Raw genomic sequence first — 144179 nt, 5'->3', positions numbered from 1 at the left:
AATTGCTGGCGTATCTTTCCTCTTCGGTTTTTTCTGTTCAAGCTCACTTTTCTGAGAGACCTGAAGAGCTTTGCCCTTCCTCGGTATCTTTTTGAGTTCACAGCTTTTGAGCAACTGTTCAGAAAGGTTATCTGCATCAAACAAAACAAAGTATACAACTATTATCAAAATAATCAGACAACGTTCAGCCTTGAACAGCTACTTTCTCAACAGCTTTGCACTTCCCTGAAACTACAGCTTAAGGGGGGGGGGGGGACAGCCAAGATTCATATGACACTTTACCCTAGTATATGCATTTTTGTGCAACTAATGGGGCTGGGGATTTGCGCTGAAATTTTTAAAGAAACATGGATATGGAATTCTGACTGTGTTTTGGTTCCTGCATTGCTTTAAAAAGCGCGAACTAGGTGTGATCACTTTAAATGCAAACTTCCCAGTCCCTATGCTGTTGTCTACAGCACATATTTTCAAAAGAGGACAACAGATTTGCAGGAAAGTTTAAACTCCCGAGGCAACATTGCTGCATAAAATCCTGTGTTGGCACACTTGCCCGCTTTTGTGGAACATGTGCACAGAAATATGAAAGGAGGCGAGATGAAAGCTTCGGCGTTCCTTCTCTCCTTTCTTCTTCTTCGTCTTTAATTAATTTGTCTCTAGAGCTTTGGCTAATATTTATATGCTGAACCCAGCAGAAAGAAAAGGGGGGGGGGGAGAGAGAGAGAAACGACCAAACACCCATTCCCACCCATTGCCACTCCATCTGGCATCAGATGCGTCACCAGAAGGCACCGTCTATCAGGTTTCAAGAGCAGCAGTTGTTCCATGGAGGGGGTGGGGGGAAGGGGGAGGGGATGGCAATGGACAGCGCTTAATGATGCAAAGTAGACCTTTTCGCTACACAGCAAGCGCTGACATCACCCCGAGAAGACTGACCTAAGTGGTTACAGTGAGTATCTCGCCCATCCAATCTGTCTTCTGAGATATCATGTGATGCTTGCACATATTCAGTTGACATCACTGAAGAGGCTTTTCTTTAGAACCTGTAAGGAGAGGGAGGGGGGGGACATAGACATATTACGCATGTCGCATGTCAATGTACTTTTCTTTTCTTTTGATTTAATCTAGGAAACGTTACTTTTCTTCTTGGGGGGGGGAGAGAGAAATGTTTTTGAGTCAACACAACTGTAAAATAGAATTCTGTACAAAAATATCCGTCTCGGTAAACAACAGGCGACAATTTTGACACAAGGGATGGTTCAGTCATGTATGGGATCCTTTGGCCATGTCGGGAATGCTTCATGAACCACTAACACTTTCAAGGCATTCTCTGACATCGGGTGATGGAGCGCAGTGTGTGGCCCCAGAAAGTAAACACGAGTCATGTTTTATAGCCTGTCAGGTTCTTGGCAGTGCCCCTTTTGGCGGGCCCAAACCATCCGAAAAACAAGAGGCGTCTCCAGTCTCTAATGGGCCATGCAGACCTGCCCTACAGATCGAACCTCATTTCGCCTTACTCTGTCTTAAAGCTAAAGGACCCCTGACAGTTAGGTCCAGTCGCGAACGACTCTGGGGTTGCGGCGCTCATCTCATTTTACTGGCCGAGGGAGCCGACGTTTGCCCACAGTTCTTCCAGGTCATGTGGCCAGCATGACTAAGCCACTTCTGGCGAAACCAGAGCAGCACACAGAAATGCCATTTACCTTCCCGCCACAGTGGTACCTATTTATCTACTTGCACTTTGACGTGCTTTCAAACTGCTAGGTTGGCAGGAATAATAATCGCCTAAGAGCCTATCATCCAGGATTCAAATGGCTTCTTCACTGTTGTCAGCTTGAAGACTGTTACTCATAGGAACCAACTCTTAGGAGCTGGGGTCCCTTTGGCCCCCTCCAATAAAATATTTACCCCCCCCCCAAATATTTTATTTGCGTTGGCACCCCTGCTGCCAATGGGTGGATGTTTGCGTGTCGAGGTCCCCAGGGCCACCCCAATAACTCACACATCACACAGGAATTTTGTTTAAGGTTTTTGGCATAATTTTGGCCACAACTTTATTAAAATACAAAAATGTGAGTGGCTGCTTAGGCATTGGTTACGACTATCTGCCCCCCCCCAATGGGGGACAGACTGACATTCCACACACCTGCGAAAGTCAGAAAAGGGGAATACACTTGGGGGTAGCGACGGAGAAGGGAACCTGCCCTCAGCCCTCCCCTAATGCAACCAGGGGCTTTTGCATGGCCCAAGCCCCTTGCTAGGGTGGACAAAAGCAATAATGAGCCCCTGATTCCTTTAACGCAATCCCTTGCAGCAGCAGCATTAGAGGGGCAGGCACAGCCAATCCATGCCCCTCAACCAACCTAACCATAAACCAATGCCTCACCGCAACCTTACAAGTTGTGACGATTTGCTATGCAGCAGGCAAAAACCAAATGGCCCCAGCCAATCAGCCAGATGGACAAAATTCCTAAAGGGCCCCTGCCCCAAGAGCAGGGGACCCCATGACAGGCATAGGAAGGTCAAAGAGAACAACCCTAAATATAGGGGGGGGGGCAGGCAATCCAATGCACAGGCGAAAAGAGGAAGCCCTAGCCTCGTGCAAGGAGTTTTTGCATTTCTGGCTGTCAATCAACAAATGGCAACATTAACTTCTTCCCAACGACAAGGGAAGCTCAATCGCATCAATGGCCAACGATCAATTACCCCGCCCCCAACTTTGGAGTGTCCTGTCGGCCCCCACAGCAACACGTGCTCTCCATGAAGGAGAACACGCTTTTCCACCCCACTGTGTTTGGCTATGCACTTTTGGTGGTAATTTCATCTGCGGATTAGCTCTGCGGTCATCTCCTTTGTCTGGAAGGGGTTTGTCAGTTTAAGAGCTAAACGGCAAAACAGAAGTTTCTCCAATGGGTGCGATTGTGGTTCTGCCACCTGTGTTGCTTCCAAGCATCTTGTTCATTGCACCTTCATCCTAATTTGTTCGCACAAAGTTTGTGTGTTCGTGTTAGAGAGCCTCAGCTATGAACTGAGGACTCCTTTTTATTTGTTTGCAAGTGTTGTCTTACATTTCCCAGTGCACTTCCCGTCACATTCCTTGTGGGGGAAACTTTGAGATTGGGTTTGTTGTGCAAGAGCACGAAATCAGCTGTAATAATGCAACCTGAATTGGCCAGTGTATGACTGAATCCCACTCCAAAATAGCAACAGTACAGAAACTCCCCTGTTGTTTATTCTGCACCCTTCAATGAATGTGACTTTAGAGTTGAGGATCTTAGGCCAGACTTTCACATTTAGCTAGTCATATTATTTTTCATCTCAAATGCAGTGTTGACATTATGAAGTTAAAACATTTCCACTCTGCAGTGAATGGTTTGTGCTAGGATTTCTGCGAGGGGACCTCGGGTATAAGCCGTCTTCTCTCTTCTACAAACGACACATTTGGAAAAACTGTGTGTGTGATTTTGTGGACTTTTGGACCCTGGCTCAGTCTAAGATTTGGCATCATTCTTCATTTATAAGCAATCACTGAACAAAATAATTGTTAATGGCTTAATAGTATCAGTTGAGACACTAAAACAAAGTCCAGATCAAAGTGTTGCTTACAACCAGAGGATTGATACTATAATTGTGAAAGTCTCGCCACTTTTTATTAACCCTTTCTGAGAAATGTAGCACTGCAACCTTTACGTGGGTCTGTCAGATAATAAATACAAACCAACATAAGATTTTAACAGCTGCTATGTAAAGAAAAAGAAGGATCATATTATCACATGTGGTGGGAATGTAAGAAAGTGAAAAGCTTCTAGGAAATGATATATAATGAGATGAAAAAGATGTTGAAATATACATTTATTAAAAAACCAGAAGCATTTTTACTTGGCATTGTAGGGGAGGATATTAATAGACAGGATAATAAATTGTTTTTATATGCAGTGACGGCAGCAAGAATATTATTGGAACAGAAATGGAAGCAAGAAGAATTACCGACGAAAGAAGAGTGGCAAATGAAATTAATGGACTATGGAGAATTAGATAAAATGACAGGAAGGATCCGAAACCTGCAGGACCAGAGATTCTCAGAGGACTAGAGTAAATATTTGAACTATTTGAAAAGCAATTGTAATAAACAGATTACGCTAGTAGGACTGCAAGAAGTTTTGTAAGGAGGACTGTGTGAAATATTGCAATGAAGACTCTGAAGAGAGTTATTAGTTAAGGATGATTAAAAGTAATAGAAAAATTAAGAAATGTAGATAAAGGGATAAAGATTGAAAAATCTTCAGATGTGGCAGATGGAAGTCTAAAACATTGTATACGATAAGAAAATACAGTATTTTTTGCTCTATAAGACTCACTTTTTCCCTTCTAAAAAGTAAAGGGGAATGTGTGTGCGTCTTATGGAGCGAATGCAGGCTGTGCAGCTATCCCAGAAGCCAGAACAGCAAGAGGGATTGCTGCTTTCACTGCGCAGCAATCCCTCTTGCTGTTCTGGCTTCTGAAATTCAGAATATTTTTTTTCTTGTTTTCCTCCTCCAAAAACTAGGTGCATCTTGTGGTCTGGTGCGTCTTATAGAGCAAAAAATACGGTATGCTAAATGATTGTTGGAAATGGTGTGTGTGTGTGTGTGTGTGTATGAATGATTTTAACAGCTGCTTGGAAGCTCTTGCCTTGAGCTCTTTTGTGGAAAAGCGGCATACAGATGCAATATATACAATGCCTTGCTGTATTGAATCCAAACATACCTTTCCATTTCAGGGTAGAACTCTGGAGGGGAAAACCCAGAGGTTTTGCAGATGTCCAACAGAAACGAGTGCTTCATAGCACTGCTTGGCTGGTGCCCATGACATCAAGAACCCCCGCCCTCTGATCTTTAGAGCACTTGAAAAGAAATTTCCATATGACAAACGAAGAGTTGAACATACATGCATTGAATTTGCTGGCATGTAAATCTGTCATTTCAGCTGTACATCTGGGAGTGAGCTGAGCAAACGCTGCAGCTGTAGAACTTGCCGCGGGTTTCCTCTTTCATCCTGTCTATTTGCTTATCAGCAAAGATTTTGATAACAAGTTGACCATTTCCCAGGACTGTGATGCCTGTAGTTAACTGCAATAAAGTAGCTGAAACGGGATTTACCTGTGTTATTATACTGATATTTGGCATTATCTGTTTCCCACCAGTAAAGTACGGTGATAAAGTACCTTGTCCTTAGTGAGTGATCTAGGAATTAACACTACAACTACGGCAAGGCATCCATGGACTTGTGCATGACTGTGACAAACCCCTGCTTCCTGCTGCTGGTGTGCCAGAGCTTCATAAATGGCACTATGCATATTTTATAGAGTTCGTGGCCTGCTGTACATATGCACAAGCTAAAATCAGAGTTATAATCCTACAGACGTCGGGGGGGGGGGGGTCTGGAGCAGGGCGATGGACAGGCTGTGATATTAGCCAAGCTTGCCTTCATGTTAACACTGGCTATTTCTTCCTTTATGTTCCCAACAACTTTTAGGAACATAAAACTTCCACTGAAGTTTCCTAGAGAAGAAAATGATGTGCTCTCACATCCACATGTATCTTGTAATGGTATGACTTTTCTGTGAATCTCTTGCCTCTTTAAAGCAATGTGAGGAGTGGATGTGTCTGTATTTGTGTGTGTTGACGACAGACAAAAATGGCCAACTGTCTTGCAAAGCCATTAAGGCCTATTTCAGCTTATAATACTAATATTTTATTTATACCCTGCCCTTCCCGGTTCAGAAAACTGGGCCCAGGGCGGCTGACAACAAATTTAAAATACTTAATTGTGATTCAACAAAAAAAACATAAAATACAATATAAAAGCGTGAATAACAATAAATTCAAAGTTCAAAAATCAATTTGAGGGAAAATCCATCCAATAAACATTAGATGGTCACCAGGGCTAGCGGGCTAAAGGTAAAGGTAAAGGGACCCCTGACCATTAGGTCCAGTCACGGATGACTCTGGGGTTGCGGCGCTCATCTCGCTCTATAGACCGAGGGAGCCGGCGTACAGCTTCCGGGTCATGTGGCCAGCATGACTAAGCCGCTTCTGGCGAACCAGAGCAGTGCACGGAAATGGTCACCAGGGCTAGCTGGCTAAATTAGTCATATTTGGGCCAGCGAGGAGGTCGGGGAGAATTAGCTGTGGGGTCCCAGAGTGGGTAATCTTCATTAAAGGGGAGGGGGAGGGAAGAGAGGGGAATAAAAGATCAGGCTAAATTCAAATTGAAAGCCAGGCAGAATAGCTCTGTCTTACAGGCCTGGCGGAAGGAGGTTAAATCCTATAGGGCCCTAGTCTGATGGGACAGGGCATTCCACCAGGTCGGAGCCATCACTGAGAAGGCCCTGGCCCTGGTGGAGGATAATCTGACTTCAAAATGTTGTATCATTTTACTGTTGTTAGCCGCTCTGAGCCCGGCTTCGGCTGGGGAGAGTGGGTTATAAATAAAATTATTATTATTATTATTATTATTATTATTATTATTATTATTATTATTATTATTATACCAGGAGAGGTGGTCCTGTAAATACGAGGGCCTTAAGCCACAAAGGGCTTTAAAGGTGAAAACCAGCACCTTAAACCTGACCCTATACTCCACTAGGAGCCAGTGCAACTGGTAAAGCACTGGGTGAATATGCTCCCATAGCAGAGACCCCGTGAGGAGACCCTCGCTGCAGCATTCTGCACCTGCTGGAGTTTCTGGGACAGTTTCAAGGGCAGCCCTGTGTAGAGCGAATTACAGTAGTCAAGCCTGGAGGTGACCGTTGCATGGATCACTGTGGCCAGATCGGGGCGGGAAAGGTAAGGGACCAACTGCTTAATGCGGCGAAGGTGGAAAAATGTCGCCTTGGCTGTTGCTGTAACCTGCGCCTCCATGGAAAGGGATTCTACTCCATGTCATACTGTAAACCACTAAACCAGGGATAGCCAACGTGGTGCTCTCCAGATATTTATGGATTACAATTCTCATCACAACAGGTGCGTATGGGTAATATCTCAGGTGGGGGACACGCATGGCTTCTTCTGGGGTAGCTTGTCCACCTTTGTTCCTTACCTTGCACTCAACTCTCATTGGTGACTCCTGGAAGCCGTCAGAATGCGACCGTGGCCACACCCTGGGAACGGCTTGAATTGGTACAACAGTAAGTAACTAAACCAACCCGTGTTGCAAAGAGAACGTCAGTGATGTATAGGCAACACGATGACCATGTACATACGCAATAAACAATCTTTTATAGAATTCCTTCAAAAAATAACAAGTCCAAAATGAAATCTTTAGTCTTAAAGTTTAGTCATTGCTCATGTGACCACATTATTACATGAGCACTGTTCCACAGCATTTGATATTTTCATTTCATTTCATTTCAAAATAAGATGGGTTTATGAAGCAATTCTATATCCTCCCACCACGCTGATGAAGAATTCTATGAAACAGTAGTCTATATCTGGAATCACTGTTCAGTGTTGGACATCATATTTGCTGAATACACAAAGCTTCAAAGCTTGTCTTTCATCGTACAAAGACATCGCTTCATTTAAAGATTTTCAGAGACTTTAAGACTAAAGATTTCATTTTGGACTTGTTATGGTTTGAAGGAATTCTATAAAAGATTGTTTATTGCATATGTACATGGTCATTGTGTTGCCTATAAATTGCTGACGAATGGCTTGAATTGGCTAGCTAAACCGGGTGACGGTAGCCAATGGGTCCCAACCCCTTGGTGAGTTAGGGACTTCACCTGCATGCAAAGACAAGCTCTGGCAGATTGAGCGAATGAGACCAATTGTGGGTCCAATGGCCAAGAAGGCGGTTTCTGAATGTGCTGTATAGGGAAGTGAGATGTACAGTTGAGGCTCGTCAGCTTAGGAAAGTAGCTCATCTAAGAGAAGGAAAACTCTGGTCCTAAACCACCATTGCCTTGTGGGATATTTTCAGGAGTCAGCCCTATACAAATCCGGCATGGAGTCCCTAAGATGGTTGGGTGCGTCCTCTTTCCAGCAGCTTCTACAGCCAGGTTAGTGCCAAATCTATTGCTCTGCTTTCCTTTGGACCACATCAGCAAGTCTGAGAGATGGTTATTGTTGCTTATCCCAGCCTTGATGGCCCATGTCATGAGGTAGCAAATAAATATTGCTGGACCTACCACCTGTTAAAAAGGTAAAGGTAAAGGACCCCTGACAGTTAAGTCCAGTCGCGAATGACTCTGGGGTTGCGGCGCTCATCTCGCTTTACTGGCCGAGGGAGCCAACGTTTGTCCGCAGACAGTTTTTCCATGTGGCCAGCATGACTAAGCCGCTTCTGGCGAAAGCAGTGCAATGCATGGAAACACTGTTTACCTTCCCACCACAGTGGTACCTATTTATCTACTTGCACTGGCATGATTTTGAACTGCTAGGTTGGCAGGAGCTGGGACAGAGCAACCGGAGCTCACCCCATCGCAGGGGTTCGAACCGCCAACCTTCCAATCGGCAAGCCCAGAGGCTCAGTGGCTTAGACCACAGCGCCACCCGCATCCCTATTTAACCACCTGTTAAAGAGTTGTAATTCAGCATCTCACCAGTTAGAATGGATGATCTTCTTGTTCATGGACTCATGGGAGCCAAGGCTTCTAGGCACAATGCTGCATGCATTGCCAGTGATCCATGAGATGGGAGCCTGAATAGCTCAGTTGGTTAGAGTGTGGTGCTGATGATGCCAAGGTTGCAGGTTCGATCCCTGTATGGGACAGCTGCACAGTCCTGCATTGTGGGGGGGGGGGTTGGACTAGATGATCCCTTCCAGCTCTATGACTATGACCCACTAGCCAAAAGCTAAGGCTACACATGCCTAGACTGTCTAGGCTATAGAATTTGGATTTATAAGAAATTCAACTCTTTTTTTTTTAAAAAAATGAAGGTTTCTACTCTTCACTATAAATGGAAATACAACCTCAGCTCAGTCGGTAGAGTGTGAGACTTTTAACCTCATGGACGGTCATGGGTTTGAGCCCCCGTTGGGCAAAAGATTTCTGCATTGCAGGGTCCCTTTACAATTGCCTCAGGGTCTCATGTGGTTATCTTCTTCCATCCCTTGCCATATTCCTCTCTGTACCCTCTACTGCCCAGCTCTTATCAATGCCCCTCTTTCCACAGCCAAACAACTACTTGCTGATCCTGCAAAGCCGTAAAAAACCCCGGTTTTCGGAATAGCATACTTCAGAACTTTTTGTAATGGTTCATCAGGAACTTCTCTTACATGGATGCCAAGATGGATGTTTGCTTTCTCACTCATCCTAAACACTCATCCAGCTTTGGTTGCTGTGTTGTGCTGTGCTAATTTCTTGATTGCTGACTGGGAGCGGCCGCCTACACTGGCTCCCAGTACGTTTCCGAGCACAATTCAAAGTGTTGGTGCTGACCTTTAAAGCCCTAAATGGCCTCAGTCTAGTATACCTGAAGGAGCGTCTCCACCTCCATTGTTCTGCCCGGACACTGAGGTCCAGTACCGAGAGCCTTCTGGCAGTTCCCTCGCTGTGAGAAGCCAAGTTACAGGGAACCAGGCAGAGGGCCTTCTCAGTAGTGGCACCCGCCCTGTGGAACACCCTCCCACCAGATGTCAAAGAGAAAAACAACTACCAGACTTTTAGAAGACATCTGAAGGCAGCCCTATTTAGGGAAGCTTTTAATGTTTAATAGGTTATTGTATTTTAATATTCCATTGGAAGCCTCCCAGAGTGGCTGGAGAAATCCAGTCAGACGGGCGGGGTATAAATAAATTATTATTATTATTATTATTATTATTATTATTATTATTATTATTATTGATTTCCCAGGCGTATGCCAGCAGTTTCCCTGTGCTGAGGCAATTACCTCAGTGGGTCCAGTTGACGGTAGAGAAAATGAGGCGCTTGATTGGGGTCCAAGAGAGAAGGATTTGAGGCTTAGATCCAGCATGCTAAAGGGCTTCTTTCCGGGCAGCTATTTATGGGTGTTACAGCACAGAGGTGTAGTAACATCCAGAGCTACCACAGCACAAAGCAGTAGTACTTTTAAGTGCTCTAGTAACTCATAGCCTCTGACAGCTACTTGCCCAAGTGGAAGCAATGTTGCATGGAGAGCTCCATAACATCCATTTTTGCTGGCCAAAATCCTATCGTTGTCGACAACTGACATATCAGAAGGGCACATAGATCCTGTCAACGCTTCTAAGGACAGTGATCCATGAAGTAATGTGCTAAACAACTGGCTTCTATGTTTTAGGTCATACTACATGATCAGAGAGGCATGCCCATCCCACCTCACAGGTCAGTGATGAGTCTTCTCAACATTGTTATTTGTCTGTGATTCATAAAGTGAGGATCTCAGGAGCTCAGCCTAACCAGAACACTTGTACCTCAAGTTGAGATAAGCAAGGCCGTTAGATTAGTTGAGAAGATGACTTCTATATCTTGAGATGCTATTCTGTGTCACCCACTACTGACACCCTGATTCTAAATAAGTTTATTCCCAATTTCACTGGAACTTACTTGCTTTTAAGAATGAGATGCAATTTTTGTTTTTGATTTAAGCACACACACAATATTTTTACAGAGAGGAATGGGCAGTGCATGGAAAATACAAAGATATGCTAATAGTGCATCCCCAAGGGAAGGATTTAAATATCTGGTGTTTAGCTATATAATCCGATAGGACCGTGGCAACATTTCTAGAACAAATTTTAGATGCTTTAAAATAATATAGGGTAGTCTACTTCAAGAGTTTTCCCAAAAGCAACACTATTTTATTTAGACCTAAACTCTACAAACTGCAATAAAACTAAAGAGCACACAAACATATCTTGTTTCAGTTGCTGTGGAAGAATAGGATTTTGCAAGATGTGGAAGACAAATGTCTGTTTTCCACATCACAAACAGAAAATATTAATTTGTCCGCACCATGAACAAAAAGAAAGAAAGAAAGAAAAGATTTGAAAGAAACACTTTCCAGAAAGGATTTAAAGAATGGCAACTAAAAAACCATGACGCCACCACAGAAGGCTACAGATCAGGAGCACGTGTGATTTTCTCTCTCTCTTCCCTACTTGTCCAATTTCAAACAAAAGCTTCCCCCCTTGGAAGTTGTTCTAAATTATTTTTACACACGTGATTCATAACGTTAAAATGAAATTCTTAGCATTAAACTGATTTAACCCCATAAATTTAGAACTTAAACAGTACCCCAATGGTAAACGTTTTTAAATGGAAGATAAGGACATCGTTGGGACTATTTAGGATTGTACTATAAATCTACAGCTGTCTGAATCCATTAAGCTTAATTGTAGATTGTCCTCTCCTGTTTCCAGCAGCAAAAATACATTCAATTAATCAAAAGCACTTTATTTTTAAGCTGATTTACACCGCAGGGCTAACAACCAGATCCTAAACATGTTTACTCAGAAGTATCACTGATTTCAATGGGACTTACTCCAAGCTGTGTACACTTTTGCAATTAGGTATATTTACCTCGAATTAAGCCCCAATGAACTCAGTAGGACTTACTTCCAAGTAAACATGCATAGGATCAGACCAGTGAGCCCACACAAACTTGGAAATATTTGTTCATTTAAGAGCCTGAGATAAGAGTTGCACATAAATGTGTTTAGGATTCAACTAACTGTCCAACATCCAAATACCTTCGTGCCATAAAGGTGCAACTCAAATAAATTATAATATTTCCACCCCCTCTCTTTTTCTGGCACCACTTTTCTCTCTCAATTTACAGCTCGATAACCATTCCCAAGTCTTCCCAGATAGAATAATCTGCTAGCCATCTTCTGCCTCGCAGAGGAATTGATCTGTGACTTTTTATTACTATCACATCGCAGGCAGATTTTTTGGTTCCCTTTGGAGAAAGAACGCCCCGCTCCCACCCCGGCAAAAGTGCTGAAGAACTTACCAAGCAGGGAAGCTGGGCTAGGTGTGATATGGAGTCAGTGTTCACTGGAGCAGGAATTGTCTTCTCTGCTCGCATGGAGTGCTCCTGCACTGCCCTTATCTAGGGAGCAGCAGCAGCAGTTGCTATGGCGACGCTTTGTTTCCCAAAGTACCCCAGGAAGGGAAAGAAGAGTCACCTTTAGCCTGCGTACTAGCAGATTTGAATGAAGTGGTGCTTGCCGCTTCTCAAATTAGCGTCGCCAGGAGGAGAGAAAACCCACAGATAAAAACTTCCAGCGGGGGAAATATCGCTCGCGAAACGGCGAGACCTCCTGCCACAGTCTGACGGCAGGAACTGCCCAAGGGTGACAAGGAGGGATGAAGAAAATAAGTTATGTGCATGGGCTTTAGACACCTAAAACTTTGGCGTCCCAGCAGATCCAAGCTGTGCCTTTCCCAGAAGTTCAGGAGCTAGTTGATCACCGATCAAAATACAGAGCAATGAAGGAAAGCAGAGTCTGGAAAGGGCACCTAAACAGTCAGAGCAAAAGGTACACCGTGTCTAGGAATGAGGTTTCTCTGACGACTGTGGCGGTTGAGTATGTTTACGGATTGGTTTGTTACACAAACTTGGCACACTGCTGCCATTTAGGGACCCGGGCGGGGAGTCTTCTGTGGCTCCTGTGTACATGCCAGTGGTGAGCAGAATTGGCTATTTTCGCCCATCGCTTGAGAGGGAGGTTTTGTTTGGAACGGGGGAAAGGCATACAAACAGGCTGGGCCTCTGGAAAGGCAGAGGAAACTTTCTGCCCGTTGTGCAGCGCTATGAATTGGAGCCCTTTAACCATTCACAGGGAAAGGCCTTCGACCTGGGCCATTTCCTCTCAGAGATTTAGCAGCGCCAAAATTGGCGGAGGCTCATTGTCTCAGTTTTCTTTGCTCTTTCTGTTTGAAAGAGCCACAGAGCCATGGGGCCGGGTTCGACTACCCAGTTTTGCTCATGAAAGGCAGCACCCTAGTGCAATGGGGCTTTCTAGACTCTCCTCCCAGCACACTCCCCATTCCTGCCCCAGATCTTCTCTGGATGATCTGGAGAAGCTTGACATTCACATTCACTGCAGCCTCCAGCTAGGGGTCCAGAGCAATGTCTGCTACAAACCGTGTTCTCCCTAGCAGAGAGCACGTGTTGCGGTGGGAGATACAGGCCACCCCATTGTTGCTGGGCGGATTTGTAGAGGGACCCAGGCAGTGAATTGGTTAATTGGGTTGCTGGGGAGAATTGCCTGTTGCCAATTTTGAAGGAGGGGTCAGAGGTTTGAAATATTGGTCGCCCAACTTTGGGCGTCCTCTTGGCTCCTTGCACCGGATCACCTGCCCACCCTCCCTGTATTGGGGGGGGGGGTTGTTCGCTTGACCTTGCTATGCCTGTCATGGGGTCGTCTGCCTTGAGGCAGGGGCCTGGTAGGAATTTTGTCCATTTGGCTGATTGGCTGGTGGCATTTGGTTTTGCCTACTGCGTAGCAAATCGTCACAATTTGTAAGGTTGGTAGTTAAAAGGTAAAGGTAAAGGTACCCCTGCCCGTACGGGCCAGTCTTGACAGACTCTAGGGTTGTGTGCTCATCTCACTCAAGAGGCCGGGGGCCAGCGCTGTCCGGAGACACTTCCGGGTCACGTGGCCAGCGTGACAAGCTGCATCTGGCGAGCCAGCGCAGCACACGGAAACGCCGTTTACCTTCCCGCCAGTAAGCGGTCCCTATTTATCTACTTGCACCCGGGGGTGCTTTCGAACTGCTAGGTTGGCAGGCACTGGGACCGAGCAGCGGGAGCGCACCCCACCGCGGGGATTCGAACCACCGACCTTTTGATCGGCAAGCCCTAGGCGCTGAGGCTTTTACCCACAGCGCCACCCACGTCCCCCTAAGGTTGGTAGTTAGGCATTGGTTAAAATTGGTTGGTGGAGGGGTAAGTGCCTACCCCTCCAATGGTGGTGCGGAAAGGGAATTCCGTTAAAGGAATCCAGGGGCTTGCCATTCTTTTCGTCCTTGTCCCTGGCATCGGACTTGGGACGGGCAAGCCACTAGGAACATGCGGGTGAGAAGTGAGGGACTGATGCCCAGCTTCATTTCTCCCCAAAATTGTTTCCCTGACTGGCTTCCGCTGGAATCCGGAAGTCAGTTTTGACCCTGGGGCAAGGACAGATAGTCGTAACCAATGCCTAAGCAACCACTCACATGTGTGTATTTAAATAAAGTTGTGGCCAAAATCATACCAAAAACCTAAACAAAAATTGATGTGTGGTGTGTGAATTATTGGGAGGTGGCTTGGGGACCTCGACACGCAAACGGACAGGATCAGTTTTAGATGCTTCTGCCTGGTAACACAGGCAAGGTGCTTGTGATGATGTGAATCACATGCTCCCTCACCCCTCTTGGCTGGTTTACGTTTGCCTGAAGGGGTATGTCCAGGGTGTGGCCAATGAGTCCTTGAAAGAAGGAACAATCCCTGCAGTCTTGAAAGAAGTGGTGATTTGACCACCCCTAAGAAGCCCACCATGGATCCATCATTCTATGACAACTACAGTGGTTCCTTGGTTTTCGAATGTCTCAGAAGTCAAACGTTTTGGTTTTCAAATACCAAAAACCCAGAAGTAACTGCTTCAGTTTTTGAATGCTTTTCGGAAGTCGAATGTGCTTCCATTTTGAGTTTTCCATAAGCAAATGCTTCCGGAAGTAAATGCATCGGTTTTCGGAAGTCTTCTAGAACAGATTACATCTGTACCTTGGTTTCTGAACAGAATGTGTTCCAGAAGTCCATTCAACTTCCGAAATGTTCATAAACCAAGGCACGGCTTCCAATTGGCTTCCAATTGCTAAGGCACGCCAGAAACAATAGCGGAAGCTGCATCAGACGTCTGGCTTCCAAAAAAAGTTCGAAAACCAGAACATTCACTTCTGGGTTTCAATCGGGAGCCAAAACATATGAGGACCAAGGTGTTCAACAACCAAGGTATGACTGTACGTTTGAAAGCCGAGGTACCACTGTACTGCCCAGTTGCAATTACCTCTTCTCTGGGGAAGGGGACTGGAAGAGTTATGGTGTGGCAGTTCCAAGTGCTCTTGCATGAAACCAACTATTCTGGCCCATTCCAGTTGGGGATCACACCTGTTTCTGGGCACCCTCTTCCATCAAGAGAAGGAAAGAAAGTGTGTGGCCTTTGACCACAAATTGGCTCCATGAGAAAATAATATGGCACCTTGGCTTCTGGGCATTATTGGGGATTGCTGTGACAATAAGGGAAGCAAAACTCTTGCAGCATGTGTGGTTTTATCCGTTGTGTATGTAGCTTTCTTTTAGGTCCAAGTCCATTTGGGTAATGTTGATCTGGCTCATATAATGCCTCTGTTGTCTCTTCTAAGGGGAGAGAGATTTTGCTGGTCACCAGGCAATGGCTTTTTCCACCTGCCTTGCCCCACCCCCTCCAGCCCTGGGAGCCTTTCCCAGACCATGACTTTGAGAAGCAGCTGGGACGTTCAGGATATTTGAAAAATAACAATTTTATAAGTTGTGTGTCCTTGTTTTACAATTTGACCCTTTTACATGGTTTTGTATGTTTCGTGGTATTTTATGCATTGTGATTTCCTGTTATTTTTATTGATTATAGATTGGTAATTCTTTATTGCAACTGATAAGTGTAAACTGTTTAATTATTATTTACTGATGTTTAATTTTACTGTTTACTATTGGATTGTAATGGATGATTGAATATTGCTTTATTTTATATAAGTTGTTTATTTTAAAGTTATTGTGATCTTTTTATATTGGATCAGATTGTTACTATTAATGTTTGATGTTTTATTATTTTTACATGTGTTGGAAGCTACCCAGAGTGGCTGGGGCAACCCAGCCAGATGGGTGGGGCAGAAATATTATTATTATTATTATTATTATTATTATTATTATTATTATTATTATTAAAAATATACTTTCCCATTTCATGTCCCATGGCCCTACAATCTTCCTGCTCATCTTGACTTTCCTTTCCCAAGATTCCTTTTCAGGAGAAACTATCACTTTGCAGACAGGAAAACTGAGGCAGACTGATTGACGGTAGTTTGCTTAACGAGGCACAATCACGATTGAAACCTCATGTCTTCCAAAAGAATGTTTACAGAAATATATCAACCTTTATGACTGAAACAGCCAACATGCAGCCAACAGGCTAGAAGTGGCTCACACCAGATTTCCCATCTTCCTTCACCCCTTTCTTGCACCAGACACTTCTGGGATCTCATTTCACGTTTGGAGAACACTTCTCTCGTGAAGCTAAGCCATAACCAGTGAGAATGCTGTGTGCTCACATGGCTGCTTAACTTTCCAAAGAGAGGCCTCTGTGATAATCATAAAAGTGCTATATGACACCCACCAGGACTAACTTTTTAAAACGGTTTTATTTATAAGCACAAACAAACAAATAGCACACTGTAAGCCAGCATTTACTGGAGCAGTACAGATAACTGCAATTTTCGATGTGCACCAGGACCAATTTTTCACCCCTGAAGTTTGTTTTCTCCCACAAACAGCTGATTAACCCATTTGTGGAGGGCCTCCTCCCGAGACCCAAACAGCTCAGTCCCTTGCCACAATGCACAAAGTACCTAGTCTTGCTAGAAATGAACACAGAGCCATTCAAAAGAGGTTTAGATTTACAAAGAAAAAGAAGAAGTCTGACTTTGGGGACTTTTGCTGTTTAGGATTAACAGACAAGCCAGGTGTGACACTATTCAAACAATCAGCAAGTTTGCGAATGGTCTTATAAAATACCGTATTTTTTGCTCTATAAGACTCACTTTTTCCCTCCTAAAAAGTAAGGGGAAATGTGTGTGCGTCTTATGGAGCGAATGCAGGCTGCGCAGCTATCCCAGAAGCCAGATCAGCAAGAGGGATTGCTGCTTTCACTGCGCAGCGATCCCTCTTGCTGTTCTGGCTTCTGGGATTCAGAATATTTTTTTTCTTGTTTTCCTCCTCCAAAAACTAGGTGCATCTTGTGGTCTGGTGCGTCTTATAGAGCGAAACGGTAAATAGCCGGGCCCCAATCCAGATTTGGATCCTGGCAGGTATAGATAAATGGGCTTTAACCCTTTGCCCTCCCCTTCCCACAGCAGTCAATCTGGACTATTTACTTAAAAAACGCACCAAAAAAACCTGTTCTCTTGTATGAAGCCACATCTTAGCTCAGAGGTGGGGAACCTGAGGCTCCCCACATGGTGATGAAGTTCAACTCCCATCAGCCCCAAAGATTATGGGAGTTGTAGTTCAACAGTCCCTGAAAGACCCGTTTCCCCACTTCTGTGTTACCTGTAAGTTTGCGCCATTATTGTGTTCAGTTTATATTTTAGGTGGGTAGGTAATAATAATAATAATAATAATAATAATAATAATAATTATTATTATTATTATTATTATTATTATTATTATTTATTATTTATACCCCACCCATCTGGCTGGGTTTCCCCAGCCACTCTGGGCAGCTTTCAACATAATATTAAAATACAATAGTCTATTAAACATTAAAAGCTTCCCTAAACAGGACTGCCTTCAGATGTCTTCTAAAAGTCTGGTAGTTGCTGTTCTCTTTGACATCTGGTGGGAGGGTGTTCCACAGGGTGGGTGCCACTACCGAGAAGGCCCTCTGCCTGATTCCCTGTAACTTGGTTTCTTGCAGTGAGGGAACCGCCAGAAGGCCCTTGACACTGGACCTCAGGCTGAACGATGGGGGTGGAGACGCTCCTTCAGGTATACTGGGCCGAGGCCGTTTAGGGCTTTAAAGGTCAGCACCAACATTTTGGATTTTGCTCGGAAACGTACTGGGAGCCAGTGTAGGTCTTTCAAGACTGGTGTTATATGGTCTCGGCGGCCGCTCCCAGTCACCAGTCTAGCTGCTGCATTCTGGATTAGTTGTAGTTTCCGGGTCACCTTCAAAGATAGCCCCACATAGAGCGCATTGCAGTAGTCCAAGCGAGAGATAACTCTTCTTGAACTATCTTCTTGAACTATGTTGCTCTGCACTCCCAGCCTTTGAAGGTGGATGAATATGAATGAATGAACTCTGTTTAGCTCCACAGAGGTGGACTTTAAAAAATCACAGCGAGCTCAGATGTGCATATGCACTATTCAAGTCCGTGGTTGTTTTTATTTCTGTATCCACATGCCAGACGCTGCCTTGAAGTGGTCCTTTGCAGAATGACACCACTTCTGCTGAACATAATGCAAAGCTGCAGGGAAGCTGTTGTCTTAATACAGGCGTAAGCATTGTGCTGCACAAAGGTAATTCTATCGAGAGGGGTTCCGATGTGTCTCGTGAAAATTCCAGGTTAAATTGCCATTATAATATTTCAAGAAGTCTCCCAAATTGTGTTGCTGCCTCGAGAGCCTCTCTCGCCTGCGGTTTTAATTAAATGTACATTCATCGACACATCAAGAAGCTGGGTGGAGAACAATGGTCATGATTTCGTAGCCAGAAGTTTCACAAAGCCCTTTGAAAACTGGCATTTTGCTTGGTAACGTTTAAAAAGATTTTTAAAAAAAAATCAAATCAAAGGAGGCAATCGAGTATTGAGTCCTGTCCCTGCTCCCTGCTCTTACCACATCTGGGCAAGAGGCTATAGAAAGGGACATAGTGAAGAGCTCTGTTTTCATTACATAACAATCAGACAAAGCCGGATAGGCTTAATTAAACTTCCATATTTAGAAGAAGGCTACCTGATTTCCATATGCTGGAGATAAGCGATGAGAGATGACTATTTCCACTTTGCTCTGCTTGTTTGGCCTGCTGAGTGTGCTGATCTAGATATGAACCAGTAAAGGGTAAAGGGACCCCTGACCATTAGGTCCAGTCGTGACCGACTCTGGGGTTGCGGCGCTCATCTCGCTTTAGTGGCTGAAGGAGCCGGCCAGCGTACAGCTTCCGGGTCATGTGGCCAGCACGACTAAGCCGCTTCTGGCGAACCAGAGCAGCGCACGGAAACGCCATTTACCTTCCCGCCAGAGCGGTACCTATTTATCTACTTGCACTTTGACGTGCTTTCGAACTGCTAGGTTGGCAGGAGCTGGGACCGAGCAACGGGAGTTCACCCCATCGCAGGGATTCAAACCGCCGACCTTCTGATCGGCAAGTCCTAGGCTCTGTGGTTTAACCCACAGCGCCACCCGCGTCCCTATGAACCAGCATAGGCAGTTCTTTAAAAGTTCTGTGATAGTTCTGGTTTCCCCAGCCACTCTGGGCGGCTTCCAACAAAATATTAAAATACAATGGTCTTTTAAGCATTAAAAGCTTCCCTAAACAGGGCTGCCTTCAGATGTCTTCTAAAAGTCTGGTAGTTGTTTATCTCTTTGAGATCTGATGGGAGGGCGTTCCACAGGGAAGGTGCCACTACTGAGAAAGCCCTCTGCCTGGTTCCCTGTAACTTGGCTTCTTGCAGTGAGGGAACTGCCAGAAGGCCCTCAGCGCTGGACCTCAGTGTTTGGGCAGAACGATGGGGGTGGAGACACACCTTCAGGTATACTGGGTCGAGGCAGTTTAGGGCTTGAAAGGTCAGCACCAACACTTTGAATTGTGCTCAGAAACATACTGGGAGCCAATGTAGATCTTTCAAGACCGGTGTTATATGGTCTCAGCGGCCGCTCCCAGTCACCAGTCTAGCTGCCGCATTCTGGATTAGCTGTAGTTTCCGTGTCACCTTCAAAGGTAGCCCCACATAGAGCGCATAAATCCTGGATGCAATCTAGGAGCAACAAGGACCTTATAAGTCTGATCCTGTATGTGCCATCTTGATGCACACTGAGGTCTACTGATGAGAAACATCTTGTGGTTCCTCACGTCTCTGAGGTTTGGTCAGCCTTTATGAGTATATTAAAAGGAGGAGTAGAAGTGACATTTAAGGACCAAGCCTTTAGTGTCGCAGGCCCTGCCCTGTGACACATCCACATGAACCAAAGGGGAGAGGAAATAAATAAAGCCTGCTGGTTCCACCGCCATCTTTTGTGTATTAAGGTGTGATGGCCTGGGAATCTGATTCAGAAGCTGAACCTGAGGAGTCCCAGCCTGCACAGGAGTCCCCGCCTCCAGGGCCGGCTGAGCCGGGGCAGGGGCTTGAATCTGAAGGGCCCCCACCTGTGCCAGATCCTCAGGAGCAGACACCAGATGCATCCACTCTGGCTCCAGAGGTGATTGAGGACCCATTGCCTGCAGGTGTGCCTCTCCCAGCCCTGTCAGGGGAAGGTGAGTCTCCCCCTGGGTCCAGTAACCCTCCAGCCTCTCCTGAGCTGCAGAGGCTCAGGGCAGAGAGGCGGAGGGAACTGGTTTCTCCCAGGAGAGGGCTCGCCTTAAGGCCAGGAGAGGCGGGTCACCTGTGGGCCGGGACCGCCCCTGGCCTCAGAGGAGATAAAGGCCAGTCAGCCCAGTCCCAGGTTGCGGGAGCAACATCGTTGGAAACCTGTTTCTGCCACCACCCAGACCTGTTCTTCCAGAGCTCCCGACCTTGCCCGGCTCCTCGCTTTGGACCCCGCTTCGTCCTTGGTGGACAGTCTCCAGACCCTCGACCCAGGACCGGACTTTGACCATGCCTCACGGTAACCCCCCTGGGACCAGCACATAAGGCTAATATAGAATCACAGGACTGCAGCGTTGAAAGGGACGCAAACAATGTAGGAATTGTTTGTGTGCATTCTTTTTTGCTCAACAGACCCTTCCTCTGGAGCAACCACACTCACACAAAAAGGGAGGTTTGTGATAAGTACAGGCCAAATGAGATGTGGTGTGAGATTGCGTGAATGATGTTAGTGTGCTCAGTGCCGGATTTACGTATAAGCTAAACAGGCTATAGCTTAGAGCCCCACTCTCTTGGAGTCCTCCAAAAAAATTAAAGGAAAAAAACAACTGGATGTACATTTCCAAAATATAAGATAAAAAACAAAAATAAAATAAAATATGCATACAGCAACAGTGTTTTGTGTTGTGTAGGCTCCTATGATGTAAGTAATGGACCCCGCCTGTATTTCACTATTAATATACTTCTTAATTGTATTTCAGTTCAACAATTACAGTCATACCTTGGGTTGAAGTAGCTTCAGGTTAAGCATTTTCGGGTTGCGCTCTGCAGCGACCCAAAAGTAACGGAGCACGTTACTTCCGGGTTTTGCCGCTCGCACATGCGCAGACGCTCAAAATGATATCACGCGCATGTGCGGAAGCGGCGAATCGCGACCCGCGCAGATGCGCGGACGCAGGTTGTGTTCACTTCAGGATGCGAACAGAGCTCCGGAACGGATCCCGTTCGCATCCAGAGGTACCACTGTACTTTGATAAAATACATATTTTGTCATGTGCAAATGGCTTTAGATACCTATTAGGTCCATAAATTACCATATAGCATATATTCAACACAAAAAACAGTGGCAATTTGTTGTTGACAAAGGACAGCTGGACATATAAAGGGCCCCATTACCTTAGGGCCTCATCAAACCTAAATCTGGCCCTGAGTGTGCTTTTTTATTTTCTTAAGTAAAAAGTGGCTACTATTGGCACCGATGGAGGAATACACACTGGTGCAAATAGCAGCTTCAGAGGGGAAATTTCCATCATGACAACAACAACCTTCCCTTCCAATGCATGTGGTCCTGATTCTTCTCAGGATTGTCTGAAGCTGCTGTTTAATGGCACCCACACAAATGGGAGCCAGTTCTGCTGCTTTGCACTGGTACAAAATCTTTTCTTAGAACCTGTTGAAATATATTTATATATACAGTATACCACGTTTCCCTTTAAAATGTGGCTTTGGGGCATGCAAATGAACAGGTGACACACACGCGCTGGCCATAAACAGGATGCTGGGGTTACAATGCCCTCAAGGCCACCGCAGAGAACGAAATCTGAAAGAGCAACCCCCAGGGAGAGGCAGCTTCAGAAAGCGACTCCGTGAATCCAGTATTAATGTTTCCCATATGAAGTGTCCAGATGCTGTTCCTTTAAAGTTCAGCTGCTCATCTAAGATGAAACAGTGTTTTTCTCGTACTCTGCAGAATAATCACCAGCGAGACTTGGCAGGCCTTGGGGCTTCCTTTCCATCCCATAGTCTTTGCATCATACACTTGATAGTAACTCTATGGATTTATGTGGGGCTTTAGCAGTCCTTTTGGGTTGTTTACCTCTCTCTCCAGGATTGCAATAATAATCAGTTTCATCTGTAGATTTATCACTGGTGCCTAAGAATGACAGAGTACCTGACAGAAGCTGCCATCCAATCTCAGTCCAAAATTCAGCACAGAGCAGACGACACGGGAAGTGGCTGGTGATGCAGGCAGGGGGAAATAGGGAAAGAATGTGTATTTGTTTTGATTATACACACTAAAGCTTAGTTCCTAAGATTGCAGTCAACAGAAGGTGCAATAATCAATGTCAGGAGACAGCTTAATGACTAGGAAGCACATTGACGGACAAAATGAATCTTATTTCAAACACCTGGGTTTTTTCCTTTTCTCTCGCCACCCGGTATCTTATCAGAATATCTAAAATAGAATGATAATATGGGCCAACACAAACTCTTTTTATTTTTCGTCTCCCTGTTTATAATCATAGCGTGAAGATGCAATCTGACATCCTCTCGACGTTGACTTGGTGACAACATGAGGAGGTTATTGATTTTCCACATCCTTGGAGCTTTTAGTATCTTGTCCTTGGAAATGGCCACAACTTAAGTTTTTATACACAGCTCACTTCCCATGATGTTTAATTTAATCAGCGGTTACACATCTGTTTCCATTTGCTTTAACAAAGTATGATCTACAACATAACAGATATGAAGTGATATGGAATATAAGCTATTCCTGTGTGTCTTTCAGGTTAGTCTAATAAAAACTGAAGACTAGGAAAAATGCAAGCTGTGGAAATGATAAGATATGGAACTTACACCTTGGAGTTTATAGGATAAGCCGACACTGTCCCTTCTTCAAAGGAAGCATGTAACAAGTAGGAATGCTCGTCATTATTATGGGTTTTTGTTTAGAGGAAGAAAGAACATTTAGAGGACTTTAAGAAGAGCACGATTAGATTTTCTAAAACATCCATCTGCTTAAGCTGCAGGTTGCAAAGTTAAGGTAATTCAGACTTCTCTAATATTTTTCGTATGCAGTCCAAACCTGGCTGTAGGCCTCAGGGTGACCCCAAAATGTTCAGAGCTCTGCTCACCCCAATCAGAGTTCTTTCATCCACAATTCTTCTTGTTCCAATCTTAGCTCTGTGTTTCCTCAGCCCTGCACCTCTTTTTTCGCAATTGTTTTTATTGATTTTCATATTATATATTTATACATTCTTACAATATTGGCAACCTGAAACTCTCAGGATTATCACTTCTGGTTTTCTTGTTTCCACACTATAATATTTATACATTGATTTATATGAGCATACTGTTCATATCTATAAATGGTTCTTTCTATAATCTCATATAGAATGCTCCATCAATTATACATTGTAAGGTTTATCTCAGACTGCCAGTGTTCTTATATGTAAACAGTGTTTCTCAAGATAAGTTATAAATTTCCTCCAGTCTTTTTGGAACATCTGGTTGTCCTGCTCACGTCAGCCTGGCTAATTCTGCGTACTCTTCCATCTTTGTTTGCCATTCCTCGATAGTCGGTAGATCTTGATGTTTCCATCCTTGAGCTATCAAAACTCTGGCCGCCGTTGCCACATACAGAAATAGTTTTTTCGTCTTCTTTTGGTATCTCATCCCCAACCATTCCTAAAAGAAATGTCTCTGGCCTTTTATGGAAGGTATATCTAAACTTTTTTTTTTTAGTTCATTGTATATACTGTCCCAAAATGCCTTTGTTTTTTAACATAGCCACCACATGTAGTAAAAATCGTCATCCTTATCTAAACATTTCCAGCATTTTCTTATTCTAATCCTGTACATTTTTGCCAACTTGGTTGGGGTGAGATACCATGGATACATCATCTTCCACCCCACACCTCTTGACTTTCTGTCTCAGAGTGATGGGCAGCCCAAGATATTTTGCTGCCTGAGGCAAAGGACAATCTGGTGTCCCCACCTCAAATTCCTCATACAGGAACAGGCTGGATTGACTGTTGAAACTTCATACTTCATTACTGCTGGTGGAACATTGTCACTCATCATAGAGTGTTGCATGGCCTTCTGCCTTTCGTTAAATTACAGGACCCTACTCAGCGCTATCATACAGTGGTACCTCGGGTTACGTACGCTACAGGTTATATACGCTTCAGGTTACACACTCCGCTAGCCCAGAAATAGTGATTCAGGTTAAGAACTTTGCTTCAGGATAAGAACAGAAATCGTGCTCCGGCGGCGCGGCAGCAGCAGGAGGTCCCATTAGCTAAAGTGGTGCTTCAGGTTAAGAACAGTTTCAGGTTAAGAATGGACCTCTGGAACAAATTAAGTACTTAATCTGAGGTACCACTGTATTGGTGTTTGACTTCAAGTGCTCTCCTTTACTGTGAGTGAAATTTGCCACAAGGCAGGCCAGTCTTAGGCGAGTAGATTAGCTACCAACGTAACTTGATGTTTTGTGTTTTGTGGAATTAACAGCCAAATTGCCCCGATCCATTGACAGGTCTCTGGCACATACATTTTTCTCCTCAGGAACCGCCTGGTGTTGCAAACTGGCTGATTCATAGGGGTGTGTATTTGAGAGAGGCAGAGGGAACATATCCAAAGTACCCTTCTGCCTAGAGATATATACAAAATATTAGCACCATTTTGTTACCTTTGCTTCCTCACAGTTATTTTTATCAGAAGCATTCATTAGTGAAAGCCTGCATTCTGAAGTACAGTACTGTAGTATTGAGAAGTATAGTTTGACATATACAGTCAAGTTGTTTTGACATATAATCAGCCATTAACTCAGATCCTGGTGCAGAGAGAAGGGGAGGGGAGGGAGACCCTCCAGATCAGGGGTCAGCAAACTACGGCCCGTGGGCCAGATCCAGCCCATTTGCTCGGATCCGGCCCAAAGCCCGCGAACGGTTCTGCAATCGCTGCTTGTATTGGCGCAATCGCCATTTCCCCCAAAAAAATTTTTTCGGGCCCCATTTTTTTGCGACCCCTCCCCAGACTACACCTCCCAGCATGCTCTGAGGTTGCTCAGACTTCCACAATGCTGGCCAATCTGAAGCTTTAGTAACCTCAGGCCTCCCCTCCATTGGCCAGTTTGACACGAGCCGGCAGCCAATGGCGACACTTCCCGAGACTCGCTGTTGCAATCGGGGCAGGGCAGGGCACCTTGTTGAAATATAGCTCCGAGAAGGGAAGAGGAGAAGCGAAGGGGCGGGAAGAACCTGTGAGGAGGGAGGAAGAGGAGGAGGACTCTTCTGTGCTGCTCGGCGGTGGCACATTTGCAACGGTCATGGACACCCCAGGGTATGGGCCCTTCCTGGCGGGGTGGCTGCGGCCCCTCCGCACAAGCCGAGATCCAGCACCGGGGGGGACCCCTCCCCAGCCCAGCCCAGCCCACTCTGTTTGCACACGTTGAGTGTAGGTATCTCAGTTGCTCTGTCTCTTAGGGAAGGAGGAATGGAAGGCATGTTCGTGTGCCACAAGTTCTGAAGGACAGTGAACCAGACCCCCGCAGAAAAAGTTTGCTGACCCCTGCTCCAGATTGTGTGCATAGGCAGTATACTAAATTACCGTATTTTTCGCCCTATAGGACGCACTTTTCCCCCTCCAAAAATGAAGGGGAAATGTGTGTGCGTCCTATGGGGCGAATGCAGGCTTTCGCTGAAGCCTGGAGAGCGAGAGGAGTCTGTGTGCACCGACCCCTCTCGCTCTCCAGGCTTCAGGAAGTTATCCGCAAGCCTTGGGAGCCTGGCGGGAGTTCCCGCCGGGCTCCCAAGGCTTGCGGACAGCAGCCTGTTTTGGGGGCTGGGGTCGGGGGAAGCTCGCCTTCGCTCCCGGACCCCCAGCCCCGAGGCTAAAAACGAAGCCAGGACAGCGAGCGGGATCCATCCCGCTCGCTGTCTTGGCTTCTTTGCTCTTTGGGGCTCGGGGGAAAAATAACCCCCCCCCTTTATTCCCCCCCTCCAAAAAAATAAGTGCGCCCTATGGGGCGAATGCAGGCTATCACTCTCCAGGCTTCAGGAAGCTATCCGCAAGCCTTGGGAGCCCAGCGGGAGTTCCCGCCGGGCTCCCAAGGCTTGCGGACAGCAGCCTGCAGCCCGAAGCCTGGGGCATGCTGAGCAGCACGTCCCAGGCTTCGGGCAGATATCTGCAAGCCTGGAGAGCCCGGCGGGAGTTCCCCCTTTCGCCCTATAGGGAAAAAACTACGGTACTGTGCCAATTAGTTGGTCATATAACTGATCAGGGAGGAAGTGACCCTGGTGTTAATCCAAAGTGGAAACCAGGAAACGAAGGCCAATTCTGTGAACCGCCCTGAGACCTCTGGGTATCACTTGGGAAGACAGGAGAACTAATATCAGTGTACTGGAAGAAGCAAAGATCACCAATGTTGGAGCTATGATTCTTCAACATCAACTTCGCTGGACTGGTCATGTTGTGCAGATGCCTGATGATCGCCTTCCAAAGCAACTACTCTATTCCGAACTTAAAAATGGAAAGCGTAATGCTGGTGGTCAACAAAACAGGTTTAAAGACTGTCTCAAGGCAAATCTTTAAAAATGTAGTATAAACACTGACAACTGGGAAACACTGGCCTGCGAGCGCTCCAGTTGGAGAACAGCCTTTACTAAAGGTGCCATGGGCTTTGAAGACACTCGAACTCAGGACACAAGGGAGAAATGTGCTAGAAGGAAGGCACGCTTGGCAAATCCATACCATGATCAGCACTTGCCCGGAAACCAATGTCCCCACTGTGGAAGGACGTGTGGATCCAGAATTGGCCTCCACAGTCACTTACGGACTCATTGTTAAAACTGTGTTTATGGAAAACAATCTTATTCGGCTACAAGTGATTGCAAAAGAAGAAGAAGAAGAAGAAGAAGAAATTCAAATGATGATGATGATGTATGTGTTGTTAAATCACAGCAAGCACAATGCTGTCTATGAGGATGGGGAAAGAAGTGGAGAAGGTGTGATTCTGAAGTGGACACATGCACAGACCAATTCAACGATTTGGGATTGTGGGATCTGTTCATTGCCAGATTCCTACTCTTGTGGTGTTGCCTGTGCTGCAGTTTGAGGGCTGCCTAACAAAGTAATTTCAGCTGCCTAAGAGTGGCTAGCTTGCTACGTTTTACAGATTTTATGTACATTTCATGTTGTATTCAGTCCCCTTGAACATAAAAATACATAAAATTGAACGCAGTATCCGTAAAAATTCCCTGCGAGGGCAGCAGCATATCAAAGACTCATCGCTCCCAGGGGGAATTGCTATATTGATTTCAACATGTGTGGCAGAAAGCGGCCTGCCCACTAGCTAGTCACTCTTAGGCAGACAAAATGACTTTTTAAAAACAGCAACAGAAGGCAGACAGGCAGCCCCAGAAGCACTCAGACCATCTTGCAAGTGTTCCCCCTCCATTGATTTTTCTTCCTAACAGTGGCGTAGCGTGGGTTGTCAGCACCCGGGGCAAGGCAAGTAATTTGCGCCCCCTAACCCATGGATTTTAGCACTCGAGTCTCTTCCACTAGATTAGTTCCTGATTGGCTAGGAGGAGGATCCGTGTGACAATAGCGAAATTTTTGCGAAATCTGTGACAGCGCTGAGAGAGAGTGAGTGAGCCAGGTAGGGGCAGAGAGCTGCGAGTGCGAGTGCGCCCCCCCCCAGATGTTGCGCCCAGTGCGGCCGCCCCCCCTGCACCCCCACGCTACGCCACTGCTTCCTAAAATTTATGTCAAAAAATAAAAATATGTGCAGCTTTTCAAAGACATATCTGGATTTGTCAGGTAGGATATCCTGTGAGAAACCAGCCCAAGGCAGATTTTATTCTTGTGTTCATCCCTAGCTATGTAGTACAACATACCTTGGTTTCCAAACGTCTCTGTTGACAAATGTTTCGGAACTTGAACGCCAGAAACCCAGAAGGAAATGCTTCCACTTTCGAACACGCCTCAGAAGTCAAACTTCTGAGGCGGCTTCTGTATTGAGTTCTCTGTATAAATTTTTCCATTTTGAGGCTTCTGTATTGAGGTTTTGGTTTTCAAACGTTTCGGAAGTCAAACTGTCTTCCGGAATGGATTACATTCAAAAACTGAGATTCCACTGTATAAGATATTGGGAAACTGCAAACAAAGGCCGACACATTTGATTTCAAACTTTTCTAAAAGAGAGGATTAGTCCATAGGAAGCAGAAAGGGAGTCGCAAGATTTTGGGAAAGTAAAAGGTGAAAGATTTATACAATCTCACCATGTTTAGTGCACATATAATTATGTACATTTTAACTTTCAATAAAGATGCGTGGGGAAAAAATATTTTGAAAAAGCAGAATATGTATTAGTTCCAAATTAAAGCACATAGAGATTTAGGCAAGGTCATGCATCTCTCTTTTTTTCTTTTTTTTTTTACTGGGTTTGATTATTAGGCCAGGAAACTTTCAAAATGTTAAACTAAAAAAAAAAGGCCAAATCTAGACATTTTTTTTCCTGAAGAACCCACAAAACATATTCCTGGAGTAAAACAAAAATTTATATTCCAAGCATATACTGGAGAAATACAGCCCTCATTAAGAAGAAGATTTCTGGTGTCATAGCTGTGAGAAGAGTTCTTGTCTCTGCTATTTTAAATACCTACCAATAGGTGGTGCCTCGTAGCTGGAAATCAAATATTCAGAGACAGCCTTCCTTATTGGAGGAAACCACAAAATGGCTAACTATCCAGGTTCCCTTTGTTCCTGGCACTAGTCCTATAAGAAAGAGGGTTAAGGCACCTGGTTGGGCAATGTGGGAACAGGACGCTGGACTAGACCACAAAATCTTCAATAGCAAAACAGCCATCTAGATATTGCTTTCAATAAATCTCTTACGACGACTTCTTCAGCACTCGCCTCTCGACACTCGTCCTCCAGGACTTCCCCCAGTATACATCTCTATTCGATATGCTCTCTCACACAAAAAAAAGCATTGTGAACATTTATGGGAAATCCTCTCCAATCCTGTGAGGTGGTTCGAAAGATCCTCTTGCAAGAAAACATTGCGGGGTAGCAGGTCAGGAGGAATTGCCCCGCCTCAGTCTTTTCCTTCTGCTGCATCGTTGCTGAAAGAATTTCGAAAAGATTTCTTCAGCTGACGGAGAGAACGAGAGAAATGAGAAGAGTTAAGAGTGAACCAACCACAAAAATGTAGCCTATACACTCAAAGCTGTGCAGCACTATTCAAGACGGTTCCCACTCGACAAGGAACTTGAGTCATAGCTGTCAACATTCCCTTTTTTAAAGGGAAATTCCCTTATTCCGAATAGGATTCCTCGCAAGAAAAGGGAAAAGTTGACAGCTATGACTTGAGTGCTTCCTCTGCCCACCCTCAAAGACCCTGGAGAATAGAGGTTCCACCCCTGGTAGGAACCAGAATGCAACTTGATTCTTACATTCTGGATGAAGGCCTTGAAGTCTATCTTTTGACTTTTGACTTCTTTTTTACTGGTGTGAAGTTCCTTGGGGTCCGACGCAGAATTGGCCTTGCCGCTTGCGAGAGAGGTTGATGCCTTCAGCTCCGTTTGTCTGACTAAAGTGCTGGAGGGGCTTGAGGGGACTGTTGCACTCCTACATGGAGGCCTGTGGTGTATATTATTGGAATACCCAGCTCTGGAGAAGAAATCGTCAGCAGCATCTGGAAGAGTACTGTGAGCGTGCCCGGTTTTAGGCTCTCTTTCTTCCGTCCGATCAGGAATTCCAAGTTCTGAGCACAGGTTGGACTGTTCGCCTAATAGCTGATTCAGCTGCTGCAAAGAGATGTGTGCAACACAGAGATATATTGATTTAAAAGAGAGAGAGATGGGACCACTCAGTAGTAAATAATAACTACGATGTTCAGATATAATGTTAAACTAGGGCTGCCATACGTCCGGAAAATCCTGGCCTTTGCCAGGATTTTGATCCCCAAAATGGTGTCCTGGCAGAATGTTTAATGTCCGCTTTAAATGTCTAGGAAAACCCGGGTGTATGGCAACCCATGTTGTAAGTGGGGTTATTTTTGCTGATTTTCTTAAAACTAGCCAAAAAACACACACACTATTTTCTTCTAGCCAAAAAAACTTATTTTCTTTTTTTTAGATTTCCCTACCCTCTGAAAAAAGGTCAACAACTCTTTTGTCTGGAATATGGCAACCCTAGTTAAACAAGGACTGGATCCAGACACATCAAAGAAGCGTTTCAGTTTAAAGCATTGTAAATTTAAACAGGGAAAACAGGTAGAGAAAAATGGGGCTCCACATCACCATCTTGGTGGCACAATGATATATCGCATATACAACACATATAAATCACTTTTTCTTTGCCAGTCTAGCTGAGTCCATTGTTTAGCCTCAGGGTTATTTGTCTATAGGAATTAACAGTAACTATGGTCTGTTTCAAAGGAAGTGTACTACAAACCATGGTTTTTGAAGCAGGTTTGTTTAGACTAACCATAGTTATTGCAAATCATGATTCTCCAGTTTGGAGAAAATGGGAAGTTACAGATTACATAGATTACAACTGGTATAGAATAGCTCCTGGACTTTTGCTATTTTATATTTATTTTATATTGCTTAGGGTGTTCAGGTGTTGCCTGATAACTTGCAGCATCCATGAACTTGCTGAATGGTCTCTTTAAATTTTAAGGTTCATTATTGTTTCACAAGATGTGTATTTCTTTAAAGGCCAGAGCAAATAACGTGACCTAGTTTTGCAGCTGTGAAGCAGTATAGCAGGTGCTGTTAAGTTGCGGTAAGTAAGCTGTTGGGTATGGAATATAAAGAGCAGCATGTAGTACCCTGATGGATGGGTCACGCTTATTAAATATTGTAATTTAGTGTAAAAGGACTTTTTGTTTTTAAAACCTAGCAAAAGTTATTTTGCGTTTCTTAAATATGTGGTCTCCACAGCACGCTTTCTGCAGCGCAACTAATCTGCAAAGAACCAACAGAACTACTCAGAGTAGCAGCTGTTGTGTTGGAACCACAGAGTCACCACCTTCTCCAGAGTGGTTGGGGAAACCCAGCCAGGTGGGCAGGGTATAAATAAAATATAACAACAACAACAACTTTACACTTTTGCCACTGCAGAGTCACTGGGGCAGGGTGGAAGCGATGTTAGGGTTCTGCTGATATACCAGCTGGAATGCCAGATTGGCTGAACCAGTTTGCTCATGTCAGAAGGGGTGACTCTGTCCCACCACACCAGCTGCTACTAACTGCTGAGCTGTTGTTTGCTTTCTACCAGAGCTATTTTTCCAGAAAAAGAGGTGCCGGAACTCACCATGAACACCTCCCTCGTTCTCTTACAATAGGGGCGCGGGTGGCGCTGTGGGTTAAACCACTGAGCCTCTTGGGCTTGCTAATCAGAAGGTCAGTGGTTCGAATCCCCGCAACAGGGTGAGCTCCCGTTGCTCTGAGCCAGCTCCTGCCAACCTAGCAGTTCGAAAGCACACCAGTGCAAGTAGATAAATAGGCACCACTGTGGCGGGAAGGTAAATGGCATTTCTGTGCGCTCTGGTTCGCGTCACGGTGTTCTGTTGCACCAGAAACGGTTTAGTCCTGCTGGCCACATGACCCAGAAAGCTGCCTGTGGACAAACGCTGGCTCCCTTGGCCGGAAAGCGAGATGAGCGCCACAACCCCAGTTGCCTTTGACTGATCCTTTACCTTTTTACCTTTACCTTCTCTTACAATGGCAATGGCGCCCACCTGAGAGGTGCCGGAACTGAGTTCTGGTGAGTTCCGGCTGAAAAAAAGCCCTGCTTTCTACCATGTTTATATGTGGTGCTCCTACACCAGGCAAATCCCAATTTCCATCACACAGCAGGGTTCATGAGGCCTAGCTGGTTGCTAGTCCCTTGTCTGACCAAAATGCTTGACCTCTTGAGTTACGTGGCCTTAAGTCCTTTAGGAAAAGAGGCCTGTGATTTGTGTCCAGGAGGCCAGTGCAGATGCTGAAGAGCTCTGGTTACGTACCATTAGAATTCCCTCCCTAACCTGGCGAGCCCGATCCTGCAGCTGCCCTTCCAGTTCAGCGACCTCTCGACGAACAGCTTGCCGCAAGACCTGCAACTGTCTTCTTTCCTCTCTGTGGTAGACGGCAGGGGGACAAGACAAAAGACAGAAAGGCAACCCTCAGTGAGGCCTCCGCTTCCCTTAACATCATCAAAAGATATTGCAAAGACAATCGTGTCCAAGTTTAATTACATTCACACCTGGACACAATTCATTTCCTATACTTGGCAACACAGTGGGTCAATACTCTTGTTCATAGGACTGAATTAAAGCTGGAACACGATAATCTGAGTAAATTAAATTCATAACCATGGGATTCAGTTCTTCTGTCTCTCTCTGCTAGTCTTTTAAGATCAAGCTGGTGCATTAATTCATGTACAGATCATGCTTATTATATAACCACTGCTTATTTGCCATGGCACCAAGGGTAATTGTTAGATTTCCCTCACGCCACCCTAATGGCACTGCAGATGTTGCACAGCTGTAGGAAATGTGATGAGATGTCTGCCAGGTGGGAGAAAAACCACCCTGCATGCAATTTATGCCATTGTCATGATTGTTTTGTTTGGAGAGCACTCTGAAGTTTCAATAGCATGTACTGCGCCATTTTTAAGAGAAGCCCTTCTGTGTATAATAAGATGCACTGTGTGTGTTTGTGTGCTTTTGTGGTGCACATGATGGTGCCAAAAATGCAGGGCTGGGGTGTGAAATGAAGGCACATTACCGCCCCTCCGTTGACATCGCAATGGAAAAGAGAGCCTCTTGCTCCGTCATGTGCTGCTCAATCTCATCCAGCCGTTCTCGAAACTTCTGGCACGAATTCCTCATGACTTCGATTTCATGGACTGTGCACTAAACATAAGATCAAGAAGAGGCAACAATTCTGTTAAGTTGTGGGTGAACATATCAGACGACACAGCGATTCTTCAAACAGCTCTTGTTTATTCGCAGGCCAGAACAGAACTGAACTGAAGGGTTCAGCCAGCCTGCTTATATAGAGCTCCACTAGAACGCAACAGTAACCATTTTCTGTAACTATCCAATCGCTGAAGGTCACTTTCAATCCCTTATTTGCATATGTGGACCTGACTGAAAACTATCTACAGTATCCCCCTGCTGGCCCAGGGTGAGAACTTCAGTACATAACAAATTCAACATATAGCCACAGCTGTTATAGGTAGACATTCAGATTTCTACACATACACATGTAACCTTATATAAACCTAAACAGATATCTGTGTCTCTTCATAGACATTCACCAGTTTTACCAAAGGCCACCTTTCCCCATACTGCTTCTCTGGTACATGTGTCAAACGCAGTGGTGGATTTACGTACAGCATAAGCTAAACAAGCTATAGCTTAGGGCCCCACTCTCTTGGGGCCCCCAAAAAATTTAAAGGGAAAAAACACCTGGATGTACATTTCCAAAATATAAGATAAAAAACAAATAAAATAAAACCTACATACAGCAACAGTGTTTTGTGTTGTGTAGGCTCCTATAATGGGCCCATAGCTGCCAACTGTCCCTTATTTGGCAGGACAGTCCCTTATCCCAGTGCCATGTCCTGCTGCTGTCCCTTATTGATGATGTCCCTTAAATTTCCTGGGTTTCAAAGGAAGCAGCTCCTCTCCCTCCCTCCCTCCCTGCCGGCCAGGGAGGAGGGATGCTCCAACTGTGTTGCTTGGCTGCGTTGCTCACCCAATAAGGAGTTTAAGAACAACTGGGAGGTAGAGCTTGCATGCCTTGTACTGATCAAATCGGCTACGTTGCCTGGGGACTCGCCTTTGCTCAGCGCTTCCCAGCGGAGAGGGGACGGTGATTTTCCTTGCTGCATCCCCTTTGCCGGGTTGCTGCGCTATGGGAACCACCACTTGAGGCTTCGTTTGGCTGCTGGTTGACTAAAATCCCTTATTTTGGCTGCTGATCCCTTATTTTTGAGGCTGCTGGTCCCTTATTTTCAAATCTGTAAATTGACAGCTATGAATGGGCCCCGCCTGCTGGCCTGCTCCCTAAAATATCACATATAAAGGGCTCCATTACCTTCAGTAGCTTAGGGCCTCAACAAACCTAAATCCAGCCCTGGTCAAGGGAACATAAGATCCTGAGATTGCATGCTCACATCTCAAAGTTAGGAACATATGGACAGAGTAACCTCTTTCTGGTTTTGTTTTTAAGCCATATAAGATAATGATTTAATAGAATGAAGTGTGAAACAGGAGTAGAATCATAGAAGCATTGAGGTGGAAGGGACCCTGAGGGTCAGCTAGTCCAATCCCCTGCAATGCAGATTTTTTTTACCCAATGTGGGAGTTAAACCCACGGCCCTGAAATTAAGAGTCTCTACCAACAGAGCTATTTAATCTGATCTATTTTTCCTCTTTTGCTCCAAGTACAGTGGTGCAGTGCTGCCTTGTCAGGCCACTCCATTATCATTTAGGTTTCCTGAGGGGGAAACATTTTCTATCAGTCCTCACAAGAAAGACAAAGGATACTGTCCATGCAGTTTGAAAGGGCTTAGCCAGTTGTGAGTGAGTTAATGAAACATTGCCATCTAGTGGGCATTTGCAAGTGTCGGAATATTCTAGAAAAATTGTGACATGGCCGTGGGGTGGGGGAGATGTCACGAAAGGCACCTCAAAGTTGTAAACCCCATTTCTTCCTTACTGGTAGTTATTGTTCACATTCGAACCACTAGGGGTTAAGGCCTCTGTAAGCGAATCCACCCAATTAATACCACCCATTAATAATGTGGCAGATCCTCTCCCGCTAATTGCCCCCAATTAATTATAGTGCACCCACCTCACGGTACACCAATTACACGAGTTTCTACAATTTACCACAGCTTATCTAGTGGGGGACTTGTATGAGGAAAAACTGAATGATTAGAGTCTCAGGCAGAAAATAATCAAACAAACAATAAAAAGTTTTATTAAACAAAAATGGTTTATGAAACAAAGTGGGTCAGGAAGTGAGTTCTTTCAGGTAGAAGTTAACTTGTTTACTTTAACTAACTGTAAGATGTTTCAGACTTAAACAGTGGTACCTCAGGTTAAGTACTTAATTTGTTCTGGAGGTCCGTTCTTAACCTGAAACTGTTTTTAATCTGAAGCACCACTTTAGCTAATGGGGCCTCCTGCTGCTGCCGCACAATTTCTGTTCTCATCCTGAAGCAAAGTTCTTAACCCGAGATACTATTTCTGGGTTAGCGGAGTCTGTAACCTGAAGCGTTTGTAACCTGAAGCATATGTAACCTGAGGTACCACTGCATAGGCACAGTTCCTCTTAAACTTCAGTTACTGTACTAAAAATCAGGTGTTACACTTCAGGTGGTAGATGTTCAGGTGTCCAGAATTGATGGTCAAATGCTCAACTCTGTTTCTGTCGCTTAGATATTACAGTTAAATATTTTCAACACCATACCACTTCCTTCGCAACTTAATACTTTGGTTCATGAGCGAGGGGCACTTCTCTTCAGTTACCCACTCTCTCAACCACCCCACAACTGAGGTATTCCAAATGGTATAAGAGACCCAGACCTTGTGACTAGGTTGGGAGTCTTCGGTACCTAGAAGACCTCTCCCCTCCTGGCTAGACTGAGACCCAGGTAGCCTGAATTCCCACAGGATCTCCCTCTCCTGGCTCAGACTCAGCCGTCCCAGGACCCTCCTGCATGTATACCTCCCCCAGACCTCAACCTGATCTCCCTATCCAAGCTGCAAGGCTCAGTCCCATTGTGGGTGTTTAGCTTCACTCAGAACCAGTTCTCCTTATCTCACTCCCTAACTCCCAACTCCAATCAAACCCTCTCTCTTAACCTGAACCTTAGCCATATCTCACGACCAAATCCTATCTCTCGTGTTAAATCCAGCCCCATCTGACTCTCTCCCTGGCAAACTGCTACAACCTTGTGTTTCAAATACAAAGAAATCAATGTAGGCCATATATTTAGACCATGGGTAGGCAAACTAAGGCCCAGGGGCTGGATCCGGCCCAATCGCCTTCTGAATCCTGCCCGCGGACAGTCCGGGAACCAGCGTGTTTTTACATGAGTAGAATGTGCCCTTTTATTTAAAACACATCTCTGGTTTATTTGTGGGGCATAGGAATTCGTTCATATTTTTTTCTCCAAAATATAGTCAGGCCCCCCACAAGGTATGAGGGACTGGCCCCCTGCTGAAAAAGTTTGCTGACCCCTGATTTAGACCCTCCTTGAAGCATGATGTGAAATATGGAACAGGCACCACTGGCAAAATGCCATGTAAATGGGTCTCCTTTCTTTATGTAGGAATGCATGCCTTTTATGCATGCCTTTTCCTGGAGGCCCTAGCCCTGTGCAGATGGCTATTCTGTGATTATTGCATGTATGGAAAGGGGAACAGGGTCACACATGGTGCCCCCACTGCCAGCCTCTGAGTGTTCAACCAAATCTCTGAAAAGAACTGAGGTGTTCAGAGGTTTGGCCAAGAGGGTTGAGATCCTGGTTTTGTCTCCCCACGTTTCGAATATATAAAATCCGTGTCTGAATAGGGCCACAGACATTGTGATTAGACTTGCCACTCAGACACACTCAATTCCCTCATTAGAAGTATCAGAAGGGCAAGGAAGGGCAAGTGAAGCCAGCTAAGAATCTCAAGTTAAAATGTCAGATAGGAAGTGATGTGAAAAATCAGTGTTTTTCCCTTGGAGATGGTCAGAGTTTACATTCTTGGACTAGCTAAGCATATTGTCTGTCACTGTGTAAGACAGCTTCCTAATCTGCTCTTTAAAACCCCTGTATTGATTAATAGCAACCTCCTAGAATCATAGAATAGTTGGAATAGACCACAAGGGCCATCGAGTCCAACCCCCTGCCAAGCAGGAAACACCATCAGAGCACTCCTGACATATGGTTGTCAAGCCTCTGCTTAAAGACCTCCAAAGAAGGAGACTCCACCACACTCCTTGGCAGCAAATTCCACTGTCGAACAGCTCTTACTGCCAGGAAGTTCTTCCTAATGTTTAGGTGGAATCTTCTTTCTTGTAGTTTGGATCCATTGCTCCGTGTCCGCTTCTCTGGAGCAGCAGAAAACAACCTTTCTCCCTCCTCTATATGACATCCTTTTATATATTTGAACATGGCTATCATATCACCCCTTAACCTCCTCTTCTCCAGGCTAAACATGCCCAGCTCCCTTAGCCGTTCCTCATAAGGCATCGTTTCCAGGCCTTTGACCATTTTGGTTGCCCTCCTCTGGATACGTTCCAGTTTGTCAGTGTCCTTCTTGAACTGTGGTGCCCAGAACTGGACACAGTACTCCAGGTGAGGTCTCATACCCTACATAGCTCAGGGATTTTATGGAAGCAAAATATCAGTGCTGTTTTGAAACCAGTGGTTAAAATCAAGGCAATTTTGAAAGGTTCAGTCTGCCATCTTGATTCAAAATGGCACCCAATTATACACAAACATAGATGAAAACCTACTGTTTGGTCTCAAGAACCATCTTGCCAAATTTGGTTATGATCCAGGTGTCCAAAGCAGATGAACAACTTTCCCAAATATATAGCAGATTTTACTTGAACACAGGTTTCATGGGCTGAAGCAAGCGGAACACTTGCTGGGTAGCCCACTGAGTTATATACTCACCGAGGAAATATTTCTCATTGCTGTGTCCTGCAATAGCTTGAGAGTTTTCAGAAGCTGCAGTTCGATGGTGGCATGAGATGAGAAGCAGGCCACTGGATGTCTGCATGAAGGAGCTAAAGGAAAAGGCCACAGCAAACAGCAGTGATGAGAGCACAAAGGGTAGCAGGGACCTCTATGCTGGGCACAGCAGGAATTGAGAGGCTCCGGGCCGTAAGATCTGTATTTCCCATAAAGCCCTGTATCCAGAGATGCAGACTTCACAAGATGCCCATGCCCATGAAACGAAGGGAGACTCTGAGACAGAGGGAGAGCTGCTTTCTTTCTGTGGCTCCTTTCAGTCTGAATAGAAGCTTCTCTCGTGTGCTTTTCGTCCTCTTTTGGCATACCTGGTACTGATGCAATTTGAGGCTCATCCTTGGGTGCGAAATCCAGATATTGACCTTTTACAGCAGCTTCACCCAGTGAGAAGCTCCGCATCGTTGACATAAGTCTCGAAGGCATCTGAACAGTGACAGATTTTGAAAGGCTAGTATTTGTTTTAGCACCAGTTCCTTCTTCGCCCAGTTCCGCACCTGTTGACAATGTGTCCGAGGCTCTAATGTCTCCCTCTTCGAAGCAGTGAGGGGAAAGGCTAGAATCATGAAGAGGGCTTCTCAAGATGGCATTGATCTCTGGTTGTGAAGCCACCGTGTCACGCTCAATTTTGGGTGCTCCAGATATATCCAAAGATCTAACCACCCCATTTATATCAGTCTCCCGACGCCCGCTTGCAACATCCTCCACAACAAGGGAGTCCAACTTTCTACAACCCTTCACAGAGTACTTTCCTTCCACACATTCTGCAGTACTTTCGGGAGCACCTTCTTCACACCCGTCTCTCGTTTCCTCCCCTTCAGTCAAACATTCTTCACTTCCTCTTGTACCTTTACTGATTTGGTGGCCACCGAGGCCCATGGCAGTCGCACAGCTTCCCTCTGTGAGAGCAGAACTTACACTTTGGTGCCTTTCACTAGAGGAGGAGAGGCCGTTCCTATCTAAAGGGCTAGCATCACCTGGATTTGTGTTGTCAGTATGACAAGGTTGTGAACTGCAGCCTTGTACACAACTATCTTCAATCTTCTGTTGTCCTTGCAACTCCTCCTCATCCATATCCTGTAGGGTTTCTTCAGCTGTGCTTTCAAACGGACCACTGCAAGTCTCACACATATCATCTTCTTCATTTATGGAATAAAATATCTCCTCTCCCTGAAAAGTGTGTTCTCTGCTGAGGCTGGGCAAGGAGATAGCATTGCTACCATCTGCTCTTGATATGCTAGCACTGGGCAGAAGATCCTGGCTAGTCAGAGCAGAATCTTTCCTCTGTCGCAGGAATGCTTGACAATCCTTGGAACCACAGCTAAGTCTCAAATTACCAGGCAGAGACAAGCCCTGGAAGAAAAATAAAATAACTTTAACCTTACTATGGAGTGAATCTGGTGTAAGGTCAGATGAAGAGAAACCACTAAGAGTTCAGTTCGACTGCAATTCTATATCCACTTACTTTAGCTTTTTGAAAGTTATTTTTATTTAAGCGTATGAAAGGGTACAAAATTGTCTGTATGAGGGGAGTGTGCACAAAAATGCATATATGAAAACAACATACAAAATGGCAAAATATTAGGGGGAATTGTTTGGGGGAACTGTATATAGTAGGCAAAACTGCACACAACTATGTGTGTCTGTCAAGAGACACACCGTATTTTTCTCTCTATTACACACAGATTTTTTCTCCTAAAAAGGAAGGGGAAATGTCTGTGCGTGTTATGGAGCGAATGTGGGGGGTCCCTGGAGCCGATTAGGGGAGCGCAGGAACAAAAATCAGCAAAAATCAATCGTGCGTTGTGTCCGAGAGGGAAACCTGAAAAGAGGAAGTGGTTGCTTTCCTGCATTCTGCCTCAGGATCTTACTGCCCACCCTCCTCTGTTTCGTTGCTGTGTTTGCTCAAACGGAACAAAGAGCAGGCAAATCCCCTCCCCTCCAGGCAAGCAGAGGGGAAAGCAGAGGTCTTTCCTTCTAATTCCTCTCCGTGCTCCTCGCAGGCAGCCAGAAAACATGCAGGAGGAGAGAGAAAGCTGACTTCGGTTTGTGGAAACTTTTGCCTTTCTTTCCTCCCTCCCGTAAAATCCCTTTCCTGCTTTCTTAGCCAGCTGCTTCTCTGCACACCACTCTCTTGTCCCTTCTGTGTTTTTCCTTCACTCCCCACTTAAAATGTAGTTACAAAGCATGGATCCACATGGATCCTCAGGATCTTTGCATTGGGCCACCCCAAATTCACCATCAGATCACATAGCAGCCTGCCCCCCTAAAATCACACACCCACTGTTGCCTGGGGCTGCAATGGTGCAAAAACGTGGTTAAAAAGCATGGATCCACATGGATCCTCAGGATCTTTGCATTGGGCCACCCCAAATTCACCATCAGATCACATAGCAGCCTGCCCCCCAAAAATCACACACCCACTGTTGCCTGGGGCTGCAATGGTGCAAAAATGTGGTTAAAAAGCATGGATCCACATGGATCCTCAGGATCTTTGCATTGGGCCACCCCAAATTCACCATCAGATCACATAGCAGCCTGCCCCCCCAAAATCACACACCCACTGTTGCCTGGGGCTGCAATGGTGCAAAAACGTGGTTAAAAAGCATGGATCCACATGGATCCTCAGGATCTTTGCATTGGGCCACCCCAAATTCACCATCAGATCACATAGCAGCCTGCCCCCCAAAAATCACACACCCACTGTTGCCTGGGGCTGCAATGGTGCAAAAATGTGGTTAAAAAGCATGGATCCACATGGATCCTCAGGAGCTATGGGGTTGCATTGAGCTACCCCAAATTCACCATCAGATCACATGTCTGTGGCCACAGCATGAAGCACAAAAATGATACATCCACTGTTTCATTCAGAATTTTTTTCCTTGTTTTCCTCCTCTAAAAACGATGTGCGTGTTATGGTCAGGTGCGTGTTATAGAGCGAAAAATACGGTACGTACTAAAATTCTGTTGATTTTTTTAAAAATTCACATCCAGATATGAGAATGTTGGTAAATTGAACTTAAAATTGGGGAAATGGGAAACAAATTGACAGATTCATGCATCCCTACTCCCAGCCTCTCACAAACAGTAGAAGGCCAGTGGAATTGGAAGGCTTTGGCCTATTCTTCTAATCACACAACCCTGTACCTGCTAATTCAGAAGTAAGCTCCACTGTGTTTATGGGGTGTACCTCCTAGGGTGTTTAGGACTCCAGCCTGGAAGTAAGCTCCACTGAAATCAGTTAGACTTATTTCTGAGTCCATGTAGAATCAAAGAAGCATGCAGCTGGAGGGATCCTGCATTCCTGGAATGCAGTGAGTCCCATTGAGCTTATGGGCTGACTTCTGAGTAAACATGTTTAGGATTGTGCTGTGTTTGTTGCAGTTGGCATATGCCTTCAGCTGCGAAGAAGAAACTCACTCAGAAGATTAGCATGGGCACCACCAACACACCTGAAATTTAGGCTTAGAACAAGGGTCAGCAAACTTTTCCAGCAGGGGGCCGGTCCACTGTCCCTCAGACCTTGTGGTGGGGCAGACTATCTTTTGAAAAAAATAATAATGAACAAATTCCTATGCCCCACAAATAACCCAGAGATGCATTTTAAATAAAAGCACACATTCTACTCATGTAAAAACACCAGGCAGGCCCCACAAATAACCCAGAGATGCATTTTAAATAAAAGGACACATTCTACTTATGTAAAAACACGCTGATCCCCAGACCATGCGTGGGCCGGATTTAGAAGGTGATTGGGTCACATCCGGCCCCCAGGCCTTAGTTTGCCTACCCGTGGCTTAGAACTTCTCAGTATACAAGGGAAAACATCCAGGCAGGCACTTTTATCAGTCAGAAAATAGCCGCTGAAAATTCTTGCAGTCGAGAAGTGATATATTTCGCATGGACATCCAAAACTGGATTTAGCATGTCAACAAGGAACCCCACCTCACGATCAGCAGAACGCCCTTGTTCCAAATTATAATGTGATCTTTTTTTTTAAAGTTTAGGCTTCTCGGTCCCCACTCACCTGGAGAGGTAAGGGCTCTGAAGGATCTTCCAGAAATCCACTGCTGTCAGACTGGCAACTGTTTGTTCTTGTCACATCTATAATTAGAAAAATAAAGGTGAGAAGGAAAGTAATTGAAATGACTGGAGAGTTTTATTTCAGCCTTTATTTCGGGTGATTTCAGCACCTGCTGCTCATGACAGCCAAGCGAAAGAGTGAGAGATGTTTTCCAGTTCTGTGTTATTTATTTTAGTTCTAAAGTTGGAGCATATTATCTTGGGTATGTCCATGGGCAATCACTAGAGGGTGTTCCTTTGTTTGTCCCTAGCACCAGATAGGAACGGAGGAGGGCCAGCCTGAAGAAAGAGGGAGATAATAAGGGAAGGAGGACAATGCCTGCTCATGCCTCTCCCTCAATGCATAGCTTGAGAAAAAGCCTATACCTAAGTACAAACTACTTGTGCCTAGGCTCTGTCCAAGCAATCAGGGATAGTGCCAAAAGGGGGTGGGGCATTGTGTCATTCGTACGGAGCCCCCGGTCGTCTCACGGACTATTGACCCGTACACCACTAATCTGCTGCCACCAACCAGGTCCTCCCCGGTAAAATCACTTCAGCCTCAGTCAGGTTCTCAATTAATAAAGAAGAGTGTATTTTATTTCAGACACAAACAAACCTTTCCGGCATTCCAAACGTTGTTGCTCTTTACTTTCTTAGTCTTATTTTCCTCTCTCTATCTCTTCTACCTCCCCTCACTCAAGAACCCACTGCCCTAACTGTCTCTATTTCCAACTGCCTGCCAACTGCTTCTCCAACTGCCTTTCCCAACCAGCCAACCCACTGAAACCAACCAACTACCCACCAACAACTAACTCAAACCTAGCCCTTTTATACACAGGTAGGCTCCGCCTCCAGCTTTCCTATTGGTCTATATTTTTAACCCTATCTCTCTTCCCTGTTCAAACATTTTCTAAATGAACAGGCAAACGCCACAGGCATGCACAGTGCTTATGAATATGCAGTTTGTATTCCAATGGCTACGCATGTAGGAGGAAGGCAGGTTGTGCGGGCATGTATTCTTCCAGAGCTGCCAGAGGAGCCACATTTCTGCAGATTCATCCCATGATGCTGCTACAATGGTGCTGGTTTTGACCTTTAAAGCCCTATGCGGCCTAGGACCCACATACCTACGGGACCGCCTCTCCTGGTATGCCCCGCAGAGGACCTTAAGGTCCAGAAATGACAACATTTTGGAGGTCCCAGGTCGAAAGGTGGTTAGATCAGTTGCAACTAGGGCCAGGGCCTTTTCAGTACTGGCCCCGACTTGGTGGAACGCTCTGTCACAAGAGACTAGGGCCCTGCGAGACTTGACATTTTTCCGCAGGGCCTGCAAAACAGAGCTGTTCCGCCTGGCCTTTGGTTTGGACTCAGTCTGACCCTTTTGTTCCCCTCCCCTTATGGTTTTGATGAGGCTGCATTTTAAATTGCATTTCAACCTGTATTTTAAATTGGGTCCCCCCCCCCATTATGTTTTTACTGTAATTTTACTGTTGTTAGCTGCCCTGAGCCCGGCTCTGGCCAGGGAGGGCGGGGTATAAATAAAATTTATTATTATTATTATTATTATTATTATTATTATTATTATTATTAGGGAAGCTTTTAATGTTTGTTGTATTACAGTATTTTAATATATTTTTTTGGAAGCCGCCCAGAGTGGCTGGGGAGGCCCAGCCAGATGGGCAGGGTATAAATAATAAATTATTATTATTATTATTATTATTATTATTATTAGTCCAACATCACACGGGTGAGACCTGTTATCCACAGCACCTCCTTACCTTCCAGTTGTTGATCCTGTGTCATCACCTAGTCAGATTGGCCTCATCCAAGTAGGTGCTGAGCAGGTATGTGTGTGTGTATGTATGTATGTATTTTCATTCAATTTGTACACCACCCTTGATCCAAAGATCCCAGGGTGGCGCACAACATTAAGAACACAATTCACACAGCAATGTTTTAAATGTTAAAGGAGTGACCCCAAAGAAGAGTGGTACCCTCTATGCCGCTGTGTTCATAATGGACACTTCTGCCAGACCAGAATAGGCTTCACAAACACACAGTGCCCTGCAGCTTTTAAACAATAGATTCCATCACTAGACTGAAGCCGGGCAACGCTAGACCACCCCATAAATGAGGAGGTGGAAGTGCATGGGACCCACACATGCTAAACTATAGCTATTTACCACCACTGACTCTTCTTCAAGTGTGGCGTTCCATTTGAAACTTTACATTTTTTAAAAGTCGCACATTGATCTTGCTAAGAAGTCATTCTGCTGTCGTGCTCTGTGGATCTGCTCCAGGTTTATTATTAATTCCAGATGTCCAAAGGCCACAGCAGCAAAGGTAAATACAATTACGTAACTTTTTTTTGATACAGGCCATAAGGAAGGCTGTAAAAGCAAAGATCACGATAGTAACACTAATAAATTACCTGCTAATTTTAACTGCTGCTGCTGCTGCTGCTAAAGCAAAGCTAAGGCAAAGATCTAAGGACACACATCTAAAAACAAAGGCAACCGATCACAAAGATGTGTAGAAATAAAATTTACTGGAAAAATAGGGCCCAAACAACAGACATTTTTTCATCAAGGAACTTTTGGGCTGCAATCCTATGCAGATTTACATGAGAGTAGCCTCACTGAATTCTGAGGGATTTACGTCTGAGTAGGTGCACATGCAGTTGTGCCACACATTGCAGTCTCTTTGGGAAATTAATAATCCTGGTAGAAAATTGCCCTAGCTGGTTATATTCAGATATAAACCTATTTTTCGAATTTAATAAACACCTTGCTTCTGACGAGATGCTTGAGATTTAAAGCCTTACAGAGTTTGCTTTTCCTCAGCAAAATCATATTCCCAAAAAGATCAGCAGAATTTCTCTGACATATAAAAGCTACAAAACTAATTTAGGCCATGGTAGTCTACCAAATGCAACAGACCAAGGAAATCAACGTAACAGAGCAATTTAAAAACCTTAACTTCAAACCTTAAAATGACCAGTAGGTGGCAGCAGCAGACAAACCTCCAGTGTAAAACTTGAAATACGTGAACACTCAGATAAACTCTTTTACAACGCCTCTGTTCCTTTTGAATGCAGGAATAGCAATGGAACCAAAAAATTAAAGACTAAGGCTGCAATCAGATGCATGCATATTTAAGAGCAAAACGCATTGAACCTGGCTGGATTCACGTCTGAGAAAACCACACATTTTATTTCTTTATTTATAAAAGTATTTATATACCACTAAATTGCAAAACCTAGACAGCATCTTAAAAAGCAGAGACATCACCTTGCCAACCAGGTCCGTATAGTAAAAGCTATGGTTTTCCCAGTAGTGATGTATGGAAGTGAGAGCTGGACCATAAAGAAGGCAGATCACCGAAGAATTGATGCTTTTGAATTATGGTGCTGGAGGAGACTCTTGAGAGTCCCATGGACTACCCATTCTTAAGGAAATCAGCCCTGAGTGCTCACTGGAAGGACAGATTGTGAAGCTGAGGCTCCAATACTTTGGCCACCTCATGAGAAGAGAAGACTCCCTGGAAAAGACCCTGATGTTGGGAAAGATGGAGGGCACAAGGAGAAGGGGACGACAGAGGATGAGATGGTTGGACAGTGTTCTTGAAACTACCAACATGAATTTGACCAAACTGTGGGAGGCAGTGGAAGACAGGAGTGCCAGGCGTGCTCTGGTCCATGGGGTCACGAAGAGTCGGACACGACTAAACGACTAAACAACAACAACAAATTGCAAAACATATTAAGGTGGAAGACAATTTACTCAGTGTGTGTTATCATGGACTGGCGGAGGAACTGACGCACCACAGCAGATAGTGCCGTGTTAAATTAAACACTTTAGCATGGAAAGATTGGTCAATTTTGCTCCTCTCATTTTCTCCCTTTTCCAATCCACAACAATTTGCAAATTTCCTCTAGAAAATTTGTCAGCGTTCTAGTGCAAATATCTGCCTTCAAACACAGTTTTGTGTGCAGGTTTGGCTAATAATCTTTGTGAGCAATTTCCCCTAATATAATGCACTTTTGAATACCGTTTTCTAATATATGAATTTTAATGCAACTATTTCCCTAACATATGCATGTTTGCACAAATTGTTTGCTTGAAGAATTGCATTGCAAAATTCAGAGATGTGTGAATTTTGAAATTCTGGTTTGGAAGTGTGGATTAAGTAGCTTTGCATTAAAATGTGAACAAAACAGAACTTCTCCTCAACCTAGGCATTAAAGTGGCATTAAACTAACATCAAATTAACGAAGCCCAGGGGATTTTATATCCAACTGCTCAAGTTCTCTTTCTTTACTACTATTCTTTGTAATAATGCAAAATGACATTTTGCAAAGCTCTGAAATATGTGGAACTTCCCAATGTCAAAATCGAGATCCAATCTAAAAATTCAGCATTGGAATTCTGGAATAGAAATTAGAAATTAAACTGGCCCAAGGAATGAGTTGTCAATACAATTGCATCACAAGACGGATGTCAAATATAATTGCCGTTGTATATCTGCAGCCAAGTATTGACAAATGGTGGCTAGCATAGGTATGCAATTGTCCAATATCACTCCATCTAATGGCAAACTCAGGTGCGTGAGGGCTGATAGAAACGGAGTCGGAACAGAGCCAACTGAAAAACAAGAGAGAGGTATCAGAATGCTGAAGGAAAGCCCAAAATTTGCAGAGGGGCAGATACATACCCTATATTATGAATTCATGGGGGAATCTCTCCCACAAACACTCCAGTAGTCAGATGGAAAGAAAAACTGAAAGCTGGGAGAGGAAAGTGACCAAATGGAAAGTCGCCCAACCACTGCCACAGTGACCTTTCTCTTGGCAGATCAAGATGAGCAGGTGACAGCAAAGGTTCCAAGGTTTTTAGCTGGGGCAATCAGAATAAGAGCCACTATTTGACTATTGATACAAAACCCTAAAATGTATTTTATATAATTGACTTTTTATTTCTATCCTTTGTATATCGTATTGCCATTTTATTGCTATGACCGATGGCTACTGCAAATAAAGATTTATTTACCGTATTTTTCGCCCTATAGGACGCACTTTTTCCCCTCCAAAAATGAAGGGGAAATGTGTGTGCGTCCTATGGGGCGAATGCAGGCTTTCGCTGAAGCCTGGAGAGCGAGAGGGGTCGGTGCGCACCGACCCCTCTCGCTCTCCAGGCTTCGCACACCTCTCCGCAAGCAGCGGGAGCCCAGCGCTGGGCTCCCGCTGCTTGCGCAGAGTTGCTCGCATGCAGAAGCCTGCGCACACTCAGCTCAGCGCGTCCAGGCTTCGCGGACCTCTTCGCAAGCAGCGGGATCGCTCCCGCTGCTTGCAGAGACTTGCCTGCATGCCGAAGCCTGCACGCGCTCAGCTCAGCGTGTCCAGGCTTTGCGCACCTCTCAGCAAGCAGCGGGAGGGCTTGCAGAGAGCTGCCTGTTTGGGGGCTGGGGTCGGGGGAAGCTCGAGCTTCCCCCGCCCCAGCCCCGCGCCTGGGGGAAAAATAATTTTTTTCCCTTTATTTCCCCCCCCCCAAAAAAAAACTAGGTGCGCCTTATGGGACGGTGCATCCTATAGGGCGAAAAATACGGTAATCCACAAGAAAGAAGGGCCTTTTCGCTGGCTAGGTTCAATTCTAATCCTTCTAACCTCCTTTGGGGTAGGTTTGCGGGTTTGGCAGAAGGAGATAGGATCTGTCCATGCAATGCCCACCTGGTGGAAACTCTAGCTCACATGGCCCTTAAATGTAAAATGTAAAATGTAAAATGGCCCTTAAATGTAAAATGTATGATGATCTCCGCCAACAGTTTCTAGACCATCTATGTATTCCAACATGGAAACCAGAGAAGGAGGTTATGCACTTCTTAATACAGGGGAGAGACCAGGAGCTCACCAAGAGAGTAGCTAAGTTCCTCTATTGGATTTTTGTTCGCCGGATTATGCTACAGAATCCTGCCCTCGCCAGAAACCCACAGAGATGGGGCAGATTGCTCACCTCTTCTGCTCTCTGGGGGGTGACTGTGCAGTTGGGGTGGCGACGAGATCGCACTGGCTTATGTATTCTGAATGTATTCTGAATGTTCTTATGTGATGCCAATAAAGGTTACTTGACTAAAATAAAGATTCATTCATTCATTCAGTGGTTGCTGCAACTGCTGCCTAGAGTACAGACCAGAGAATAGCTGCCTGGATGCTGGACTGGCGCTTGTCGGTGTTCAGAGCCGTAGAAACTACTGCAAGTGTCCTCTTTTGACAAGAAAGAGTTAACGATTACAGTGGTACCCCGCAAGACGAACGCCTCGCAAGACGGAAAACCCGCTAGACGAAAGGGTTTTCCGTTTTGGAGGCGCTTCGCAAAACGAATTTCCCTATGGGCTTGCTTCGCAAGATGAAAGCCCATAGGGAAATCTCCGGGGACCTCTTTTAAATGCTAGCGGTGGGGAGCAAAGCCTTTCCCCCCCCCTCCGGCCTTCAGAAGAGGTCCAGGAAGGCTGGCGGGGGCCGAAAGGCTTTGCTCCCCACCGCCAGCATTTTAAAAGCAGTCCGGGATAGCAGGGAAGCGCTTCCCACTATCACGGACGGCTTTTGAAGGCAGGAGAGGTCCGCGAAGCCTGGGCGCGCGGATCTCAGCGCGCGCAGGCTTCGGCATGCCGGCAACTCACCGCAAGCAGCGGCAGCGCTGCCGCTGCTTGCGGAGAGGTCCGCGAAGCCTGGGCGCGCTGATCTCAGCGCGCGCAGGCTTCGGCATGCCGGCAACTCACCGCAAGCAGCGGCAGCGCTGCCGCTGCTTGCAGAGAGGTCCGCGAAGCCTGGGTGCGCTGATCTCAGCGCGCGGAGGCTTCGGCATGCCGGCAACACTCAGCAAGCAGCGGCAGCGCTGCCGCTGCTTGCGGAGAGGTCCGCGAAGCTTGGGCGCGCTGATCTCAGCGCGTGGAGGCTTCGGCATGCCGGCAACACTCAGCAAGCAGCGGCAGCGCTGCCGCTGCTTGCGGAGAGGTCCGCGAAGCCTGGGCGCGCTGATCTCAGCGCGCGGAGGCTTCGGCATGCCGGCAACTCACGGCAAGCAGCGGCAGCGCTGTCGCTGCTTGCGGAGAGGTCCGCGAAGCCTGGGCGCGCTGATCTCAGCGCGCGCAGGCTTCGGCATGCCGGCAACACTCAGCAAGCAGCGGCAGCGCTGCCGCTGCTTGCGGAGAGGTCCGCGAAGCTTGGGCGCGCTGATCTCAGCGCGCGCAGGCTTCGGCATGCCGGCAACTCATCACAAGCAGGTCCGCGAAGCCTTGGCCGGACAGCTTTTGAAGGCAGGCGGGGGGGAGCAAAGACTTTCGCCCCCGCCAGCCTTCAGAAGAGGTCCTGGACCTCTTCTGAAGGAGGGCGGGGGGCAAATGTCTTTGTCCCCCCTGCCTGCCTTCCCAGGAGCTTTTAAATCGCCCCGGACAGCGGAGAAGTCCTCCGCTGTCCGGGGCGATTTTAAAATGCCGCCCGCCAGCATTTTAAGATCGCCCCGGACAGCGGAGAAGCCCTCCGCTGTCCCGGGGTTTTTTAAAATGCTGGGGGTGGGAAGAAAAGCCCTTGTCCCCCCCCCCCAGCCTTCAGAAGAGGTCGGGGGACAGACTGTCCCCGGACCTGGTCTGAAGTCGGTTTCCCTAGGAACGCATTAATTGATTTTCAATGCATTCCTATGGGAAACCGTGCATCGCAAGACGAAAAACTCGCAAGAAGAAAAAACTTGCGGAACGAATTAATTTCGTCTTGCGAGGCACCACTGTATATAATTATATAATATAAAATAACATAATTATTATTGTAAAATTACGGTATATAAAATTGTATAATTATATTAGTAATGCTGTGTCTTAATGTTGCAACCCATCCTGGGACCTTAGAGTAAAGGGTGGATAATAAACAGCAACAACAGCAGCAAAAATAATAACTAGGACCCCCACTGCGATGCTGTCTATCTCCCCACCCTCTTGTGCAGATTTGATAGGATGCTACGGTGCTTGTGCAGGGCTAGGATAAGTATAGTTCAGGGTGGGAGGAATCAAGGGTCTTTCAAAAATTTACCATTTGCCCGATAATAAATGTTGGAAATGTAATGAAACTGAAGGAACATTCTTTCACCTTTGGTGGACATGCCCAAAGATTAAGGCATTCTGGGAGATGATCTATAATGCAGTGTTTCCCAACCTTTTTTGGGCAAAGGCACACTTGTTTCATGAAAAAAATATCGAGGCACACCACCATGCCAGATGGGGAAAGGTCACTTTTTACTTATGTAAAAAAAAAATAAAAAAATAGTAACAGCATAGAAGGTAATGGTTAGGCTAGCATCCCTCTTCCAAATATGCTAGGTTTTTATTTGCAGGGACTGTTCTACATGGGAAAGCATTCAGCACTGTCATTCTCCCATCTGCCATCTGAATTGGTACTATTCTGGGTCAACTTACTCTGCTGCATGTGTAGATGAAAATGGCACCAAGTGTGGGGGAGGGGGCAGAACAGGTTTCAGATACAGGATATTAAGCATACACGTACTTCAGATTGAACTGGTTGCTTGCTTTGCAAGTTTTCATTTCCCAAATGACTGCCTTGGCAAGCGCAATACCTACCAGGCTCAACGCCGGTCTCGCGCTGCCGCTTCCCGCGCTCTCAAGGACCCGGGAGGAGGAAGGCGTGAAGGGAATCCCGAAGGAGCGAAAACCTCGCGCATGCGCAGGCCTTCCGCCTGCGACAGCCCAGTAGGCCGGCCGAAGCGAGCGGTGATGGGATATGGGAGGGAGCTCACTCGCCGCCCCGCGTGTGCCTATGTGGGGCACGTTACAGCCCCGTGACGTCAGCGCCACGCAGGCAGCCAGGCAGGCAGACGGCGAGAGCCCTGCACTGGGCGGCCTCTCCTCGCCGCCGCCGCCCCGCCTCTCGCCGCCCGACTCGCCCGCCTCCCTCCAGGCAACATCTCGCGGCACACCAGGCAACGTCTCGCGGCACACTAGTGTGCCGCGGAACACCGGTTGGGAAACACTGCTATAATGAAATGAAAAAGGTATTTAAATATACCTTTCTGAAGAAACCAGAGGCCTTTCTCCTGGGCATTGTCGGCCAATTGGTGCCAAAGAAGGATAGAACTTTCTTTATGTATGCCACAACAGCAGCAAGAATACTTATCGCAAAGTATTGGAAGACACAAGATCTACCCACCAGGGAAGAATGGCAGATGAAGCTGATGGACTACATGGAATTGGCAGAAATGACTGGCAGAATCCGAGACCAGGGAGAAGAGTCGGTGGAAGAAGATTGGAAAAAATTTAAAGCATATTTACAAAAATATAGCAAAATTAATGAATGTTAGAAGGATGCTGGAATGAAGTCACATGGCGTTAGCAGAAATGTTATAAAGAATTAAGTAAAAATGGAGAGTTAATGGGCCAAAGTGTAAAATTTAAGGTCAGGTTGGGTTAAGGTAAATTATAGAACAAAAATTGAGTAAGATGGAAAGGATTTGCTGAAATAGCTAAATTGAATTAGAATACAAAAAAGGGAGGTGTGAGGAGGTCGATGAAACAAGTAAATGAAAGGTAAAGATATGGAATATTGGATGTGTGTTTTAGTGTTTTTGTTTCTTTTTGTTGTACTGTTGTATTGTTTTCTTTATGTTTTTCTTTTTATGTATTGTAATGTATGTTTTGTTAACTTCTTTATTGTTGTCGTCTTTTCTTCTTTTTTCTGTAATCTTTAAACTTTTAATAAATATCATTAAAAAAAAAAAAAAGCACCTGCGGTGACCTTGATCAGTTTGAATTCTGTATCTCAGAGGCAAAAGCATAATATTAAAACCCATTTTAGAAGGATTGGAAGCATCTTAACATATTTTTGCCACTGGTTCCAATATAATAGGGAGGTTATCCACAGAACCCCAAGCTCCCAAACCACCTTAAAAGATGACTTTGGACCATTTCTTGTATGTAATACATCTTTGTCAGGTTCTCACAGTGTCCTGCCTTCCCAGTTGTTCATATTATCTTCATCTCACTAACTGGCTTTAGTCCAGTTCCTAAGCCTTGCCAAACAGTGAAAAAGCCGGCTGACATCTGTGTCGAGTTCTAATGAAATGAGACACAAAGCTGTGAGTGTTTGGAAGATGCCATTGCTGCTGCGGCAGACCTTCACCCCCCGCAGCTTCCAAGAGATGGAAGCGGGATAAAAACGGTTCTGGGAGAACTGGCGTTGTTGGGGATTCCACAACTGAAAAGTCTTTAAGGATGGAAAAGACTATTCACTGTCAACTGTAGAAAAGACAGGACGAAGCAACATTATGTTACAGCCCAGGTGGCTAACCCCAGGGGGTGGGTGGGAGTCTAATTTTTCCCCATCAGCAAATTTCTCCATCCTCCCCATTTTGGCAGCAGCAGCAGCAGCAGCAAACTAAATAAATAAATAAATTGTAAAGTAGACACGGTACTGGGTTAGGCAATGCAAATCGCCTCTCCCCAGTCATTAGGCTGATCATTCAATGAGTGAAGAGACAGAGAAGATAGCTCTGAGTCCATGCATCTGCTTCTATACGTCCAATGTGCATGTGAGAATGAACACGAGAAAGTTTGGTGTGGCCACAGTAGGCCACAGGTGCTACAGCATTGCACAATTCAAGACTCTCAAACAGGGATGGTTGGCTTTTGTCATAGAGATGCAATGCAATCCGCTGTCGTTTCATTGTGTTCCAGAGAAACATAAGAGCCAGTTTATGTGTTGCTTTCACTTTTTACACACAAGTTAACTGCTGTGCCAGAGCCACAGCTCAGGGACTGGATCTATGCCTTGTCCCAGCTTCAATCCATGGGATTTCCAAGCAGGGCAGGTAAAGACTCCTGCCTGAAACCCCAAAGAATTCCTACCAGTCAGTGCACACAGGATTGTGTGCTAAGTAGACCAATGGTTTGATTTGGTATGATCCTGGCCCGACTGTGCAGGCTGCCTATTAGTTACTGGGCCCAGTTCAAAGCACTGGTTTTGACCTATAAAGCCTTAAATGGCTCAGAACCACAATACCACAAGGACCTCCTTTCCCCATATAAACCGTCCCAGACTCTGCAAGAATCATCAGAGGCTCTTCTTCATGATGATGATGGGTGGCTAAGCTGTGACTACCACACACCACCCCTACTTCTTCTGCTAGCTGGGGCTGATGGGAAATGCAGCCCAGGAACATTTGGTGGGCCACAGATTCCCCACTCCTGTTGCACAGAATAAGGCTATCATTGGCTATCAGCCAGGATGACCAAATGCAGCCTTCAGGATTCAGGGGCCACATGCCACTGAAGACCAGAGATTGAAGACCAGAGACCTTCTAGCCTGGCCAGTTGGCCACTATGGAAACTGGATGTTGGATCAGACAGACTGCTTGTCTGATCCAGTGGGCCTCTTCTTATGCTCTTAGTCAAGGAAGGTGATTAATATTTGAGACGGCGGTTCCTTCTATCTTGATTTCATCTAAGCCAGACCTCGATTGAGCTCTGCAAAGAGGCTGATACGTCAATCTCCTGCCGCAGAGGAAAAGCGACGTCTGAGATTAGCTCGAGGCTGTCCCCAAAGCACTTCAACTCTTTAGGATTTTGTGAGCGTCCACGGCCACATCTTTCCCCTCACATTCCCAACATGAGGCAACCGGGATCGTAGCAAGGTGGCCAGGGATTATTTGCAGGCGAGGAGAGGGGAAGGCAAAGTTGGAAGCTCAGTAGCATTGAGTGACAATGTGACATGCTCATTTTGACTAGCGAGCAAAGCAGCATGGTAATGTGGTAGAGGGACCCTGGGACCCATGGCAGGCTGCCAGTGACATTAGGAGAGTCACACATGAATTCATTTGGACAGGATGCAGACCTTTTCCACATCAGACTTAAGGCTGGCAAATTCCCAGTGCATTGTAACACCTAAATCTTTGTTACGATGCTCAGCGATGCAGTTAACCTCTCTGCCTAGATTAGGCAGTAGACTTTTTCATACACACAGAGAGACGGAATAAACATTTGTTTCCTTCTAATGCCGTCACTTGATGATCATGTTGAAGACTGTAACATGAAGAGTATTTGGTGAACAGTGGAAAGGTCCTGAAGGCTGTAATGTACAGTGGTACCTCGGGTTAAGTACTTAATTCGTTCTGGAGGTCTGTTCTTAACCTGAAACTGTTCTTAACATGAAGTACCACTTTAGCTAATGGGGCCTCCCGCTGCTGCCGCCGCGCAATTTCTGTTCTCATCCTGAAGCAAAGTTCTTAACCCGAGGTACTATTTCTGGATTAGCGGAGTCTGTAACCTGAAGCGTATGTAACCTGAAGCATGTGTAACCCGAGGTACCACTGTAAATGAAACACGAGAAAAAAGGAAGATTGTTTCAGAGGAGCAGTGGATGGTAGGAAGGAGCAGTTGCCATTAAATAACTACCACTGAAGTTGCAAACTTAAGGAAGGGGCCATGGTTCAGTGGTAGAGCTACTTTGCATGCAGAAGGTCCCGGGTTCATCAACAGAAGTAAGGTGTCCAGACCAAGGGAAGAAATACAGTCATACCTCGGGTTACAGACGCTTCAGGTTGTGTTTTTTCGGGTTACGGACCCACTGAAACCCAGAAGTACTGGAACAGGTTACTTCCGGGTTTCGGTGGTTGTGCAGGCACAGAAGCGCTAAATCGCACTTTGCGCATGCGCTGAAGCGCCGAATTGCGACCCACGCAGACGCGGCGCTGCAGGTTGCGAATGCTGCGGGTTGCGAACGTACCTCCCGCACAGATCACATTCGCAACCCAAGTGTCCACTGTAGTACCACTCTATTCTGCTTTGGACAGACCACACTTGGAATACTGCGTCCAATTCTGGGCACCACAAGATGGATGCTGACAAGCTGGAGTGTGTGCAGAGGAGGGCAACCAAAATGATCAAGGGTCTGGAAACTAAGCCTTACGAGGAGCGCATGAAGGAGCTGGGTATGTTTAGCCTGGAAAAGAGGGAACTGAGAGGAGACATGATAGCCATCTTCAAATATCTTAAGGGCTGTCACATGAAAGAGGGAGCATGTTTGTTTTCTCCTGCTCTGGAGGGTAGGACTTGAGGCAATGGCTCCAAGTTACAAGAAAGGAGATTCCAATTAACCATTCGGAAAAATTTTCTGACAGTAAGAGCTGTTTGACAGTGGAACAGACTCCCACTAGAGGTGGTCGACTCACCTTCCTTGTCGGTTTTTAAGCAGATGTTGGATGGCCATCTGTCATGGGTGCTTTAGCTGAGATTCCTGCATGGCAGGGGGTTGGACTAGACAACCCTTGGGTCCCTCCCAGTTCTAAGATTCTATGATTCTATGAATCCCTCCCTGGCACCTGCAGGTAGGACTGGGAGAGAACCTTTGATAAGTTTGTAAGACTTGCTCTGGCTGCAGTCATTCACTATCCCTCCTCATCCAATGGTCTGGGTGACTCTGGCATTGGACAGCCATAGATGGGGAAGTTGTGGATGGTGTTCAGTGATGTTTTACTCAAAGTAGTCCTAGAGCTAGCGTGTTCATTAATCTCAATGGGTCTACCCTGAGTAAAAAGTCATTGGGTTCTGCCCTACATCGATGTTTAACGTTGCTACCTTGCTGCCTCTACAGGTGATGAGAGCATGCCATAAAAACCACAGGGAGAACTATGTTGTGACCCTCTCACTGGGGATCAGTGAAGTGGTCACAGTGACAGACTAGGACCTAGGAGTTCCAGGGTTCTAATCCCCACTCAATCATGAAACTCTCTAGGTCAGCGGTTCTCAACCTGTGGGTCCCCAGATGTTGTTGGACTACAACTCCCACCATCCCTGAGCTCTGGCCTTGGTAGCTAGGGGTGATGGGAGTTGTAGTTCAACAACATCTGGGGAACCACAGGTTGAGAAAGGCTGCTTTAGGTGATCTTGAACCAGTTAGCCTGACCTGGGTTCTTGCTAGAACAAAATGGGGAGGAGAACCATGACCACCATCTTGAGGTTCTTGGTGGAAAGGAGGACATGGGCCAATTTCTTGAGGAGAAGCTGCAGGCAGAAGGGCTACACTTATCCCTTTTCTCACTCATTGCTTCTACCCAGCTGGAGCATTCTCCTTCTTCCACGTCAGCCTTCCCAGAGATGTGGCAATAAACATCTGGTACCCCGGCTCTAGGTGGGAGGCAGGCTTATGAGGAAATCACTGGAAATTGGCATTCCTCTGCTATTTCCAGATGTTTGATGGTGACCTGGGATACTCAGCCTCTCAGATGTTTAGCGCCAGCCTATTGCAATTGCATCGGCCAATGCAGTTATATCCCATAATTCTATGAGGTTATGTTACAGCTCAAAAATATTAGGCAAGGGTGTAAGTGGACAAGACATAACAACTGGGAAAGAAAGAAAGACAGGGAACTATGAAATGTTGTGGTGCTCTCTCTTATACCAGATTTTTAAAAAGAAAAACCAATAGCCAATCCTATCAAATGGTAAGGACCATGCATTAAACATCATTCTATTTATTCCTGCCCATTATTCGTCAACATGCAGATATTTTCAGATAAACTATGCGAACCATAGGACTTCATAGGAAATTTAAGAGACGTGATTTGAAGAAATGTGACTGGGGGGAGGGGAAGAGAGATTTTAAATAATAAGTGCACCCATAATACCTTTTGCCCATCTTTAGCTTTTGGCAAGCAACTACCATCTGTGAAAACCAACACAACTTGCCCGCCGCCATCAGAAACAGGGAAATGATTGTGGCACTCTTTCTCGCCATCAAGCAATCGTTCCCATATGTACTTTACGGGAGGATAATAAACAGGATTCACACTATTGGAACACAGTCAATTAAGAAAAATGCCGATTGCCTTCTGCAGATATTCCCATGGTGCCAAACTGTACGTGAAAGAGATCGCAAGGAGGAGGAGGAGGAGGAGGAAGGGAAGGTGTGATAATTAAAAGCATTGCCACTCAATAAGTCAGGGGAGCTAATATGTCAGCTCAGCAGGCTGGGGAGGTAAATGTACCCAGCTGCTGGAAAGACTCGAGTGCGGTTTGGTCCCTGGCACCACTTGTTGGGACAAGATGAATCGCAAAAGGCTGCGGAAGTGAGTATCCAGGCTACCGTGTGCCAGATGGAGGCGGTTACTTTCTCTGATTGATTGCCTCTTGGGCTGCAAAGGGGGCTTTTCAGCCAACGGATGCTGTTGCATGAGCAGAGCCGGTTTGGGGGCCAGCTATTCCTTCTTTGGTCAGGGCCCCCTTGGGAAAAGCTGTCTGGGGTGGAGGGGGGGAAGAGACAGGGGGACAAGCCCAAAGAAGAAGAGTTTGGATTTGATATCCCGCTTTATCACTACCCGAAGGAGTCTCAAAGTGGCTAACATTCTCCTTTCCCTTCCTCCCCCACAACAAACACTCTGTGAGGTGAGTGGGGCTGAGAGACTTCAAGGTCACCCAGCAGCTGCATGCAGAGGAGCGGGGAAGCAAACCTGGTTCACCAGATTATCAGACTACTGCTCTTAACCACTACACCACACTGGCGATGGTGTTGATGGACACCAACATGCACAAATGCCATACCTGTTACAATTAAGGGTTGCTGCTGCTGAATTTTCAGCCACATGCTATCTTAGACACCTTCACGTCCTCCCCAAAAGCCAGCTGAAAAGGGAAAAGCACTGGTGTGCCATAACAACTCTGTTCCCAGGTGCTGAACCGCGCATCTGCACACCAGGTAAGTTCGGGTGAAAAGAAAAGACAAGGCTACTACAACCAGGCTGCCCTGATCTTCCCTATGCTCTGTGCCTTTCCATTCCTTTGCACTGCCCTGCAGCCAGGATCCTCAAATGGATGTATAAATTGCTGGTAAAATGCGTACATCCTCCTGCTGGGAGCTAAGTGCCCGTCAGACATTTGCTGGGCCTCCCTAATACAGGACAGTGAGCAAAGCTTCATTACAGAACAATGGCGTTTGCTGCCAGAGCTTACAGATTTGAATAAACAACAAATAAGCAACATCTGCTCCAGCATATGTGTATGGTGGGAAAAAAGTCACAAAATAAAAGAATTTGTAAATGCCAAAAGCAACACTAAACTGCCAGTGCTACTGTAGAGTGAATTTTTAATTGCACATGCATACAAGGCAGGCTGTGGGTATTAGTCTCACATATGTCTGGTTGCTGCCAACCTGGGAGTATAGATGAATTTAATTAAATAAGGATTATCCCTTCTCCCCAGTACAATTACTTATTTATAACAATGATAAAATTGCCTAATAAAAATTGTAATATTTTGTGTAGAACACACACACACACACACACACACACACACACACACACACACACACAAATTGCTCGAAAACACTCCGGTATTCCTTGGAAGTTATCTAGAGATGCTTGGGGTTTGAGTGTCTTTTAGAATTAAGTCTCTGCATTCAGCTCAAGGGGAAGGAAAGACGAAAGGAGCATCAGGATGCCTGGCAAAGGGAACAGCTAAGAGAAGCAGCTCACAGCAGCCAAGAAATGGTATTTCACTGCATGAGGAGTGTGGGTGTGTGGGTGTGTGGGTGTTGTGCAAAATTTTGAGCAATTGGATGAGGACTGAGGCTTGGCCCAAGAGCTAAGGGACCCAGGTACATTGGAAAGCATTTTCATCATGTCTACGAAACCAAAATACTCAGTCTGCATCTTCCTCTTTCATGCTCAGATAGATCTACCATACAGAGTAGTCTGTGCCCCTAACCAACTCTTATAAATATGGCCAGATTTAAAGTACATGAATTAGAGTGGGGGGGGGGAGGGCAGTACTTGACCGTTTGGAATAATTAACTCATCTCATACCTGAAGTCTCAGGACAAAAAAAATCTCATTTCAAAGCTCCGTTTTGAAATGAGACTTTTTTTTAAATGATGGAAACAAAATGAAAAAAATCCTTCCAGTAGCACCTTAGAGACTAACTAAGTTTGTTATCGTGGGACGCAGGTGGCGCTGTGGGTTAAACCACAGAGCCTAGGACTTGCCGATCAGAAGGTCGGCGGTTCGAATCTCCGCGACGGCGTGAGCTCCCGTTGTTTGGTCCCTGCTCCTGCCAACCTAGCAGTTCGAAGGCACATCAAACTGCAAGTAGATAAATAGGTACCGCTCTGGTGGGAAGGTAAACATCCTACCCATCCGTGCGCTGCTTTGGTTAGCCAGAAGCGGCTTAGTCATGCTGGCCACATGACCCGGAAGCTGTATGCCAGCTCCCTCGGCCAGTAAAGCGAGATGAGCGCTGCAAACCCCAGAGTCGGCCATGACTGGACCTAATGGTCAGGGGTCCCTTTACCTTTACCTAAGTTTGTTATTGGTATGAGCTTTCATGTGCATGCACACTTCTTCAGATACATTTTTTTTTAAAAAGGTAAGGAACAAAATAGAGTATGAATTACATTTCAGTACTATGTTTTCCTAATAGGTATACCCAAGTACTTTTTTTTCTTCAAAAAAAATGTTTAGGGGGTACTCTCATTTTCCTACTCATATTGAAATACTGCCCCTCAATGAGGCCAAACTAAGATTGACAAAATGTTTAGGGGTATGCGTCCCCCCAGAAAAAAAGCACTGGGTATACCTTGTCATCTCATTCATAGTTTATTATTTATATTTATTGACATAAATATTGATGGCATTTTCATAAAAATATAGCAAGATGGCATACAGGATACAACATTGCTATCAGATAAATACAAACGTCAGTAATAAAAAAAATCCTGAAGCCTTAAAATAATAATAATAAATAATGTAAAATAGCAATAAATACTGGGCTGGATGAATCCCAAGATGGAATTAAGATTGCCGGAAGAAATATCAACAATCTCAGATATGCAGATGACACAACCTTGATGGCAGAAAGTGAGGAGGAATTAAAGAACCTTTTAATGAGGGTGAAAGAGGAGAACGCAAAATATGGTCTGAAGCTCAACATCAAAAAAACAAAGATCATGGCCACTGGTCCCATCACCTCCTGGCAAATAGAAGGGAAAGAAATGGAGGCAGTGAGAGATTTTACTTTCTTGGGCTCCATGATCACTGCAGATGGTGACAGCAGTCACGAAATTAAAAGACACCTGCTTCTTGGGAGAAAAGCAATGACAAACCTAGACAGCATCTTAAAAAGCAGAGACATCACCTTGCCAACAAAGGTCCGTATAGTGAAAGCTATGGTTTTCCCAGTAGTGATGTATGGAAGTGAGAGCTGGACCATAAAGAAGGCTGATCGCCGAGGAATTGATGCTTTTGAATTATGGTGCTGGAGGAGACTCTTGAGAGTCCCATGGACTACCCATTCTTAAGGAAATCAGCCCTGAGTGCTCACTGGAAGGACAGATCCTGAAGCTGAGGCTCCAATACTCTGGCCACCTCATCTGCATTGGCTCCCAGTACATTTCCGAGCTGTCACAGCAGCCACGAAATTAAAAGACGCCTGCTTCTTGGGAGAAGGGCAATGACAGGCCTAGACAGCATCTTGAGAAGTAGAGACGTCACCTTGCCAACAAAGGTCCGTATAGTTAAAGCCATGGTTTTCCCAGTAGTGATGTATGGAAGTGAGAGCTGGACAATAAAGAAGGCTGATCGCCGAAGAATTGATGCTTTTGAATTATGGTGCTGGAGAAGACTCTTGAGAGTCCCATGGACTGCAAGAAGATCAAACGCATCCATTCTTAAGGAAATCAGCCCTGAGTGCTCACTGGAAGGACAGATCGTGAAGCTGAGGCTCCAGTACTTTGGCCACCTCATGAGAAGAGAAGACTCCCTGGAGAAGACACTGATGCTGGGAAAGATGGAGGGCATAAGGAGAAGGGGGCGACAGAGGACGAGATGGTTGGATAGTGTTTCCGAGGTTACCAGCATGAGTTTGACCAAACTGCGGGAGGTAGTGGAGGACAGAGGTGCCTGGCGTGCTCTGGTCCATGGGGTCACGAAGAGTCGGACACGACTAAACGACTAAACAACAACAACAACAACAAACGTTTCCGAGCACAATTCAAAGGGTTGGTGCTGACCTTTAAAGCCCTAAACGGCCTTGGTCCTGTATACCTGAAGGAGCGTCTCCACCCCCATCATTCAGCCCAGACACTGAGATCCAGCACTGAGGGCCTTCTGGTGGTTCCCTCATTGTGAGAAGTGAGGTTATAGGGAACCAGACTGGGCAGGGTTCCTGTACAGGTACCACCTCTTCAGATTCTGCCCCCCAAGGTGGTAGTTTCACCCCACCTCATGGGCAGGCAGGCAGGCAGGCCCCGACTGCTGTAACTAGCACTTATGAAACCCATACATTATTACCTGGTGGTATTTTATGATGCCAACTGAAGGCTGCTCTAGCCATTTGCTTTTGACACCTCCACAATGTACCTAATGTAGGTCCCAGTTCTACCACAATTCACACATAGATTTTCGTGAGACTTTGGGTGCAGTTGAAACCTTGCACAGCACACAACTAAGAGCAGACCTAAATGGTTGACCAATATGATGATGACATTGCTTATATAGAACAAAAAACAATGCAGAGCTAGTAGCAGAGCGGACTGGCTAATGGTGCAAACAGCAAGCCACATATCTCTGGTGTAACTCAACCATGAAATCTCAGGCTCTACTTCCTACCTTCTAGCAAATAAGAATTACTCAGAAAACGCATCTTAGGAACACCAACAATCAAAGTCTACTGAAAAGAAGATACTTCCTGCAATCTCTTTTGTTTACTTCCATCCCACTCTCCTACCCATTTACAACTTGTCTCTTACAAGAATCCCATCCATCCATCCATCCATCCATCCATCCATCCATCTGAAACTCTCCTTCAAAACAGGGAGGGTTTATATGTTGAATAAAGACATCAGGTTGTGAGGGAATGTTTTTGGTTGACCACTCAGTCCATATCTCTGGCATTTCCATTTCCAAGGCTCTCACATACGGCAAATTTGCAAAAAGTTATAGAGCAATTATGGTTGCTAATACCCACCTGAAGTGCTTTCAAGAGGATTTCCCCAGGAAGATTCATCCTCAAAGCTCTGGATCTGCGACAGGAGAGGGGGAAAACACTCCTTAAAGCAGCTCGTTTTTGTTTACTATTAAAAGTATATTTCTTCACTTTGACATTAGGATTTCAAACTAAAACAACACTGAACAAGGCAACGCTGAATGTTCTTCTGTTGTTGATGCGCCTTTGAAAATAGAACTTGGGTTTGGGGCTGTAAGTTAGAGTTTATAACACAGATCTGTTCCACGTGATACTACTGCCAGGTCAAAGCACATTTTTGCCTAGTGGAAATCTCTCTCAAAAAGAAAAATCAAGTGTTGAGTGCCAATGGTAGGCTCTTGCCCATTGAGACTGGCAAGGTGGGAGACCTGCGGTTGTTGGATGCCAGAGCCAAGGATATGTGGATCCAACTAATTCTAGATTTGTCCCCGTCCTCTTCTCTGTTAAGGTCTACATTTACAACACTGTGACTAAGGAGGAGGAAACTGACAGCCAGTGCCACTCTCTGGACTAGTTGTAAGTAAGAATGCAGGTTGTTATGTACTGAGTTGAATTGGATACAAAATGCAGCAGTCTGATTGGTCCTAGAACAATAGGATTCAGAATGCAGCAGTCTGATTGGTCCTAGAACAATAGGATTCGGAATGCAGCAGTCTGATTGGTCCTAGAACAATAGGATTCGGAATACAGCAGTCTGATTGGTCCTAGAATAATAGGATTCAGAATGCAGCAGTCTGATTGGTCCTAGAACAATAGGATCCAGATTGCAGCAGTCTGACTGGTCCGCAGGAGCCACCCAATCCAACTCCAGGTGGAAGTGAATCCGCATCCTGATTGGCCTACAGGAGAATCCCAGAATTAGCCAATCGCGTGGGGTCCATTATGTAAATAATGTATGTACAGCAGACATTTCGGGGGAACTTCCATTTCTCACTACTATGAGCTGAATAAAGAGCATAAAATCCACACTCAACTCTGCGTATATTTCACAGGTGGTGACTGGCTGAGGTGGATGGGGCAGGCCCTTATTCACCCAAATGGATTGGTCTCCATGGGTAAGTGCTGCCAGAATACGAAACACTGAGAAACAAGAAGGAGGGATGAGCACAAGTGCATTAAAAAACCCCTAAGGGCAATCCCCTCCTTCCCCAAAACAGCCCAATGAGGGCTGAGATAAATTAATCATGGTTTGTAGCGTGAATATGAATGGTCAGGTCTTTATGGCTTTCATTATGCCCCTAAGAACCGTTTGGGCATTACCCAGAGTGGAGACTATGAACAATGCACTGCAGAGAAGGCAACTGCTACAACTGAGGGGCCCCTCTTATTTTCTGATGAAACATCTCCGTATCAGATTATGCCCTGGTCATCTCTGTCACCTTCATGTCCCACAAGCAAGTGACAGGGAGGCAGACGACTTAGTTTGATGCAGAGATGTCCTTTCTCAGTCTGCTGCATCCAAGTCTTTATTCACACTTGTATTCCATATTTGTAGCTCTGCAGGAGCTGGCTACAGAGAAGAGGAGGGAAATCAGTCACTGGCCAGAGAACCAAGGGCTTGTATAACAACTGGCAGCACTTTTCTTGGTACAGTCTCAAGGTAAAGGTAAAGGGACTCCTGACCATTAGGTCCAGTCGCGGACGACTCTGGGGTTGTGGCGCTCATCTCGCCTTATTGGCCGAGGGAGCCGGCGTACAGCTTCCGGGTCATGTGGCCAGCATGACTAAGCCACTTCTGGCGAACCAGAGCAGCGCACGGAAACGCCGTTTACCTTACCACCGGAGCGGTACCTATTTATCTACTTGCACTTTGACGTGCTTTCAAACTGCTAGGTTGGCAGGAGCAGGGACCGAGCAACAGGAGCTCACCCCGTGGCGGGGATTCGAACCGCCAACCTTCTGATGAAGAATCTTAAATATTTCTGCAAGCACCTTTAGAATTGAGCACAATAAAGTGAATGAAGTATTGGGGTGGTATATTGAGGGTTTTGGGGGGAGGGTGTCTTCTTCTCAAACTGCTTGAAAATATTGCCCTCTTCACACTTTAAATCATAAACACATCTCTCATAAACACCCGAACCCATAATGACCCAAAATTAGCATGCATAGCTAATGATAGGAAATAATCATTCAGTGATCATGTCATACTATAACGCTCACAGGCCAGCATCTAAAAACAAGGATGTTGCTAGTATCACATCAATCCCCAAATGACATGCTATATCCAAACTTCTGATTGTAACCGACTTCCAATCTTCCAGTCACCACTCTCCACTACAGAATGAAGAAATATGGTTTCTTTTCTTCCTGACTTGCCCTTCCCAAAACAATGTGGTGAACCAAAACTCACCTATTATTTGAAATGTACACACTTCAACAAACAAAAAAATTGTGTACAAAAATTGGTACATTGGGGGGTGAGGAACGTGCCTAAGTGTGCATATATTGGTGAAAACAGCATTAGCATTCATCATATTAGGAGAAATTACTTACAAAAAGGAGAATTGTTTCAGGACTTCCTGGCAAAATAACAAATTGATACAGAAATGTGATGAACTGGAGACTGGTAAAATGAAATTGACACTGGATGGGCTGGGTCTAGAGTTATGTTTCATGGCCTATGGATTTCTAATTCATTGGAGGAGTTTTATTCTTTTATGTAAAGGTAAAGGGACCCCGGACCATTAGGTCCAGTCATGGACGACTCTGGGGTTGCGGTGCTCATCTCGCTTTACTGGCCGAGGGAGCCAGCGTACAGCTTCCGGGTCATGTGGCCAGCATGACTAAGCCGCTTCTGGCGAACCAGAGCAGCGCATGGAAATGCCATTTACCTTCCTGCTGGAGTGGTACCTATTTATCTACTTGCACTTTGACGTGCTTTCAAACTGCTAGGTTGGCAGGAGCAGGAACCGAGCAATGGGAGCTCGCCTCATTGCGGAGATTCGAACCGCCTACCTTCTGATATGGTTTAACCCATATATTTTTAACAATGATCTATGGTTTACTTTATTTTTTTTACTGCTATAAGCCACTTTGGGCAAGCATTGACTGGAAAGTGGCATAGAACTATTTTAAAATAAGATGTACACTAAAACCAGCTTTCCTCTGTGCCTCCATCACCTGTCTATGCACAACACACAGCAATCTGTCTTACCTCCTCCATTTCAAAGGAATCTGAAGGCTTGCAGTTTAAGCTAGACACTCTCTTGAGCATATGGGTCAAAAGGATATTGGGTTCTTTGCGTGGTCTGTCTTTAACGAGCATCTCAGAGGTGGAAGGAAGATGAGGCAGTTTCACTGGAAGGTGAGGCAACACCCAAGGTTTACTTGCTATGGATTGTGGAGGCTTTGCCTCCTTCTCACTTGGAAACGGCTCTTCTTTCAGAGGGACCAAGGCAGGGTTTTCAGACAAGCCAGTCCGCATTGCCATGTGCAGGTCCACATCAACAGAAGAATTGTCTTCTTTGGCCTGGCATGTGCCAGCATTTCGGTAGGCTTGAGGGCCATGCATTGTTGTCTGCCTGGACACTTTTCTCAGGAGCTGACCTATTCTCCTCCTCTTTGCCTGTGTGACCACAAGTTTCCGCTTAGGAGAGCCCACTGCAGAATTCTCCTCTCCGGTTCTCTCTTCCGACTTGTGATGCAGGGTGTTGATGTCATTCAGCAAAGAAGAAAAGGCACTAGTCACATGATCCAGGACTTCCAATTGCCGAAAACGTCCTGATGTTTGAGACAGATGAAAACAAAACTTATACATTTATTTGTTTAGTTGCAGACCAAACCTAGAAAGCTTCCAGGCTTCATACAACAAGCTGAAGGCAGACAACGCTAAATCTCTAAACTCAGATCGTATTGTTAACACTGCAGTGTGGTTGCTGCCGCAGAGCTTTGTGGCTGTCACACATGTTGTACATAGTTATATGTCTATAAACGTTTGGCAGCTCTATTTTATGAATCAGAACTGAAATTCCTTTGAAATTTGCCCTTCTTTGAGTTTTGTGGTGCAGTTCTCAACCCCAAAAATGTGTACAAAAGCTATGTGTGTTTAGGGAAAATGGGTCCCAAAATGCATATGAAATAAATAAATTAATGATGATGTGTTATATATTAATGAATACATTCGATTGGGATAAATGGCTTATGAAATTGCACGTATTAGGAAAACTGTGAATAAAATGCGTATGATTTTTGTATGCAGACTTCTTAAAAATGTCGGCTGATGTAGAAATGGAGTGAACTAAACTTAAAAATGGAAAAATGAAGGACTGTAAGAAACTGTAAGAAACTAGAATTGGCAGATTTATTCATTCCTAATCATGTGTAACCTTAGAACACATGCATCGGCAACCCCGACAGAGGGAAACATGCTGTTATTAAAAGGACTCCCATGGTCCAACCATTTATGGATTGCAATGAGGGAAATGGCCTCAGGAGAGAACCTTTGCCATGATAAAGATATCTTGGAGGGAACTATTAATTGATTCTAATCTGGGTATTTGCAGAGGTGAATCAGAGACTTTTCATTAACCATGCTTCACTCAGCAATAAAACACTGAAGCACACACTCCAGGTTTTTTTTAACACTTATCACATTTATATTAAACCTGTGTGTCAATTTTAAGGTATTTAGAATAAAAGAAAAAGGGGCTCTTTGATAATCAGAAATGGGCAAAGTCATATTATCATCACCTAGTGAGGATTTTTTTACCTGCCCCAAAGATGGAAGGATCTGCTGATTTCAGTTCTTTCAGTTTCTCATTTTTTTTCCATATTAAATTCAGTTGTCCACATTTCTGCAGCAATTTGTGGGTTTTTTGCACGCACACATAATCCTCATGAAAATTCATCAACATTTAGTGAATATTTCTCTGAATAAGCACATGTTTGTAAGCAGCTTTGACTACTGTATACACTTTTCAATCAACTTCCCCTGATATAATGCATTTTTCTATACTAATTTTAATGCATGCCTTTCCCTAACAGATGATTTATTTATTTTTTGGTAAACATTGCTTGGTTGGTGAACTGTATCTCAAAATATGAGCAAGTGTGAATTTTGAAGAAAGGCTGTGCTTTGGTTCTCATTTATTTCCAAAAGTATGGATTTGATAGATCTGCCTTTAAACGTGAACTGAATCAAATTTCTCCCCATCCCTACCTACCACACACATTCTACAAACTAAAAGCTAACAAAGCACCTCATATTAAAGAGCCTTTTTTGAAGCTACCAAAGAGTTGGTCTTCTGAGAGCTGTTCCTATGTAGAAAGGGATAACATGTAAATGGCCCAACCACTTCAGCTTTTGGCCCACACGATCAGTCCTTGTCTGAGTGGTTGTGCCATTTAAGGAGCAGATACTATACAACTGTGCTAGTAATAGAAAAGCAAATTGTCTACATGGCTAAAGTAACATTTGTTGACCTCTTGTGTTCGTTGATCTATTGTAATTGACCTCTTAAGGAGGATAGGCAGACTAAAGTATGAATTCTCCATCTTCTATTCTTTTTAATTCCAACATTAGATTGTATTCATACATTTCAACTTGGCGCTAAGCTAAATAGCCCGACAAACTGAACTTCATATTAGTGCAAGCCATACTGACAACTTCTTCTCTTACAGAAACTAGATTTCGAACATTCTAACAGCTTCTTTCTCTGACTGAGCATTTTTTGACATCATCCCAGCTCAGCCAATGAGGGTCTGAAGCCTCACAGGAACTACTACAAATTCAGTATACTATACAGTATAGATATAGTGGGTCAGATTCTCCTTTCATTATCAAAGCAGAGTATTATTTTCTGCTATAGTCTGATTGAATGGGCTTACATAGAAAGCAATTCTGAATCAGAGGCGGCCATAATGGAAACCCTTTCAGACACTCAAAGCTGGCTGCTGTCCAAAAATACCTTGCCATATTTATTAAGTGCAGATACCTCAGTTGATTTCAATGAATAGTCCACTGGACTAACCTCTCAAAGTGTTTGATGGTTGTAATAAGATTTATTCTCCTGATCTTTCCCCCCTCAGCAAAACCTTCTACTCATGAGAATGAGCTCATCTCTCCAAAACCTTTCCTCGCTCCCCACAAGAAAATCTATTATTTTCATTTACTTACCACATAAATTGGGGCTTTCTATATCCATTCGTTTTCTTTGAGCTTCAATGAAGACCCGGATGTTGATTCCATTAGCTATGGAAGCACAACTGATGAACCGGGAAGGGATTTTAGTGCAGATATCCGGCTCATCTGTACCAAACCCCAAATCCAGCAGAATCTCAACTGGATCCTTTTCCGAGAAATCTAACCATTCAGTGACACTATAGAGAAAACAATCACATAAATTATGTTGCTGGATTGATATGGTATTTCATTTCACTAAGCTAAAATATATCCAGAATGAATCATACTCAGTCAAATCAATGTACGTAACTCTGCTTATTTCAGTGGACATACTCTGAGCAAGACTTAACTGGATATTACTCTTCCTTTTTCCTCTTCCTGTCTCATGTCTGTATTGTGGTGCTAGATGACCAATGTGGTACCCTTCAGAGGTTGCTGTACTACATCTCCCATCATCTCTGACCACTGGCCATGCTGGTTTGACCTTATGGGAGTTGGAGCCCAACAAAATCTGGATGTAATGACATTGGCTATCTCTGAACTAGGTAAAGGTAAAGGTACTCCTGACCATTAGGTCCAGTCATGGACGACTCTGGGGTTCCACGCTCATCTTGCTCTATAGGCTGAGGAAGCTGGCGTTTGTCCGCAGTTTTTCCGGGTCATTTGGCCAGCATGACTAAGCCGCTTCTTGCAAAACCAGACCAGCGCATGGAAACGCCGTTTACTTTCCCGCCAGAGCGGTACCTGTTTATCTACTTGCACTTTGACGTGCTTTTGAACTGCTAGGTTGGCAGAAGCTGGGACCGAACAACGGGAGCTCACCCCGTTGTGGAGGTTTGAACCGCCGACCTTCCGATCGGCAAGCCCTAGGCACTGTGGTTTAGACCACAGCACCACCCGCGTCCCATTATCTCTGAGCTAGAGAAGTACAAAATGGCCTGTGAGAAGCTACCACCCAACAAATCTAAATTGACATTGTAAACTTTAAATTTGTTCCCAGATAAATAAACTACGCTTCACAAGAGTAATTTGTTTACATTTATTTATTTATTTATTTATTTATTTATTTATTTATTTGGGCTTATAGCTCACCTCATCCCAATGACTCAAGCCAGGTAACAATGCACACGTCCATTTCAATAATCATTACTCATGTCAAGAGTTTCTGGTAATAATTTTGCTTGTCACCCATCCAACGCTCACTTAAGTACAACTCTCTTTCATGCCATGAAGATTCCTAGGAATGTTTTGGAGTTTTATTAAGTATTAAGGTTTCATCCCTGAAATTAATCAAACTAGAAACATAGTCAATCAGTGGTTGTAATGTAGACAATGGTCAGTGCGCAGCTCCTTCAGTTTAATATTGGTCACTCAAGGACACTGGAACTACAACTCCAGGAAGACTTTGCCTCATGGCCAAACCCTCCACAGAATTCGGCTTCTAACCACACAGAGAAAACTAACACATGGGCCAACATGCAGAGGGCCAGGAGGCCAGCTGGCAAACCCCAGCTGTGCTGTCTCCTTCCACCGGCCCATGCTCTGACGTAAATCAGCGACCCGGGCTTCAAAGCCAGGGCACGCTATCAGCGAGAGAACCGCGCACACAGAATAGGCGTGAGGCTTGTGGAAGCATACTACAACTACAGATTTATTAATCATAAATCAGGACAAAGAAACATGTCTCTCTCTCTCATGTCATCTCAGAGAGAATGGGCAAAGCAAAAGCTATACACAACAGAAGTTCCTAGCATACTGGGCTGGAATGTAAACAGACATGTGAGACACATCTGTTCCTTAAGGTGGAATGGAAATCTTAACACAATACACCCTAATGGAAGTGAACAGAGAGAAGATCCCAAATGATTTCAGAGTTGGAGAGACTTCTCCTATTAAGAGGGAAGGCATCCAAAGGGCCCTTTGGCTCTTTCTCTTTCATGCAACTCAATCCAATTTCCTGGATTGCTGGTCAACTCAACCTCATCTTCAGTTGGAATTGGTCAAACACATCAGGCCCTGTTGCATCCCTGGTTATGTGATTGGGATATCTCTCTCAACATTGCCTGGTGAGAGTTCAGATCCTTTCCTCTCGCCCATCTACTTGCCTCCCTCCTGCCTAATCCCATCCCTTCTCCCGACTTGCTTACTGGCTAATAATAATAATAATAATAATAATAATAATAATAATATATTATTTATACCCCGCCCATCTGGCTGGGTTTCCCCAGCCGCTCTGGGTGGCTTCCAACCGAATATTAAAAACAATACAGCGTCAGACATTAAAAACTTCCCTAAACAGGGCCGCCTTCAGTTGTCTTTTAAAAGTAAAATAGTTGTTTATTGCCTTGACATCTGCTGGGAGGGCGTTCCACAGGGCAGGTGCCACTACCGAGAAGGCCCTCTGCCTGGTTCCCAGTAACCTCACTTCTCGCAGCAAGGGAACCGCCAGAAGGCCCTTAGTGCTGGACTTCAGTCTACTACAACAACAGCAGTAGAACAGAGAAAGGGATGGAGGTCTCTGTCACTGTCATGCCCTTCTCTGGCACCCGGCATACTACTACAGCTGTGAGCAGGCACCAGGACTGCTGGGATATATAGTTTCAGTGCAGCTGTAACACTTGGGGAAATTACACTTTCTGGCATGTAGCCTTAGCAGGGCGCTAAGTGCCGACAGGAGAGGAGGAGAGAAAACCACCCCTTTCTCCATTCTGCTGAAGCAGGAGGAAAGAAAAGTGGCTCGGACAAGGGTAGGGTTTGGAGCTGGATGGCAGGGAAAGAGGACTTTAATTCTTCTCTAGCTCAAATTGGAATCTATCCAGGAGAACTTTCGGGTCTGTGGTGGCCTGCTCCCCTTGTATTTAAGTTGAGGGATGCGGGTGGCACTTTGGTCCAAACCACTGAGCCTCTTGGGCTTGCAGATCAGAAGGTCAGTGGTTCGAATCCCCGCAATGGGGTGCGCTCCTGTGGCTCTGTCCCAGCTCCTGCCAACCTAGCAGTTTGAAAGCACGCCAGTGCAAGTAGATAAATAGGTACCGCTGCGGCAGGAAGGTAAATGGCGGTTCCGTGCGCTCTGGTTTCCTTCACGGTGTTCTGTTGCACCAGAAGCGGTTTAATCATGCTGGCCACATCACCTGGAAAACTGTCTGTGGAAAAATGCCGGCTCCCTCGGCCTGAAAGCAAAATGAGCGCCACAACCCCAGAGTCAGCTTTGACTAGACTTAACCGTCCAGGGGTCCTTTACCATTACCTTTTCTAATTGTTTAAGGTGAGCATTACAAGTTTCGAAAATTTGTTCCTGGAGAGAACCAGAGAACATTCTGAACATTGCGAATCGTAACTAAACCAGGGTCTGAAGCTCAGAGGAATCTGGGGGCAACTGAGCCATGAGAATCTGGCATGTGCTGTGAAGCCACTGAAAAGGAAAATGCTCAGCCACACATCCTCACTAGCTTTGACCACTGTCAGTTACCATGGCAGACCACACTGGTGCTGGAAGATGAAACAATTGAATTGCACACATGCACACACATCTGGAATGGGCCATGGGATGGCTTCTGGATCATCTACCAAGCATGCATATCTATTTAGGTCCAACCACTTTCCGTTTTGGGGGGATCTTTGTTTTTACAATCAAGTGGCATGTAAATTATACAAAACAAACAAACAAACAAACAAACAAACAAACAAACATTTTCTTTGAGCACCAATGCGGGCTTTCTGGGAAATTCTGAGTTGGAAAGGAGGGCAATTTGCATCAGAATTTTTTCCAGTTTGCATCAGAACATTTTCTGCTGCCCTTGAGAGTGATGTAATTTAGCATGTTTATTTTACTCGGATTGAGTAAACAAAGCCAAACACTTCAAAACTGCCAAGTATGCCCAATATTTATTTGCAATTGGCAGCCGTTCGTTGCTACTAATGAACTTGTGAAACAGAAAATTTCCCGCAGAAAAACAAAGCACCAGAAAAAACTTCCCGACCCGCATAGCCGAATTTGAGGCGTGTGCCTTGCACCGTGAAAGCCGCAAACATTGAAATCTGGTTGACGCTGACCTTTTGGGGGCACCGGGAAGAGAATGGGATGAGCCAGCACTATTCCATCGTGAAAGGACCGGCATTTCTGAAAACTGATGCAGGGATCTATAGTAGTGGGAGAAAGCAACAATGAAATTTGTTTACACTCAAGGTCCTCTGGGATGTCATTATAATTTCTTTCTGGAGTAAACATTTGCATCTTTCTTTTAGTTCAAAATGTTACTTTGCCGGAGCTCTTCAGGAGAAGAGCATGTATGATACTGTGGCAAACACATTTGTTCTCAGGAACAGTATGTTACAGGAGGTGTTAGAATGTAGGTGTTAGGTACCGGTAAATGCTAATTATAAAGGTGGCAGAGCTGCTTCGCTTTTGACAGATGGCATATCTTTGGAAGTCTTTGGGGAGCACACGTTCTCTAACCACCTACTTTCTAGAAAGATATAACTGCTTTTAATAAAGCTCTATCTCTGTAACATGCAATGAGCAACACCAGAAGGAACACCCGCATATCTTTATTTTGTCGAGCTGCGACTTGTTAACTAGTTTGCTGTCTGCAATAGATTACGAAAGCATGAGCTGCAATCTCCTCAACCCCCACCTCAAATGACCTCCACCCCAGAGGTCCGTTTTTCTAAATCACCTGGAAACATAAGTAAAAGGTAATTCATAAAAAAGATAAATGAATTAATAAGAACTTCGCTACCTGCATTTCCCTGCTTTGTTTTGTTTTGTCTGTTTATAGAATCTTTTAAAGCAGCCCTTTACCATACAGGCATACAATTCAAAACAGGTAAAATGGTTTGCACCATTATAAAAAGAAGGAAAACCCCAAGCAAAACTACTATAGTATAGTATAGTATAGTATAGTATAGTATAGTATAGTATAGTATAGTATAGTATAGTATAGTATAGTCGCAGGTTGGTCCCACAATAATACCTAACCTGTCAAAGGGAAAAGAGGTTTGTCCTCAGCATTTGGAAGAAGCTGAATAATGATGGGGCCAGGTGCACCGCTGTAAAGGAGTTCCACAATTTGGGGGCTGCCACAGAGAAGTCCCTGGAAGCAGAAGCAGGGTGTGGCACAGGCTTCCCAATGGCACATGTCACTGTCAGTTACCGAGGGGAGGGGACAAGGTAGCTGGGGGCTTGGCACATTAAGCAGAGCACTTCCGGACTTCATAGAATTATAAAATGGTATAATAATAATAATAATAATAATAATAATAATAATAATAATAATAATAATTTATTTATACACCGCCCATCTGGCTGGGTTTCCCCAGCCACTCTGGGCGGCTTCCAGCAAATTATTAAAATACAATAATCTGTTAAACATTAAAAGCTTCCCTAAACAGGGCTGCCTTCAGATGTATTCTAAAAGTCTGGTAGTTGTTTTTCTCTTTGACATCTGGTGGGAGGGCGTTCCACAGGGCGGGTGCCACTACCGAGAAGGCCCTCTGCCTGGTTCCCTGTAACTTGGCTTCTTGCAGCGAGGGAACCGCCAGAAGGCCCTCGGAGCTGGACCTCAGTGTTGGGCAGAACAATGGGGGTAAAGATGCTCCTTCAGGTATACTGGACTGAGGCCGTTTAGGGCTTTAAAGGTCAGCACCAACACTTTGAATTGTGCTCGGAAACGTACTGGGAGCTAATGTAGGTCTTTCAAGACCAGTGTTATATGGTCTCGGCGGCCACTCCCAGTCACCAGTCTAGCTGCCACATTCTGGTTTAGTTGTAGTTTTGGGGTCACCTTCAAAGGTAGCCCCACACAGAGCGCATTGCAGTAGTCCAAGCGGGAGATAACTAGAGCATGCACCACTCTGGTGAGACAGTCCGTGGGCAGGGAGGGTCTCAGCCTGCGTCCCAGATGGAGCTGATAAACAGCTGCCCTGGACACAGATTTGACCTGCGCCTCCATGGACAGCTGTGAGTCCAAAATGACTCCCAGGCTGTGCACCTGGTCCTTCAGGGGCACAGTTACCCCATTCAGGACCAGGGAGTCCTCCACACCTGCACCTCTCCTGTCCCCCCAAAACAGTACTTCTGTCTTGTCAGGATTCAACCTCAATCTGTTAGCTGCCATCTATCCTCCAAACACCTCCAGACACTCACACAACCTTCATTGGTTCTGATTTGAAGGGACTACAAGTGTCATCTAGCTCCATCCCCTGCAAGACAGGAATCTTTTTGCCCAGCGTGGGGCTCGAACCGATGGCCCAGAGATTAAGAGCCTTATGCTGTACCTACTGAGCTATCCCATATGGCAATGCAGGTGGTTCCCTCACACAGGGTGCTGAGCCGAGGGGTCACCTAATGGAGAAGGTCCATAGTTGTGAAGATCCAATTGGGGATGTCAAATTTTGGCCTTCCCTTGGGCCCCATATGTCAGGGACTGGACTGAGGAGGAATGGTGGAGACCCCCCCCCCCGCACCTCCCACAGAAGAGGAAGAGAGTATAGATTTAGAACAGTGGTTTGCAGGAGGTCATGGTTCTGAGACAGAAGAGGGGCAAAGCTGGGAGATAATGGGAGAAGAGGAGGGAGGAGGACACATTATCGTTAGAAAGCATTCCAGACCTCCCCCCCCCCCCATTAGTGCCATTGCCTTCTGTTAAGAGTTTGGGTGTAATTCTTGACACCTCCCTTTCCATGGAGGCACAGGTTACAGCAACAGCTAAGGCGACATTTTTCCACCTTTGCCACATCAAGCAGTTGGTCCCTTAGCTTTCCCACCCCAACCTGGCCACAGTGATCCATGCAACAGTCACCTCCAGGCTTGACTACTTTAATTCATGGGGCTGCCCTTGCAACTGTCCCAGAAACTCCAGCAGGTACAGAATGCTGCAGTGAGGCTCCTCATGGGGTCTCTGCTAACGGAGCATATTCACCCAGTGCTTTTCCAGCTGCACTGGCTCCCGGTGGAGTACAGGGTCAGATTTAAGGGGCTGGTTTTGACTTTTAAAGCCCTTCACGGCCTAGGACCCTCGTACCTATGCGACCACCTCTCCTGGTATGCCCCACGGAGGACCTTAAGGACCATAAATAGCAACACCCTAGAGGTCCCGGGCCCTAAGGAAGTTAGATTAGCCTCAACCAGAGCCAGGGCCTTCTCAACACTGGCTCCAGCCTGGTGGAACGCTCTGTCTCATGAGACCAGGGCCCTGCGGGATCTGATTTCTTTCCGCAGGGCCTGTAAGACAGAGTTGTTCCGCCTAGCCTTTGGCTTAGAATCAATTTGATTCCCTCCCCCTCTTTCTTTTTTCCTTTCTCCTCCTGTGAAGAGGCTGCATCTTAATGTTTTAATGTTGTATTATAATCTTGTTTTTTAAGTTGTATTTTCATCAACTTATTTTTATTATTGGTTGTTAGCCGCCCTGAGCCCGGTCTTGGCTGGGGAGGGCGGGGTATAAATAACTTTATTATTATTATTATTATTATTATTATTATTATTATTATTATTACCTCCCAGAACCCGGCAAGCAGTGGAAGTGGTCAAGCAGAAAGCTAAAAGGCAAATGGCTTTAAGAAGCCACTGTAAAGAGGGTGGTACTGTTGGTGACTGAGATGGAAGGAGTAAGGGGAGAGGAGATTATCCCAAGAGTAACATTTCTATGCCTTTCTCTGTGAACGTTGAATAAAAGACATGGTAAGAGCTTCTTGTCTATCTATTACTAGCAGCCTGTTGTGAGATGGAGGGATCAGATTCCCTGAAGCCTGACACCATATTACAAAAGTTTATCAAACCCCGCCCCTGGGCAGATCTCCCCATTACAGTGGTGCCTCGCAAGATAAAATTAATCCGTTCCACGAGTCTCTTCGTCTTGCGGTTTTTTCGTCTTGCGAAGCACGGCTATTAGCGGCTTAGCGGCTTTAAGAAAAAGGAAACAAACTCGCAAGAACTCGCAAGACGTTTCGTCTTGCGAAGCAAGTCCATAGGGAAATTCGTCTTGCGGAACGACTCAAAAAATGGAAAACCCTTTCGTCTAGCGAGTTTTTCGTCTTGTGAGGCATTCGTCTCGTGGGGCACCACTGTACCTTGCCCTTGTCCCTTTCACTAGCCCCCAGTGCCATGTGCCACTGGGAAGCCAGATCAAGTGAATAGACTCAATGTTTAGGAAATGCATCATATGAGAGGAGTGTCTCTAGGTTCTGTGTATGGGTGGGGTGGAGTAAGCTAACTGCGCATGTTGTTGAATTTGTGTGCTCGGGAGTGTGCGGCAGAGGGAGCATTTATGTCTGAGCATATGTTTTTGAGTTCACATGGGCTAGTTGTGATGGCGATTTCGCCCGTGCAATTGTGCGCAGGATACAGTTCTGCTGTGATTTGACCAGCTGGAAAGAAACCGCCAGCCAGAATTAGAGAAAGCCTTAACGGGATCAGTCTTCTACATCAGCAGTAACATCCAGACCATGGGAGCATTTCAGCCCTGTTCTTGAGTTTGTTTAAAATCTCAAACAGCTTATCTTAGTATTCCTTTTTTTGAATTTGTGCTATGTAGGTTTTTAAAAACCTATTTGTAAGGGCAATACTAGAGTTTTCACAGCCGAGTCCTCAGCTCCTTATCACTACTGCTTGGCTTGCTTTAAATATGGCTGTGTCTTAAACTTGCTATTGAGGTTTTCAACCTTTTTTCGTAAACTCAGGGGAGCGTTTCAGCCCTGTTCTCGAGTTTGTTTAAAATCATTTAAGGTTTATGATTTCTCTATTTCCTTCTGAGGAAACTGAATGGTTCAGTGAAACGAGGTTTGTAGCCGGCATCCCATTAAGGCTTTGTTCAATTCTAGGTTGTTCTAATTTTTCCCCTTAAACTTTGTGATTTTTGTTATTTAGTTTAATTCTATAAGATAACATTTCTAGTTGATTACTTCTCGTTTCAGGGATTTTCACAGTATTTCATTTGTTTTGTGTAGTTTTCGGTTTCCGTGACTGTCTTTTTTCCACTAGAGTTAGAGAAAGGGCTGCCAGCTGTCTATGTGTACAGCCAGGTTCATCCGACTGTTCCCTCATGTGACCAATGAAAAATGGGTTGCTTACATGTAGGAACATCTGACTGTGCGCCTTAACCCTGTTTTTACTCACATCCCGTTGGACAGATCTACACATCAGAGTGCAGAAGCCTCTTCGCCTCCTTGTTACTTGCTTGTGTTAGCATGAAAGATTGCTCCATATTTTAGTGTGAATATTTCACATTTACACCCACATACAATTCTGGCTAATTATACATATCACATTTAGCTTAATACTAGGAAAATGTAGATGTCATCATTAAGCTAACAAATATTCTTCCTGCCACCCTACAGTTCAGACATCGAAAGCTTTCCTACACAATTAATTGCACTGCCTTCACTGAATTTTGAAATGTACAAGTGAATAGCTCACAACATGCACCCAAACACCATACATGAACCTACCGCATGTAATTTTGCACGGTCATTTGGGCCATTCCTGAGGGAGGTGAAAGAGCTGCAAAGAAATAGAATTCATTGATATTTAATTTTTCCTTAAGTCCATCAGGCAGAATTTTTAAAATCAAGATTTGAACTTCACTGCATGACCAGGTATATTTTTTTGCAAAGGAGATAAAGGGATGGCAAAAGTTATTCATCCATAGAAACAAAGAAACTGATATATGGAAAATGTATTTTTCGGCTGTAAATATATTTGTGTGTTGGTGGTATGTATTGCCACAAATAAAATGGGTAACAACAGTATTGTAATATGAAGAATAGCTAATGCTATTCTAGGCTGCATCAACCAATGTATAGTGTCCAAGAGAGCCAGTGTGGTGTAGTGGTTAAGAGCAGTAGACTCGTAATCTGGTGAACCCGGTTCACTTCCTCGCTCCTCCACATGCAGCTGCTGGGTGACCTTGGGCTAGTTACGCTTCTCTGAAGTCTCTCAGCCTCACTCACCTCACAGAGTGTTTCTTGTGGGGGAGGAAGGGAAAGGAGAATGTTAGCTGCTTTGAGATTCCTTTGGGTAGTGATAAAGCGGGATATCAAATCCAAACTCTTCTTCTTCTTCCAAGTCAATGGAAGTAATAGTACCACTCTGTTCTGCATTGGTCAGACCCCACGTGGAGTATTGTGTCCAGTTCTGGGCACCACAATTTAAGATGGATATTGACAAGCGGGAACATATGCAGGGGAGGGCAACCAAGCCTGATGAGGAACTGTTGAGGGAGTTGGGTATGTTCAACCTGGAAAAGAAGGAACTGAGAGGAGATATGATGGCCAGCTTCAACTATCTTAAGGGCTGTCACATGGAAGATGGAGCAAGCTTGTTTTCTCCTACACTGGAGGGTAGGATTTGAACCAATGGAGTCAAGTTACAAGAAAGGAGATTGCAGCTAAACATCAGGAAGACAGTAAAAGCTGTTTGACAGTGGAACAGTCTCCCTCTGGAGGTTGTGGACTCCCCTTCCTCAGAGGTTTTTAAGCAGAGATTGGAGGGCCATCTGTCATGTGTGATGTAGCTGAGATTCCTGCATTGCAGAGCGTTGGTCTAGGACAGTGATGGCCAAACTCGGCCCTCCAGCTGTTTTGGGACTACAATGCCCATCATCCCTGACCACTGGTCCTGTTAGCTAGGGATGATGAGAGTTGCAGTCCAAAAACAGCTGGAGGGCCAAGTTTGGCCATCACTGGTCTAGAATGATTCTCAGGGTCACTTCCAGCTATACAATACAATGATTCTATGATTCTAAGAAGATTTTCATCCAATATTTTTGGGAAGGTCCATACATTCAAAGCACATTGAAAGCACATTGAAAGCACATGGCTTCCCCCAAAGAATTCTGGGAACTGTAGTTGCCCCCTCGCACAGCAACAATTCTTAGCACTCTTAACAAACTACAGTTCCCAGAATTCTTTGGGATAGGGCCAGCCCCATGTATTTTGCTTCCGGAAGCACAGGAGCAAAAGATGTCCAATCCTCCAAGTCAAGTGAATAGTACCCATGGCTAGCTAAATTATTCCCACAGACACCTCTTCCCCTCCATGGCAGTGAAAATGCAAGCACAATAATTGAAATAACAAAGTGCTGACCTTTCATGGCACCTAAAAGCAGGTTGCTCAAGGTGGCTGCTTCACTCTGCCTAATGGCAGGGTCAGCCAATTACTGTATTTTTTGCTCTATAAGACTCACTTTTTCCCTCCTAAAAAGTAAGGGGAAATGTATGTGTGTCTTATGGAGTGAATGCAGGCTGCGCAGCTATCCCAGAAGCCAGAACAGCAAGAGGGATCGCTGCTTTTGCTGCACAGCGATCCCTCTTGTTGTTCTGGCTTCTGAGATTCAGAATTATTTTTTTTCTTGTTTTCCTCCTCCAAAAACTAGGTGCATCTTATGGTCTGGTGCGTCTTATAGAGAGAAAAATACAGCATATAAAGGGTTGGGCATTAAAAAAAGGAAGTCTGGCCATTGAAACACATTCTACTAGGTGTGCAGCAGATGACTGATATATTTTCGGGAATAGCACCAGCCATTGTTTCCTGCTTGGCAGGGGGTTGGACTCGATGGCCCTTGTGGTCTCTTCCAACTCTATGATTCTATGATTCTATGATCAGTCCACCAAGATCCCATCCTGCATTGGCCCTTGCAACCTCCAGATTAGATCCAGCCTAGTTGAAATAGTATAGGGACGCGGATGGCGCTGTGGGTAAAAGCCTCAGCGCCTAGGGCTTGCCGATCGAAAGGTCGGCAGTTCGAATCCCCGCGGCGGGGTGCGCTCCCGTTGCTCAGTCCCAGCGCCTGCCAACCTAGCAGTCTGAAAGCACTCCCAGGTGCAAGTAGATAAATAGGGACCGCTTACTAGTGGGAAGGTAAACGGCGTTTCCGTGTGCAGCTCTGGCTCGCCAGAGCAGCTTCGTCACGCTGGCCACGTGACCCAGAAGTGTCTCCAGACAGCGCAGGCCCCCGGCCTCTTGAGTGAGATGGGCGCACAAACCTAGAGTCTGTCAAGACTGGCCCGTACGGGCAGGGGTACCTTTACCTTTTACTAGTTGAAATAGTTATTTTGGTTCTACAAAACCAAATTCCAGACCACACTTGGAAGACATGTGGAGCGTTGTAAATGTATTCCAGGCCATGCAACTTTACAGCTGGAATCCCTGAAGCTGAATAAGTTGATTTTCGGACAGAATTACAGAAGCTGAGTGTGACTACATCTGGCTGTTTAAGCACTTCGGGTGATACATTGGATATGAAGTAATAACTCTATAAAACAGTTCAGTATATGAATATAGTGACAACGTTACTGTGAAAAAACACAACGTGACTAGCAACTTGAATTACTGAACACTTTTTCACTGACGTGAAGTTAATTGTATCTGCGGTTATCAATTTGCAGTTTAAAAGTGGTACAATGTAAGGCAGGATCCAAAACTCAAAAACAGCAGAAAAAGGAACGTGGATTGTGAGAGAAATAGTTTGAAAACATCGTGAGCTCGCTTAGAAATGGGACAGAAAAGTAGTTAGCAAGTCATTGATGTAATGTGCTGTCTTTGTTTACTCAGATTTGCCTCATGGCTTTGGCCTCTGCTCTTTCTACATGTAATTCTAAAGAGTCAGTGTTTGTCTGATTAAGCAAATGTTTGCTCTGAATCACGATTAAATGAATAGTGCAATGTTTCAGGAAGGATTTCTAATGACCTACTTTAGGCACCCTTCCTGTACCACATTATTGTCAAATAAAGACCAAGTGTTGCCATACCTGCTGCTTTGCCTTGGCTTTCTTGCAGATCTTCACTTTCAGATAAGCTGTTAAAAGAAAGGTGGGGAAAGTGGTTGTTGCCAATCAAGAGGGAGGATTAAATATCCAGAACTCTGATCCACTTATTTACAAAACAGATGTGGCAAGGATCCTTTCTAACAGAAGAGATTCTTTGCGACTGCTTAGGAAGTTTGCCAGTCTGATATAGTTTCTCTATACTTTTCTGCTTGCTAGTTTAACATTATTATTTTTTATAATCCTAGTTCCTGGATGACCATTAATCCAGGAAGTTTGGCTATTAAGGTAAGGTTACCAGATTTTTTTCAAAGAATCCGGGGACACTTTTTTTTTTTGAAAAGAGAAAAAAAGTTATTATTATTATTTTAAGAAGTAATCTCTTCTGTGGTCTCCTCTGTGACACGGCCTTCCTCTGGGCCCCAGCCTGCTCTCTTGGAGTGCTAGCCGCCATGGAGCAGGCTTGGGTCGGGCCAGGTCTGGGCTCAGCCACATGTCCTTGCCCTCCTGGTGCTCTCCTACCTCTCCTTCTCAGTGGCTCCCCTTTTTTCCTCCTTCCTCTTTCACTCTCTTCCTTCTCCTTCTCCTCTCCTCCTTCTCCCTGCATTAGCTTCGGGGTTTCCCTGACCCCGGAGCACCGCTGGGCAGTTGGCTGGGTGCTCTCGCTCCTGGCTCGATTTGGGTCACGGGGGTAGTTAGGTGGGGGGGGTGTCAGTGGTTCCCCCAGTTGACATGCCTGGCGTCCCCGGTTCCCCTTCGGCAGTGGCAGCAGCAGCCCGGAGCCAGCCTGGTAGTGCAGTTGGCTCTGTTTGGCTTCAGGAGCGGCTTGCTGCCATGGTGCCCGCCATTTTGCCTCGCCAGAAGTCCCCATATGATGTGTTTTGTGCCGTTGGACCAATCACGCAACGTTCTTTCCCTACTAATAAATCTACAACACTTAAAATATAAATCCGGGGACATTAAATGAAATCCGGGGACATTCTGGGGACAGATTTTGTCCGGGGACAAATTTGTAAATCTGGGGACTGTCCTCAGGAAATGGGGACGTCTGGTAACCATATATTAAGACAACATGCCAATAAAAGTTTCATAAAAAATAAAGGCTGCTGGTTATTAGGGATACAGGTTAATTAGGAAATGTGTGTGCTCTTGGGAAACGACCTCCCTCCTTTCAGAAATCCCTAATTTATTATGAGTAGCATATAAACCCTTTTAGCTCAGAAAGATTCAGGGCAGTCATAATTTCCACCAATGCCCTGCCCTTCCCTTCTTTAGCTGCTAAGGTGGTAGGAGTTAAAACAGCATTCAAGGTCAACGTTGAAGGGTGCTTTTAACCCGCTTCCGCATTCTAAGATGCTCCTGTTTCTATGAACTCTGGTAAGGGTAGTTTTTGAAAAGGTCTTTCTGATTCATTGACCAGGATGAATAAAACATGCCCCCCCCCCCAGCGCAGTGCTGGTTGGCGTCCATGGGGACTGGAAACACAGAAGGCATGGAGATTCGCACTAGGAGGAGCTTGAATCAATGAGAGGTGCTCCCTGCTGAATACAAGAAGAGTCACGTGGAGACTAAGGGGGAGGAGATGAAAAGGTAGTACCCACTCCTGGATTGGTTGTTAGAAAGCAGGCAGGTGGCAGCTGTCTGGGGACAGATTCAGGGTGTTGGGGCAGAAACCCATTCATACAACTAGACTACTGCCCTGGTGAACTGTTTCTGAGAGTCTTTCTCTCATGAGGCTGAGACAGGATGCTTCCTCATGTTGTTATCCCATTGACAATCAGCAAAATGGGGAGGGGATTTCAAGCAATTTGGGTGACGGAAACAAGAATCTGCCGTGAGACTCTTTTTAAGAAAACAGAAAACAAATGTGGATCCTCTCATTATGGACTACTATTGGCCAGTATTTCATGTTCCACCCTTGAGTAAAGTAGTGGAAAAGGTGGTGTTTGGGGGATTATACTGCTTTTTTTGGAGCCATTCCTGTCTGATATCTGATGTGGCCTGGGGACACAACTGGCCTTGGCCACATTGGTGGATAACTTTTGTTGAGGAATGCTGAAGGACTTATGCCCCATTCTATGGTCTTTGGTCTGTGGGGTGTTTCAAAATCCCATTTGGTCCCCTGTGTCCATAAACGAAGCTACTGGGAGACGTAATCTGGACGCTTGGGCTAAAGTGTGTGGATGGAAATGAAATGCCTATGTTTGGTAAATATCCATGTTTCTTCATCTACATAGAACGTATCCAGTATCCTTCATTTACACAGAAAAGCCTCCTTTAACTCAATGTATCTGACAGAGGCATTCAGTATAGAGATCAACTGTAGTACCAATATGTTTATAATTAGATCATTTGCTATGAAGCTTATTGTTTAACAGAGACAAGGTATTTCCTTTTTAAAAAAAAACAAAAAACCTCTCTCTCTCTCTCTCTCTCTGTGTGTGTGTGTGTGTGTGTATGAATGAGATTTTTTTTTCCACTCCAACCATCTCATTATTAGAGGTACAATTGGCTCTTCATATTGAAACACTTTATCCATACAATTGCAAGGATTCGTTTTTAAAAACTGATCATGCTATTCAAGACTGCTCATACTTACTAGAAACCAGAGTCCATCCAGTTGCAAAGGTTCTTTTCTTTGTGGTCCACTAAAAATTAGACATAGCAGAATATTACTTATTTTCTCACCCACCCCAGATTTCTTCAAAAGAGTTCAGAACAGCATCTATGGTTATTTCTTCCCCTCCATTTTCTTCTCACAACATCTGCAAGGTTGGTTAGGCAAACATATTGTATCTGGCCCAGGACCAACCACAAAGTTTCATAGTTACTGGGGGTGTGAACCTGTGTCTTCTCATGTCTATTTGGCTAGAATGTGACCAAACAACTCAATTGCCACACTGTGGCTGCTTGATTTTCCCCACCCTGCCAATGAAGCAACACAACTATCTACTGTATAACTGTTATGTATCGTTTGAACTATGAGTCTGAAGGCTTCATCTGTAGACAATGCATAAGAACATCACTGCACAATGAGAGCATCTACAGGCCCTAAGGAGGTTCCTTCACACTCCAGTCTCATTCCTTCCAGAAACTAGGAAAGCATGAGTGTGGGAAAGAATCATGTCATGGAGTCCAGCAACGTAAGAGCTGTTCGACAGTGGAATTTGCTGCCAAGGAGTGTGGTGGAGTCTTCGTCTTTGGAGGTCTTTAAGCAGAGGCTTGACAGCCATATGTCAGGAGTGCTCTGATGGTGTTTCCTGCTTGGCAGGGGATTGTACTCAATGGCCCTTGTGGTCTCTTCCAACTCTATGATTCTATGATTCTATGAACGTGACACGGAGTACAAGTCAATACATGTCTACTTAAAGTAAGCCCTATATAGTCCAATGGGACTTACCCACAGCAAAATATGAATAGGATGGCCACCACGATGCTTCTGATTTTCGTACCGCACTAAATTGGCTGCCAAGTGAGGAAGATAAGGGACCTTTAGATACTAAGATCTTAAAACACCTCATAGAACCTCTTACCAAGTTGTGGTGGAGAAAGAGGCTTGTCTACCACAGCTTTTGGAGCTGGAAAATCTTCACCCAGTTGCGTCCATGACATTTGGGTTGATGAAAGCAATCCTCTCTTCTTTTCAGTGTCAGTATTGGTTCCATGGTGATGGAATTCTGAGAACATCTCAGTGTAAAAATGAAACAGCTTTAAAAAAAAGATGGAATGAAGATCAGTTTAATATAATGAATGAATGATTGACAGCCCTGGATGAAGCTGAAGAAGTTGTGGAGAAGAAGATCTGGTTGAGCATCAGAGCTGTAGGTAAAATAGCAGAGCTTGCTCTTAAGACACACTGAAGGATACACTGAAAAAAACTGATTTATTTTCTTTTTTAATGTGTCATATAATTATAGAAAAGTTATCAACATAAAACAAACAGGAACCCCCCCTCTCTTTTTCATTTTCTATTCCTTCCTTTCTTCCTTCCTTCTTTTTTGAAGCACAGGTATTTGTGCCCTCTTGGTTTACATACCCTAGCAGTTAAGGTAAAGGTAAAGGTACCCCTGCCTGTACAGGCCAGTCTTGCCAGACTCTAGGGTTGTGCGCTCATCTCACTTAAGAGGCCGGGAGCCAGTGCTGTCCAAAGACACTTTCGGGTCACGTGGCCAGCGTGACAAGCTGCATCTGGCAAGCCAGCGCAGCACACGGAACGCCGTTTACCTTCCCGCTGGTAAGCGGTCCCTATTTATCTACTTGCACCCGGAGGTGCTTTCGAACTGCTAGGTGGGCAGGCGCTGGGACCAAACGACGGGAGCGCACCCCGCCGCGGGGATTCGAACCGCCGACCTTTCGATCGGCAAGTCCTAGGCGCTGAGGTTTTACCCACAGCGCCACCCGCATCCCTACCCTAGCAGTTGGGTCCATTTAATTGTCTAAACAATTGTTTCATTGTTAATTAACTTGGAGCATAGAACCAGTGAGCTTTGCCAGATGTGTAAAAAGCTCCTGAAGAATAATCTCCTGTGGTCAGAAACACAGGGAAGTCAACTGCCCCACTGTCACTAAACGGCAGCCTTGAGGCTAATCAGGAGAAATACTGAAGCCCCATCCCATCAGCTTAATGTCAGCCGCCCAAAGCTGGCTGAGATAAAAAGCTCTTACACCACTTGGCTGAATGTCGAGGAAAAAGTGCTCACAGTATCCATGGGACATCCACGCCAATTCACTAGGCTGATCTGATGTTTTGTGAATGAAGATTCAGGCCGCCTTCGGCTCCCACACTCCCTTCAACTCCCTCCTTTCTCAGTTTGAGACTCACCAACATAAAATTCTGGTTTCTAAAGTGGGTTTGCAAGTCAAGCACAAACCACAATTGATTGATTTGAAAGAAGCGGCAAACTATGGGTTTTGAAAACTAGGAAAACTAGGAAAGAATAGAGCAGCCTTTGTCAACCTGTTGTGGAACTACAAGTCCCATCACCCCTAGCTAGCAAGGCCAGAGCTCAGGGATGATGGGAGTTGTAGTCCAACAACATCTGGGGACCCACAGGTTGAGAACCACTGGAATAGAGGCTCCTTGAAGGCTCATTAATGTAACCTAAGCAAAGGTTTGATTTTGTGTCTGAATCAGCCTCGTGATACATTGGAAATGACAATTGCCTACAGAAGAAGCCCTCAGCCTCAAAACAACTACAAAGTGGGAAGGAAGAATGGCAGACCCTACAAGTGTCCTTATTTTCCAGGGATAGTCCCAGATTTACAGAAGTCATCCCGGTTTCTGATTTGATCCTGGAACATCCCGTTTTTCCTTAGGACGTCCCTATTTTCCTCAGAGAGATGTTGGAAGGTATGGAGTTATGCCACCCAAGCCAAGGAGATAAGTATACAACCTTTAGAAGGCATCTGAAGGCAGCCTTGTGTGGGGAAGTTTTTTAATGTTTAATTATGTTTTTATACATGTTGGAAGCCACCCAGAGTGACTGGGGCAACTGGTTGGAGAATAATAATAATAAGAATAAGAATAAGAATAAGAATAATAATTGAATAGGACATCCCTATTTCCATTGGAGAAATGTTGGAGGGTATGGAATGGGGACTTTGGCCTCAACCAGGATGCACAAGAGATGCAAACGCCTTAAGAAAAAATGTACAGTGTGAATAAAGCAGCTAGCTACTACAAGGAGAGTTCTAGAAAAGTGGAGAATCAGAAAACTAAATGGGACAATGTCATCAACCTGAATACCCAGCTATCTAAAGTGGAATTCACAGGGTCCTTACAATGTTTTCTGACTGCCTGTTTTTTAACTGTAGTGTACTGTCTTAGTGTAACTCAGGGGTAGTCAACCTTTTTATACCTACCGCCCACCAGTGCATCTTTCCTGATGGTCAAATTTCCTTACCGCCCACCAGTGCTAGATGGAAGGAAGATTCAGCCTGTGTTGTAGAACCTCCTACCACCACCCCCAGGACCCTGAAACGCCCACTAGTGGGCGGTAGGGACTAGGTTGACAACCCCTGGTGTAACTGGAAACCTCTGTGGCAATGACGCAACAAAATGTTGACATCGACTGAAATGTTTATAGAGTCCTGGGTAATCACTTGCCTTACAAGCAAAGTTGATCTACACGTCACCTGCCAAGTTCTTTTTCTGTACATAGAAAGGATTGTGTGAATCAATCCTGTGACAGCTGAACTACATCAATAGAATTACAGTGGTACCTTGGGTTAAGTACTTAATTCATTCTGGAGGTCTGTTATTAACCTGAAACTGGTCTTAACCTGAAGCACCACTTTAGCTAATGGGGCCTCTTGCTCCTGCCGCGCCGCGGCCACACGATTTCTGTTCTCACCCTGAAGCAAAGTTCTTAACCCGAGGTACTATTTCTGGGTTAGCGGAGTCTGTAACCTGAAGCGTATGTAACCTGAAGCGTATGTAACCTGAGGTACCGCTGTATCAGCATAGAAAAGTTGACGTAGTGTCAACAAGAGTTATCTTAGCATATCAGAAGCAGTAGTAAAGAAGATTTTAGAACAACTAAAAACATTAAGACATGTGCTAAGAAATGTAAATGTTACAGAGACTGTGCCCTGGATATAATACTAACCGTATAAGAATCTTAAGCATGTTGTGGCACAGGTTGGTCTATTTTTGGAGGCTTATGCATCTGGATAAAAAGAAATTGGCTCTCTTTTCTGAGACAACACTTGTGCATACTAGATTTGATCCAGTGTTAATAGCAAAATCCCTATTGCCAAGATACTATTATACACTTGTTCTCATAGTAGACCATGAACCTTAATTTACGAGAGCAAAATCCCCAATAACAATCAGATGTCGGACATCAGAGAACATTATGCTGCTGAAAAGAAAAGGGCTTTGTGGAAATAATAGACGGTGCTCATGGAAAACAATATAAAAGAAAACCCCAGCATATGCAGTCGTAAGATATAGGGACATAAAGCTATAAAGGCCGTATCATCATATATGAGCCAAAATCATAAAATATATAAATATGAGCAGCTGGAGCTAGAAAAGCAAATCTGGGAATTGGAGAGGGGGGGGGAGATTTAACTTAACCAGCAACTTATTGCTCCAAGAGGGTAAAATTGTGAAAGCACTGCCAGAGGCCCCAATTTCAGTCCAGGAGTGTGGAGCAGTTTGCTGTGCTCTTCATTTGATAAAGGCTCTATGGACAGAGCAAAAGAATCTTGGAGATTATTGGCTCATCTTAATACGAGCGGAATATCCTGGAAGCTGATAATGGAACAATCTAAAAGACAAATGGCTCAACCCTGACACTTGACCCTTAAGAAAGTACATACAAACAGCTACACCAGATCAACACTGCCCAGGATTGTGGGTATATGCGGTATTGCACACCAGTGTTTTACAAAAGCAGTTCCTCTGGATAATGCATTGTGAGTGGGTGCATAGAGTTGGGAAGAGAGAGAAAGGAAATTAAAAGAAACCATGCTTGAGTTCTGTGTCTTAAAAGCTTGAAGATGACCGCTCTGGTGTGCCCATCAAGTTCATTGTCCCCTGTACTGAAAAGAATGGAGAAGATACCTGTAGGTACATTTTTCAAAAAGATAAAGGACCCCTAACAGGTAAGTCCTGTTGCAGACCACTCTGGGGTTGCGGCGCTCATCTCACTTTACAGGCTGAGGGTGCTGGCGTTTGTCCGCAGACGGTTTTTCTGGGTCATGTGGCCAGCATGACTAAGCCACTTCTGGCGCAACGGAACACCAAAACCAGAGCAGCGCATGGTTTGAGGAACCTATTTATGCCCATGCACGTGACCCAGAGCTTCCTCTTTTGGCACGTGCATTCAGAACACCCACCCACCTCTCCCTACTTTTAGGGCTTTGCGCTTGACCTTGCTATGCCGTCGTCTGTCGTTGGGACAGGGGCACAGCAGGAATTCTCCCCACTTGGCTGATTGGCTGTTGCCATTTGGGTTTCACCTGCCGTGTAGCAAATCGTCACAACTTGTAAGGTTGCAGATAGGCTCTGGTTCAGGTGATAGGGATGGGAGAACGCTCTCGCCATCCCTGTGTGAAGGGTATTCCGTTAAAGGAATCCAGAGACTCAGTGGTTTGGTCAACCCCTGAGAGGGGGTTGTGCCCATGCCTGAGTCCAGGGGGTTTTGGGTGGCAGAGTTAGTCCATTCCTGGCTTTCCGCTTATCCAGGTGTTCACCCTTGGCTGACCTATGCTGGAACCCTGGGTCAGCGCTACCTGTATGGCAGGGAGCTAGTTGAACCAGAGCCTATGCAACCACTCACTTGCTGTAATCAAGAAAGTTGTGGCCTAAATTCTGCCAAAAACCAAAACCAAAAATGTGAGTCGTGTGTGAATTTATTTAAGGGGGGCATTTCTGGGTATGAACACACAAATGCTGGAGCTTGTGGCTTATTCAAGACAATATATAAAAAATATTATGCTGTATAACTGCTGGATATCACTGAAGTGGCTGGTGTTTACAAAGAGTTAAAAGCTCTCTTTTCAAGCCAGACTGGGGGAAATCAAATTCCCATCAGCCCCAGCAAGCATGGCCAATGACAAGGGAAGACGGGAGTTTAAGGTCACAACGTAAGCAGAGCACCATGCCTTATGCCTTAACAAATCCAGTTAATATTTAAGGAGCCACAAAACTCTTTGTCGGTTTTACTGCAAGAGGCTAACAAGCCTACCAGTCAGAAAACTATCAAGCAAGTGTCATCATTTAATCTGTTTTAAAAAAATATTAACATTTATATCTGATAGCACAGTGAGATCTCAGTAATAGCCAGCCAGAGACTCATATCAATATGACTGCAATTCAGAAATTACTGCCTCTGGATTGAGATGACTTCCAGCAGGGTAACGGCTTAGTTTGTTACAGCAACAGATTTATTGTGCCCGGCCTGCATCTGATGAAGTGGGTTCTAGTCTATGAACGCTTAAGCAAGAATAAATCTGGTAATATTTAAGGTGCCACTAGACTATTTGTTGTTTGAACTCAAGGCTACAAGATTGGTGGAACAAAGACTGAACCAAATGTGCATTAGTAAAACCTGTGTATAATTTATATGAAATAAGCTTCGTGATTCAACGAACTGCATATGAAACACTACTGGATGAATTATGAAATATTATCTCAGCTAAGTGGATAAAAGGGTTTGTCAAAATTGCTAAAGGAATGGAACGAGCTCTTTCCTCGACAGCGTCTGAACCTGAATCTTGTGCTGCGTTAAATATAATTGCAATGATAAAAAGCTGTACACCAGTAAGATTAAATCAAATAAACAAGGAATATTCGGTGTTATGTTGGAGGGGATACCAGGAAACCGGGACTTATGTTCACATGTGGTGGAGGTGTAAATATGTACATTTTTTTGGGGGGGGGGAAGGGTGTTTAAGCAGATAACAGACATCACTGGGTTAAAGCTAACCGAAAGCCAATTTACGATAGGGTGGAAGGTTCACAGGCTATGAAGGACTTGCTCACAAATTTATTGTAAAGGTAAAGGTAAAGGGACCCCTTACCATTAGGTCCACAGAGCCTAGGACTTGCTGATCAGAAGGTCGGCTGTTCGAATCTCCGTGACGGGGTGAGCGCTTGTTGCTCAGTCCCTGCTCCTGCCAACCTAGCACTTTGAAAGCACATCAAAGTGCAAGTTGATAAATAGGCACCGCTCCGGCGGGAAGGTAAACGGCATTTCCGTGCGCTGCTCTGGTTCGCCAGAAGCGGCTTAGTCAGGTTGGCCACATGACCCGGAAGCTGTACGCCAGCTCCCTCGGCCTGTAAAGCGAGATGAGCGCCGCAACCCCAGAGTCGTTCGTGACTGGACCTGACAGTCGGAGTCCCTTTACCTTTACCTTTAAGGAGGGCCACACCAACAGCCCACCAGCTCTGATCTGACATGTATGCACTGAGTAATACACCTTCAAAGAGGTGCATGCGCGCGCACACACTTATGCTTGCAAAGGCATTCCGTGTGAACAGGGCCCCTGTGCAATTGCTCCAATTGTGTACAGGGGCTTATGTGAAGTTGCTCCACTGAACACGGTAGCAGGGCATGTGCCCTCAGGCCCACACATCTCCCCACACATAATGCAACAGGAGTGACAGATCAGAGCATGCTCTAAGAGAAGATGCACCCTGTTAACTCAGTTGCAGTCATCACATTGAAATATCCCTGGTGATGAAGTCATGGGCCCTTCAAAGCTTCGCAGGTCGCCATCAGCTAGACATAGCCCTATCATTCCCATGCATCTTTCCCGTCTATAGCATGGCACGGTCTAAGTCAATGATGGCCAAACTTGACCCTCCAGCTGTTTTGGGACTACAATTCCCATCATCCCTGACCACTGGTCCTGTTAGCTAGGGATGGTGGGAGTTGTAGTCCCAAAACAGCTGGAGGGCCAAGTTTGGCCATTACTGGTGCACCAAGGCAAACAACTTCAAGCTTCTGATTTAAATAAGGCTTCAGATAAGCGAACAAAGACAATTGCAAGTCACGTTAACAATCACATCAACAGAAGTGTCGTAACTGATCCTAGACTTGAACAGTCTCACCAATAAATCTTAAGTATCTTTACTGGCAATCTATGGAGGGCCATTAGCATGGGACTCTCTTCATAAAGTGGCAGAGATTCCTCAGATGAGCAAAGTCAGAGGCAAAAGCATGTTAAGAAAAATCAGTCATTTGTATGTTCTGCACCAAGAGGGGAATGGGGTTGACATTGGCAGAGAGACAGCATTTAAATCCGTCAAATTTAGGACGTAGATACGATTGGCGATACTTAGCACATTCTTGAGTTCATGGAAGCAACTTTAAAAGGTGTACAGTGGTACCTCAGGTTACATACGCTTCAGGTTACATACGCTTCAGGTTACACACTCCGCTAACCCAGAAACAGTGCTTCAGGTTAAGAACTTTGCTTCAGGATGAGAACAGAAATCGTGCTCCGGTGGTGCGGCGGCAGCAGGAGGCCCCATTAGCTAAAGTGGTGCTTCAGGTTAAGAACAGTTTCAGGTTAAGAACGGACTTCCGGAACGAATTAAATACTTAACCTGAGGTACCACTGTACTTACCGTACACACCTCCCTTCCTCGGTTTCTATGGTCAGCTGTCGACCATAAGAAGATTGACGTCTATCTGCATTTTTAGGATCAGGGCCAAGCAGTAACTTTCAATTGCATTAACCTCTAATTAACCTCTTGACAGCATACATATTTTTTTCCATGTGAGGATGCCGGTCCAAGTCTGAAAGCTACTAATTCTTATACATGCAGTAGCTCGGGATATATTTTCTCTTGAGTTCTACACATATTTATAGATCCAGAAAATCAGGTGCAGCTTGAAGTCAAGAGTGTGCTAGAGAAAAACAAACATCGCAGCAGCACCAAAACCGGTTAGGATTCGGTATAAAAAAGGAAGTGAGCTGAGGATATTCAGCTTTGGCCTCTTAAACTTCAGAACCCAAAGGAAAAAATATTTTATCGTGTACTATAATAATTATCCCCGCCCCTGCCCCAGGATTTCAACTAACGTTTTTTCCCAAATAAGTATTTAAGTTTCTAGTCCTGTGCATTTAACTTAACTTGGAAGCAAGTTCCTCTGCAACTTGTAAGGAAACGACGGACTGTCAGAACTCAAACGTTAGATATCACTGCCTTTGCCAAAAACCTCTGCGACAAGCACAACTTCAATATATCAAAGAACGAGCAAAACCTTCCCTGAACTTAATCCAGACATTAATTATATGAAGAAGGGAATCTCAAAGTTTACCAGGATAGACAAGGGTCCTTAGATGATGGTGAAGTCCAATTTGTCCTGGTTTCTGCTGCTTCTGCAGGGATACAATAGGACGGTCCTTGCTAGTCTGGTGCCTCTATATTTGTGTTTTTCCACAGATCCCTGGATTGAAAAGCCAAGGTACAGGAACTTGCGTTCCTGGCCTGCCTTCCCAAACCCCATTGAATTAAAAAGCCTTCCATGAAAGGCCAAAAGGGGCTTTTTGCCAAATGCTGGCGTTCTGAGACGACAGCTACGATGGATGATTCTTCGCTTGCCCTCTCAGCAAAAGGAAGAGGAGAACAACAAGTCATCTAAGTTTTAGTGATGTGGGCAGTGGGGCGGGAGGAGGGAACGGGAGAGAGAATTGAAGCCGATTCTTAAACAGGAACTCCTCTCTGCTTCGATTCCAAAGCAAGACACTGTTGTCCCTTTAAAACAGTTTGACCTGTTGGCCCATGCACAAAGGGGAAGGATTAAACTCCACTAAGGAAGTAATGCAAACTTATCTCCCCCCCCCAAAAAAACCCTTCTTTTTTCTCTTTCGGTTGCCATGGATATAGTGCTGAGTGATACAAAACCCTCCAATTTGCATTGCAAAGCAACAGCGAGCAGTAGAGGACACACAACTTGGTATTCTGAATGCAGACAGGCTGTGGAACTTCCATTTTGAGAGCTGGCAGCTACCAGCACAAATAGTGGCACTTGAGAAGGACTTACCAGTCTCGCAATTTTGAGTCCTTGTATTCTACAAATGGCACTCCTAATTTTGATTAGAGTAAAACAAGTACAGTCTCTACAGGTGTGTGTGTCTGTCTATCATCTATCTATTTGCAACTCCTCTCTCTACAAAGCAGAAATTGACTAAAGAATTCAAGAAGGGGGTCATCTGGCCCCTTCTCCATCCTTTCTGAAGCCAAATTTCAGCTGAGGGCCTTGAGTGTAGGCACATGCAAAATCTTCATAGGAATTGTTTTGCCAATCTTTTTTGGCCTCACCCCAATGGATTTCCACAGAAAAGACACGATTCCAATCGAAATTTGGACAGCACCGTGTGGGGTTTATATTCCTAGCCTGCATTTTCTCTCAGGATCACAATGCATTGTGGGTTTTGTAGTCTTAAACTTGCACAATCATTCGTGTGAGGGTGGATTTCACAGGAGATCATGGTGCACGATAGAATTTGGAAACAACCTTACAGTTTCCAGTCCTGCAATTTTAAAGAAGAGGAAAGGAAAATGCAGGGGACTGAAGAAGATGACATGCAGCAGTGAATTGGGAAATTAATGCATTCCTTTGAAACGGGCCTTTACATTTTTATGTACCCACCCCCGGGGTTGCTTCTGCAATGAAGAGTAGGCCATAAACCTTTCAAATAAATAAAATGGGGGCTGGGTGTGAAAATCTTCTTGTGGGACAAAGACTCTCCTCCCTGGAAGAGAGGGGAGTGGTTGTGGGCGGGAGCCCGAGCTCCGCCCCTGGCCGGGGGCCTTAGCCCCCGCCCCTCCTCACCTGGCTGGCGCCCACGCCCACCGGAGGCAGCCAACCAGGTGTCTCCGGGGGGCGTGTTTAGCAGCTTAATGCTGCGGCTCCAGCTCCGCCTCCTCCTCAGTCGTCGTCGTCCTACAGCGAGTCACCCACCCTCCACTCCCATTTAGCTCAGGGTCTAGGTTTTTTGGCCTTGCTATGGACCTTAGGTTGGTCGCCCCGGTTGTTTGGGGGGCCTGGTAGGAATTTTTCCATTTGGCATTAGGCTTTTGGGTTTTTTCACCTACCTCGTAGCCATCGTCACAACTTTTGTGGTATTGGTGGGTAGGTTAGGCATTGGATTCATGTGTGTCAGGGGCTAGGTGTGGCCATCGCCTATGCTATCTACCGTGGGTTATTCCGTTAAAGGAATCCAGCGGTCGTGTATTCCGTCTGATGCCTGCTTGGCGGGAGGCCATGGCACGACCCTCGGTGACATCAGGGGTGAGCCTATAGTTGGATTGGCATCAACAGGCTCCACCTACTGTTGAATAAACCCACCTCCTATAGTCATCCAATGCCTAAGCCAATACCTTTTCACTGCTGTAATCAATAAAGTTGTGGCCTTTTCTTGCCCATCAACCTTATATCACGTGTCCTTGTGTGTTTATTTCACATAGCGGGGGTCGGGCCCTCGATCCACAAGGTGAGATTAGGTGTGGACAGTTAAGTATAGTAATTTAATTCACTGAAAGTGTAAATGCTTGTATCCATTACTATGTGTTGAAATATGTTTGGTTGGTAATTCAGTTCTAGAGAGTTCTCCAGTAGTTCTCAGGTGATTGGCTAACACTGGTCACATAGGAGGTATCTAGTGAAGTAGAGACACTATTTTATGTGAAGCAAGATGACTGTGCTTTAGAATCCACTGTGAACACTGCTAAGTTGAATAGAGTGCTGGAGTGCCTCTTCCTGCCTTGAAAGAAATAGAGCAAAGCTGCAGGAGAAGAAGGTAAAAGTGGAAATCTCTCATAGGAGCTGCAATTGAGATACAAAGGCTGAAAGTGGTGAACACTGGAAAGGGAGGAAAATACAGTTGTTTGGAAGTCAGAAGAAGAGACTGTAAGCCTATGCTTGGATGAGCATGTGACTGTAAATATTATGTTTTGATTCACCTATAAGTTTCTGCAAGTAAAGTTTTGAAATGTTAAAGTCTGGACATGGGTTTAATTTCCAAGGAAGGGTGTCAGTCATATACGATTTTAGCTTCTTAGCTGCGATTTCACTACTCTGACTTCAACTTGCACAGCAGAGCCAAAGGGGTTAAAATAAAATGACAATAAAGTGATCAAGGGAACACAAGCTGTTTCTTTGTTGCTATGGTGCTGAAAACATGGTAAAACAAATCAAAGGTATTGGAGACAGGAAGGATGCCAGAGTCCTAGAAAGAAGCATATATTACTGTGATACCATAATATGATAAAGACCTAATGGAACCTAAAGATTATTGACCAATATCATTATTAAATAACAATTACAAGCTTTTTACGTTGATATTGGCAAATAGATTGAAAATGACTCTAAGAAATTTGATACATGAAGACCAGGTGGGTTTTCTTCCTGGGAGACAAATGAAAGAAAATGTTAGGAAAGTCATAAATGTTTTGTGTTCATAATGGAAAGCAGGTGGCGATAATATTTGTGGATGCCGAAAAGGCCTTTGATAACGTCTCATGGCTATCTATGTCAAAGTTACTGGAAAAGTTGAGATTTGGGCATAAAATCAATTTATAAAGATTAAACAGCCAATATTATAGTAACTAATATTTCAGAAAAATGTATGCCACACAAAGGGATGAGGTAGGGCTGTCCATTGTCTCTGCTGTTATTTATATTAATATTAGAAGTACTAGCGGAAAATATCAGGAAAAACAATAGAATACAAGGAATAAAAGTGGGACAGCAAAACTATAAATTGAAAGCATTCACGGATGACAATATTAACTTTAGAACAAGCAAGAGAGAGCATACTGGAAGTGATAGAAAAGATAGACAGATTTGGAAAACTGGCTGATTTCAAATTAAATAAAGGAAAAATGATGGTTAAAAATATGGACAACCAAGCAAAACAAGGATCTAGAAACCATGTGTGGGTGGAAAGTAGAGGGGAAAAATTAAATATCTGGGGATCTGGTTAACAACAAACAGCTATAATATTTGCCAAGTTAATTACGTAAAGGTTTGAAAAGAGATAAAGAGAAATATGGAAAAGAATGAAATTATTGTTACTGGGCAGGATTTCGGCTATTAAAATGAATGTCCTTTCAAAAATGTTATTCTTATTTCAAAATAACCCAATAATTAACAACACTCGATGCTACAAAGCGTGGCAGAAAAATATATCAAGGTTTATCTGGCATTTATTCTGGAAGCCCAGAATAAAACACAAAGTCATGATTGATATATTAAAAAAGAAGAGGCCTCACTCTACCAGACTTCCAAATCTACTTTGAGGTATCATGTTTATGGTGGATAGAATATTGGATATTGTTGGAAAATATCAGAGTGTTAAATTTGGAAGGATATGATATACAGTTTGGGTGGCATGCCTGCCTATGGTATGGGAAGGCAAAAATTTATAAAACTTTACAAACCATGTGATCAGAAAAATATATATACATAGTAGGGGGAAAGTACAAAAATCTATTAGAAAAGAAAACACCAATGTGGATATCCCTGACTGAAGCCACTGCAAGGAAAAGAACAAATATGGATAAAAAGTGGTTAACATATAAAGAAATTCTAGATCTTACAGGACAGGAACTAAAGTTGAAAAATCCTGAGGAATTAAAAATATATATTAATGGATTGGTTACAGATACATCAGATTAACAAACGGTTTAAAATAGATAAAAAAATTGGATTTGCAGAACAAAAATCCCAATTTACAAGGGATTTATTAGATGCAAAAGTAAAAGTATTATCAAAAATGTACAAACTGCTGCTAGAGTGGGAAACAAAAGAGGAATTGTGAAATCAAGTATGATTAAGTAGGCACATGATGTGGGTCATAATATTAATTATGAGCTATGGGAGAATTTATGGACAGTAAATATGAATTTTATGGCGTGTTATGCATTAAAAGAAAATATGATGAAAATGACCCACAGATGGTACCTAACACCTGCCAAACTAGCGAAAATGTTTAAAAAAGAAAAAGGCAGTTGTTGGAAAAGATGGATTTCCCCCCCCTACATGTGGTGGTCCAATAAAGTAATCAGGGAATTCTGGGAAGCGATTTACAATGAATTAAAAAGGATATTAAAAAAAAAAACTTCCCAAAAAAGTCTGAGACATTCCTCTTGGGAATGGTAACAACAGAAGTCCCTAAAAACAAAAGAAATTAGTATTATATGCCACCACTGTGGCTAGAATCTTATTGGCACAAAGGTGAGAAACAAGTATGGTACCCACCAAGGAAGAGTGACCACATTAAAATGCTTGGGAATGCTGAATTGGCAGGTATAATGAATAGGATAAGAGAAAAGGGTGATAAAGAATATAAGGAGGATTGGAAAATGTTTATTGGATATTTTAAGAACCAGTATAAATAAGTAATTAATCTCACAGGTGTTGAGTAAATCCAGCAGAACAGGAGCTAATAGAGGAAGAAATTTGAAGACTAAAAATTTGAAATACGTGATTTAGTAGAAAAGTAAAGAAACCAGGAAAAGGGTGGAAGGGGAGTCACTTGGGATTTAGCTCTTATGTCCTGATTGGTATGAAAGTTGTATAATTGGTGGGTGGAGAGAAGGGGGTGTGGGACGTGTGTTCTTTGTTTCTATATTAAAAATGAAAATTAAAATAAAAATTAAAAAAGTTAAATGACAATAAAGCGATCAAGGGAACACAAGCTGTTTCTTTGTTACTATGGTTCTGAAAAATTGGTAAAACAAATCTGGGATGAGCAGAGTGACAGAGCAGGGGCAGGGAAACTTTTGATTCATTCGTTCATTCAAAAAAGTATTTGTTTACCACTGTGTAAGGTCCGTATAGTTAAAGCTATGGTTTTCCCAGTAGTGATGTATGGAAGTGAGAGCTGGACCATAAAGAAGGCTGGTCGCTGAAGAATTGATGCTTTTGAATTATGGTGCTGGAGGAGACTCTTGAGAGTCCCAGGGACTGCAAGAAGATCAAACCTATCCATTCTTAAGGAAATCAGCCCTGAGTGCTCACTGGAAGCACAGATCCTGAAGCTAAGGCTCCAATACTTTGGCCACCTCATGAGAAGAGAAGACTCCCTGGAAAAGACCCTGATGTTAGGAAAGATGGAGGGCACAAGGAGAAGGGGACGACAGAGGACGAGATGGCTGGACAGTGTTCTCGAAGCTACCAGCATGAGTTTGACCAAACTGCGGGAGGCAGTGGAAGACAGGAGTGCCTGGCGTGCTCTGGTCCAGGGGGTCATGAAGAGTCGGACACGACTAAACGACTAAACAACAACAACGTGTTTCATAAAACATATATCGAAGCTGTTTACAGCAATAAAAACGTAAAATCTGACCTAGTGGGCCAGATCTTTATCTTCACTCAACCAACTTTGACAGGTGGGTGGGACCTCCACCTGCCAATCATTCACTATAATGATGTCATGTGACTTTAACCTGTCAAAGAGCAGTGTGCAGCACTTTCCAAGTGCCCAACAGCCAGTTGTCAGTCATTTTGGAAGTGAAAGAGAGGAGCAGCCAGAGTGCCTCCTCACTGCATACCCAGTATAATATCTAACACAGGAAAGCACATCAGGCATGGGGAATATGTGGCTCTCCAGGTGTTGTTGCACTACAACTCCCATCATCCCTGACCATCAGCCATGGTTGCTGGGACTGATGGAAGTTGTAGTTCCGCAACATATGGAAGGCTGCACCTGCTCTGCATGTACACAAAACATGTGTACCAAACAAACCAGAGGTTCATTAAAGACTAAAATGTTGCATGGGAAAACCCTCTGCCATGATATGGGACGCAGGTGGCGCTGTGGGTTAAACCACAGAGCCTAGGACTTGCCAATCAGAAGGTTGGCAGTTCAAATCCCCATAACAGGGTGAGCTCCCGTTGCTCGGTCCCTGCGCCTGCCAACCTAGCAGTTCGAAAGCACGTGAAAGTGCAAGTAGATAAATAGGTACCACTCCAGCAGGAAGGTAAACGGCGTTTCCGTGCGCTGCTCTGGTTCGCCAGAAGCGGCTTAGTCATGCTGGCCACATGACCCGGAAGCTGTACGCCAGCTCCCTCGGCCAATAAAGCGAGATGAGCGCCGCAACCCCAAAGTCATCCGCGACTGGACCTAATGCTCAGGGGTCCCTTTACCTTTTTATACCTGATCATTATGAAAAGATCATCCCGAATGATCACAATCAGAGTACATTGGTACCTCGGGTTAAGAACTTACTTCATTGTGGAGGTCCGTTCTTAACCTGAAACTGTTCTTAACCTGAAGCACCACTTTAGCTAATGGGGCCTCCCGCTGCCACCGCGCGATTTCTGTTCTCATCCTGAAACAAAGTTCTTAACCCAAGTTACTATTTCTGGGTTAGCCGAGTCTGTAACCTGAAGCATCTGTAACCTGAAGCGTCTGTAACCCGAGGTACCACTGTATTCTGGAAGCAGAGAAAGCAGCACACCAACAGCTGCCTGGAGAACAAGGAATAACATTCCCAGCTACCTCAAACGATGAACCACACACTTCTTCTGAGAGAGATTGCCACCTGCTATGTGGAAATTTCATTCTTGAACCACAATTACACAACCGGTAAAGAGGATATTACAAGAGCATCCAAATGACTCCGGCAGCCTGCCCTGAACCAAGTAAATCCTACTGTTTTCAATGGGAGTTTTCCTGAATGAACAGAATAGTATTGGATAATCCCCAATAAAAGGTTCCGCTGTGCTTTAGCCAAGGTTGTCTGATACAGGATCAACGTAATAGATGTCCTAATTTTCACTGTATAGAGAGATAATACAGCGCCCAAGAAAACAGTCATACCCATACATTTAAACTTTCACTTGTTTCCCCCAGTTTTACTGTCCATCAAATTTTAATTTAAGTTTGAGATGTTGGTAATTCTGAAGCCGGACAAGATCACATCGAGACCCAATCATTTTTACAAGTGTTCTTCACTCACACAATCACAGCCATAGTGTGTGGGGTGGGGAATAAAACACAGAATCCAAAATAAAGACCTTTACCTATTGGAGTGTGATGCCCGGGTGACATTTCCAAAGACTTTTATACAGACAGAAATCCAGCCAGTAAGTTTCCCAAGTCGAAGTGATATCTCTTGCAGCCTTTACAATACTTGAAGCCCTTTTGTCTTACTGCTCCTAAACGAAGCAAGCAAAAGGGTGAAAGACAAACATTTGCCTATCCTGCAGTGACATTTTCATAATCCACGCCCAGCTCCATGTCTAAAGCAAAACCTGTTTTTCAAAGGTATTTTATCTGGGATCATTTAGATAACAGCAAGATCGAGGAGGGCTTCACTCCAAATATAAACAGATCTTGTGTGGAAGGAGAAAGAACAGACATTTGACTAAGCAAGCTCGTTTATTATATTGTATGTTGTAGAGCCAAGATACCGTCACCATCAATGTAAGATTAAGGTCATTAAGGTCAGAGGGATTAGAATAGATGGCTTCTAAGGTATATATTTCATAGAGCCAAAACAAGGTTTTTATGTATCCTATGCTAGGTGCAGTTGGCAGCTGAAGGCAGGAGTTTTGATGCAAGTGTGATGTACAGTGGTACCTCAGGTTAAGTACTTAATTCGTTCCGGAGGTCCATTCTTAACCTGAAACTGTTCTTAACCTGAGGTACCACTTTAGCTAATGGGGCCTCCCACTGCCGCTGCATGATTTCTGTTCTCATCCTGAAGCAAAGTTCTTAACCGGAGGTACTATTTCTGGGTTAGCGGAGTCTGTAACCTGAAGCGTATGTAACCTGAAGCATATGTAACCCGAGGTACCACTGTAGTCTGCCTCTGAGACCTGGATTCAAATCTAGGAATGGAGAAGAAGGTTCTTCAGTCTGCATCTGAAAGTGAACCAACCAAATCTGTAATTCGCAGGCATAGACGCAGATCAGAAACAGTTAGCAATCAGATTGCACAGTTGTGAGGGCAATGAGGAGATCGGGGCACTAAAATAGCCACAACTTTATTGAATAAAGAAGAAGAACTGATCTAAAAATGGCAAGGTAAAATTAGGCCAAAAGGTATGCATTGCGTGGACAGGTGGAGTCCCCAGGTCCCGAGCGCCTCCCCCCATCATGTGGAATAACGACTCAAGACAATGTGCTATGGGATTAAATTGGCCACAACTTTATTAAATTTCAAATGTGGGTAGACCTTGGCTCAGGCATTGGGCGTTCTCCCTCCCCAGTCCCCAGCCGGGGACCTAGGGAGCATCAGGGTTATCCAGTGTTTGTGTGGGGGATGGGCCGGCTCTGGAGAACATATGTTCAAGCAGAGATAGCCGCCCCCGTTACGCCGCCGCCGCAGGGGAGAGCAATGACGACCTTTCGGCATACGGTCAAAGCCTCCCTTCAGAAACCCCTTTAACGGGGAACCCTGGTATCGCCGCCGCAAAGAGGAAGATGGACTAAAGGATTCCGCCCAAGGCCTGATACCGCCAAAGTTGTGACGTTTTGCTACGGGAAAGGCGAAACCTGCCAATGCAGGGAAATTCCTTTCCGGCCCTTTGACAGCGACCTTAACGTAGCAGCGCCCGCATACCTGTAAGAAAAGTTAACCTGCAAATAAGACATTAACTGAGGGTGGGTAGGGTGGGAGAAGCTCTGGAGCCAAGTGAGGATTCCCAGGTAAGATCCTCCCTCTATTGTGTGGGCAGGTAGTCCCTCCCCTACCTGGCCTGGTCTCCTTGGCAACGCTTCCCCCAGGTGGGATTGGACAATTGACTGGGGTAGGCGGAGACCTCCAGGTATCCCACCTGAGGGAAGGCAAAGCCAAGCCTATGCTGATGGAGCCGCTCCAGATCCAGGGGCTGCGCGCGTCCACGCAAAGGGCGCCCCAGTTTTATGCAGGGAGCGGTCATTCCCATACTCCTGAGGCTTGACCTGGCTGTTCTGTCAATTCACTCCAAATGTCATCTCAGCAATCTCAGCATCAAGCTTTCTCTGATCAGACAAATCTGCCTCCCCATTCTGACTCCCAGTCTGATTGGACCTCCTTTCCCAAGTTCGTTTTTAGCAGGAGTGATAGACTGAACAGCAGACTGAAAACATTTTCCTAATATAGATAGTGGTGTAAAAAAAATTTTTTTTCCCCAGATACAGCTTCTGTCAATACTGTAGTTCTATGACACGGTCAGCCTGTTACATCCTGTTACGCAGCTGTTAAAGGCAGTGGCACTCCGCCAGACAAATATGTTGGCAAACTGACTTCGTTGAAAAGCCAATGAGAAAGACGCCCATTGATATAAGCCGAGCCATGATGCCCTCTGCATTTTTTTGCTCAAATCCCACTTCACTCTGCACACTCAGCTTCAGAATATTTTCTTTTAAGAAATAATTACTAATTTTTTACAAGCTTGCCCGCTGCTGTGAAAGCACGCTGCCTCACGATTACCTCTGAAAGAAATGCAAACAATTTGGTCTATAAATGCATGCGCCCACATAAACACAGAATTGTACACCTACTATGCAAATAAACCAAAGTACTGTTGATGATGACCTGGCTTTTTGAAGCAAACACGTTCCCATCAGAGCTATTTCTGGCACTCTATGCAAAAAAAGAGAGGCGGTTTTTAAAGCATTGCGAGTAACAACTCATTCCTGGAGGTATGTTGTAGCAAATGTTTTTCCAGGGGAATGTCAAGTGAGTTAAAGTTGCAGTGATTTCATTTAAGTCTTATTTATAAGTGCAAACATTGATCATGTACGGTGCACAGATCCACACACGTTTTCACAATTCCGTGACATTAGCCTTTGCAGTTATGAACAAATGTTGAGAATCGTAGCTAATTTTAAGAATAAAAGGATTAATAAGGATTGGCATTTGTAAGGTTGGTGTTCTTAGCCCCCCAGAGTCTATAACCTCAAGGAACTCTCAGTTTCACACTTTCGGATCCTAACAAATGGGTCAAACAAACCATCATTTACTGCTGATCCAAACATTCAGAGCAGCCGCTCACAATACCAATTCTGCGCAACAAAATGGCACACTAAATAAAGCTATGGCCTCCCAACGATATACAAATGAAAATAAAGACACTTGTGTGTTCTTACAGCATTCTGCAGCCCAGGTCACTTCCTTCGGGGTGGGGGTGGGGTCAGGCTCTCTCATTACACTTTGCTGAAGGGACTTTGACACTTGCTGTTCATTGCATTCCTTTGCAAAGATTGTCTTGCCCTGGCTCCTGAAGCAGTACAGGTTTAGGCCAAGCTACACAAGAGATGCAAACACGTGCAATGGCAGAACAGTTGCATTTCTTGAGCAGGAAAAGCAATTTTGAGGAGATGGTGACTGGCCCAAGGTCACCCAGCGAACTTCATGGCTGAGTGGGGATTCGAACCCAGGTCTCCCAGGTCATAGTCCAACATACTAACTGTTGTGATTCGAGGACCCGATCCCCCCCCCCCCAACGTGGAATGAATACACAAGGACACGTGATATAAGGTTAATGGGCAAGAAAAGGCCACAACTGTATTGATTACAGCAAGTGAAAAGGTATTGGCTTAGGCATTGGATTATGTCAGCTGACTCCACCCCCTCAGAGAGGGGTGAGTCTGAAACAAGGGGGTTTATTCACCAGTAGGTGGAGCCTGTTGATGCTAATCCAACTATAGGCTCTCCCCTGATGTCACCGAGGGTCGTGCCATGGCCTCCCGCCAAGCAGGCATCAGACAGAATACACGACCGCCAGATTCCTTTAATGGAATACCCAAAATTGAAGGCATAGGCGATGGCCACACCTAGCCCTTCGACACACCACAACACATTATTCCAATGCCTAACCTACCCACCAATACCACAAAAGCTGTGACGATTGCTACGAGGTAGGCGAAAAAACCAAAAAGCCTAATGCCAAATGGAAAATTTCCTACCAGGCCCCACGGACAACCAGGGCGACCAACCTAAGGTCCATAGCAAGGCCAAGGAAAACTAAGACCCTGAGCTCAAAGGGAGTGGAGGGTGGGTGAATCGCGACGGGACGACGAAGAGTGAGGCTGAGGAGGGGCTGGCTCCGCAGTGTTAAGGCTGCAGTACACGCCCCCTCGGAGGCACCTGGTTGGGTGCCTGCTGATGGGCGTGGGTGCCAGCCAGGTGAGTGGGAGGCAGGGGGCTGACGCCCCCTGCTAGAGGCGGGGCTCGGGCTCCCGCCCACAACCACTCCCCTCTCTTCAGGAGGAGAGTCCTTACACCACACTGGCTCACAATGTGCCAGCATCTCTGAAGCACAAGCAAAGCACAATTTAAAACTCAATTCTTCAGGCTCAAAAAGGTACTGTGGTACCTCGGGTTACAGACGCTTCAAGTTACAGACTCCGCTAACCCAGAAATAGTACCTCGGGTTAAGAACTTTGCTTCAGGATAAGAACAGAAATCGTGCTCCGGCGGCGCGGCGGCAGCAGGAGGCCCCATTAGCTAAAGTGGTATCTCAGGTTAAGAACAGTTTCAGGTTAAGAACGGACCTCCGGAACGAATTAAGTTCTTAACCCGAGGTACCACTGTATTAAGCTGGGGCTGAATGAATCCCCAGTCCTGTGCAACTTCTCTGCTCCCAAATGCTCTTTCCTCATTTTCGGTTAAATGCCATGACACCATGTGGTGTGGCCCTCAGTTAACTGGATACAAGCATTTCCTAAGACTATTCGATAAAATGCCTGGCATCAGTATGTTTCTGGTTGCACTACGTATGGCATAGCTACCTTTCGAAATTATTCACCTCTATTTAATATCCTGATAGGCAGCTAGTGGGTATGAAATGACCATAGAGCATGTTGTGTAGGGTTGCTGTATGTCTGGAAAACGGCAGTTGGAAGCAGTGTCTGGGCAGAAATTCCTCATTTATTCAGATTTAGAAGAAGAAGAAGAAGAAGAAGAAGAAGAAGAAGAAGAAGAAGAAGAAGAAGAAGAGGAAGAAGAAGAAGAAGAAGAAGAAGAAGCAGCTCAACAACTTTTTGAAATATGGCAACCCTAACGAAACTTGGGCACAAGTCCTGAAGAACCTCAGAGCAGATTTGTGGGTGTGGGTGTCAGTGTGTGTTCACACTAACAAAAATGGTTTAAAAGGTCACTGTAAAAAAAATCCATAATTTGAAGGCAAATATTGCCGGGGAAACTGGAGCAAGAGGTGATGATAATTCATTCACTGAACAGACATGTTATTTTCTGCCACCAGAGGTCATTTTCACCTCAGAATAAGTAGGCCACGTTACAGATTAATAAACTGAATATACTGAACTAAAGTTAGATAAGTAACCGCAGTAACCACAAATAAATCAGCACCTTTAAAACTGTTCCCACCAGGCATTCCACGTTCAGTATAGGTTCTGAAGTGTCAGCAACTTTCCTTCCTTTGTTGCGAGTGCATATGGCGTAATTGTGTTGTCAGGCAAACTGGGGGTGATTTGATTATTATTATTTTTGCTGAGAATTATTTTTTCACCCTCTGAAGTAACTTTGTCTGTGTGCCTCACTAAAATTTATCAATCTCAGTATGAATGCGCTGCTTAAATGTGAGCCATCTGTTCCGTGCCCTTTCCCAAGAATCGTTCCACCACGATAATCTGTGAAGCTGCTCATCAAAGAATTGATTTTGCCCTCAGCTCCACCTCAGTGACATCACCTAACTTTATGCAGACACACCTGTACTCGCGTTCATTCAAATGCACACAAATGAATATTTATCAGATTTCTGAAAACTTGTTCATTCCTCTTAAGGTAATTCGTTGAAACTGTTTCCATTACCTTTCTGTCAGTTTGGTTTGGGGGTTTTTCCGAAAAAGGCAAGAATTTACAGCTTCCAAGAGAAAGAGACAAACAAACATTTGACAAACTCTCATACAGAAATACAAATAAAAATAACAAAAAATAATATACCCCTGTGACTTCCCTCTCCCACAGCTCGTCGTCTCTTAAAGTTCTTATTTACATTGCATCTTATATATCTCATCCTTAATATTATTAATATGATTAAATTTTTCTGATTTTCCTTTACAAGCTTAATCCTTACATACCAACACGTTGTCCTTAGACCAGTGTTTAGTCATGTACTCTTCATAGCATTTCCATTCTGCCCTTAATTTCTGATTAGTCTGATGCCTTATATTAGTTTTGCCATTTCAGTGAATTCAGATAATTTACAAATCCATTCTTCTTTTGTGGGTATAGTGTTTCCTTTCCAATTCTTTGCAAGTTCAAGTCTGGCTGCGTCTGTTGCATACAGAAATAACCTTTTCTTATCTTGTGGAATAACCTTTCCAATTAGGCCCAATAAATATGACTCTGGGTTTTTTTCTATAGAAATCTTAAACATTTTTTTTTTCAACTCCTCATGGACACATCCCCAGAATTTTTTAACTTTTCCACAGCCCCACCAAACATGCATCATGGTTCCCTCTACCTCCTTGCACTTCCAACAAAGTTTGGATTTTTACTTATAAATTTTTGCAAGCTTTGAAGGTGTCATATAACACCTGTAAAAGAATTTAAAGGCCTTAAAAAGGACCAAAAAAATAACAGAGAAGGACTGGCACCAGTATCATATGACGCTCATTGCTTAGATGTGTTGGTTCTTCTGAACTTCACAGTAGTTTTTAATAGCATCAGCCATGATATCCTCCTGGGACAACTAATTGGGTTAGGACTTGGAAAAACAGCTACTCTACCTCATGGCTGTTGACTTTACTGCACCATCCTAAGCAGGTTTACTCTGATGTTGGTGTCACTGAATTCAGTGGGGTTTACTCTCAGCTAAGTTTGCATTGTAAGATGCTTTTGAATTATGGTGCTGGAGGAGACTCTTGAGAGTCCCATGGACTGCAAGAAGATCAAACCTATCCATTCTTAATGAAATCAGCCCTGTGTACTCACTGGAAGGACAGATCCTGAAGCTAAGGCTCCAATACTTTGGCCACCTCATTAGAAGATAGGACTCTCTGGAAAAAACTGATGTTGGGTAAGATTGAGGGCACAAGGAGAAGGGGACGACAGAGGACGAGATGGTTGGACAGTGTTCTCGAAGCCACCAGCATGAGTTTGACCAAACTGTGGGAGGCAGTGGAAGGCAGGAGTGCCTGGCGTACTCTGGTCCATGGGGTCACGAAGTCTCGGACACGACTAAATGACTAAACAACAACAAAAGTTTGCATAATCCTGCAGCCCTAATGGTGGCACAGCAGTCAGAACTTAGTCGTAAGCACTGCCCCAATGACCTAAAGAATTGCAACAGAAAATGTGTGTTTCTGCTTTTTTCTTTCTACACAGCTGCTCAAGGCAGGGAGAGGCCAAGATGTTTTGATGTCTGAGGCAGAATATCCAAATGGTGCCTCCTCATGGTGGTAAGAATAATAAACCAAATCACTGACCCATTTACTACACTTTATCAGTAAATAAATATCTGTTACTTGAGTTGGGTTACCTCAGCTTGTCTGTTAGGAGGGTCAGCCTTGGCTGCCTTTGGTACCTCAATCTAAAGAGAATGGAAAGCCTCAGTTATCCCAACATTTACTTTTCTGGATTTGAATATTCTTTGTATATTCCCATACTAAGGTAAACCTCCCCTATATCCAAACTTTTGATTATCTTAAAGTCCCTCAGGCCTTATCGTTAAATTAGTTTGTATTGTATTTGGAAGAGAAAAAATAGTAAATCCTTCCTTCTAAGTTCATTAAAATGTACTACTTTGAAATTATGGTTCACAAATTAATGCTTGGCAAGGTAACAAGATCCCAATTTCTCCTCATTTTTACACTAAGGGCTGAAAAGGGAGTTGAAGAAGATTAATTACATTGCCTGCTAATCAATGCAAAGACATATTTTTCTGCTCCTCTACCCCATAATTTTTATTTCATCTAGTTTGAATTTTTTTAGGGTTGCCAGATGTCCCAGTTTCACTGGGACAATCCTGGTTTTTGAAGGTACATCCCATCTGCTCTTGAAAAATATTTCTGTTCACCACTCTCTGGTAGGCTGTGTTTTCTGAGCAGCCAGGCAGGAAAGGACTATGGGAGTGGAGCCGATAAATTATTATCCAACTATAAAAAGCTACCCAAATTCCCCTAATGCTGAAAATTTAATTCTACAGGGTGATCCTGTCACAAGGAGTTGACGGGAGCAGTGACATGTGAATAAACTATAAAAACAAATGCCAGTGTTCCTCATTAAATGTAACACAGAAAAACAGTGTGTGCAAACTTTCCACAGATAGTGTGTAAGGATTACCGAATCTGGTCTTGTTATAATGCATACATAAAGGTTTACATATAAACATATAGTATATTGCATTAAATAACTTCATTATATGACAAAATGAGATGTGGCTTTTATGAGTTGTTAAAAAAAAAAGCAAAACAAAGAACACCCAACAACAACACAAAAAACACCACACAAACTATTCTGACTTTTCTTCCTTTCTGTTGCCAGAACAGCAAGGGGCAAGGTTGTTACTTTCCTTCTTCTTGCTCCCAAACTAGAAGAAAGCGAGGCTGATTTGAGAAATCCATGGATGATAAAGGTATCAATGGCTACTATTCATGATGGTGGTGCTGTGGTCTAAACCACTGAGCCTAGGGCTTGCTGATCAAAAGGTTGGCGGTTCGAATCCCCGCAACGGGATGAGCTCCTGTTGCTTGGTCCCAGCTCCTGCCAACCTAGCAGTTTGAAAGCATGCCAAAATGTGCAAGTAGATTAATAGGTACCGCTCCAGCAGGAAGGTAAATGGCGTTTCAACATGCTGCTGTCAGTGTTCCATTGCACCAGAAGCGGCTTAGTCATGCTGGCCACTTGACCCGGAAAAACTGTCTGCGGAGCGGACAAACGCCGGCTCCCTCGACCTGTAAAGCGAAATGAGTGCTGCAACCCCAGAGTCATTCACAACTGGACTTAACTGTCAGGGGTCCCTTTACCTTTACCCTTTACTATTCATGATGGCTACATAACCTCCAATCTCAGCTGTATGCCTCTGAATACTAGTTGCTCAACATGAGTGTGAGCATAGATGCCAACTGCCAGGAGCCCACAAAATTCCCCATGAAGGGGCCGGGCAAAAAATGTTGGTGCCAAGGCTATGCATGCTGCATGGCACCCATAGCCCTGGGCACCCATGGTCGTGGGGCCAAGGTGGCACACCTGAGTGGGAGAGTGTTTTTACACTTACATGCTACACATAGGCATCTGGCTGGTCATTGAGAATAAAATGCTTGATGAGAATGGCTTTGATCAGTTTGATTCAGCAGAGGCCTTCATCATCACCATCAATTTATTGTACCCTGCCCATCTGACTGGGCTGCCCCAGCCACTCTGGGTAGCTTCCAACAGAAATAAAAGAATGCAATGAAACATCAAACATTAAAAGCTGCCTTCAGGGCTGCCTTCAGGTGTCTTCTAAAGGTTGTATAGTTATTTATCTCCTTGATATCCGCTGGGAGGGCGTTCCACAGGGCAGGTGCCACTACCCAGAAGGCCCTCTGCCTGTTTCCCTGTAAGCTCACTTTTCACAGCAAGGGAACCACCAGAAGGCCCCCGGAGCTGGACCTCAATGTCTGGGTTAAATGCTGGGGGTGGAGATGCTCCATATGTTCTGAAGGTTTGTAGAGTCAATTAACATGTCTTTGTAGCAAAACCAGTTTAATTTGACGGCAGTCTACAGTAAGGATGTGGGAGAACTTCAGTTCACATTTAGAGGTGAGCCAACCTAATTCTCATTTTCCCAAGCAATAGCCAGTTAACTGGCAATTCAAAACCTAGTTCATTTCTGGAATGAATTTAGCAGGTCTGTCTTTTCTGTTAAAATCTTACTTCCCAAGAATCTGACTTCCTAATTTTTTATCGTCATAAACACATGACTGAACAGCTACATCTAAACAAAATTCTGGTCACTAAGTCAGTTAAATGCTTTATTCGGCTGCAGTCCTAAAACCATTGCTACCGGAGTGTAAGCCCCACTGAGCACAAATGGATATATATATTGTCAAATATGCATAGGATCACACTATAACAACCTAATCATGTGTATGTTTGCAGAGAGGTTAAGTCCTAGTGAGTTTAATGAGGTTTACACTTGGAAAATTTGTATAGGATTGCAGCTGATTGATTTTAGTGGGTGTGCCTTAACTAGATGGTGCAAAATATTTTCAAAAAAATGATTCAACATGGCTTTGCTCTGAGAGGCAAAATAAATAAATAAAAGGATGTGGAATTGGCGAGGGTGACTTTCCGCCACAACGAATCAAGTTATTATGTGCCAATAATTCTCTCTTTCATTTCTTCTTTCTCGTGGGAGAGCGGGTTAGGTCTTCCTTATGAGTGCATAATTTTCTCCACCTGGACAGATTTCCAATTGTAACCGCCATACCAGGGGGAACCTGAGTAAATTAATTGCAATGTATTCACCAACAAAAACAGCCAGCTATACTTGACATGGTGTGTGACATTTAAATTAGGGAAGGATGAACCATGGGGAGTTTGAGAATTGTCAGCCATCACTTCTGTGCTTTCAGTTGGGCAAAGTTAGTTCAAGTATGCAAATCTTCTTTAACGTATATAATATGGCACGTTCTGTTAAACGGCTCATTTCTTCTCCACCGCACACACGCAAACAAACACACAAATACACACACATACACACACATACACACTCTTCCACTTTAAGCAGAGTGACATTCAGCCTGATACCATTTTCCCTAGCACTCCCCTCTCCTCGGGAGTCCTTTGGGCAGCTGCCACCGCCGGCCCTGGTCTCTGAGCTGCCCCAAACAGAGGTTCCTCCTCACACTGCCCCACAGGGGCCTGGGAAGCAAGCCCTGGCCAGCCCCAGAGGCACCATTCGCCTGGGAGGCTTGTAGTAAGGGCTACTGCAACAAACAGCTGTGCAAGCCTTTGGGAGGCAGAGATACAAAAAGAGGGAAGGAAGGAAGGAGCAACAGAGGCCAGTGTTGCCCGTGGCACCCCTGACCGTCATTCAAGGCACCCCAGGGTGCCACAGCACACCCGTAATAACCCTTTTCACCCTGCAGTCACCATGCAATGAAGGTAGTTAAATACAAGGGGGGTTCTTTGCTCCAAAGAAACCATCTATAGTGCATGTTGCTGGAGGAGACTCTTGAGAGTCCCATGGACTGCAAGAAGATCAAACCTTTCCATTCTGAAGGAAATCAGCCCTGAGTGCTCACTGGAAGGACAGATCCTGAAGCTGAGGCTCAAATACTTCGGCCACCTCATGAGAAGAGAAGATTCCCTGGAAAAGTCCCTGATGTTGGAAAAGATGGAGGGCACAAGGAGAAGAGGACGACAGAGGACGAGATGGTTGGACAGTGTTCTCGAAGCTACTAACATGAGTTTGACCAAACTGCAGGAGGCAGTGGAGTGCCTGGCGTGCTGTGGTCCAGGGGGTCATGAAGAGTCAGACACGACTAAATGACTAAACAACAACATAGTTCACGTTTGTCAACATGGACATATAAAACAAAGAGGGTGCCATGTTTCAAGTTGAGTGAAAAGGTGGAAGATCGCCATCACTTTTAAGCCACAAGACTAATCAAGCACATTTTAGTATTTGATACCAGGAATAATGACCGCTCCCCGCTTAAAACCGGGGGGCGCCCTTTGCGTGGACGCGTGAAGCCCCTAGATCTGGAGCGGCTCCAACAGCATAGGCTTGGCTTTGCCTTCCCTCAGGTGGGATACCTGGAGGTCTCCGCCTACCTCAGTCAGTTGTCCAATCCCACCTGGGGGAAGCGTTGCCAAGGAGACCAGGCCAGGTAGGGGAGGGATTACCTGCCCACACAATAGAGGGAGGATCTTACCTGGGAATCCTCACTTGGCTCCAGAGCTTCTCCCACCCTACCCACCCTCAGTTAATGCCTTATTTTGCAGGTTAACTTTTCTTCACAGGTTTTGCAGGTTAACTTTTCTTCACAGGTATGCGGGCGCTGCTATGTTAAGGTCACTGTTAAAGGGCCGGAAAGGAATTTCCCTGCATTGGCAGGTTTCGCCTTTCCCGTAGCAAAACGTCACAACTTTGGCGGCATCAGGCCTTGGGCGGAATCCTTTTGTCCATCTTCCTCTTTGCGGCGGCGATACCAGGGTTTCCCGTTAAAGGGGTTTTCTGAAGGGAGGCTTTGACCGTACGACGAAAGGTCATCATTGCTCTCCCCTGCGGCGGCGGCGTAACGGGGGCGGCTATCTCTGCTTGAACATATGTTCTCCAGAGCCGGCCCATCCCCCCCACAAACACTAGATAACCCTGATGCTCCCTAGGTCCCCGGCTGGGGACTGGGGAGGGAGAACGCCCAATGCCTGAGCCAAGGTCTACCCACATTTGAAATTTAATAAAGTTGTGGCCAATTTAATCCCATAGCACGTTGTCTTGAGTCGTTATTCCACATGACGGGGGGACCGTGCAGGATCTGGGGACTCCGCCTGTCCACACAAATATGGATCTACTGGACCAGACAACTGACATAGTATAAATATCAGCAATGTAATTAAAGCTGGAGGCTTGTCACTGAGCAAAAGGTAGCTGCATGCAGTCAACAAAGTGATAAAGAATGGCTTTCTTCTCCTGTTTATGACATACTGCATTTCTCCAGGGTGGGCTGTGGCTTCAGTGCAAAATATTTCATGTTGTTTTGCTTTCGAAGCTGAGCCAATGGAACGTGTCTGCACAACCTACTGATCCACATCAGCTCGGCAATTCCACAAGGCTCACACCATATTATTGTCCACAAAGGTTGATAATACAGGCCTGACCCTTTGATATATTTCATTTCAGACCATACTCAAGTCATTCTTCTTTACGGTTCTCACACTTTGTCTGTCAGAACACGCTTACCGATTGAATGAGGACTGTTAATGGGTGAAGCCCAAAAGACAGAGCAATAAAACTTCAGGATTCTCTGGCCTTCATGGACCACATAACAGCCTGCACTACGTTATGTTTTTATATCGTAAACCTCCCTGTGATCCTCGGATGATGGGTGGTATAGAGATTTAATAAATAAAATAAATAATAAATAAATAAAATGTAATTTTTATGATTTATATGCACCCTCTCTGACTGGGTTGCCCCAGCTACTCTGGGCAGCTCCTAACAGAATATTAAAAACACACTAAGACATCAAACATTAAAAACTTCCCTATACAGGGGTTGCCTTCAGATGTCTTCTAAAAGTTAGGTAGTTGTTTATTCCCTTGACATCTGATAGGATGGAGTTCCACAGAGAAGGTGTGACTTACCAAGAACATCGTTAGCGTGGTTCCCTATACTGTAACTTCACTTTTCGCAGTGAGAGAACTGCCAGAAGGACCTCAGTGTCCAGGCTGAACGATGAGGGTGGAGACACTTCTTCATGTATACAGGGCCAAAGCTGTTTAGGGCTTTAAAGGTCAGCACCAACACTTTGAATTGTGCTCAGAGCTGCAATGTACTGCGAGCCAATGTAGATCCTTTAGGACCAGTGTTAAATGGTCGCAGCAGCCAGTCCCAGTCACCAGTCTAGCTGCTGCATTCTGGATTAGTTGTAGTTTCCAAGTCGCCTTCAAAGGTAGCCTCATGTAGAGCGCATTGCAGTAGGCCAAGCAGGAGATAACTAGAGCATGTACCACTCTGGTGAGACAGGGCGCAGGCGGGTATAGTCTTGGCTGGCATAGCAGATGGAGCTGGTAAACAGACGCCCTGGACACAGAATACACCTGTGCTTCCATGTACAGCTGTGAGTCCAAAATGATCTTCAGGGGCACAGTTACCCCATTTAGGATTAGGGAGTCCTCCACACCCACCTGTCCCCTGTCCCCCAGAAACAGTACTTCTGTCTTGTCAGGATTCAACCTCAATCCATTAACCGCCACCCATCCAGCAAAACCCTTGGCACAACTATCCCCATGTGTGCTATAACGCCACTCCACAGAATGAACAAATCCCTGCTATTCATCATTTCCGAATTCCATGTCAGTGAACTTTATATGCTAGCATTTGTTAAATGTATAGCCCAAGTCAGTGCTCATGGAAGGCCATTATGCACCAGTAAAAAAGAGGACTGGGCCCTAAATCTGCCAAATTGTTCTCCAGTTAGAGGAGTTAACAGTGAACGGAATACCAATGTACAGTATGAAATTCATACTCCAACACCCTGTTCCCTTCATGGCCTCCTTAAAATGATGGCTGAATGGGCAGGTAGATGTAACTTGCTATTCCCACATTTTTGCCCTACGACCCGGCAATGTAACTGCCGGCACAGCTTACAAGAATGGTTTGGAAAGGTCATTTCGAAAGGGAGGACAAAGGCAGTCTTCCTATAATCTAGAACAGGTTTCCTGAAATAAATGGCCTTGGTTATTGTTTATTGCCTTCATTTCACGGGGAAATGCTGCAAGAGCACGATTCCGTTTGTGGCACTCAGGTGGTTAAAGCTGCACAATTTGCTTTTTGAAGCTCCGATTTTGCTGACTTTATTTCAAGGCAATCAAAAGTACCTCATTTGCATTCGCATTCACATTAGTGGCCCATATGTTAGCCCTGTTTAAAAGCTATATGCTGCATTCATTATGAAATATTTGGTTTTCTCATACTTTGAAATTATTGTGATACTGTTACAACACTTATTATATTTAGCCTAAAACATGCAGTATTTTCCCCCTCCGATTCAATTTTTTTGCTGTTGTTTTTGTTGTCCTCGTTGTTGGATTTGTTGATGATGACAGCTTCTATGAGTGCAGTTTTATTTTTGTTTACAGCGTAATGGCAACTTGCAAAGCAGCAAAATAATTCACCAGGCAGCTCTTTAATGTGTCAGAGTCTTATTCCTCATACCTAAGGCTTCATTACAAAACCAGTATTTCAATATGCCTTTGCAGAAGATTTCAAACCAGGCACTGAGTCACGATACCCACATTTTTTTAGATTAGAGGCTGGTTTAAATATGTGAGCTTTAGGAAACAGCAAAGCTAAAGCAAGGTCTATATATACCAGAATGATTCAGAACTATTGACTGTCATCACTTTCAACTCCATTTTTCCTCCACAAGATTCTCCTTACCCTCACATGTGAGGTAGGCTAGGCCTAAAAATGGTGACCAGCACGTCTACTCTGAAGTAAGTCCCAGAGAATTCAATAGGACTCACTCCCAGGTTTGACTGTACAAATTACAGCCTCAATGAGCTTGATAACTCACTGGGGACTTGAATCCAGATCTCCTTGGTCCTAGTCTCATACGTTAACCACTAGACCACTCTGGTTCATAGAAGACTTTGGGTTAAACAGACTTTTGGTCTCAATAAAAAAGAAGCTATCAGAAAAGGGCAGTTTAAAACTTAAACAGTACAAAAATTGGATGGGTTTCCGATATCTTTCCTGCACATGCAGTCACTCAGTAGATGGTTTCGTATGTACCTCACTCAAACTTTATAAACGCAGAGAGAGATTGAGCCAGGATCCTATAGAATGGGCATTTCAAGAAGCAGTGCAGCCAGCCTTCAGCCAACCTGCCCAAGATGAACCCCAGTCTTTCTTCTTCCTTCTTCTTCCCAGAACACCCTGCTAAAAACTCTCTTTTCCTGTCACCTCACAGCCAGTTACCCTGGCAACATCTGTCTCTCCAGGTCAAAGGATTCCTCTCAGGTGGTCCATCAACTCCTTTTGCCATGTTAACAAATTTGCTCTTCACTAGGCTAGCCTGGCTGGTTTGTATAAGCCAGCCCAGGGATTGCTTTTCTGGCACAGTTCTGCAGCTTATACTTTCATCCATATCCCAATTAATCAAAATCCTACTAATATTTTTTTCTTAAAAAAAATTCTAGGGTTTATGGGGGCCCCCCCCCAAATCTAGAACAATACTCTACTTGTTTGCCTTGAGAGATTTCCATACCATCCTACACCACAAACAGTCACGGAACATTTTATGGCAAAATAAAACCATGTAAAATAGAAACGCTATTATTATTATTACTTCATTTAGCTGGCTAAAAATGGTGTAAATAAAACAAACAAACAAATAAACAAACAAACTTACCAGACCACACCACACCCCCTTGCCCCTCACTGATCCTGCTTCTCACTCTGTTTTTGCCAGGCTGTTACATATTCTTGAACTCTGTTAATGCCTCAGTTGTCTGGGTGGAGGATAGGCTCGCTGTTCCTCTGGCATGTTTCACTTGGAAGGTGAATTGCAGAAGGCATCACAGCCCCCAGGGTGAAAAAGTTTCCCCATCCCTGATCTAGATTGCCTCACATCTCTGCTAAATACTCAATGTTGGGGGCGGGGGGGGGGGCTGCTGGTCCCAGAGATTCTTGTGACTGGGACAGTACCATTTCAGTATTCCTGATAATAACAGAGGCCCCACACAGAGGCCCTCTCTCAATGGGTGTTTCCGTGTTCAGACCTTTAAACCTCCCCCTTAAATAAATTCAGACAAGACTCAAATTTTGGTTTGGTTTTTGGCAGAATATAGGCCACAACTTTATTGATTACAGAAAGTGAGTGGTTTAATAGGCTCTGGTTCGACTAGCTCCCTGCACCGTTGCAGGTAGCGCTGACCCAGGGCACCAGCATAGGTCAGCCTAGGGTGAACACCCGGATAGGCGAAAAGCCGAGAACAGGCTATGTCCACAACCCAGATGTCCCCCTGGACTCAGTCACGGGCACAACCCCCTCACAGTGTTGACCAAACCATCGAGTCCCTGGATTCCTTTAACAGAATACCCTTCACATAGGGATGGCGAGAGCGTTCTCCCATCCCTATCACCTGAACCAGAGCCTATCTGCAACCTTACAAGTTGTGACGATTTGCTACGCGGCAGGCGAAACCCAAATGGCAACGACCAATCAGCCAAGTGGGGAAAATTCCTGCCATGCCCCTGTCCCAACGACAGACGATGGCATAGCAAGGTCAAGCGCAAAGCCCTAAAAGTAGGGAGAAGTGGGTGGGTGTTCCAATGCACGAGCCGAAAGAGGAAGCTCTGGGTCACGTGCATAGGTATATATAGGTCCCTTGATCCATTTAGCCTGCGTCCCATTGGCCTGATTAAACCCTGCATCGAGGGACCTACCAATTGGGTGTTGTGGCTATCCAATCATTCCCACCCACAACACAGGGTTTGGTTGCCAGGTCTCACCGCAACACGTGACCTCTTTAAGGGAGGACCCGATTTGGGATGGTATGGCACAGTTGTACTAGGACCGGCTCATTGCCTTGGTGAAATTTGGGCTTGACTCACAATAACTTGGGTGGGCTGAACTAGATGAGCAGCTCTGCCCTTGCCCCACTCAGCTGAACACCAAAGCCAAATAAATAGAAAGCCTCAAGGTGGTACTCCAAATATTCAAGCTCTCCGCCAGCTGTTCCCCCATTCCTCTCCCTCAGCACTGAAGGAGGCAAAACCCTACTTTGGTGAAGAGGGATAAAGTAGGAGCCAGCTGAAACTTCAGCAAAGACTGGGAGATCCCAGAAATGATGCCAAGAAAGAACATCATTTCCTACAGAGAATCTGTCCATGATTCCTTGGCAGAAAATACAATGCTCGATGCACTGTTTGCCATAGGACTGCTGTAGCTTAGCGACTGGTTTGGGGAGTGGTTTTGGGGGGACTGCGTAGGTTATGGGCCCTCTCAATCCATTCCTTCTCCCTGTCTGCACCAAGCACACACCCTTTTCAGCCCAACTGAGGTCAGAGCCACAGAAATTGCTCCAGTAGCAGAGAGGGGGGAATCTGATGAACTGGCTTCAGTGCTATGTGTCTCCTACTTTAGGATTGCAGCCTAAATATGGCCTTCATTTACATTCTTAAAATGCTAGACAATATTATCAATACTAAAATGGAGGAAGTGGACATAATCATGTACAATATGTTAATCTCTTTCAGAGTAACAGTAGCTATCAATTAAAAGCACCTTCATAAATCAGCAATAATGTATGTGGGTCTGTTTCGCCACATGATGTCACAATATGCCTACAGTATGTGCATATTCTAAGACCAGCAACCTCTCTTGCATGCTTCAGCTAACACAAGCTCATTATCAGTAACTGAAACTCTGGCCTGTCAGTCCACTCCCTTATTGCTATGAGTTCAAACGTTAGCAAGAATGAGATATGCCTTCTTATAAAAGCCCTCTCAATAGAGTAAGATGGACTAGTTTCGACATATGACAAAAATGTACTCCAGAATAAATGGAAATTACGGCACTGGTGTTTCCCCCCCCCCCATCACACTATTAGCAAGGAACAAAAGAATAGGATTCCCCCCACCCCCCAGGTAAAATGTGTGTACAAATTGCACAGCTAACAGATGGAATAAGAATGCTTGTCTGCACTCACTTTGTGTACTGCTCAAACTATGTTAACAGATGGAGACAGACGGGGGCAGATGCACTGTGTCAATACCTTGGTAGTAACAGAACCACATTCAGACAAATATAACTTGTGCTTCTAAAACTGAGATTATACTTCGCTTGGACAACTACAGGATCAAATCCCCCCTTGCTCCAGTCTTCAAGATAATGAACACCGATACTTTTACAGAAGCACAGCAGAGCAAATGCAAGGCTCGTCGAGGTGAATTGGAACACCGATCGGCTTATTTTTAACTCAACAAGCGACATGTCAAAGATGGTAGCAAAAGCTTCTTCATTTAAATAGCTGTAAACAGAGGAGGGACCTAGACAACATGGTAACCCCCTTGTCAAATTCTCCCTCTCTCCCCGTAATATTTTGGTAGGCGAATCACATCATTCCCCTATACTCAGTAGCAGATGGCGGGAAGGTTAGCATGGTACAAAATGTGTTTGCATACTGCCAACTTCCCCACAACCTTGTCCTTCCCCCTCAGGTAAGTGCCACCCACATCCCATTGTTTGCTACCACCTACACTAAGAGTCAAGGGACGCGGGTGGCGCTGTGGTCTAAACCACAGAGCCTAGGGCTTGCCGATCAGAAGGTCGGCGGTTCGAATCCCCACAATGGGGTGAGCTCCCGTTGCTCGGTCCCTGCTCCTGCCAACCTAGCAGTTCGAAAGCACGTCAAAGTGCAAGTAGATAAATAGGCACCACTCCGGCGGGAAGGTAAATGGCATTTCTGTGCGCTGCTCTGGTTCGCCAGAAGCGGCTTAGTCATGCTGGCCACATGACCCAGAAGCTGTACGCCGGCTCCCTTGGCCAATAAAGCGAGATGAGCGCCACAACCCCAGAGTCGTTCGTGACTGGACTTAACGGTCAGGTGTCCCTTTACCTTTACCTTTACCTTTACACTAAGAGTCAGTGTGGTGTCGTGTTGGCCCAAGGAGGCAACACATCAAATTCCGCCACCCAGACATGAAGCTCATGGAGTGGCCTTTAGGCTGTCATTCAGCCTATCATAAGGATTTTGTGAGAATAAAGTGGGGGGGGGGACTTGTAGGACACCCTGAGCTCCTTACAGGAAGGGTGAGATTAAAAAATTGCAGTAAATAAAGAAGCAGAGAAGGATGTAGAATGGGGGTGAGAACATCGCAAGACAGGAACAAGTGCCTAAACAGTATGCAGCAAGGTGGATGAATTCAGGGAAATGGCCATCTTTGATGCATAACATCCAAAGTCACCTTAAATTCTAGTTAGCAGAACTTCATATTTTAGAATTAAAATTCCTTGCTCTCATGTTTTCAGTGTGGCCTCATATTTGTACATGCTGACTTTAAAGAATGGAGGGATCAAGGAAAAGTGGGGAATGGGGTGTTGTGTACAGTGGTACCTCGGGTTACATATGCTTCAGGTTACATACACTTCAGGTTACAGACTCCACTAACCCAGAAATAGTGCTTCAGGTTAAGAACTTTGCTTCAGGATGAGAACTGAAATTGTGCTCTGGCGGCGCGGCGGCAGCAGGAGGCCCATTAGCTAAAGTGGTGCTTCAGGTTAAGAACGGTTTCAGGTTAAGAACGGACCTCTGGAACGAATTAAGTACTTAACCTGAGGTCCCACTGTACAATGTACCCGAAACAATCATCTTTAACAATGAAATATTTCATTTTGGATGCAACAGCACCCAGGAAGTGAGACAAAATTTGTCCTACTTCCCAACACATTCTACCAAATTAGAGTTTTTTCAAAAAAATAAAAATAGCACTGAATAAAATAAGTTAAAATCTTGTATGAACTTCTAAGTTTGGTTTACAAAAAAGAAATTATGATCTCCAAAACCTGTGTTCCAAACGGTCTTACTTTTTATTATTATTGTGCTATAGCTTTTTTTTTTTTAACACCAATTAAATCAAACAGAGCTTCTGTGCAATTGGCTTCTCTAATTACTAGCAATAGTTTATGGCAAGTTCAAGCAAACAGAGATTCGGGTTTTTGTTTTGTTTTTTTGCCAGAGTAGTAGTTTCTTTTTGTAGAAACAATTATCGTGGCAAAGGAGGGGGGAAGTGCCTGAAGCCAAGCCATATTTCATTTTCAGTCCATCAGTTTTACACAGGGTTTTTTTTGGGGGGGGGTTAATATTTTCAGCTCTTTCTTTCTTTTCTTTTCAAAAGATGTATTGTAAGAGGAGGATAACTGAAGATATTCAACAAAATCTGACATGTTGTGCAGCAAGTGAAGGTTTAAAACAGAAGAAGACAGAGGATGCAGCAGTGATTTCGACCGCTCCTTGTTTATGTGTGCATATATATATATATATATATATATATATATATATATATATAGTGATGATACAGATTAATCACAGCACCACTGCAGTGAGGACAGGCTCACTATTATTTATTCCCCATCGCAGCTGCTTGCCACAATGTCAAGGATTTACATTCAAGGAGGTTTGACTGTATTGTCTAGTCGGAGCCAAAAATCACATAGATATATAGTTTTGGATGGCAACTCCCATTATCCCTAACCATTGGGCATGCTGGCTGTGGCAGAGGGGAGTTATAGTCCAACCCCCCTGGAGGGCACCATGTGGGGAAGGCTGCTTTAGGGATTCCTGATGGTCAACAAGCATTAAGGAAAGAGTCGTTTTCTAGATCCGCAGATGGGCACATGTGTATATTATCAGTCTGGTGTAACAGCGGTCCTGAAAGACCTACATTGGCTCCCAGTACATTTCCGAGCACAATTCCAAGTATTGGTGCTGACCTTTAAAGCCCTAAACAGCCTCGGCCCTGTATACCTGAAGGAGCGTCTCCACCCCCATCGTCCGGCCTGGACACTGAGGTCCAGCTCCGAGGGCCTTCTGGCAGTTCCCTCACTGCCAGAAGTGAAACTACAGGGCCTTCTTGGTAGTGACGCCTGCCCTGTGGAACGCCCTCCCATCAGGTGTCAAGGAGATAAACAACTATCTAACTTTTATTTTTTTTTAAATAATTTTTATTGCATTTTTTCAGACATAGGCAGAAAAAAACAAAAAAAACAAAAAAAAACAAAAAGCAAATACAAAGAATCATAACCTTTCAACAACTTATTTCTATCGAGCTTCCCCGCATCTCCCGCACAATGCATTCTTAACAATAAATTTATCAGCAAATTATAACCTTGTTTCGTGTGTTTCTTTTATACTTTCAATTGCAGTTTAAGTTTAAATCCCTTGTTGTCCATTTACTCTAAAAACAGAATATATTATCATTTTTAACATTTAAACATTGATTCTTTCAATAATGTTATCCAATTCCGTAAATGTTGCATTCTCATTGCTGGGGCTAGCATTTCAAATTATGCATCATTTTATAGTTCATATAACTTATAAAATTTTTGCAAGTAATTCTTAAATTTTTTCCAGTCCTCCTCCATTGCTTCTTCTCCCAGGTCTCGGATTCTGGCAGTCATTTCGGCCAATTCCATATAGTCAATCAGTTGCATTTGCCACTCTTCCAGCGTGGGTAAATCTTGAGTCTTCCAGTGTTTGGCGATCAAAATTCTTGCTGCAGTGGTAGCATACATAAAAAACGTTCTATCCTTCTTTAAAACCTTTTGGCCGACAATACCCAAGAGGAAGGCCTCCGGTTTTTTAGGGAAGGTGTACTTAAACACCTTTTTTAACTCGTTGTAGATCATTTCCCAGAAGGCCTTCACTCTTGGGCAAGTCCACCAAAGGTGAAAGAATGTTCCTTCAGCCTCTTTGCACTTCCAACATTTGTTATCAGACAAATGGTATATCTTAGCAAGCTTGACTGGGGTCATGTACCACCTGTATACCATTTTCATAATGTTTTCTTTCAAGGCATTACATGCCGTAAATTTCATACCGGTGGTCCATAACCTTTCCCAGTCTTCAAACATGATATTGTAACCAATGTCCTGAGCCCACTTTATCATGGCTGATTTAACTGTCTCATCCTGGGTGTTCCACTTAAGCAGCAAGTTATACATTCTCGATAAAACCTTGGTCTTTGGTTCTAACAATTCTGTCTCAAGTTTCGATTTTTCCACCTGGAATCCTGTTTTTTTGTCCAACTTAACCACCTCGTTAATTTGGGCATAATGAAACCAATCTCGCACCTTATCTTTTAAATTTTCAAAGCTCCGCAACCTCCAATTGTCACCTACTTTTTCTATTAGTTCCCAATATTTCGGCCAGCCGGTCTCCATATTGGGTTTTTTCCACGCCTTAGCCTCCACTGGTGATAACCACCTCGGAGTCTTACTTTCAAGTAAGTCTTTGTATTTCTGCCAGACCATAAAAATTGCTTTCCTGACAATATGGTTTTTGAACATTCCATGTGTTTTTGCCTTGCCGTACCACAGATAAGCATGCCATCCTAACGAGTTGTTAAAACCTTCCAGGTCTAGGACATCTGTATTCTCTAATAGAATCCAATCTTTCAACCAGCAGAAGGCTGCCGCCTCATAGTATAACCTTAAGTCTGGCAGGGCAAACCCCCCTCTTTCTTTTGCATCAGTTAGTATTTTGAACTTTATTCGGGGCTTTTTGCCCTGCCAGACAAACTTTGAGATATCCCTCTGCCACTTTCCAAAACATTCCACTCTGTCCACGACCTGCAAGGTTTGAAATAAAAACAACATTTTTGGCAAAACATTCATCTTGACAGCAGCAATTCGGCCCAGCAAGGAAAGCTTCAGTCTCGACCAAGTTTCCAAATCTTTCTTAACTTCTGACCAGCATTTCTCATAATTGTCCTTAAACAAATTCAAATTTCTAGGCGTCAAGTTTACCCCCAGGTATTTCACTTTCTTAACCACAGTTAACTCTGTTTCCTTCTGAAACCCCTCTATTTCTAAAGGCGTCAAGTTTTTCCCCAAAACTTTGGTTTTTTGTTTGTTCAACTTAAATCCTGCCACCCGACCAAATTCTTGTATCAGTTCCAGAACTCTTTTTGTACTAGATTCTGGCTCCTGTAATGTTATTACTAAGTCATCTGCAAATGCTTTCAGTTTATATTGTTTCACTCCGACCGTAATCCCCTGTATTTGCCGGTCCCTCCTGATCATGTTCAGCAAAACCTCCAGGACTGATATAAATAATAGGGGGGATAAGGGGCACCCCTGGCGTGTTCCTTTTTCAATATAAAACTCCTCTGTCACCACATTGTTCACTATCAACTTAGCTTTTTGTTCTGAATAAATTGCTTCTATACCATTTTCAAACCCTCGTCCCACTCCCATCCCTTCCAAGTTTTTCTTCATAAATTTCCAAGAAATATTGTCAAAGGCCTTCTCGGCATCAATAAAGATTAACACTGCTTTAGTGTTAATATTTGTTTGTAAAAGTTCCAGAATATCGATAATATTCCGAGTATTGTCAAACAAATGCCTGCCAGGAAGAAAGCCTGCTTGGTCCTTATGAATTACTTCATTTAACACCTTTTTCAGTCTACTTGCCAAAATGTCTGCAAATATTTTATAATCCACATTTAGGAGTGAGATGGGACGGTAATTCCTAAGTTGAGTCTTTTCAGTTTCCACTTTGGGTATCAATGTGATGAAAGCTTCTTTCCACGTTTCCGGTGCCCTTCCTCCCCCCATAATCTGATTGCAAACCTCCATTAGTGGTAGAATCAAATAGTCTTTTAATGTCTTATAGTATTTGGAGGTAAGCCCATCTGGGCCTGGAGATTTGCCCAACTGCATATTCTGAATGGCATCCTCCATTTCCTGTTGTGTTATTTTGCAATCCAAGATTGATCTCTTCTCCTGAGACAGTTCTGGTAAGCCATTGAGTTTCAAAAATCGTTCCATCTCAGACACTTCCTCAGGCCCTTGTGTATACAACTTTTTGAAGTATTTCTGGAAACACTTTCTAATTTCACCTGGTTTCTGGATATTTTTCCCTTCCACCTCTAGATTGGTAACGTAATTAAGTTTCTGTCTTTTTTTCAACTGCCATGCCAGCAGTTTCCCACATTTGTTTGCTGACTCAAAGGACCTTTGTCTCATTTGTTTAATTTTCCATTCCACTTCTTGATTTATCAACTTCAAATATTGTGCCTGATGGAATTTAATTTCACGCAAGATCTCTTTGGATTTTGGTTTAGATCTCAACCTTTTCTCTCCATCTCTTATCTTCTCCAATATTTTATCCTTTTTCCCATTCCAGAGTTTTTTCTTAATTGAGTTTTGTTGTATCAGAAACCCCCTCATTACAGCTTTACTGGCGTCCCAGATTGTTCTTTTCTCCACTGAAGTATTCAAGTTGATTTCAAAATAATCCTTTAAAGTTTTTTGGGCCTTCTTTACGATCTCTTGATCTCTAAAGAGGGTGTCATTCATTTTCCATCTGAAGGAACCGGCTGAAGTAAGTCTTAATTCCACTTTCAGGGCGTTGTGGTCGGAGCAAGTCTTTGGGCAGATCTCCACTCTTGTAGTCTTCGGTGCCAGCCCTCTAGTTGTCCAAATTTGGTCGATTCTCGTCCATGATGAGTGGGCCTCAGAAAAGAATGTTCCCTCTCTACCTAGGGGGTTCCTTGTCCGCCAAATGTCAATCAAATCCATATTGTCAGTCAGTTCAAAAAAGGTTTTCGGTAGTCTGCCGTCCTTAGTTGTTTGATTTTGTGACTTATCCATCAAAGTGGAGACCACCCCATTCATATCTCCCATCATAATGATGTTCGAGTAGTCCAGATAGTCCAGTAGTGTCTCATGTAGCTTCTTGTAAAATTCAGCTTTCCCCTCATTTGGTGCATAAATTCCTAATATCAAAACTTTTTCTCCTTGAGATTGTATTTCAATTGCCAAAATTCTCCCTTGCTCATCTTTAAACAAAAATTTCGGTGCTAGGTTCTCCTTTGCGTAGATCACCAGGCCCCTCTTTTTTACTTTGTCTGATGAAATAAATTCTTGGCCTAGTCTTTTGTTAATTAGTACTTTCCTATGGAGCCTAGTCACATGCGTTTCTTGCAAGCAGATTATATCTAGATTTTCCTTTTTCAAAATATGAAAGATCCTTTTTCGTTTTTCCGGGGAATTTGCACCATTAATGTTCCAACTGTACAGCTGCAGAGACATCCTGTATCTATCTGTTGTTGCTCTTTATGGGGTGTCCTCCTTTTTGTCCGGATCCGAGGGGGATGGTGTTGGTTCCAATCCAGGCTGTGGCAGAGGCCAAGGAACTGCTATTCCCTTCTGAAGATCTTCTCCGTTGTCGTGCAGGAACTTCTGGTTGTCCTCTTTTGACTTAATTCTAACCTTCTTTCCTTTGTATTTAAATGATAAGCCTTGTGGGAACTCCCACCTGTAAGGTATTCCGTTGCCTCTCAAGAGTCTTGCTAGGTCAGTGTAGATGGCCCTGAGATCCAGTAGTTGTTTTGGTATATCCTTATAAATTTCCGCTCTTCTATCCTGGATCTCAAGTGATTTCTTAAAATGAAGGTCAAGTATTTTGTCTCTCTCCTGTTTAGTCTTTAAAATGATCAAGCAATCTCTGGGTCTGTCCTTTCTGGTAACACTTCCCAGTCTAAATGCCGTTGTTATTTTAAAATCTTCGTCTTCCTTTATTCCCCAAAATTTGGAGAATTCTGCTGTCAGAAAGCCAGTCAAGTCTTCTTTTTCAATCTCTGGGATAGAGCGTAATCTTAAATTATTTTCCCTGTTTCTCAACTCCACCATAGACAGGTAGGCCTGCTGGTCACTGATGTGCTTGTGTAGTGGCCTTACCTCTCCTTTCAGTTCATCCACTTTTTGAATTGCTTGGTCAGCTTTTTCGTTCGCAGCTTCGGCCAGTTTCCGGTTCTCAGACGTAGCGTCTTTTAGGTTGCCAATTGTTTGTGAATGCTGAGCCACTTGTTCAGATAGCTTTGTAATAGAGGATGTGGCTAAGTCAATTTTTGCTGTTTGGTCATCAACCTTCTTATTTAAAATTGCAAATTGTTGTAACATCTCCTTCAGAAGTACATCAGATCCACCTGCAGCCATATCCTCAGTTGCTGGTTGTTCAGCTCCCTTAAATTCAGCTGTTGCTGAAGGCTCAGTTCCTTTTAGTTCAGCTACTGTTGGAAGTTCAATTCCCTTCAGTATAGCAGGAACTGATGATCTACGTGACTGAGAGGTCAGGGTTGTTTGCACCAGCTGGCCTTTTGTTGCTTTCGTTTTAGATCTTGTTGACGGTTGGCCACTCATTCCCCACCTGTCTATGAGTCAAGGTCAAACTGTCAAAAGTTCCAAGGGAAGGACAGGCCTCAGTGTAGATAACAGCAGCGGAGAGACAAAACAAAGTTAGTTCCCAAGGAATTGTAAATCCCAGTCTCCACTAGAGGGAGTATAGTTGGAGGGAGTACAGTTGAAGTTCAGAAAGGAAAAAAGTTATAGTCGCCATTAACGCTCCTGCAGCTAAATAACTTTCCAATAGTCCTTAAAATTTTTCCCACTGGCAGAGCCCTTCCAAAGTTGCCACACGTATCACCTCTCAGGGCACAAGATACAGTTACTTAGTTATGTAGTCCAAAATTGCCTCTATGTATCTGTTTTATAAATTGTATCAGCAAAAGACATTCTTTTCCCCTGCCACCCCTAGGCTGGGTCTTAAACTTTAGAGTCCACCAGGGGAGGAGGTTCCCAAATTGTTTCCACACTCTAAAATAGATTAATTAGAAAACTTGCCTTTCCTTTCAAACCTCAGTGCTGTCAGACGCATAATACTTCCACTTTAAAGTCCATTTCAAAGCATCCAGCCTGTCAATTCCTTTGCCTTTGATCTGTAAGCTTTGCCGGAAGACGGACTTCCTGTTTCTCGTCACTCCGCTTTCAGCCGAATTCAAAATCTCTTAAATATTCTTAAAATTTGTAAAGTTCCAATTACTCACGGGTTGTAGTTTTCCAAAATTAAAGTTTTCAGGAAGAAAGGTCAGCGCTGATCGGCAACAGCAGCGCGGCTTCGCTCCGCTGACTGCGAAACGACCCTCAGTGCCGCTACCCCCTCCGCGAATCCGGAGCCCCGTTACGGGGTCCCTTCAACGTTTTAGGGGCTGCTTCTGGCACCCGCCGGGTCTCAGGACCACAGGCTCCTACCCCCTGTGGTTTTCCTAGGTGGGTCTCCGCTTCGCCGTAGCGGACGACCCGTTTTCAGCGGAGCTCCCCTCTCCTTACAAGGAGCAGGCAGCCATTACCGAACGCGCCGCCTCCGGAAGTCCTAACTTTTAGAAGATATCTGTTTAGGGAAGCTTTTAATGTTTGATGTTTTATCGTGCTATTAATAGTCTGTTGGGAGCTGCCCAGAGTGGTTATTAATAATAATAATAACAACAACAATAATAATACAGGATCGGGGTCTCCTCTTAAGAGTCAGAATGAATGATCCAGGATAAGAATAAGAAAGTGTTGCCTTTATTTTAGATTGGTTTGAGTCCTCTGGATTAGAATACTCTCAGAGAGCTTGGTGTAGTATACTTCATGGAAAATCGAAGATATAAAGTAGTAAGTGAAAACAGGTTGTGTTGAAACAGAAACAGTACAAACTGAGTTGTGCTGTAAGTGGAATACTACCAGAATCTGTCATTACATACCCGTCAACTGCCCCAGAAAAAACACGACATCCCATTTTTTTCCTCACAAGAGGACACCCACAATCTTACACGATTTCAGGCTGCACCTTTTTCGGGCATGGCAACCAAATATGCACATTTTGGGGTGCCATGCAAGATCTCTGCCCCCCAAAATTGTGCTGGGGGGCATTGATCTTGTGCAGTGCACCAAACATGTGTTTGGGGGCACTGTGTCGAAAAAAGCTCTTTGGGGGGGACTGTGATCTCCTGCATCCTGCAGGTCACGTGACTTGCAAGATGGCATCCTGGATTTAGGCCACATCATGTTGGAAGGTATGCTAGCAGATTCGTTAAACAAATTACGTGGAACAGTGGTTGTGATGTCACTGAGTCAAGAAAGCATTTTGATCTGTTGCTCCTTACTTCCTCAGAAGCAAAAAATAGCTTAGCTTGCTTAAAAAGGAAGTCTTGCTCAAACTTTTGACAGCCCCAAGCAAGTTATGAGCTGCAGAATCAGAGGATCATAAGCAGCACTCTAGATGTCTGGATTTCACCTCCATCTCAGATCATCACAGAATCACAACCCCAGGCCAAAAATGGCTTTTCCAAAATGGCTGCCAGGGCTCAATGCAGTGACATGGCAGCACTGTCTGAATCCACTGAGAGAATATATTTTAAAAATCACCCAAACAGTCTTAGACATTTCTGCAACAGCTAACAGAGCACAGAACTCAGCATGAAATACGGAACTATGATTAAAAATATTTTTTTAAAAACGCTCAATCTGACATCAAACTGCAGCTTGAAGATGTGCAAAACTGCAACTGCCACCAGAATCTACGACTTTACCAAAACAAATTATCTGTTCAGATTCTTATTTAACTTAGGTCACAGACCCTATTCATATGGTATTAGCAGACTCCTCAGCCATAGACTCTTCCACATGTTAACGTGAAGGTTGTGGTTGAAAACAATTCATTTCAAATATAACACTAAGGATATGGAAAATCATTAGAGCATACTGTGTTTTAGGGGGTGGGTGACAAGAAATATTTCTAGTATTATCGCTTTCTGCTAGAGAGCTTACTTTCACTAAATTGTTCATCTGACTAGGTGGTAGATACCCCCAACCCCAGCTCTTTTCCCTGTTGCAATGTGGGGGTCAGAAAGAGACTCACTTTATTTGGAAATCCAACTGACAGTAAATTCAAGATACATAACTGGTTTCGGTTTGTGTGTTGGTCTCCTGGTGTTGGTTCTCTTTCAGCCTGTAATCTTGTGTAGTATGCGGTCCAGAACTTGACGCACAAACACGTGAAGCCAAAAAACAGAGCCAAGATATCCAGGAACAGAGCTGGATGACCACACATGATGAAAGTGTGGAAGACTCTGAAGGAGGGCATATAGACCTTATTTTGTTCCCTCCTTCATCCCTTCATGGGGGAGAAGCAACCACTCCCCAGTGTCTCTAGTTAGATTCACACTGGCCAGATTGGATGTGATGCCCTCTGCCAAACTTGAGGGCAGATACCAGAAGATTCCAACTGAGAAACGACTCTGCCCCTGTGGAGATGGCAACCTGGAAACAGTGGCTCATGTTCTCCTGTCCTGTCCCCTTTATAAAGATCTGAGGAATGAGATCATTACCCCACTCTTACTTACCATCCCAGGCCGCCCATCTGAGACCACATTGTTCTTTCTTTTATCAGATCAAAATGACCAGACAACAGCAAAGGGTGCTAGGTTTATCGAGGGTGCAATGAGATTAAGGGCCACTATCTGAATGATAATCTTGGCCATTTGATTGCCCTTTTTACCCATTTCTGTCTTTTTATTTGCATATATTGCTTGTTTTATGTTGCCATGGCCATTGGTTAATGCGAATGAAGTTTATCTATCATCTATCTATCATCTATCATCTATCTATCTATCTATCTATCATCTATCTATCTATCTATCTATCTATCTATCTATCTATCATCTATCTATCTATCTATCTATCTATCATCTATCTATCATCTATCTATCTATCATCTATCTATCTATCTATCATCTATCTATCATCTATCTATCTATCATCTATCTATCTATCTATCATCTATCTATCTATATCTATCATCTATCATCTATCTATCATCTATCATCTATCTATCATCTATCTATCATCTATCTATCATCTATCTATCTATCATCTATATCTATCTATCATCTATCTATCTATCTATCTATCTATCTATCTATCTATCTATCATCTTTAGTTAGAGGACCTCTTTCTGAGACTGTGGGGAGACACACAGTCAAGAGTAAACATACTTGGGCTAGATGCAAGTAATGGCCTGACCCAGAATAAGGCAGATGAGAGCCCCTGAGAAGACAGTCAGTGGTTGGAGCAGCAGTTTAGGTACCTATGGGCACTTTGGGATTGGATGAGCAGATGCAAGGAAGGACAGAAGTAAAGCATGGTGATTGTGAGAATGCAAATAATGTGTTGGAACAAAGATGTGGAGACCTAGCAGGAGATGTTTGCCTTGTGGCTCTTGAGCAGAGGACATTTTTCATATCTGGTTATTTGACAGGAAATTTATTGGGGGGGTTATCGGAGTGTAGTTTTTATTTTGATTATATATTTTGTGGGTTTATTTTTTGATTTTGTTCTGTGAACCACCCTGAGACCTCTGGGTATAGGGTGGTATAAAGGTAAAGGTAAAGGGACCCCTGACCGTTAGGTCCAGTTGCGGACGACTCTGGGGTTGCGGCGCTCATCTCAATTTATTGGCTGAAGGAGCTGGCGTACAGCTTCCGGGTCATGTGGCCAGCATGACTAAGCCGCTTCTGGCGAACCAGAGCAGCGCACGGAAACGCCGTTTACCTTCCCGCCGGAGCGGTACCTATCTATCTACTTGCACTTTGACATGCTTTTGAACTGCTAGGTTGGCAGGAGCAGGGACTGAGCAACGAGAGCTCACCCCGTCACGGGGATTCGAACTGCCGACCTTCTTATCGGCAAGTCCTAGGCTCTGTGGTTTAACCCACAGCGCCACACGCATCCCTCTAGTGTCACAATCAGAGCTGTAGCTAGGTACTCTTGCGCTCCTGGTAGAACTGTCCAGGTTGCGCCCCCTGGCTCTTCTTTCCACCTCTCCTCCAATCCCAACTCTCGCCACCAATTCAATTCACCCTCTATTTAAAACCTTTTCTAATGAGGCAGTAATCAATATTTTTATTTATAGACATATTTTAAGCCGATTTGGGGGGGGGACTCACTTGTGCCCCTGTCCGGGGCCCACCTCACCACCCCCTAGCTACGGCCCTGGTCCCAATCAAGGGAAGGATTAGTACCACTCTGTGGTTTAGACCACAGCGCCACCCGTGTCCCTATATATATATAGGGTGGCATATAAATTCAATAAATAATGATAATGATACCCACCCTGTTCTATATTCTAATAGAAACATATAGCATTATTATGGATTCTTTCTCTCTGCTAGGAAATTACAGAATTTGCACGATGGAAATTAAAATGAAAGATGACATTACAACAACCAGCACTAACTCAGCGGTGATTTGAATATATACCTGTGGACAATTACTCTCTCTAGCTTCAAAAGGGGTCCTGTGCCAAATATAGACCTTTCTAGAGTTTTGCTATGGAGAGAATCAAGCCCGGAAGAGAGAAGCTCTCTTTCTCCTTTCCCAACAGAAGGAGATCATTGGATAAGCAGATGGAATCCTGGCTCAGTGGAAGCTAAAACTTCCAATGACTTCAGCAGGGCCAAGATTTCACCCTCCTCAGAGTCTGTTTGAATAGCTGTTGTTTTTCACAACTACTATCACCCCCCTCTGGATCTTCCCTTCAGCAATCCTAAGTCGTGAGTTACTTCAATTCCATTGTGCAAGAGGGTAAGGAGAGCGCCAAGGAGGCCATTTTTATTTGCCTTGAATTAGAAACATGAATTTTCTTCCCCTCCTACTGGTTAGCGGGCTCAGCTTTCGGCTAAGTCGAGCTCCAAAAAAGGAAAATCAAATGAGAAGCGAGGTTTCTTGGGGTATGAAGTGCTTTACAATTAAGGAAGGTGGTTTGGAGTTGGGAGAATAGTGCTGATCATCAGTTATTGGTAGCTCTCTGCTATGCTGAAAATGAATTCAGTCCGGGACAGCATTCCAAATTGCTCGCACAAGCTTTCTTTTATTATTTTTATTTGGTTATGCTCTGACTCCCTTCCAGAATTGTACTTAATGCCCTCGTCTGAAGTTGTTCAAACGGCCCCCCATGGCATAGTGTGACAGGGAAAGGATATTGCCTTTGGAAGCTGCTAATGGTCCATGAAAAGAAAACAGCAGAAAAGGGGGAAACAGTTGTTCCAAAATAATGAAAAGGAGGAATTGAAAGCCTTTGTGCTCGTCGGCTCTGTGCTGTCGCTGTCAGGGACCGGCAAACGGAAAAATCATGGTCTGAAAGGAGCTGTGTCATGTACATGTAAAATCAAGTGAGTAAGAAGAATGACGGCCTGAAGAGGACAAGTGATTTGCAATCCTTCTTCCATGTATAGCCATAACTCTTTTTCCATGACAGTTCTCATAAACAGAACTGGCAGGCCTGTTTCTGGGCTTTGCCACTTCAGATTGCAGGTGAAGAAGAAAAACCACACACATACATTCCTACGTATAGAAAAATTGCATGTGAGGTAGAGGCCAAGGCAAAATCCTTCTATGTGGAAGGAGAATTCGGCTTTGTAAGCCCCCACTTGCAGTCTGAAGTGGGTCCATCCACAAGCAGGCGACTAAATCACGTGTAGGGAGAGGCTTGTCAAAGCAGAAAGGTTTTCACCAGGCATGTAGATGGGATAAAAACGGACACCATTTTATTAGCGACAGCCTACACCATTGGCCATAACATAGGGCAAAGATCCAGACAGTGGAATGCCTGCCCACTGAGTGATGTAATCACTTTGCCCCCACACTGGGAAAAGGTAAGGAGGAGGAAGATGAGATGTGGCCTACCACAATGTGAGCCGAGAGCATGGGCTGCCAATGCCAGCTTGGGTGAGTCACAGTCATACCAGCCTCAGATATTTTGCATTCCCCCAGTGAGGAAGGAGAAACCTACCCCCTCTAACCTTAGCCATGGATCCCGCCCAGTGCCTACGGCAACTGCCATAGAGTTAGTAAAGGTAAAGGTACCCCTGCCCGTGCGGGCCAGTCGTGTCCGACTCTGGGGTTGCGCGCCCATCTCGCTTAAGAGGCCGGGGGCCAGCACTGTCCGAAGACACTTCTGGGTCATGTGGCCAGCGTGACAAGCTGCATCTGGTGAGCCAGCGCAGCGCACGGAAAGGCCATTTACCTTCCCGCTAGTAAGCGGTCCCTATTTATCTACTTGCACCAGGGGGTGCTTTCGAACTGCTAGGTTGGCAGGCGCTGGGACCAAGCAACGGGAGCGCACCCCGCCGCAGGGATTCGAACCGCTAACCTGATGATAGGCAAGTCCTAGGCGCTGAGGTTTTACCCACAGTGCCACCCGCGTCTGCCATAGAGTTAGGATGGTGTAATTGAACACACCAAAAGGACATTGCTTATAAGGAACAACAACACTTAAGGCGATTGTGAACATTGGATAAAATTCCAGCCCTACAAAACAGTGACGGACCACTAGCCATAGCAAGGTTGTAAATGTAAGACAACAATGCTTCAGTGACGGCTCCACAACAGTGGAAAGCGATTCCCAAAAAATAACAGAAAAGCCTCATCCCCTGTGGGTTGCATATTATTGACTATTTATTCAATTTATATACAGTGGTACCTCAAGTTGAGGACTTAATCCGTTTCGGGGTGCCATTCGCACCCTGAAAAGTCCGCAACTAGAGCACCTCTTCTGCTCATGTGTGCGGCACAATCAAGTCTTTCTGCACATGCACAAAGCGCGCAGGTCACTTCTGTGCATGTGGCGAACCTGGAGTAAACACTTCTGGGTTTGCCACGTTTGTAAGCTGAAAGCCCGTAACAAGAGCAGAATGCAGCACAGGGTATGACTGTATGGCCCTGTAACCACAGGTTTCAGGGCGGTTCACAGAACTAATAGAACTAATACCTTGACCTGGTTTTGAAAACTGCAAATTATGCAATTGCATATTATGATTTTTAGATGGCCGCCTTTGCTTTTGGGATATTGAGTTTTTAATAGGGTTCTAAATTTATGTTATTGCATGTCTGACACTTGGATTTCTTTTTCTTTAAAAGTGGGGCGTACATGAAAAAAAAGAAAAAGGAAGGAAAGAAGGAAGGAAGGAAGGAAGGAAGGAAGGGAGGGAGGGAGGGAGGGGAAGGAAGGAAGGAAGGGTAGAAAGAAAGAGAGAGAGAGAGAGAGAGAGAGAGAGAGAGAGATGGAAGGAAGGAAGGAAGGAAGGAAGGAAGGAAGGAAGGAAGGAAGGGAAGAAAGAAAGAAAGAAAGAAAGAAAGAAAGAAAGAAAGAAAGAAAGAAAGAGGAAGGAAGGGTAGAAAGAAAGAAAGAAAGAAAGAAAGAAAGAAAGAAAGAAAGAAAGAAAGGGAGGCAGGGTAGAAAGAAAGAAAGAAAGAAAGAAAGAAAGAGAGAGAGAGAGAGAGAGAGGAAGGAAGGATAGAAAGAAAGAAAGAAAGTGAAGAAGGAAGGGAAGGAAGGAAGGAAGGAAGGAAGGAAGGAAGGGAGAGAGGAAGGAAGGAAGGAAGGAAGGAAGGGAAGAAAGGAAGAGAGGAAGGAAGGAAGGAAGGAAGGAAGGAAGGAAGGAAGGAAGGAAGGAAGGAAGGAAGGGTTAGCAACCCTGCAGTCTGGACCAAGACTTTAGTAGATCAGTGGGAACTATTTTCATTCTGTTCCCCTGCTAAGCCTCACCTCCAAAAGACTAAATAAGGAGGGAGTTACTTGCAGTTGTCTTCCAGTTACTGTGCAGCCAGTTCCACATTGCCTAGCAGTCCACACAAACTGCCACCTGGTCACTGCTGGGAAAGGTTTCAGCCTCCCCACAGCCTCCCTGCCCAGCCAGCAATTAGGGCTCCCCCTGGTGGGCAGGGAACAAAGTCTGTGTTGAAAAATGGAGGCTTTGAAGGATTTGACACCTCCAGGCTGATAAATAGACAGATTGATGGATTTGGGGAACCTAATCCGGGGAAGGGGGGGGGGGGAAATTTGGAATCCAAAGGCTGTGTAACTATTTTTTGAATCTGTTTTTTTTTTCTAATCTATTATATTTTACTATATCTTTTTGACATTTTTTACTTTGATTGGATGTGGTTATTAAAAAAGGGAATTCGTGGAAGGAAACTGGGGTGGACCTTGGGGGGAAATTCTATTTTTGTTAATGATAAGGGATAGTGGAATGACTGTACAATTAAATTGAATGGTGGGTTAAACAAATTAAGTTTTAAATTGGGGGTAAGAACTTGTTGAAACAAATTAATGAAAGGGGAAAACAATTTTGGGAGGGGGAGGGGGGAGTCCCAGAAAGAAGGATATGAAAGTAAAGCTAAAGTGTATTTTATTTTTATTTTTATTTTTATTTTTTGTATCTTGTCTGGAAACTTTAATAAATATGATTTAAAAAAGAAAAAAGAAAAATGGAGGCTTTGGACCTTGACACTCCCATGATGGTGTATGTCATTTACCAGACAATGATGGAAATAAAGATGGGTTTCTATTCTCTTGGCCCTATATAGGCTTTGCCAGGCATTGTGAGAAATGTCTGTACAACACGACTTGTTCTGGACATTTAAAAATCAGCAACGATAAATGGCAACCTTTTTGCACTGAAAGATGGAAATGAGGGTGAAATCTGTTCCCTTAATTGGCTTGGCTTTGAGATTTAAACGAGAGAAAGTGTTGTGTCATGTCACATGGCATGTTTCAGATGTTTCCCTACCAGTCCCATTCAATACGATGCTTTCTCACGAAATAACGAAACCGAAGATGAAATATAATCGTTTACCAAGGGCATTTGGCTGGTCTTCAGATGCACCAGTTTCCCACTGAGATCAACAGTAACCAAGTTTCTGACATTTGTTGTAATATATCTGCACCCATGTTCATAAGGAGCAGTAGGATTGTGTTAAAGAAATATCAGGTCATCATATATTTTCTGGCATTAAGGCACACTCTGTACTACAGAAGCCAAGAATTACTGGAGCCTAGTCTGGGTTTCTTTGTTTTTCCTTTTTCATTAAACCAACCCCTTACTTACGGGAATCGAAAAGTAGTAGCCACGCCAGTTCTTATGGTAGCTGAGGAGGGCTTGGCATTTCGGTAGGGTTTTTTTTAAAAAATGCTCTCAACACGGTCTACACAAGCCAAGCAACAGCAGAGAATCTGGCTCGACGTTATCCAGACTGCGATGCGTTTAGCCAAGAAATAAATCTACTTTACTTTTTAGCATCCCCTTAGCGTAATAGTGCATTGCCAGCCGCCCTTGTCATTTCCCCTTCCTCCCCAAACAATACCATAATAAAATAATAGCAATACTAATAATAATATTTAGCAAAGCGGGGGGGGGGCAGAGGGATGGCGCCCTAAGAGAGAGGCATGTTTACTGTGTAGTGATTTCCCAACAGAAATTAATTCCAAACAAATTTACATTCCACATTTAAAGAAGACATAAATTATTCATATTTTCATATCATCAGCACTCTGCATGTCTTACACGGGGGTACCTGCAATTTTTCAGTTCGCCCATTTAAAAATTTCACTCGCTAGCTCATTAGCATGTGTTTTGTGCTTCTATTCCACTGAGGTAATTTAATAGTCTTCAATAGAATTATGTTCAATTAAAATGTGTTGGTTTTTTACGATTCCAGATCTTTTTAGCTTTTAATTTAATTGCTTTAGGCCTCAGTTTTACTTAAGTACTATTGACACACCTTGCTTACAAAACTCCACTTGCAAAAGTATGGAGAACGGGAGAGCATATGTTGAAGAGCATATGCACCTTCTAGGGTATATTGTTATTTTCATCCATTGCAAGCTCTATTATGCAGAACACCACTCTAGATGCTGAGGTGTTTAGCTAAGAAGCTCCACTGTCTCTAGCAAATGGGGGAAACCAGTCTGCGCCACAATTTATTCGGAAGAGGCCAGCACTCATATATAGAGCCAGTGTGGTGTAGTGGTTAAGAGCGGTAGTCACGTAATCTGGGTAACCGGGTTCGCGTCTCCGCTCCTCCACATGCAGCTGCTGGGTGACCTTGGGCCAGTCACACTTCTCTGAAGTCTCTCAGCCCCACTCACCTCACAGAGTGTTTGTTGTGGGGGAGGAAGGGAAAGGAGATTGTTAGCCGCTTTGAGACTCCTGAAGGGGAGTGAAAGGCGGGATATCAAATCCAAACTCCTCCACCTCCTCCTCTTCTTCTTCTTCTTCTTCTTCTTCTTCTTCTCATATAGAGGCCAGCACGAGGTAATTTTGGAGCCAAAAGACCCACATGGTGATTTAGGGGGCGTGTCTGCTTCGGGGATGAGTTGTAGTCCTGTCTGCTTATCAATTTAAGAGTGGCATACTTGCATCTGTGGCTAGTTTGAGATCAGGAGCTAAAAAAGGTAAAGGGACCCCTGACAATTAAGTCCAGCCGCAAACGACTCTGGGGTTGCAACGCTCGTCTCACTTTACTGGCCGAGGGAGCCGGCGTTTGTCCGCTTCCGCAGACAGTTTTTCCGGGTCATGCGGCCAACATGACTAAGCCGCTTCTGGCAAAACCAGAGCAGCACACGGAAACGCCGTTTACCTTCCCGCTGGAGCGGTACCTATTTTTCTACTTACACTTTGTGCTTTCGAACTGCTAGGTTGGCAGGAGCTAGGACCGAACAATGGGATCTCACCCTGTCGCGGGGATTCGAACTGCCGACCTTCCAATTGGCAAGCCCTAGGCTCAGTGGTTTAGACCACAGCACCACCCGCGTCCCGATCAGGAGCTAGTTCCTTCAAATTATGAGATGTTCCAAATGTTTCTGTTAATAATTTTGATATATGAATTATATAATGATTGTGCATATGATATGCCCCTTTCTTGTCAACAGAAATAGGTTGTTTTTTGCTCGTTTCATCCTGCATCCCAGGGCAGCAACTACATCGCTACTAATACAACACAATTAGAACTTCTAAAAACAGTTAAAAACAACCTTCTAAAAGCAATCACTCACTCGCTCACAAACTAATAATTTCAGGGTTTCCAGGGCAGGACTTTCAACCATCAAATGTCTACGTAAACAGGAATGGTTTTAAGTTTATCCTAAAAGTTAATAGGGAGGATGATGCACCTCACTAGGGAGGACATTCCACAAATGAGGAACTACCACTAAGAAGGCCCTGTCATTGGGCAACCCCCAAAGGAGGTAAATGTTCACACGTATGTGCAGCTCCCCACCCCCATTGAAATAATGGATGCATCCTTGATGCTGGGAACTGCCTGCTGACTTTCATGCCTGTAGCCGATAACTGGATCAGAGCAACAGCATATCTGCAACTGCAAGAACATGCGGCTTTAATGCGATTCTGTTTCATTATAATAATAGTGATAATAATAACTTATTATTTATTCCCTGCCCACCTGGCTGAGCTTCCCCAGCCACTCTAGGCGGCTCTCAACAGATTAAAAACACAATGAAACATCAAACATTAAATACATCTGCCATCAGATGTCTTCTAGAAGTCAAATAGTTGTTTATTTCCTTGACATCTGATGGGAGGGTGTTCCACAGGGCAGGCGCCACCACTGAGAAGGCCCTCTGCCTGGTTCCCTGTAACTTGGCTTCTCACAGTGAGGGAACCGCCAGAAGGCCCTCGGCGCTGGACCTCAGTGTCCAGGCAGAACAATGGAGGTGGAGACGCTCCTTCAGGACCAAGGCCGTTTAGGGCTTTAAAGGTCAGCACCAACACTTTGAATTGTGCTCGGAAATGTACTGGGAGCCAGTGTAGATCTTTCAAGACCGGTGTTATGTGGTCTCAGCGGCTGCTCCCAGTCACCAGTCTAGCTGCCGCATTCTGGATTTGTTGTAGTTTCCGGGTCACCTTCAAAGGTAACCCCATGTAGAGCGCATTGCAGTAGTCCAAGCGGGAGATAACCAGAGCATGCACCACTCTGGGAAGACAGTCTGCAGGCAGGTAGGGTCTCGGCCTGTGTACCAGATGGAGCTGGTAGACAGCTGCCCTGGACACAGAATTGACCTGCACCTCCATGGACAGCTGTGAGTCCAAAATGGCCCCCAGGTTGTGCACCTGATCCTTCAGAGGCACAGTTACCCCATTCAGGACCACACCCGCCCGCAGACTGTCCCCCAAGAACAGTACTTCTGTCTTGTCAGGATTCAACCTCAATCTGTTAGCCGCCTTCCCTCCTCCAACCGCCTCCAGACACTCACACTCTTATGTAAGTAACAGACATGTTTCTGGCAGATCAAGGAAAGGAACACGATGTCGCATGCCATGATGCTACTTCCACCCTTGCTGCTCTTTTTATTCTCATCTAAGAACAAAATGTCTCTAGGCTTGCTTGATCTGGGCCAAACACAACACTTTGCCTCCCCACTTTCATGGAACCATTTGTACCCTATGGAGGCTGAGGTTGTGTCATGTCCCCTGCATCTGAGTGCAAGGGTCACAAGAAGAAGGACTCTGATATGGGCAGATCAAAGGCCATCCCACTCAGGGACAAGCCCATGGTGTTCTCTTCTACCCCATCGCAACCTGAGGATGTGGCTCTCCCGCCATTGACAGACTATGGGGGTGTCTCCCCTGTAACTTCTACTCGACAGCCAAAAAGGAGCAACACCAAGTAAGACAGTGTTTAATAACTGCTGCTCAATTTATGCCCGTTTTTTTAAAAACAGATCAAGCAATGCTATTTGCAAATGTGCAAATGTTCAGGGCACTTATTCACGTCAGTGAAGGAAGGATGAAGGAGCAAGTAAAACTGCCTCACTGGAGCAGAAGATTACGGATATGTTTTTACTATTCCCACAGTTTACACCAGTACAAGGCACACTCTTCACTGCTGACCAGAGGCTGGAACAAGTTTCAATCTCCCAAAAAGAGACAGACTAGCACTCTTACAATATCTATCAAACGTTCTGCTTCTGACATATTTTTCATTAAAGGAGAAAGTACTGCTGCCGCTCATGATATGAACAGAGAACCATCCAGAATATGGGAAGCTACTTGGACAAATGCTCTATCGAGTTCCTGGTGGCTTACACCCAGGTACATTTCTGTATCTGAAGAAGTGTGCATGCACACAAAAGCTCATACTAGTAACAAACTTAGTTGGTCTCTTAGGTGCTACTGGAAGGAATTTTTTTATTTTGTTTCAACTATGGCAGACCAACACAGCTAGCTACCTACCTGTCAGTGGTGTAGCGTGGGGGGTGCAGGGGGGCCGGCGCAACATCTGGGGTTAGGGCAAATCCACAGGTTAGGGGGCGCAAATCCACGGGTTAGGGGGCGCAAATTACTTGCCTTGCCCCGGGTGCTGACAACCCACGCTACGCCACTGCTACCTGTAACTAGACATTTCTGTGGCATCTCTAGCTATTATCAGCACTATTAATTATAGAGCAAAAAATCATCAAAACATCCATTAATAAATATGGCAAGGTCCTGTCCAGTTGTTGGAAACTGTCAGAGGGCAACAAACCCAGCACCTCAGGAGGTAAGCCTCACACACAAGATTGTCAAACACCTCTGATGTGATCCTTAATCTGCCTTGATATTGCCAGTTTCCCACAGTGGCTGAATCTCCCCACGTTGTCCTCCAAGCCTTGGTGATTTAAAAAAGTAGCAAGCCTACCTAGGATCAAAGTTTCAAGCTCATTCAATCCCATCTTTTAAAGAGTCCAGCGGGATTCTCTGACCCAAAACCTCCTCCCAACCAGATCCTTGAACCTCTGTGTGCTTCTCCACCCAGCCTTCTTACCCTAAAGAAATAACTGCAAGGGAAAAGAAAGAATCCCAGCAATGGTGGGTGGGTGGCTGGGCTGATGGGAAATGGCGGTACTGTCTTCTGGTTCCATTACAGCCCCCATCCAACCTTTAGAAACAACTGCTCAAAACACTAAAAAAATTATTCCTCCACTCCCAAGTACGCTACTTCCCTCCCTCAGGGTATGGCTTCAAAAATATTTTCTTGCAAAGAAAATCCACTGGCAGGAAAGGTGGGGAATTGCCCTGTCCAGCCTTTGTCAACCGGGAGCTTGCTTGATCCCCTCACAGCCTCTTCCTTCTCTTTAGACCAACTAGAAAAGAGCCAGAAGGAGGATTTGCCTCAGCCGAAGAGCTTCTAGGCTAGTGGCAGGTTTTACAGTTTAAAAAAGGTTGGTACATCCTTCATTTAAAATAAAATTGGAGAAACAAAGTGAAATTTAATTTTCATAGCATTTCTGTTGCTATCTGTTAACCTAACACAAGTAAAGGTCAAATACTGAGACTCAAATGTTATAACACCTAGGTAGGCTAGCCTCCCCCCTTTAATAAAGCTAGGTAGGCTATCCAGCACAAGTCAGTCCCAAGCCCTGAACTTCCCCTCTGATTTAAGGGAAATAACTTAGCCTTGAACACATGCTCAGGTTTGAAATGGTTAGGACACTTCTCACTTTGGGGATTAAAGAAAGTCAAGAAGATTTCTTTCTCTTTCTTTTTTTAAATAATTTTCATTGGAATTTTATTTACAACATAACATAACCACCCCACCCCACCCCCAATACACAATCCACCCTCATTAACCGTGAACATAACATACAGTGGGCATAACATAAAGGTAAAGGTACCCCTGCCCGTACGGGCCAGTTTTGCCAGACTCTAGGGTTGTGCGCTCATCTCACTCTATAGGCCGGGAGCCAGCACTGTCCGCAGACACTTCCGGGTCACGTGGCCAGTGTGACGAAGCTGCATCTGGCGAGCCAGCGCAGCACACGGAACGCCGTTTACCTTCCCGCTGGTAAGCGGTCCCTATTTATCTACTTGCACTTAGGGGTGCTTTCGAACTGCTAGGCTGGCAGGCGCTGGGACCGAACGACGGGAGCGCACCCCGCCGCAGGGATTCGAACCGCCGACCATGCGATCAACAAGTCCTAGGCACTGAGGTTTTACCCACAGCGCCACCCGCGTCCCATACAACAATACAAACAACGAAATAAAATACTTTATCCTGTATCTGGCCTCCTTATTTACTTCTTATAAACTGTTTCCTTTATGAATAATTATTAAGATTTTTCTAATTATAACTTAAATATCCACAAAGTCTCCTGCAGACATTAATCGAAACAAGTCCAGGTATGTATTTTCGGGCACTGTTTTGTGAAGTATTCTCTCCATTTCCCCCATGCTTTTTGAAACTCTTGTCTAGTGTGATCTTGAAAGTCAACAAGATTTCTGAACAGACTGAGGGGCCCAAAGACTTAAAGATTATTTGCATGTGCATTATTAACCACTGACTAATGCCAAACAGATACAGCGGACTGCATTTTCTAAACCAGAACCGAAATTATTTCCAGCGAACGAGCAGAAAATGCACAGAGTGTTCACAACAACCCACAAAAAGTGTGTCACATTGGTTCTGTTGTCTTGCCAGAAACCCTGAGAGGACCCTTTTCTAATCTGCCACATAAAAGAGTAGCATCAGGCAATGCACAAAGCACATAAGAAGCTCCGAGAATTAGAGAAACAAAATGTTTTGTTTATCATCCTAGACTGTGGAGATGAATGCCACACATGCACAAACACAAACAGACCAAGTGAACTGAAGGAGAGTAAATACCTAGACCTAAAACTATGCATTTGGCTTGAAAGAGCAACAGATCTTATACCCTGTTAGGACAGCAACTTCAAACAATAACAAGGGGAAAGGGGGGGGGGTAAGAAGAAAGAAAATGGCGTTGAAAGAAATATGATCCGAAGGTTTCCCTGGTTTGTGGGTCTCCTAGTGTCTTATTCTGCTTTCTCATGGGGACATGTGATCCTCCATGTGCATCCTTGACCAGGTTGCCACATTGAATAGTTTGCCTTTATGGGCATCTAACATTTTGTTTTAGGGGCTGACTTAGATGCTGCATTGGGTTCCATTCCTCCAACTCTATGGCTCCATGAAGACCATAGTCGATTTGCACAGGTACTCTTCAGAATCAAGCATGAGCTCTCATAGCATCCTTCTCTGTATATGAAGATTTTTTGGATATTTCTTTCGGTTGGGTTGTGGTACACATTAAAGACTCTCCCTACTGCAGCAGGAACGTAAAGGATGAGCAGTACAGCAGAACAGAAAACGGGGCTTTCAGAATGTAAGAATTAGGTCTTTCTACCTTTTGATAAGGGACGCAGGTGGTGCTGTGGTCTAAACCACAGAGCCTAGGGTTTGCCGATCAGAAGGTTGGCGGTTCGAATCCCTGCGACGGGGTGAGCTCCCGTTCCTCGGTCCCTGCTCCTGCCAACCTAGCAGTTCAAAAGCACGTCAAAAGTGCAAGTAGATAAATAGGTACTGTGTTTCCCTGTGCTGCTCTGGTTCACCAGAAGCGGCTTAGTCATGCTGGCCACATGACCCAGAAAAACTGCGGACAAATGCCGGCTCCCTTGGCCTATAGAGTGAGAGGAGTGCGCAACCTCAGAGTCGTCCGCAACTGGACCAAACGGTCAGAGTTACCTTTACCTTTACCTTTTGAAACCCCTGCATACTGGCTTGTTTAACATATCTTGTCATATAAATCCAATTTTTGGATTAAAAATCAGTAGAACTCCCAAGATTTTGCAAGCAAAGAATTGCATCCCTCGATTTCATGATTTCCATTTCCCCCTTTTACTTGTTTTATATAAATGATTAAGTATTGCACAATGTATGGGCTTTTTACTTTACCTGTTTTAGCAGATCTGAAACTTTCTCTGGCATGTGGATTTATGCCAGTTTTGCCACCATATTTTCCCAACTTATTAAAAGGGCTACACTTTGCCAATATAATTGCAGAGTAGATTCATTATTTACAATCCTAGTCTTAGCCTTCATATCTACTTAATATGTGTAAAGTGTTTAGCTTCCATTGTAGTCCAGCTGCATCACTGGA

At 44.6% G+C, this 144179-nt stretch overlaps 2 protein-coding genes, 1 long non-coding RNA gene and 1 other non-coding gene across 6 annotated transcripts in view; 2 read left to right on the top strand and 2 right to left on the bottom strand.

Moving 5' to 3' along the window:
- PPP1R17 (protein phosphatase 1 regulatory subunit 17) overlaps nucleotides 1-12076 on the bottom strand; it is a 12879-nt gene extending 803 nt beyond the window's left edge. Inside the window, exons 1-3 of one of the 2 annotated variants that reach the window (XM_077916497.1) lie at nucleotides 11937-12076; nucleotides 934-1040; nucleotides 1-131 (exon numbers count right to left, since the gene is read on the bottom strand). The exon at nucleotides 1-131 is cut by the window's left edge and continues 22 nt beyond it. In XM_077916497.1, the coding sequence (XP_077772623.1) occupies nucleotides 1-131; nucleotides 934-1015 (213 nt within the window). In that variant the 5' untranslated portion in view covers nucleotides 1016-1040; nucleotides 11937-12076. Of the gene's footprint in view, nucleotides 132-933; nucleotides 1041-4743; nucleotides 4850-11936 lie in introns of those variants that run through there. The other variant, XM_077916499.1, reaches the window with a different exon arrangement.
- LOC144324951 (uncharacterized) lies at nucleotides 3831-5130 on the top strand. Its single transcript, XR_013390260.1, has 2 exons — nucleotides 3831-4089; nucleotides 4757-5130. It is a non-coding gene; the product is annotated as an uncharacterized LOC144324951 (long non-coding RNA).
- On the top strand, nucleotides 8678-8751 carry TRNAI-GAU (transfer RNA isoleucine (anticodon GAU)). The gene has a single exon. It is a non-coding gene; the product is annotated as a tRNA-Ile (tRNA).
- Nucleotides 12077-28430: 16354 nt separating the features above from the next.
- On the bottom strand, nucleotides 28431-92905 carry ITPRID1 (ITPR interacting domain containing 1). 2 transcript variants are annotated; one of them, XM_028750876.2, is made up of 15 exons: nucleotides 92533-92905; nucleotides 84286-84460; nucleotides 83352-83400; nucleotides 80738-80784; nucleotides 77439-77490; nucleotides 72048-72134; nucleotides 67989-68191; nucleotides 65028-65593; nucleotides 61856-61910; nucleotides 41811-41887; nucleotides 37709-39136; nucleotides 32809-32936; nucleotides 32046-32157; nucleotides 29485-29835; nucleotides 28431-29183 (listed from the first exon to the last, which is right to left on the bottom strand). In XM_028750876.2, the coding sequence occupies exons 2-15, from the start codon at nucleotides 84437-84439 to the stop codon at nucleotides 29127-29129; spliced, it is 3366 nt and encodes a 1121-aa protein (XP_028606709.2). In that variant the 5' UTR covers nucleotides 84440-84460; nucleotides 92533-92905; the 3' UTR covers nucleotides 28431-29126. The 2 variants fall into 2 exon arrangements, with proteins under 2 accessions (XP_028606709.2, XP_028606708.2); XM_028750875.2 differs by having other exon boundaries at nucleotides 29485-29838; nucleotides 92533-92904.
- Nucleotides 92906-144179: the final 51274 nt, after the last annotated feature.

This window comes from Podarcis muralis, chromosome 12 (genome assembly GCF_964188315.1).
Source record: "Podarcis muralis chromosome 12, rPodMur119.hap1.1, whole genome shotgun sequence".
NCBI classification, from domain to species: Eukaryota; Metazoa; Chordata; class Lepidosauria; order Squamata; family Lacertidae; genus Podarcis; species Podarcis muralis.
Note: the sequence above shows the minus strand (reverse complement) of the source record. Positions and strands in the feature narration are given on the sequence as shown.

Coding starts and splice junctions, on each gene's coding strand:
- ITPRID1 (XM_028750875.2), bottom strand. CDS start 84,439: ATGTTCTCAGAATTCCATCACCATGGAACCAATACTGACACTGAAAAG. Junction 72,135..77,438: donor ACCGTGCAAAATTACATGCG/GTAGGTTCATGT, acceptor CCACTACTATAG/ATCCCTGCATCAGTTTTCAG. Junction 39,137..41,810: donor CAGAGCCCTTACCTCTCCAG/GTGAGTGGGGAC, acceptor TTTTTCTTCCAG/GGCTTGTCTCTGCCTGGTAA.